Source organism: Entelurus aequoreus, linkage group LG05, assembly GCF_033978785.1.
Source record: "Entelurus aequoreus isolate RoL-2023_Sb linkage group LG05, RoL_Eaeq_v1.1, whole genome shotgun sequence".
NCBI lineage: Eukaryota > Metazoa > Chordata > Actinopteri > Syngnathiformes > Syngnathidae > Entelurus > Entelurus aequoreus.
The window spans coordinates 67215920-67360098 of record NC_084735.1 but is presented as its reverse complement, the minus strand read 5'-3'; the positions used below and the strand labels follow the sequence as shown (position 1 = coordinate 67360098).

At 38.5% G+C, this 144179-nt stretch overlaps 3 protein-coding genes across 9 annotated transcripts in view; 2 read left to right on the top strand and 1 right to left on the bottom strand.

Moving 5' to 3' along the window:
- sh3pxd2b (SH3 and PX domains 2B) overlaps positions 1-14216 on the top strand; it is a 70786-nt gene extending 56570 nt beyond the window's left edge. For 2 of the 5 annotated variants that reach the window (XM_062048715.1, XM_062048713.1), the window contains 8 exons: positions 1401-1532; positions 2402-2503; positions 2620-2721; positions 4713-4830; positions 7653-7846; positions 7922-7968; positions 9952-10077; positions 10152-14216. In XM_062048715.1, coding sequence (XP_061904699.1) covers positions 1401-1532; positions 2402-2503; positions 2620-2721; positions 4713-4830; positions 7653-7846; positions 7922-7968; positions 9952-10077; positions 10152-11630 — 2300 coding nt within the window. In that variant the 3' untranslated portion in view covers positions 11631-14216. Of the gene's footprint in view, positions 1-1400; positions 1533-2401; positions 2504-2619; positions 2778-4712; positions 4831-7652; positions 7847-7921; positions 7969-9951; positions 10078-10151 lie in introns of all 5 variants that reach the window. The other 3 variants (XM_062048717.1, XM_062048716.1, XM_062048714.1) reach the window with 2 other exon arrangements.
- A 12312-nt stretch (positions 14217-26528) lies between these two features.
- On the bottom strand, positions 26529-114493 carry stk10 (serine/threonine kinase 10). The gene is made up of 20 exons (XM_062048712.1): positions 113991-114493; positions 90795-90959; positions 72969-73017; positions 72393-72542; positions 62297-62369; positions 61369-61563; positions 58625-58706; positions 48892-49026; positions 45870-46160; positions 41721-42104; positions 37236-37360; positions 36609-36732; positions 32806-32985; positions 32630-32722; positions 32425-32554; positions 32216-32340; positions 29427-29615; positions 29180-29305; positions 28983-29096; positions 26529-27077 (listed from the first exon to the last, which is right to left on the bottom strand). Exons 1-20 carry the CDS (start codon positions 114147-114149, stop codon positions 26937-26939), a joined length of 3030 nt encoding a protein of 1009 aa, XP_061904696.1. The 5' UTR covers positions 114150-114493; the 3' UTR covers positions 26529-26936.
- Positions 114494-138006: 23513 nt separating this feature from the next.
- Positions 138007-144179, top strand: part of stk32a (serine/threonine kinase 32A) — a 130543-nt gene continuing 124370 nt past the window's right edge. Inside the window, exons 1-2 of one of the 3 annotated variants that reach the window (XM_062048708.1) lie at positions 138007-138192; positions 143835-144155. In XM_062048708.1, the coding sequence (XP_061904692.1) occupies positions 144104-144155 (52 nt within the window). In that variant the 5' untranslated portion in view covers positions 138007-138192; positions 143835-144103. Of the gene's footprint in view, positions 138193-138244; positions 138322-143834 lie in introns of those variants that run through there. The other 2 variants (XM_062048709.1, XM_062048710.1) reach the window with 2 other exon arrangements.

The window sequence follows — 144179 nt, the reverse complement described above, 5'->3', positions numbered from 1 at the left end:
TACTTTTTGATATCAATATAAAACCCAAAGCGGTTTGGCTAAGGAAGATGAAGTCTAATAAACAAGTTTTGTTCTTCTCTAACAACACCATGTGATTCAATACATCAGTATGGCCAACACAAATAAACAGGAGTGATACCTCACACATCGAATACACAATCTTCACAGCCTGTGTTCAGTTCGATGAGATGACAAAACATTATAGCTAGTAAATCTACGTTAAAAAGTCTGTGTATTTTGGGTTCCGCCATGTTTTTCCAAGCAAAACGACACTAGTGCGCATCCCCCAGCGCTGCTGTGACTCCCTTTCCAGGAAGTAAGCAGTGTTGCCTAAAATGCATCACTAAATGACGGTTTTTCGGTAATTAAAAGTTCAAACGGTATTACTAACTATTGGGAATTTTACTGTGGTTTATCATTATACCGTTTACCGTTACATCCCTAGTCCACATTCTTCTACTATTCAGGTGAGAAACATGATTTAATCTACAATTAACTTTTACTAACTCAGAGGCGATGCAGCAGCTCATCGGCTCAATATGTCAACAATGTAGCTGCACAAGCTAGTTAGCTCTCTGTGATCATGGCGCGGCTAAAAGTAGTTTGTCTGCGTTAGCGCTTATAATAACAATATCGCTAATAATATTCAGGTCACAAGATGTAAATAGAGTATTGTTGGCACTTTTGTGATGTTTTCTAGAGAGCTTTAAGGGCGCAATAGGGTACTCCCATTATCTGCATTGTTAGCCAGCTCGTACTTGCTGTATTTTACGATTTAGAATACATTCAGAAATAAAAAATTATGTGTTCTTTCTTGTCATACATAAAGATAGTGAATGAAAGGCAAAATTCCCTCCAAAAAGTGCAGTTCTCATTTAACGTTACAAGAAGCTTTGTTGCCTAGAATCAGTTTAGTTTGGATAAATTGGGGTTGAATCCAGACCAGAGGGTTGCCATAGCAATGAGTTTTGCTAGTGATTTCATATTTCTTATGGTGTCGGTGGTGGTTTATAGTACGCATAACAAAGTCTTTACCTTTAAAAAATTGCATTAACATTTTGTCCTATCATTGTTTCCACTTCACACTGTCTCTCTAATCACGTCTGCTACCTCGCCTGCATCGTATCAAAGGAAGACTCTCCATAGTCTAGTTGAGCCTCTTCTCATTGTTTGACCTCAGAATCATCATTGGCACCAAAATATCAATTAATTTTCTTGCATCAGTGGATGTTTCCATTACAGTTGGACAGTGATGCTGAAAAGGATGTCAAGGCCTCGACAAAAGTGCTCAAACACGATGAATGGAGGCTTTGCTACGTTATAGAGACGTTTCCTTGATAAAAAAAACAAGAAACACATCCGGCAGGAAATGTTAAGTGCCTTTGATGTCACACTAACAGGAGATGCCAACTCAGCAGACCCGCTCGTGCTGGACCAGTATGTGGCGGTAACGAACTACGAGAAGCAGGAGAGCTCTGAGATCAGCCTGTCTGTTGGTCAGGTGGTGGAGGTCATTGAGAAAAATGAGTCGGGTAAGTTTCTATTAAACATATTAGAATAAAAAGAGTATTCTCCATAAAAATGTGCATCGTGAAACTGTTGCCATCATAAACATTTACATTGTTTTACTTATTTATTATAATGAATGAATAACAAAATAATAAAAATAAACTGTAAAAAAAAATAGTGCTGTCAATTACTCATTTTCATCTGATTAATGACAAAATAATATTCCCTATGGAAATGTAATTCTACAGTGTTCCATGATTAAACTATCATAAATCATAACTTGCTATAATAAATATTTTAAAATAATGTACTTATTTGTAGCCATAAATAAATAACAAAATAATTATAATTAATAACAGAATAATGATTAAAAAAAAGATCAAATAAATCCCAGGGTTGTTGATGACTAATTAGATTAATCATGAATAATTATATTCTTTTTTTAATCTAAATTAATCTATATACTGTAATTTGTTACACCTCCTTTACATATTTATATGATTAAGCATTGCTACCTAATATGTTTTAGCCTGCTAAAGTGTCAATGTTCTAAAAGTAAAATTCTGACTTCATAGACCAAAGACATGTAAGTACTAGCTAACTCACTGTCACTCTTTTTTTTTTTTTTTAATGTTTTTGTTTTTACTTTTGACCCTTTTTAAAATGAACCGGAGCTTTCCAGTTGCTGGCAGCACTTAAGCCGCCCAGTATCATGATTCTGCCACCCCCTTGCTTGATTGTAGGAACGAGCCAATTATTGCTTGTGTTGCCGGCTGTTTAGATATTGGCTGTGTGTAGCAAAGTTCTATTTCGACATTGTTGTCCCTTGAGAAGACACAAGTGCTGGAAATGTGAGGGTTGTTCTTAGTGTGTTGCTGTTGTGTCTTCACAGGGTGGTGGTTTGTGAGTTCAGAGGACGCACAAGGTTGGGTTCCTGCCACCTGCTTGGAGGCCCAGGATGACCCTGATGACATCACTCTTCCAGGAGAAGAAGGTACAAGATGAAGTTATTTTTTTCTAAAAGATCCTACTTCCCTTTGAGGCACCAAAGGGAACATTTAAAAACAGGATAGCATCCAGGTACTGAATCCAAGCCTGGCTTTAATTTAGAAGTTTCCAGATGGATTGACGGGTGTTATGTTCACTTCCTGTCTTGCCTCACCTGCACCGTGTTGCCACGTCAGCGCCTCGGAGATTCTGGTCTTTACCGAGGCACGTGGGCCGGCGCAGAACTTTTGGGGATCTTTTCAGCATGGGCTTTGGGCAAGGTGGAGCGCACGCCTTTCTTCTCCCCTTCACCCTTTTATTTTAAAATGCACACGCATGCAACTTGCAACCACATCTGCTGCTGTATGTGCATGGCATGTCCTGTAGAAGATGTATGTGCATGGTGTACAGTAAATGAAAAGTACACGTGTTACATTTTCATTAACTGTGAAACAAAGGGATAGAAATAACAATAGCAATGTGGAAATAGTGAAATAAGGAAATTAGGTGCGCACAATGTGTATGTAATGCACATTACTGCAGGGTAAGATAAAAATTTTTATAGATTGCTCCTAGAGCCATACTTAAAGGTTTGTTATTTTCTATGATCATTAGTGGGTTGACTATTAGGGGTTGCGAATAAAACTATACAGTTGAACGTTTTTGACCCAAATTTAAAACCCATTTACCAAACTGATTCAATAAAGTGGCATCTGATTGGTCTAAAGCAGGGGTGTCCAAACCATTTCTACTGAGGGCCGCATACGGAAAAATTAAAGCCTGCGGGGGCCATTTTGATAGTTTTCATTTTCAAATCATAACAAAATATATGGATTGTGTTTTTTTTTTACCTTTAGGGCTCCCGGGGACCATAAAGTGTCTAAGTCATTCAAATGTTAAAAACAAGTCAGATTATTTTTTTATTTTTTTTATTTAACGCTTACAGTAAATCTCTACAGTATATCAACCTTAGGTTGATATAAAATTAAAAATAACAAAAAAGTTGTATGCCTTTTCTGTCAAGACTACTTTGTTTTTTATAATAAAACTGAAATATGCAGTATTTCCCCCACTGCCCAAAACATTCAGCTGATGTTTTTCAGCCTTAAAAACATCAATAATGCAAGACACCATTGATATTAATTCATTGTTATTTTTGAGTAATCACAGTGAAAAGATAAATAAAATCCCATTAAATATATTTAGGATACAAAAGATGCCCCACTAAAAGTGATACATTTGTATTAGTTTTTTTTTACTTTAAACACTTAAGTTACGAGATCAACTTCAGATATATCTGTCAATTTTAGGTTTGAACTATTATTTTGTTTGTTTTATGCCCTTTTGTCAAAGAAAACGTTGATGTTTTTGTATGGCAACCACACAATATATGCAATATTTTCCACATAAAACATTTTAAAGTGAAATATTTGAAATAATTGGAGCCTTGAATAGGTCAATAATTCATTATAACTTTGATTTTTGATTTTTTTTAAGCAATGGCAAAAAAAGAAAAAGAAAGATAGACAAAAGAAAAAAACAGCCTGCATGGCAGCTTTGTGTCAACATTGCAACTTTTTCTAGTTAATGTTCATTTTTTATTTTTGCAATAGCATTTCCAGAATGTGTGGCGGGCCGGTAAACAATTAGCTGCGGGCCGCAAATGGTCCCTGGGCCGCATTTTGGACACCCCTGGTCTAAAGTGATGTGAAGCTTTTAAACTCACCATACAAGATATTGTGTTTATTTATGTATGGTTACAAACAATTCCATTTGAAGAAAATGTATCCCAATGCCAAATATAAAAGCAAAAATGAATAAAAACAATGTCAAGAGAGTAAAAAGTGTACTTAGTGAAGTGTCCTTGTGACTGTATATGTTTGTTGCATGTGTGATCTTTTCATTCTTACAAGCTGCTGCCTCCATTTCTTGCATATTTTATCAATCCACATTGTCCGATATATAACATGAATATAATAAAAATGAGTTATCTTCGTCAACATGCCAGTTGATTTTGCATTTCCCAGATAAGTGCACATTTACCGGTACATCAAACAATACAAGAAATGTATGAATTCACACTCCTTAATTCATCATTATTTTGTGTGTTGTGTCCCTAGTTTCTTCCCTGCATCAGTTGTTTTGTCTTTAGAACAATCTTGTCCAGTGTAACATAAACATGGAAACGTACAACATTGTCTCTTTTCCTATTTCAGAGGAGAAATATTCAGTGATTTATCCCTATTCCGCTCGGGATGAGGATGAGATTAACCTGGAGAGAGGAATGATTGTGGAAGTTATGCAGAAGAACTTGGAGGGCTGGTGGAAAATCAGGTAATTCACTCAACTAAACGGACATGGGGCGACATTAGTAAAGAGGTCTGTGAACACGAGTACAGTCTACAATAACACCAGAAATAGATCCTAGATTTTTTGCCAATTGTTTTTGATAAAGAAAGAGTGACTAAAAGAATTGAAGAAATCTGTACCAAAAAAATCTCCCCAAAATACATTGTACAATAAGCAGCAACACTTGTAACACAATATTATTTAAAATGTTGTATTATGTCTGCTGTGGGAGGGGTAGAGCAGTGTGTTTTTGTGTTTGCTGTGTTTTATTGTATACTTTTAGGTTTTTTGTATTTGTGTAGGGATCCCCTTGAAAAGGAGATGCTGCATCTCAAGGGGCTATCCCAAATCAATTGAATTAGATTTAACTGTTTTATTAAGATGGAATAAAAGCTCAGCAGAAAAAACGACTGGACAGAGGAAGTCTACAGTCACTTTTATCAGAGACTTCCACATTATCAAAACATGTCAAGACACCTCTTCTCATACCAATCGCACACTTCCGGCGTCACAATAATAGCGCTACGCGTTACATCTGGTCTAACGACCATAACAAAAGGAAAAATCGTTTTAGATTAAGATCATGCTTTGTCAAAGATGTTTTGTAAAGTAATCTGTGATAATTCTACCTAAATAAATGTTTTCTGACGAATGGAAATAAAACGCATATTCTTTTATAACCTGTTCTAATTGATAAAATGTTTAACAAGCCAATGTTACATTTTATTAATACATAGAAAAGGTTCAAACATTGCTCTACAGAGATATTAATACCATTAACTTTACAACAAGTAATGTACAGAATATCAGAATAATGTATTTAGGTAGAAGTATCACAGATTACATTACCAAACATCTTTGACATTTAAAGCATGATTGCAACAATCCACATTTTATGTTATTAAAGCGTGAAATTAGTATCTAAAAACGGTGTAGCTCCTCCTCTGAATGCAAGTGCTCCCACTGCAGGAATACAAGTTCTGTACTCCAACAAAATACAAAATCTGGCAAAACTCCCAACACACCGCAGGCAATTTAAAAAAAAAAACATTTAAAAGCGTGTTTTTATCAGTTTGTGTTGAGTTGTTTAAAACAGCATGTTTAAAAAATATTTAATTGTCTAATTGCCCAGTCATGGTAATACAAACTTGAAAATTATCTGTCTAGGGCAGTGGTCCCCAACCACCGCGGACCGATTGGTACAAGAAATTTAATTTTTTTTTTTTTTTTTTTTTTTTTTTTTATGAAATCAACATAAAAAACACAATATATACATTATATATCAATATAGATCAATACAGTATGCAGGGATACAGTCCGTAAGCACACATGATTGTATTTATTTATGTAAAAAAAAAAAAAAAAAAATTTAAATACACCCCCCCCCCCCCACCCCACCCCCACACTTTTTTAGAAGCAAAAATGGCTCCTAGTAGGGGTTTCTCGATTCGAAGTCAGCAAAAAAAAAAGTAACAAATTATTTCGGCTTGCATCTAAAACCTTTGACATAAACTTTGATACAAGCAGTCCTGCAGCGTGATTACTTTTGCAAAACTGGACACCCAGTTAACATCTAAATGTCCTCCAATAAGCACACACATTCTCTATTCTTATATTTTAGTCCAAGTCATTAACAACATGTAAACAAGGCTTCTAGGAGCTAGCAGCTACACAACAGCTGAGCACACAAAAGCACACAAGCCAGAAGTGTCCTTAATTGAGCAATATTGCAGTTTAAACATGACATTTGTCAATAAAAACATGTATCAAATAATAGTTGAATATTAGATACAAAGTCTCAAACATATTAGAAAGTATCCAGTAACAAATGTGTCCGCATAATTCAACTCGCTGCGTCATCAGTGCAATACATTTTCATAACATGGTCACTACTGCATAGTTTGTCTTGTTATATTCTTATTTTTAATGTTATATTTTTATTCTTATTGTTGCTTTTTATTTTTATTCTTTCTGTTATATTTTCTATTTTATTTCCATTTATACCCCCATTATTTACTTTTTACTTTTTAAATTCAATCTCAATTCTGTACAGTGCTGCTAGAATTTTAATTTTCCTGAGGGAACTCTCCTGAAGGAATCAATAACGTACTATCTAGCTATCCATGAGCTTAATTTAATGAATAAGTGTGGCCACTAGATGTCGCCAAAACACTAACTACTACCCCACTTTGACATTAAGCCAGCATAAGGTTAGTGTTTTTCATTGCTACCATTGTCTTCTTAGTAATTTCACATGATCCATCCTTTTCTTCTCCTAGTCCAATAACAATTTGGAAATATTTGAAACGAATAATGTCTTACTAAACGTTTTGTGTAAAGAATAATAAGTGAGTTAAATGCCTGGTTGGTAATTCATACTGACAAGTGCCATTGGTAAAATGCATTTGCAATGCAAGCGGTGACTTAAATATTTCAACGGAAGATACTACGCAGAGTGTGGCTTAAAAATGTGGAAAAGCAGCCTTTGGTCCCACCCACATTGCCACATGTAATGTCCTTAGGTTAAATTGACTCATAAACCTTAACGACCTCAAATGCTCCTGTGTGCTTGTTCTGTGCAGCCTTCGCACTGTGTATATATGTGCCTTTAATGCTATGTTTCTACAGTACAGTAGGTCACACTACATAACTACTGAATAAACAAAGGTTTGACATTTTAATTTGTATTTAATACACAGGGATTCAGTTGTGAAATAATGTGTATAAATAATAATCTAAGAAGTACTGTAGTTTTTCTAAGTAGCAAAGCAATAACCATGTTCTCTGCAACGTCCTCCTGCCATCAGGTACCAAGGACGCGAGGGCTGGGCCCCAGCCTCCTACCTGAAGAAGTCGGACATTCAGAGCCAGAAGCAGGCGGCGGGTGGCGCAGCACACGCCAGTGCCAACGACCTGGACGGGGTCTCCAAGCAGAACCATGCGGTCAACTCCAACCGGGAGAACCAGAAGGAAAACAGACTGTCGTTCTTTTCCGATCGAAGTAATGTGTCAATGTGGACGATTACTTTTTTAGGTTTTATTGTTCAACACTGATTTGTTTCGTGTTCATTCACAGAAATGGGACTGAGACAAAGACCTCCACCACGAAGAGATCTCTCCATAGTAAGACATTTAAATTCATGTATATTCTCAAATAGTGATCTCTACCCTAATGCATGCAATTCAACAAATAAACTCCACACTTCAATTAGACACGCTAACATGGCCTTAGTGCAAATCTGTGGATGTAACTTTAATGGTATTATTACACCCTGTGAACAACTCTGCATCATCACAGACCTAACGGTATATTGGCCCTTTATTATTTCTGTCTAGTGTTGTCCCAATACCAATATTTTGGTACCGGTACCAAAATTATTTTGATACTTTTCGGTACTTTTCTAATTAGGAGCCCTTGTTTGCTTACTTACTACTAAAAGACAAGTTGTCTTGTATGTTCTCTATTTTATTTAAGGACAAACTTGCAATAAAAAACACATGTTTAATGTACCGTAAGATTTTTTGTTACAATCTTGAACCGGTACCAAAATTATTTTGATAGTTTTCTAAATAAAGGGGACCACAAAAAATGGCATTATTGGCTTTATTTTAACAAAAAAATCTTACGGTACATTAAACATGTTTCTTATTGCAATTTTGTCCTTAAATAAAATAGTGAACATACTAGACAACTTGTCTTTTATTAGTAAGGAAGCAAACAAAGGCTCCTAATTTAGCTGCTGATGTATGCAGTAACATATTGTGTCATTTTCCATTCTATTATTTTGTCAAAATTATTAAGGACAAATGGTAGAAAATAAATTATTAATCTACTTGTTCATTTACTGTTAATATCTGCTTACTTTCTCTCTTAACATGTTCTATCTACACTTCTGTTAAAATGTAATAATCACTTATTCTTCTGTTGTTTGATACTTTACATTAGCTTTGGATGATACCACGAATTTTGGTATCGATCCGATACCAAGTCATTACAGGATCATTCATTGGTCATATTCAAAGTCCTCATGTGTCCAGAGACATATTTCCTGAGTTTATAAACATAATATACATTTTTTTTAAACGATTTTGTGATGCCAAAAAATATCTACGTTGTCATAGTAGTATCGACTAGATATGCTACTGTACTCGGGGGTGGCGGACCGGTACTTTTCAGAGGCGGTATAGTACCAAAAATGATTCATTAGTATCGCGGTACTACAGTATACTAATACCGGTATACCGTACAACCCTACTTCTGTTTGTGGAAAGTTTGGGTGGTCTTTCACAAAACTCAATGCTATGACACAGCTGTATAGTGTGACCAATTTACTCGCTTTTGCGACAAAAATAGGTCGTGCGACTGGAAAAAAAAAAAAAAAAAAAAGTATCACTTGTGCGAGTCTGGATTTCAACCCCCTCATTCTCATTTTAATCCTAAAATAAAACCATAAAAAGTAGATCAAATAGAGTCGAGAATTCTATTTTCTCAAAATTAATGTTTTTGTTTATGTTTACAAACTCAGGGAATACTTTCCTGGACACAGGAGGACTTTGAGGGCAAACACCATATTATTCAAATGAGTAAAATATGTTAGTTTTTGTTTTTTTTCAGTTTTTGTGTACTATTAACTTTGTTTTGCTCACAAAGTGGAGGTAATAAAATAGCATAAGTAATAACGATATTGTGCTGATACTGTTAAATTGTTTAAAGCACTGTTTATTGTTACATTGAAAAGTTTACACACGTAATCGGTAATGATATCGGCCAATCTCACTCATGGAGGATCGGTATCAAAATTGGCAGAATAAAACCCTGATCGGAACATCCTAAACTCAGAACTCCTACTGTTGCTTGCTAAATTTCTAGGAGGTGACATCAGGAAGAAAAGTTCTGACTCGCTTGGAGGAGAAATCTCTAAAAATTAGAATATACTGTAAAACAACCTGTCTTTTTGAGGTTTTATTTCTAGGGACAAACAAAAAATGCCTTACTTCAAATAAACCTGTTTTCAGTCGAGTAAACAAACACCGCCAGCCACACGGACACTTATCACCACAATTCATATTGTTATTATGAATGTAACAATTTGGGTCTTTTCACAGCCTCGTGGTACAAATCTTCCCAAGCCCCCTGGTCCACCTCAAGTCGAGGAGGAGTTCTACACCATCGCAGACTTCCAAACCACCATACCTGATGGGATTAGCTTTCAGGCTGGAATCAAAGTCGAGGTAAAAGCAGCACACGCTTCTTGGTTAGAAATGGTTTGTAATACTGAGCGAAAATGGCCAATTTCATTGAGCAGGTGATTGAGAAGAACGGAAGCGGTTGGTGGTACATCCAAATTGATGAGCAAGAGGGTTGGGCCCCGGCTACTTTTATCGACAAGTACAAGAAGACAAGTAGCGCCCTCAGGCCCAATTTTCTGGCGCCTCTTCCCAATGAGATGGAGAAGCTGCAACTGGAGGACAGTAGTTCAAGTGTTCCAAGCACCGATGATAGTTGGTCCAAGCCTTTACCGGATGAACCGACAGCAGCCGCCGACGGTTTTGCCCGCCCCAAGTTAAGAGACTGGAAGTCCAGCGCTGCCAAGTCATCAGCCTTCTCTGGACCGCTACCTCCAGCCCCGGTGTGTCCGCCTGAAGAGAAACCAGCTTTGCCACCTCGAAGGGAGTCCATTCATAAGAGTTTTGAGTTGGAGGTGGCTGAGAAACCAAGACCTGATCATTCTAAGCCTTTGCCACCAAAACCCCCAGTGCCAGGAGTCATCATACCAATGGTTCCACCAAAGGCAGCACCTTTCAAACTGGAGAAAACCCCAGAACCAAAGAAGGAGGACAAGAGCAAAGCACTTCACCTTCGGAACGAAATGGGTCTTGAATGTGGTCACAAGGTCTCCGCCAAAGAGGTGAAGAAGTTCAACTTGAAACCAGTACCCAAGCAGCCACCAAAACCCAAGTCAGAAGTCCCGGAGGAGAAACCACAGGCAGCTGGTCCAGCTGTATTCATGAAGCCCAAACCGGTGATCCGACCTAAACCTTTTCCAGCGACAAAGCCAGACCCGCCAGCAGCACCGGCAGCAGAGAACAAAGTTGACATCACCAACCTGAGAAGTAAGCTGAGACCTTCAAAACCCGTAGATCCCAGTTCTGCTTCAGGGGAGGCCAACCATCAAAACGATACCCCGGCGGTCAGTACCCACCGTAGCAGTCCCCCTCTTAGCCTACCACCTGTTCATATGTCGTCTCCAAGTAACAGCAGGAACTGTGAGGAACCCAAATGTTCTCCTAAACACTTCAACGGCCACAGTCAGGAGAAACCAGCAGTGCCTTCCCACAAGGAAGTCCCTCAGAGACCACCGGCTTTGGTTCCAAGAAGACCACCTCCTCCAAAGAAGACCGAGCCGTCCAGCCCTACCGACTTCAAGCCCGCTTCAAAAGATCTGGGACCACCCCAACTCAACAGACCCCCACCCCCTAAACCTAAGGGTTTCTCTCAGGAGTCCAAAGTGAATAAAATCCCCATTCCTCCGAAACCCCAAGTGAAGAGCGACAAGCCAGGTCCGCCCAGAGACAAACTTCCACCCTTGCTGAAGGAGTCCAGTAAGGACGAGCTGTATCTGGCCGTGGCGGACTTCGAAGGCGAGGACCAGACGTCCAGCTTCAAGGTGGGGACGCTCTTTGAAGTGCTGGAGAAAAATAGCAACGGTTGGTGGTTCTGCAAGAACGTAGGAGAAGAAGTCGAGGGCTGGATCCCTTCCAATTACTTGAGCAAGAAACCATAGGTAGACAAAAAAAACTACTTTGTAGCGAGTAGGCTTTTTTTATTTTATTTATAGGTACACGTTCTTATACTTACACTAAACCAGCAGAAACACACATGTGATGTTTACTTCTATAATCCAAACATTTTATTGGGAGCTTCCTGTCAGTGTTAGCATTACAGAGGCTAGGTGTTAGCATAGCATTACAACTAATCTCCACTAAGGATGGGTACTGAATTCTGGACTTTTATAGGTACCGACATTCTGTGTACCGTTCACGTAAAATCGTTTGTGATGTTACACCTGTGTTACCAACTCAAACACTTGACAGGAAAACAGAGTGGACTGTAGGTTATTTTCCATGCCAACAAAGCAAGTCTGCCTGATAGAAAAACGCTTAAAAGTAGAGTGAGAGTAGCTCAATGCTAATTTATATTGGAAATACCATAAGCATGCTACTGATTGGCGTTGGTGATTTTACATGGCGATTTCAACAGCTCCAAATGTGTTAAAGAGAACTACAATAAGATGCACATTGCAAACAAACAGCTGGTGTGTAATAAGTACAATACTTACAGTACAAAAACTTTGTAGGACTCAACAAAAGACAAGACTCGCACATTTAACTTAATGGCAAAGTCTACTTCCCGATTATGGCAACACAAGTCTACTACATAATACTTGCAAATGAGACTCAGAAGTGTAAGGAACAAGATATAATAACTGGACGGCACAGTTATTATCAGCTCACTTTTAAATGTTGAATACATTTTTAAATTAACATTACCAAATGAGCACATGCTAAAGTACCGTAAATTGGTATTGTTGAGTAACGTCATCAATTCCCAGTTCAAATGTGAAAGGTACCCATCCCTAATCTCCCCCCCATGCCGTACTTGTAGTAGTTGATGGCCCAATATTAACCTTTATGCCACCCTCAGGCATTTTTGTTACATTTTTCTCATTTTTCGGGGAACTTTTTGCACCCTCTGGTGCCTTTGTGGCCGACAATGGACACCTAAAAAAAAGTGCTGGTACACATTATCCGACATTACTGTTTTTTTTCCATTGAAACAACTTTAGACTTGTTGGAAATAATGTTCAGGATTTCAACCCTTTTAATGCCACTTCATGTAATTTATGTAGGGTCAAATGGGCCCAAAATACTATACTATACTAATACTATTTTAATGATTTTGATATTGAACTACATTTAACTATTTATTGAATTATTGATTTTAATTAATGATTTAATTAATTATTACACGATTTAATTTTTCTTATGATTTATTTAATGACTCAATTTGTAATTCTGTCCAAAGAAACCACAAAAAAAGCATCCACTGCAGAGGATGCTGGTTTTTTTAAATGTAACCTGTTACATTTTCACAAACTACAATAAATAATAATGGGATTGTAATGAATTTTGGGGCTTTTGCAAAAAAAAAAGATAACTTAAAGAATTAAAGTATACTTTAAAGGGTTAAAATACTGATTGTTTTTAATGTGCTTGAGGTTGAGACTATTGGCAAAATATGATTTAATAGCAGTGTTTTTAGACCTGCACGTGTCCTGGGGGTAGCAAATATGAGGGTGGCAGGAAGGTTACAAGCTACTGTACCATACATAAAAATAAATATATATTTTACATTCCAGTAGTGGACAAATGATGAGTTTAACGGGCTTTAAATGCTAACAGCAATCACAACAAGAGTTCACGTTGCCAAGTAGAAGTGCTTTCTTACACCAGTCAGTTGTATTCGATAGTTTGTATGTGTTTGTTTATTGTTGCAAATACGTGTAACATTGTGTACTCCTCACTCATTTTAACACCCGGTCAGACATAGATTTGCACATGCTAAAAATAAAAAGAGAATATGGCCGCCATATACCGTATTTCCTAAATTAGTGGCCTCACAAAGTTGATCAATCATTCACTTAAAGGCTTTATTTATTTAAACCTTTAAATACACGCCAATGGAAATGACCTGGACATTAATCAAATATTACTAAATATACTAAATATATTGTATATTTAAAGAATAAATACCACAATCCGAATAAACGCCCAGCCACTATATAAAGAAGTACGGTAATTGGGACTGTCTGACCCAGTGACTGGTGCAATTACTTCCAGTATTGTCACACAGCAAAGTGTGTATAAAATATCGGTTTACATTAGGGCTTGACTGGTCTCAAGCACGAGCAGTGTATCAACATGTGTTGGGGGTTTTTTATTGTAAAGACTATCTTTGATGTTTTTTTGTTTAAACATTGTGCTAATGAAGGAACCAGGAAGAGAAGAGAAGTGTTCAGAAGAGGGTTTGGACCTTGTGCATTCATCTATGGTTATCGTCACCGATTAGCCAAGTGGAAAATTGACGCACTATCAGACAAGACTTTGAAATGTTAGTCGCTATGTTGAGTTTTGTCATTTTGACAACGAACTGGCAGGAAAATAAACAAAGAGAATAAATGCACGGAATGTTTTGTAAGTATGGATGACAATTGTGTGGCTTGTCGTGGCAGCATATAACAGTTTTTTTATTTTACCTTTTTTTTTGTTACATTGAATCTTTGTCAATAAACATTTCAGATTTTTTTGGATCGGGTGCAACTGTTTTTAATTTTAGATAAATAAAAAGAAACTATGTTTAATGCTTTGCAAACAATATGTTATGATGAAGGGGGGGAAATGGTGGAAATATTTGAATGGGTTGCTAACTGCAATGCTCACTTCCTTGTTTTGTTGATAATGCCTTTGTATTTCTATTTTTGTATTTCTATTTACAAATAATCGTAAAGTTAATGTACAAATATTTAGAAAAAAAATAGAGCATACATTACAATAGTATAATTTTTTTCATTACTTTTTTGAGAGGGATTTGTTTTGGGTAAAAAGTGTACACTTTTTTTTTTACAAACTTGAATTGGTCCAAAAATAATAATGCACATCAAAATCAGTGTTATTATGTCAATATTGCACCTGAAAGCTCATTTATTTTCCCCCATTGAAAAAAAAAAACAATCAGGTGTTCTGACAAAAAGGACCTCAAAACAGAAATAACCTGTGTCTTTAGTTTAGGTCACAAATGGTTAAAGTGGTAAATAAATAAATATATTATGTTATGTTTAATAAATTGTAATTGTTTTCCACACTTTGAGAAATATTTTTACACAAAGGTAAAAAATGCAGGGTTTTTTTTTTTTGATTGAATCATTGCTTCAAAAATAATAATGCATCAAAGCCCCACTGAAGAACTTTCTGTTTTGGTTGATTTTAGCGGCTTGGACCAAAGCGGTAGTGTTTTGCCAGAAGAAAACCACATTTCCCTCGATGACTATCATACTAACATGATGTCCTCTGTAATATTGGCACAAATATCACGTCTCTAATGGCTATGCTGATGTTAAATAGCGGACACTATCACTGGTCTTGGATTGCGCTACAAACATGACGCTACTACCAAGAAGTCCGAAGCAAAGAAAGACCGGCGGAAGATTTTTTCGAAGGAAGCAGTGGTTTTTTTGGCTATTTATTGCTCCCGCGCAAATTTCCGACGGCTAACATCATTTTAATTTGAGCATTGAAAGTCACTTACTAGTCCAGCAGGAACAGAGTCCAGGCAGTATATAGGTCTAAACTTTCTCGTCTTAAGCTTCAAGTTTTGTCTCCTCAGACAAAACTTTTCGTTTCTTTGGTTGTAATGGAGGGGGGCGTTTCCGGGAAGCTCGTATAAAGGCTTGCTTCATTTAGGGGAGGAGCCGGAAACGATGACGTGAGAAGCCAAGTTGTACCAAGTGACCACTTCCACTGACTGTGTCGGACGCGGTTCAGATTTGCCGGGAGATTCGACAACTCCATTGCAAATGTGAGCTTTTGAGATTTCTGGTCGGTTTGGAATATGGATAGAGAATAAAAATAGGTTTAAAAATGTTGCTAGAATCAAAGAGGGACGACAAACTGAATCCAAACGACAAACTTGATATCTATTTAATAAATATTAAATAACCGCCATGCCATCAGCTCTTAGGTAGTACAATGACGTGGGTTTGATTCTTGACAAAAGTAGAGTAAAGCATGATGTATTTATTCTTTTTAACCAGCGACCAGAAATTAATAGCTGGATAATGGAGAGGTTTTGACAATAAAAAATTTAAAAAAGAATCGCCTTCAACCAAAATAAAAATGAACGAAATCTCCTGTGTTCTGTCCATCATTGTCCAAGTTACTTTATATTGTCATCTTCCTCTCTATGCCATTTCCTCAAGGTGACAGAACAACATTATACAACCTGCCCTATCATGATTCTACCATGTTGGCAAAATACAAACACATAATATGTACACATAAAACATATGTTATTATACTTTGTTGATTTACCTAGCAAAACCATTACGTCAAACAGTTATTGTGATTCGTTGTTATTTCCAAGAGCCACGATAGACGCAACATTTCAATGCATCACACATTGTGGTTAAGATGCAATTATGCATTTGACCAGCAGGTGGAGTCTTGTGCCGAAGCATGCATTGAAGCTTCGAGAAATTCTCCAACCAATTGGCTCAAGTGATTCAATGCCTCATGAGGCTTCATCTGACCAGCAGTAGTTGTTTTGGAGTTTCGGCCATGAAAGCAGTAATTGCATGTAGACGTTCTTATTATTATCATTTTGATATCTGGCGGCAAGTGGACGTTCGCACTGACTTCCGTCTTTTTAAGGAATGGGGAAAGGGGGAAGTGACGTATGCCGCAAAGCAATTCTGCACAGCGTTGGTTGCTGTGACGCGAGAAATTCGGCCGCCATCTTGAAGTGGTGATAAGGAGCCGGCGAGCAGCCTAAACTGACAGTTGACAAGTAGAAAACAAAGATGCCAGGCTGGTGTTCAGCGTTTTCCTGCTCAAATGAGCGGACTGTTGAAAATAGGAATCAGGGGATTACTTTTCATAAGTAAGGTTTAACATTAACGTACTATTGGTTGTATTTTGTGAAAAGAATATTACCACAGAGTTGAGAAGGAGCAAAGATCTTCAATAGTACTGAAATTGTAGCCGCTAGCCAGTGTTGGGACTAACGCCGTTATTTTCGGTGGTAACTAGTAGTCTAACGCGTTATTTTTTATATTCAGTAACTCAGGAACCGTTATGCGTTACTGCGTTATTTTACGTTATTTTTTATATAGTATTGGCTAGAAACTGAGAAGATCTGAGTGTGTTTTAATGGAGAGTTACTGTGTCGTTCTTCTGAATCTGCCTGTGTCACAAGAGGCGCGCTGTGTGTGTGTGTGTGTGTGTGGGGGGGGGGGGGGTCTGTGTTTACTATCAAGACATCATGGCGGCGCCAAAGCCAAGTTTCTTAACATGGAGATATTCTCACTAATTTTCTTTTGTCGAGCACAAAGAAAAGACCGAAGTTGGTAGAGTGGCCGTGTCAGCAATCGGAGGGTTGCTGGTTACTGGGGTTCAATCCCCACCTTCTACCATCCTAGTCACGTCCGTTGTGTCCTTGGGCAAGACACTTCACCCTTGCTCCTGATGGCTGCTGGTTAGCGCCTTGCATGGCAGCTCCCGCCATCAGTGTCTGAATGTGTGTGTGAATGGGTGAATGTGGAAATACTGTCAAAGCGCTTTGAGTACCTTGAAGGTAGAAAAGTGCTATACAAGTATAACCCATTTATCATTTATTTATTCATCTACTGCCCAAAACAGCAATTCAAATCTGTTGAAACAGCTACAAAAGCAGCATGCTTCGACGAAGCTAATAATATAACTTGTTTCACTTATATATATATATATATATATATATATATATATATATATATATATATATATATATATATATATATATATATATATATATATATATATATATATATATATTATAACTTATATTTACTCTGAATATAAATAATTTTAAGACCCTTTGTCAGCTCTTATTATCCAATCCAATCCGTTCCATCAGTGACGCCCGCATTTCTATACTGAAATCCAGTCCGCATTTCCATGGTTACTTTAGCCAGGTTGACAACACTGGATGGTAAGATATCCAATTCAGATTTTATTTTGTCGAATCTTAATCTTTTTATGTACACTACCTTTCAAAAGTTTGGGGTCACATTGAAATGTCCTTATTTTTGAAGGAAAAGCACTGTACTTTTCAATGAAGATAACTTTAAACTAGTCTTAACTTTAAAGAAATACACTCTATACATTGCTAATGTGGTAAATGACTATTCTAGCTGCAAATGTCGGGTTTTTGGTGCAATATCTACATAGGTGTATAGAAGCCCATTTCCAGCAACTATCACTCCAGTGTTTTAATGGTACAATGTGTTTGCTCATTGGCTCAGAAGGCTAATTGATGATTAGAAAACCCTTGTGCAATCATGTTCACACATCTGAAAAAAGTTTAGCTCGTTACAGAAGCTACAAAACTGACCTTCCTTTGAGCAGATTGAGTTTCTGGAGCATCACATTTGTGGGGTCAATTAAATGCTCAAGATGGCCAGAAAAAGAGAACTTTCATCTGAAACTCGACAGTCTATTCTTGTTCTTAGAAATGAAGGCTATTCCACAAAATTGTTTGGGTGACCCCAAACTTTTGAACGGTAGTGTAGTCGTTCACATTACAACAAAAATGTGTCCAGACTCCATTGTGAATGCAAACTGACCCGCGTACAGACATGGCGTCATGACCTCGAATGTCCTGCAGTGTTTACGGAAGTAAATTCGGAAGTAGACGCGGATTTGTGGCAATTTGAAGGATTCCGTGCAATCAAAGTCAACCTTTTTCTGAACCGTTGAAGGGAATTAATTAAAACATATACCGTATTTTTCGGACTATAAGTCGCCCCGGAGTATAAGTCGCACCGGCCGAAAATGCATAATAAAGAAGGAAAAAAACATATATAAGTCGCACTGGAGTATAAGTCGCATTTTCGGGGGAAATTTATTTGATAAAACCCAACACAGAGAATAGACATTTGAAAGGTAATTTAAAATAAATAAAGAATAGTGAACAACAGGCTGAATAAGTGTATGCCATATGACGCATAAATAACCAACTGCCGGTGACCATGGATGAGGTGCTGGCTGTCCAGAGTTGGGACCCGGGGTGGACCGCTTGCCTGTGCATCGGTTGGGGACGTCTCTGCGCTACTGACCTGTCTCCGCTCGGGATGGTCTCCTGCTGGCCCCACTATGGACTGGACTCTCACTATTATGTGGATCCACTAGGGACTGTACTTAGAGGGGGGGGGTTACCCACATATGCGGTCCTCTCCAAGGTTTCTCATAGTCATTCACATCGACGTCCCTTGTGTGGGCTCTGTGCCGAGGATGTCGTTGTGGCTTGTGCAGCCCTTTGAGACTTTTGTGATTTAGGGCTATATAAACAAACATTGATTGATTGATTGAACTGAGAACGTGCCTGGTATGTTAACGTAACATAGTATGGTAAGAGTCATTCAAATAACTATAACATATAGAACATGCTATACGTTTACCAAACAATCTGTCACTCGTAATCGCTAAATCCGAGGAAATCTTATACGTCTAGTCTCTTATGTGAATGAGCTAAATAATATTATTTGATATTTTACAGCAATGTGTTAATAATTTCACACATAAGTCGCTCCTGAGTATAAGTCGCACCCCCGGCCAAACTATGAAAGAAACTGCGACTTATAGTCCGAAAAATACGGTAATGTTGTGCTTATGGTTTTGCTATATTCATCTTGGAGAATTAGAACCACAGAGTTTAAGTAAATAGTGGCATTTCAGTTTGAGCACATAATAAGATAAAGCCCCTGAGTTTGACATTCGTAGATTGATTGGATCACTTCTCGTAGGAAAGAGGCCCTAATTGGGATTTGGGAACGCAAAAGTGATAGCCCTATCCTTGAGAAGAGACTACACATCTAGCTCAACGCCAACATTTAAGTTATGACTTAAAGCAGTTGTTTTCCAGACACTTACACACGAACATATCCTTTTATGGTCAGGGGGTGCTGTCCTGACTTAGCACACACACACACAGAGACAGGAAAGAGGAATCTACAACTGATGGTTTGGCTTCTCCAAGTTAGGAGTACCCCATTTTCTTGACCTGACCTCCTCCAGGAACTGCAGTCCTGTATAATGACACTCGCTTGTAATAAAGCAACTTTTAGTTCAGTGAAGCGTCTCCGACGTCTCTTTTGATCCCGCCGCACTGCCGTGTCGTCCTTCTGTCCGGACGAGGATGACGAGACCAGAAATACACTTCACCGCGGAGAAGATTATGAAAGAAGATGTATTCCCGCAGTTTTGGGGACATTTGCCTCGATGTCTGCTCTGAAGATACGTATGTTGGCGATCAGTGATGGATCATTGATTGACGTGAGTTCCTAAAACATTATTTTTGCCTGTTTCTGCTCATTTGTCGACTATTGATTTTGCATGCATCTATTTCTGTGAATAATGATGAGCCTCATCATTATTCTCCATTATGCGACCGTAGAAGATAGGGAGAGTTGACACTGAAGTCGCATCAAAACACAATCTGATTGATTTGAAGTTTGGGGAAATGTTTATAAAACAAACATAGACCCAATAATTAAACTTCAAAAAAGGGTCATTAGAATAATACACAAAGCGTGCTACTATGAACATACCAATCCACTATTTATAAGTTCTAATGTGTTAAAATGTTCAGATATTGTGTTTTTAACAGCAATGGGGATTATGTTTCGAGTAAAGAACAACAGCCTTCCAGTTTGTATTCTTAGGTTATTTAAATTAAGAGAAAACTATAATTTACGGGGCATATTGATTTTTGAAATAGGTAAAGAACAAATATGAAATACAAATGTATGTCAGTTGTAGGAGTTAAATGGTGGAACAAGCTCAGTGATGAGTTGAAGACATGTAGTTCTTTGTTTAGGTTTAAGAAAACCTTGAAAGGTGAAATAATTGAAAATTATAAAATATAGTAACACTTACTTTCACCCTATTGATTTTTTTAACGTTGAGGTTCCAGGTAATCTTATTTTCAGTGAAGGTATAGGATAGTCAAATATAAGCTTTGGCTTCAGCCTATTCCTTTTTCGGTCATTCTTTTTCTTTTCTTTTTGTGTGTAAATGTGTATGATTGTTAAATATGTATAATCTGTACTGTTAAACTTTTACACAAAATGGTTGGTGGTTGATTATATGACCGAAATAAACTTATTTCATTCATTTCTAATATAAAACTCATAATCATAATGTCTATAATATTGCTGACAGAAAAATAATTTATGATAAGCAAATCACACTATAGCTTTACAGTATATGTGTGCTAATTAAACTTAATTGATGCAGTTCAATAGTCTTAGTGTTATTTTAGAGCAGGGGTCACCAACCTTTTTGAAACCAAGAGCTACTTCTTGGGTACTGATTAATGCAAAGGGCTACCAGTTTGATACACACTTAAATAAATTACCAGAAATAGCCAATTTTCTCAATTTACCTTTAACTCTATGTTATTATTAATAATTAATTATATGTATCTTTGTGGAAACACTGATCATCTTAATGATTTCTCACAATAAATACATATAGAAACAGATAAATATCAATATGCAACACTTTATTTTTATATTTTCTCTAAGTGCACATTTTTCAAATTGAACATTTTCAAATGATCACTTCTAAGACAGTCTTGTGCAATCACAATATCCCATTTTAACTAGCTAGCCACTAACATTTTTTAACAAATCATGAATTACTTTGCACCATTTTTGTACAAATAATAACTCATGTAAAATACAAAAGTCAACTCTCAAATTTTTAAATAAATCATGTCACACTTTGAACTGCATGGACACCAAATCTGTTATCTGTTTCTTTTGTCAGTTAGTGAAGACCAAGTCTTTAAAATATTTTCTTGGATTTTCAAATTCTATTTGAGTTTTGTCTCTCTTAGAATTAAAAATGTCGAACAAAGCGAGACCAGCTTGCTAGTAAATAAATAACATTTAAAAAATAGAGGCAGCTCACTGGTAAGTGCTGTTATTTGAGCTATTTTTAGAACAGGCCAGCGGGCTACTCATCTGGTTTTTACGGGCTACCTGGTGCCCGCGGGCACCGCGTTGGTGACCCCTGGTTTGGGGGCTCTGAAGACTGGATGCACTGACAGACTCATAGTCAAAAAGGTGGAGTTCTATGGGTGTTTTTTATCTTCACTTGTATCGTTTTCACCATAAATGGCAGGTTATTGTGATAGTCCATTTGACACCTGTGGTCTAAATTCTTTAAATGACCATTACAGTAATAAGCAAGTTCTTCAACCCTACTGACACCCCTGGTTCCCTCAAATATACTAGGGCTGCATGAATACGATTAATATCAAGATTTCAACAGTTAAATTAATTTACAATACAATAATATGCTGTAACATCACAATTGTAATTGTATAATTAATTACTCTCCATTTGACAGCATATCGCCACTGCCTGTACCGTACACGAGTGTGCAATGTATTCCACAGACCCCTTAAGGGAAAAATCAGTTTAAATTTACAGTAATTTGTTGTGATATTACAGAGGACTGTGACTAGTATTAGGATATCCTAGTTTGTACTGTCATTTGTTGTAATGTTAAAGAAAATGTTGATCACAGTATGTCGAAGTGAAAAAAATACTTTTAAATGCTGTGAAATTATGTACATTTTTACAGTGCATGTCAAGGATAATAAATAAAAAAACATTATTTTCAAGTGTAGACCAGAATAAATTAGAAAAAATACACATTACTGGTCACCTCTGATAATACTAATGTGCTTCAGCTAATCCTTACACTCTGCAGTGAAGAGAAAATTGTCATATTTATAGTAATTATAAAATCGTATTTGGGCCACTTTATATTGAATTTGTTGGCACTTTATTTGTAAAAAAAAAAAAAAAAAAAAAAAAAAAAAATGACAAAAACAACAGCTACATTTTTAGGTGTCAGCCCTTTGAGACACTTGTGATTGAAGGCTGTATAAATAAACTTTGTTTTGATTGATTTAGATGTTAAGCCGATCTTTAAAAAAAAATCAAAAACCCCATTTTTGTGTTTTTAAAAAGCCGTTTTCAATCCAATTCATGCAATAATTTGTGTTTTAGTGCAAGTTAACCTATCAAGCGTGCGTGTGTGTGAGTTTGTGTATGGGACTGCAAAGTTGGATTTAGGGCAGGAGTGTCCAAACTTTTTCCACTGAGGGCCGCACACTGAAATATCCAAGCAAGCCGGGGCCATTTTGATATTTTTTTATTTTAAAAAACAATACAATATATGTATACAAAATATATACATTTAGGCTTCCACTCAGGCTTGATCCTGGGGACCTCAAAGGGTTTAGGTTAAAAAATATATAAAAAATGTGTCAATATTTAGTATTATTATTATTATTCAAGGTCTAAATCTCCAGATCAACATTAGGTCTATCTGTCAATATAAAGTGTTTTTTCAATATTTAAGTTGTATGCTCTTTTTGTCAAAGAAAACCCAGTTTTTTTATGGAAAAAACACAAAATATGCAATATTTTCCCCCAATAACATTTTAAAGTGGAATATTTGAGATTATATAATAATTGGAGTTCATAGCATAACTCATAACAACATTAATTCATTATTATTTTTGAGCAACTTAAATACACTTAAAAAAAAAAAGAAGTCCCACTAAAATTATTGGGGATGCAAAAGGGTCCTGCTCAGTAAAGTATTAAAAAATAAATTATAACTTTTTTTTTAAAACGTTTAACACAATAGTCTCAAGATCAACTTCAGATCTATCCGTCAATTATAACTTTTGTTGTTGTTTATGTTTTTTGTTTGTTCGTTTTAGGCCCTTTTTTTTTTATACAAAACAGCTTAGTTTTTAAATATTTTCCCCAGAAAATATTCCAAAGTGGAATATTTAATGTGACGTAATAGGAGCTTTGAATAGGTCAATAATTCATAATGACATTGATTTTGATTCATTATTATTTTTTAAAGAAAGAAACAGCCTGCATGGCAGCTTTGTGTTATTAGAGTAAACATTGCAACATGTTCTTGTTACATTTCACCTGTTTGCTCTTTTATACCACTTTTTAGGTTTTTTATTTTTTTAATCGTATTTTTAGAATGTGCCGCGGGGCCGTTAAAAAATTACCTGCGGGCCGCACTTTGGACACCCCTGATTTAGGGTGACAGGGTATCCGCGGGGTCTTAAAAAGTCTAAAAAAAAACGTCTTAAATCTAATAATTTGTATTTAAGGCCTTAAAATGTCTAAAATTGTCCTAAAATCTCATAAAAAGGCCTTAAATACGAGTTTGAAAGGTCTTAAAAATCTATTAACACTACTTTTATTTAGAACATGCATAAACTCCAATCTTGCTTGTTAAATGTTTGCATTTTTGAGAATGCTAAAACGTTACTACAAAACGGAACTGCACCACCAGCTAGTGTGCTGTGCACGCAGCGTCGTGTTGTTACAGCTATGCATCGCAGCGGAAAAAACTTAACGAAAGCCCACAGCAGAGCCAAATGACTTGCATAAAATGCGCAAGTAAAAGCTCCGATTTAGTTGTTGTTGTTTACTTATGTCATATTGTCATCATAGTGCAGTCTACACGTTCTCTCTTGTGTGACTGCCATCAGCTGGTCACATTTATCATTACGCCATGTACCAAATAAAATTGCTTCGAGGTCGGTAAGCAAAACCAGAATTATTCCGTACATTAGGCGCACCGGTTTATAAGGCGCAGTCGAGTTTTGAGAAAATGAAAGGATTTTAATTGTGCCTTATAGTCCGTAAAATACGGTACAATTCATTCTGGACCTCATATTTTACTTTGTCGTTGTATTTTTTGTCCGTATGGATGTGAAATGGTCTTAAATTATTTTCAAGATGGTCTTAAAAAGTCTTAAATGTGACATGTTGAAACCTGCAGAGATGGGGGCCCAGAATTTGGTGCTACGCCCACGGACTCGGCGTCACTCCTTGTTTCATAATGCATCAATGCTTTAGTGTCATTTAAGCCGTCACCAGTGAAAAGTGTTCATTTTTTGTCTTTAAATAAAATCACACTCTGGTAATTATAAAATCTGCATTTATTATGAGATATTTACAACAGTGGTTCCTTCTGATACAGTTGCGTTCCCGCTCACAGGCCACCATACATTCCTCGTTACACTGTGGCAGGGAGACAAAGTAACCTTTACCGAAAATAAAATCCCTTTGATAAGAAACGAGTGAGTGGAATGAAGTTGTACCTAAATGTTGATATCGAAAGAAAAAGAGTTCATTTTTGTTACACTCCCTTGAAAGTCACAAGTTGTACATAAAAATAAAAAAAAAGACTTGTACATTTATTTGAAAAAAGGCCAACTCCTCTTTAAATGATCTTCCTCAGTGCAAAAGGAAGTCACATAGGTAAAGACAAAAATAAACGGAGTTTTGAACGAGACAAAACAAGTAATATTGCACTTTGTTAAGCACACAGTTAAATTACTGCAACTTTAAATGTGTCAAAGTGACAAACAACAATATTTCACTTTGGCTTTTGTCATTTCCCTCCAGTGTGGCTGATTTGTACAGTAACAAACACAAACAACACAATATGACTTGTCATCACGTCTCCCTTGAGGCACCCTACGTGTGTACATTCTGTTTATCGGACTTTTTGGATTCTCCATATATAAGTCAGTTTTAAGACTGTATAACACTTGCTTTTTTTAATCATTGCAAAAATTACAGGTGAACCAAATAGGAGTTTTGCATACAAGCTTACACTCTTTACCCAGATTTGGCCCCATTGACTCCAGTTAGAATCACATATTTTGACTATACATCTTGAATATCTGATGGGCCTCTCTCAACCTTCAATATGAAGGGAAACTGTTTTAGATGTAATTTAAACTGAAAATAATTGAATGCAAAAATGTATGAATCCAATTTTGAGTATGAGAGGGACCGTTATGGAACATAAGGGTTCAAGTGTGACATAATCCTGCCGGTTTAAAAAAATTAAAACAATTATCGGCTATTAATTATTTTATCTCGTCTAGGATGTTGTCCTCATTTTTTACTATGGAAAAAATCAAGAGTTATGACAAAAAAAAACCCACATCTAAAAAATATCTTAACATGTATATTTAATTGCATTACTTTTATGATAGAGACCATTTTGGGACTTACGGTTAAAACTGTATATTAACTCTCATTTGGTCTAAAAAAATAACCTGAAATATTACTGCAATCATGTTTCCTCCCCATTGAAAAATTATCAGGAGTTATGAAAAAAAGGCACTGAAACAAAAGAAAAATAATTAAAATATTTTTGAAAAACCTACAGGAACCAAAGGGTAAAAGTGTTTATTTGTTTGCATTAACTCTCATTTGCTCTTAAAAAAACAACAAAATCATATTCTCAATTTATTACAATATTTCGGAAAAAAATATATTTATATAATATATATACTTTTTGTAAAAAAAAAAAAAAAGATTAATTAACTTTAATATACTTTTATGATAGAGACTACTTGTGACACAATGGTAAAAAGTGTAATAATAATATAATACTATATATATATATATATATATATATATATATATATATATATATATATATATATATATATATATATATATATATATATATATGTATATATATATATATATATATATATATATATATATATATATATATATATTGTGCAGCACTTTGGAAACATTTTTGTTGTTTAAATGTGCTATACAAATAAAGTGGATTGGATATATATATATATATATATATATATATATATATATATATATATATATATATATATATATATATATATATATATATATATATATATATATATATATATATATATATATATATATATATATATATAAAATATCATATTATATTATTATTACACTTTTTACCATTGTCTCACAAGTCGTCTCTCTCTCTCTATATATATATATTTATTTTTATATATATAATTTTAATTAAAGTGTACAGTGATTAATTTTTGCAAAAATAAATAAAAAAGGAAAACTTTGGCAGCAACAGTGAGGCATACAAGAATGTAAACTGTTTTACATATTTTGGGGAACTTCATGAACAAGGGTGTCATTAGTCATTATAATTAAATGCAACATTCTTCTTGCAGAACAAAAACAAGTAAATACCTCTGTGGGCTCTTAAAAGGAAAGAGAACGCCTTTAAACCAATAAAATCCCCTCACTATTAACGCACTAAATGATGATTTTGTGTGGGGTGTCTTCCATGACTATGTGCTGATTGACACTAATAAGAAAGAACGTAAAGAAGAGGCTTGCTATTTATGTGGTGGAAGATTCCGGATAAGGCACAAACTTGGACACATTACTGACAGATCCCGAATTCTGAAATTCTGAAGATTTTTTCATGCTCCAAAATCGTTCCTGCTCCTTCCTCTTCTTGGTCAGATCCTCTTCAAGCGCCTGTGATTGAAAAGAAAACTCAAAACTTATCCAAAAAACTGGAGAATGATTTCACTTTTAAAGAAACACTTCCTCATATTTATTCATATGAATTTAAAATATCTGTTCTGGGGTCAAACTGTCATTCTAAATAATCCTTTATTATATGTAGAGGCAGTGTTTTAAGAACCATTCATTTAAGTGTCGAGATACCAGAAGTTAGCTTTTTTCTTCAAATACATTTAAAAAATAAATACTAATATTAAAATACTTTTTGTATCATTATTTATGTTTATTAAACAAATTTATATTTTTATCAATGTATATTTCTACTATATATTAGGACACTACAACACAATATACAGTATATGTTATATGTATATATATATTCATATATATATATATATATATATTCATATATATATATATATATATATATATATATATATATATATATATATATATATATATATATATATATATATATATATATACTGTGTGTGTATATATATATATATACACACACACACACACATGTATATTTATATATATATAGTATATATATATATTTATAATATTACTACCAATATTAATATGATGCGAATAACATATAAATATGTAATACTTATGAATATGTATACATGATTTAATTATTAGCTAAAGAATAATGAAAACAATATACATTTAAATAATTGTAATTTTTAAAACTGTGATGCTTTATAATAAATAAATAAATGATAAATGGGTTATACTTGTATAGCGCTTTTCTACCTTCAAGGTACTCAAAGCGCTTTGACAGTATTTCCACATTCATCCATTCACACACACATTCACACACTGATGGCGGGAGCTGCCATGCAAGGCGCTAACCAGCAGCCATCAGGAGCAAGGGTGAAGTGTCTTGCCCAAGAACACAACGGACATGACTAGGATGGTAGGTGGGGATTGAACCCCAGTAACCACCAACCTGCCGATTGCTGGCACGGCCACTCTACCAACTTCGCCACGCCATCCAATAACTGGGTTAGAGGTTAGAGTTACAGTAGTTGATGTATGGCGTACCCTATGTCATCAAAAAGAATACTATAAAACTTGTAATATTGTAATTAATTCATAACATTTGAAAAATTTATAATATGTTCATTTTAAAAAGGATTTTCCTAAAATGGTGTAGCATTGTATCATTGGTCATATATTATTTATTGCATGTATTTTATTTTTTAAATAAGTTATCCATTAGAAAAAATAGTCTATCGGCTTATGATAATGCAACAAAATATAACAATTCTGAGAAAAACGTTTTACTAAAATGTAAAATTTTATTTAAAATATGGTATATTAATAACTATTGTTTTTGTTGAAAATGAATGTTATTATATATTGTGTTTATATATTACAAACAAAAACTATACTTTTTTTAAAGACCTACATTTATAATAAATTATGTTTTTACAATTCAATATAAGTTTTGCTTAAAATATGTTTCTGATAAAAAAAAGATTTTGCTAAAATGTTAAATTGTATTTAAAACATGTCAGTATTTTCATTTGTTATTGTTTTTTGTTGAAAATAAATGTATGTATTACATATCGTGTGTATATATTACAAAGTAATAATATTTTTAAAGAAAAAAAAATTCTAATTCTGTTTTTACAACAAAACTTACCTAAGATACAAGGAAATGCAGTTAATTAGCTGTAATGTAAGTGATTTTTATAAGCTTAAAGGAACAACTCCACACTGTGTATGGAGACACATAATTAGCTGCTAGCCGCTTGCCAGCTGGGGTATTAGAAATACATTCATTGTCAGCCGGAGGGGTCTGTCATTAAAAGGCAATAAACTGCAATAGTGTAATTCGGTCGATAGCGATAGTCAATAGAAATCGGTGGCCAGTCAATCGGCACAAAGCACGAAGAACCCTACCATCTTCCTGGGTCTCAGCTGATCATGCCAGTCTTTCAGCTGCTGGTTGTGTTGCTCCTCCAGCTGTTTGAGCCTCTGCGACTCATTCTCAACCAGCAAGTGCTGCTTCTCATTCTGCGGCAACAACATTGGCCTTTTTACTTTTGCACATAAAACCTAGCGTCGTAGGAGCAAAATGTGCAAACGTGGTTTCCTACCTGAAGCTCCTGCAGCTCTCGGATGTTGTTCTCGCACTCGCCGATCTTTTCTCTCATCTGGTTATCGTGTTTCTTGAGTTGCATCTGCTTCTCGTACTTCTGACGCAGCTCCTCCTGCTGGGAAAACTTCAAAGGGGAGGGAGCAAGAGTTGGGCATACAGACATGTTTGCAAGGTTGAAGCTGTAGTGTTCATGCCAGGCCACTAGTTGGCCCTGGTGCGCCGGTTCCACAAAAACAATGTGGTACCTGTTTGATCTTCTCCTTGTCTTCAGAGCTGTTGCCTGTGGAGTTGATGCGCAGGCTCTTCTTGAACATAGCCAAGCGGGTTTTGGCCTCGTTGCGTTGGATCTTTGGCAGGCGGTTCTTCTCCTGTTGCTGACGATTTTTTAGAAGCTCGACCATGCGCTGGTTGTAGCACTGCATGTGCTCCTGCTCCTGGATTGGCACACAAATGTAGACATCAGGATTGGTGAAGTTCAATCCAAGGTTTCTCGTTGTTCCCATTGGGTTGAGTCTTTTCTTGCCCTGATGTGGGATCTGAGCCGAGGATGTCGTTGTGGCTTGTGCAGCCCTTTGAGACATTTGGGATTAAGGGTTGTATAAGTTAAAGTTAAAGTACCCATGATTGTCACACACACACTACGTGTGGCGAAATTATTCTCTGCATTTGACCCATCACACTTGATCACCCCCTGGGAGGTGAGGGGAGCAGTAGCGGTGGCCGCGCCCAGGAATCATTTTTGGTGATTTAACCCCCAATTCCAACCCTTGATGCTGAGTACAAAGCAGAGAGGTAATGAGTCCCATTTTTATAGTCTTTGGTATGACTCGGCCGGCGTTTGAACTCACGACCTACCGATCTCAGGGCGGACACTCTAACCACAAGTTAACTTTGATTGATTGATTGATTGATTGATTTTGTGCCTGCAGCACATCCATTGTGAGCGGGTTTATCGATCTACGTCAGCAATGTTGTCGTTAGCTAAGTATATTTAGCCTTTTTACAGCATTTTTCTAGTTTTGTTAGCTCAATATGAGTCCAAAGAAAACAATAGACAAGCGAAGTGTGGTTTGAGGCATTTAGGAAGTATCCACAGCGTTGTCGATACCACCTCCCCCCTATATTGCACTGCACGCAAAGAAAAATCAATAAAGTAAAGTAGATTTCCTTTTTCGTTATTAATCATCGAAGTACAGGGCTGGTCACAGTGTGTGTGTGTGTGTGTGTGTGTGTGTGTGTGTGTGTGTGTGTGGAGGCAGGGCGTCTGCGTACGAGGACAGTTCAATTGTTGTTTTGACTTTGTTATTAAAAAAGTAGTTGATCCATCACCCCCTTGTTATGTTTGTTTGATAAACAGTAATGTATAGTAATTTATATTGTGTTCAAAGTGTACACATTTTACTAAAATACAATGTTTGTGGAGGAAGGAACCCATTATTCATGTTTACATTGTTCAAAATGGTCTTCAATGTACAGGGTGATTCATAAGGAATACGGCAAAATTATCACTCGATATTTCAGAAACGAAAAAACAATAGAAAACCTAGCTTGAACAGATGTGTTGTACATAAATTAGAGTATTTATTTCATACTTAACAAGTCTTCAATATGGCCACCACCGGCAGCAGGGAAAACATCAAGACAATATGAGAATTCCTCCCAAACGCGCTCCAGGATTTGTTGAGGAGTCGCCATTTTGAGGGTAAATAAACACGTAGTCTTCCTACAATTGAACGGCGCCGAAAGGATTACATGACCACTACAGTGAAATTGTAACACAATAAAACCTGGATAACTCCTGTATCAAATGACCATTGATTCAGTCTATTACAATGCTTTCGAGCTGAATACATGTGTGATGATTTTGGCGTATTCTTTTTGAACCACACTATACAAAGTTTTGTGCCTAGATTAAGCACAAAAACTTACAAATTGGTCTGGGATTGGTTATTTAGGTCTGCCAATCAGAGTCACTCAAACTACGGCAGGTCGCAAGGAAAAAGGTTTATTATAAGAAAATAAATATAGAGTAGTGAATGGGGAAATATAAGCAAAAAACAAAGTTCAAATGTGGCGTGAAAATGGGTTAAAAATTGTGTGACTTTCACGCTCAAAGCGTGAGACTTGGCAGTAAGTTGTTAGTGTGGAAACATTTTTCATGTGACATTAAGAATGTACTTTTGAGAAAATGTTTTTCTTATGCAATCACAATAGAGCTGAACAGGTTCTAGCATTCTAGGTATTAGTATCATAAGCATTTCCATTTCCACGCACAAGGGTAAAATATAGCTGTTATCACCTGAAGGACAGGACAGTTGATAGTTATCTTATTGGGAGTTAGTATAGGATGTGCTGATCAGTGTCGGCCGATTTTCGTAAAAAAGTAAGTGATCGCCATTGCAGATTAACGCATTTTAATACTGATCACTGTTTTTGTGTCACCTGGCTGACAAGCAGCTAATTATGCATTTTCATTCACAAGGTGGAGACGCTCAAGCTAAGTTGATAATAATCACCTCAATTACGACAAATAAACTGATTTTCTTAGTATCTTAAGTTTAATTATCAAGTATCATTGGAGGACGAGGCAGAACATATTACACAGAGTAAGAACAAGGAACTAGTTTAAATATTGTGTTGATATTGTTAAACTGTCAATAACACTCACCAAAAAAAGTAAACATTTACGGTTAATACATGTGATTAGTGATGGTATTGATATCAGCCAATGTCATTTAAAACCCGGATTGGAACATCTCTAATTATTAGTATTTCAACTCTTCTCATGTGAAGCGATATTTGCCTCCGTGGCATTAAGTAAAATGCATCTGAACTCTTAGCCTGTTGGTATTTGCACTTCGGTACCTGTCCATTAAAGCAAGCAATCTTCTTATGTTAACACAATGGATTGCTACCAGGCTTGTTAGCCTGCTAGCTATTAGCTTCACTGTTGTTAGTCTTTCGTGTTCAGGTGTCCCACTACTTTTGTCCGTTTATCGTATGACGTATTGTGACGTACGTTAGTTGACTTTACCTTGTTGTGTTTCTTGAGGAGTTGGTGCCTCTGGAGGAAGTATTGTTCTTTGAGCTGCTGCTTCAACTGCTGATATTTCTCATGGATGTTACTCTCCTCCAAACCCCATATTGTAGATTCCCGATCTGAAGAAAAGAGACAAAAATGCTGACGGGTTACTACGATGCCACTGGCAGCACACGACACAACTTTAACTCCAGCTTCCCGACCTCTGATCAGGTTCTGCTTCTTGTAGAGACAATCCATCTCCGTCCGTGCAATCAGTTTCTTGTTGTCTTCAATGATTTTTTGGAGGGTCAAGTCCAACCTGTTCTTCTGGTCTGCCAGGAATTGTTCCTCCTTTGGCCACAAAGAAATACATGTTTTTTGAAAAAGAAAACGTAAAAAGCAGAAGAGGAACGAATGGTTGTATACCTCGAGAAGCTTGTTGTCTTGGTAGGTCTGCATGGATTTTTTCAAACATTCTTTGCGCTGACTTCTGGGCAGCTTGTCCACAGATTGTTTTAACTAAAGCAAGAAAAGAAGGAATGTTCATGTTCTCAAATAAATTTGTATGTTTTGTTTGAACTGTGTCTTAAAGGTGTACCAACCTCCTTCTTCTTTAGCTTGAGCTTCTCCTGGAATATTTGGTGCTCGCGCTGCTGCTCAGCTTTGATGCGTTTGGTCTCCTCTTTGAGCTGAACGTGGTGGTCTGCCTCAGTCTTCTCAATGGTTTGCTTCTGCTGCTTCTCCAGGTTCTCCAAGTCCACATCGTAGTGCTTCTTCTTGGCCTGGGAGCAGGTAAAGCCAGAAAAAAATACCTCTGAATTCAAATGAAACCATCGTCGTGCATAAAGTCAGCACACAGCATACCTCACGAGAGCTTAGTTCAAGCACACTTTTCATTTTTTGAAACACTTTTTCCAAAGCGCAGAAGGAGGAAAAGGAAGACAGGGAAGAACGCTTACACAGTAGGGAAGGGATTCATAAGGCCCCATTGCTGGGTGGATCTCGCGTGACAGGAAGGTGGGGGTTAAAGTACCAGTAGAGTGGAAAAACTAGTTGACATTATATGCTTAATTATGTTTTATTGTATCCATTAAACCAGGGGTAGGGAACCTGTGGCTCTTTTGATGACTGCATCTGGCTCTCAGATAAATCTTAGCTGACATTGGTAATCAAAGTGTTAAAAATAATGTTCAAAATATAAAACATTCTCATGCATTTCAATCCATTCCTTTGTTTTCTACCACACCTGTTGAATAAGTCGTATTAATGGTAAGAAGTATTTTATGTATTATTGGTTAGCTTCATAATAACAATGTTATTAAAAAGTATAAGAGACTTATTATACTCTAAAAATGTTGGTCTTACTTAAAAATGCACGCATTTAGTTGTGTTCAGTGTTAAAAAAATATTATATGGCTCTCACGGAAATACATTTTAAGATATTTGGCTTTCATGGCTCTCTAGGCCAAAAAGGTTCCAGACCCCTGCATTAAACCATATCCAATTGCATTTACAATCGGCAAAGTATGTGAAAATAGCGTCTTAAGATCACAAAATGCCACAAATTCAGTTGGCCATTTTGAATATTCCACTCCAAATATCTTCAGCAGTTTTCGTAGAATCTACGTCACTGGAGTTACGCTTCTGCACTCTGACCATATCACCAGATCAGTCATACTGAAAATACGCAAAAATGTGTACTGTTTATCATTCACAATCCTTATACATATACTTGGCTTTTTTATGCATTCAAAATCATAAATAAATAGCTAACAATTGAGTCAACAGATCGAGGGTCCTCTTCTCTTTTGCGGCCATAAAACCCTCTAAAAACATCCAGAAACCGCCAACAATACTATATTTACATGAAAATTAACCAAATCTGAGCGATATTGTTATTATTAGCGCCAATGCAGACAGACTATTTTATCGCCGCATTGAAAGCAGTGAGATAATGCAAGCTTACGCTGCTATTGTTGAAACACTACGCTGGCGGCTGCTTCTACTTCGTCTCAAACTAGCTAAAAGTACATTCTAGATTATAATTCATGCATCTCTCACCTTGTAGTAGACAAATGTGGCCATGGACCGACATTGACATCCCCCAAGATAGCGAAGATCATCCAAAAAGACGCTAATTGTAACTTGTTTTAACCCTTTGTGAGGATTGCGATTGAATCTTCATCTAAACAGGATTATGTGAGCATCATGTCAGTCGGCATCCCAGCGAGAGTGGAAATTTTACAGGAAGTGTTTGTTTTATTATGGTTAGTTTGTATGTTTAGCACCTAGCAATGCAACATGATGTTACAGTGTCACAATAAATATGCATTATTTTAGCACTTGGCTTCTAAAATGTGTTGCTCATCGTCATTGTGATCGAGCTCAAAAATATAATGTTCTGGATCATAATTTTTTCCAAAGTAATCGTTGTTGGCTTTCAGAACGTCTGCTTGATTAGCATTGTTGTTGATGGGGAAGGGATCTGTGGTTCCTAGCGCAACGTCACGGATCAAACGGGCTTCCTCATTAACTCTCAAAGTGGCTCGGGAATCTCTGTGGGATTGATACTATTTTAATTTATTCGCAAACTTTGGAAGTCTTTCCGTGCCATAAATCAGATGTATATGATAATAGCTTCAATATAAAGGCGAGTTGTTTTTTCACTCCACCGGTACTTTAATAATTTTGCAATGCAGTCTGCCGAAAATGATGGAAACCACCACACTACATAGCAACTGACGCTGGGGTCGAAGTTGGAATTGCCACAAAACACATTTTAAGATTTTCACTCTACTTCCATCTGGCAGTTTAAGTGGATAGTGCACCTACTCTGTCGAAAATGTCTTGTGTTCATCTTCATATTTTTGTTTGGCTGTGCATTTTTTCCCTGCACCTTTGAGGGCGAACTTGACCCAAATTGTTTACTCTAGCTGCACCATTTTGGAAAAAAAAAACCTAATTGCAATTTTTCTCACCAAAATTTCAATTTCAATTTTTTGTGATTTTTATATTTTATGCATAAAACTAAGGTGTGTAAAAATGAATTGGTACACACCAATAACCGATTTTAACTTTAGCGATTTAATATACATCCGTTTGGCGACCCTCCGGATTGATCTTTACGTAGTATAGATTGGTCGATGTTGGAAAGTCATGAATCGGTGGATTGTAGATTTGATACAAAATATGAATGCTCGAATCTTGCGAGATTTCTGTGATGACGTAATACGAGAGTACCGTTCTCGTTTGCGACCGACGATGACAGAGCAACATAGCAGACAGCACCGAAAGAGTTTACAAACAATGCACCCCCGAATGGTAAATCTAAAGGGTGGTTAACGGTTGGATTGAAAAAAAGAAAAAAAAGAATGGTAGATTGGATAAAAGTGTGGCCATTTGTAACGTTTAGAAAGCAGCGATAAAGTAGCGGCAGCACAACTAATCTGAGCACTCACCTGTTGTGACGGCATTGAGAAACTCAAGGCGGCGATGAGGGAGCTAAGGATGCTAATGCTAGCAGAAAATGCGAAAATAACCAGTGAAGAAAGACATGTTACTTTTAGACTGTCAATCGACATATTCTTGTCTCAAGATGCCACACATTAGAATATGCAATAATTTACAAAAACAAATATTTGGCTTTATACAGACTCAGAGCTTCTTTTTACAATACAATACGCTCCTAAACTGAAGAAATAACAGATAAAAACTATAGAGTGATTATAATGTAATCATATTATATAATAATAATGCAAGTAACAATTTAAAATGGTATAAACTTTTTTCCTCATTACTGTAAAAGTGTTTACCATTGTACTGTAATTGGAAGGTAAATAACTTTGTAATCCTAAATAAACAAACACAATATTCCCACAACAGGACGTAATTTTTTTCCTCCTAATTTGTGTTACTTTGCAGCACTTCTTACTGGCAAGTGGAGAGTAGGGAGGCTGTCTGTACTTCCAGTGTGTCAAAAGTTGGCGCCCTGTGCTCCCGCCCACCGAGACAAAGATTATGAATTACTGAGAAGGGGGCTCGCTGCGTTTGGTTAATTTTGCTGTTAAATAAACGCGCTCAGGTGCTGAGACCGAGGCTCAACAATTCTGATTGGTGAACATGTCTTGTCACTCAAATGCCGGTGACGGCGGGGAGGAGACCTCAGCCTCTTGCGGTTCTTTAAGGCACTAATTAAACCCTGGATGTCGATTCGTAAGAGCCGCAGGAAACCGGGCAAAGAGGCTTGTCCTATGCTATATAAATATGGTAGCTTTAAAATCTGTATACATCTGATGGTTTTTGACCCTACAGACATGCACCTAATTTCAGTGACAAATCCGTGCATCTTACTACTTCAGTCCATTTGGTGTGTCAGATGTGTTGCTTTTCCGTGTGTTTCACTCACATGCATTTCCTGGTCGAAGCGTTTCTGCATCTGTTCTTTCTGATTTTCCAGTTTGGTTTGGAGTTGAGTCAGAGCTCGATGCTCCTCCTTCTGGAGCAAACGCAGCTCACGCAGCTCCTGGCGTCTGAACACGCAAACACACAAATCGATTATTAATATTTGGTGTGGGGTTGATGGAGTGTCATATTCCTACCACTAGGTGACATGAGTAATGCACCTTCAGGATTTTAATTGACTTCAAACCCTCATGTATGGAAGTTTCAGTCACCAAATGAATCTAATTCCAGTGAGGTAAATAACATTATTTCAAGATACAAGTCTGAGTTAAAAACGATATTTGTAGAATCCCCCCATAATCCATTTAATGACTTTTATTGTTGTTAAATGTCCCGCATTAAATATATTAATTTCATGTCATTACACAATTTTATTAGCGTAACTTTTTGTCGGTAATGTTATGAGGAATAAAGTAACTATTAAAAAAGTTGGAATATTGCAAAAAAAAAAAACTTAGAAAGAATTAAGTCATTATTGCTATTGAAAAATTTTGAATATCGCAGGAACCATTTTTTTTTAATGAAAAAGTCGCAATATTATGAGAATAAAATGTCTACTGGATCCGCTTACCTCAGGAATCTCATCTCCTCATCCTTCTTTTCATCATCCTTGATGATCTTAGAAGTGGTCACGCTCACGTCGACGCCATCAACTTTGAACTTTCTGGTTCGCTTTAGAGTCTTTCGCGAAGTGTCCTGAAGGGGATGAGGAAAAATATAATAAAATGTAATAAATTCTCACCATCGTCGCATTTAATTATCATGTACAATAAGGGGGGGTCTGCTTTATTATTAATATTAAGTGGATAGTTTACAACTGGTGTGAAAGTGCACTGCATCATTGTGAATACACCTGCCTGGCTCATAGTCCATTCCCTGACACTGCAGCGCCTCTCTGCTGAATAATATGTTCTGGAAAAAACTTGCAAGTGCCACAAAGAGACAAGACTCCACCACAGAGTCAACAACAGTCCTGATCAGTCTATAAAGCTCCAGAAGCAGCTGGGTGACAATGAGGTGCACAGAGGCCTCCATTCACTGAGGTCAGCGCTGGACTGTGCCCACACAAAGGCCACATTGGGCCCCAATGAATGGAACATCATGCATATTTTTGCCTCAAGGAAGGACTTGTTGAGGGTCAAACGATGAAAGTGTGTCTTGCTATTTCTAAATGTATTGCCGTTAAACACTTGCCTTGTTAGTTTAATGTATTGCTGTATCCAGTGGGTAAAAGCCAGCATCAAGCTTTAGCCTTTGACCTATCAGTTTACTTATGACTCTTCAAACCGGCGTTTGAAGAATCATCGTTCCGGTTTCAGTACGGTTTCAAAATAAATATTGTAAGGTTTGATTTGTTTTGTATGTAATCTTTTATATGACGTTGTTATTCAAATAAAGATGACAAAAAAGAAAACTAAGGTAACAGTGACGCCGTGCACGAACAAGTAGACAGGAAGTGACTTTGTCTTCGCGGATGTGTGGACCAATCGTGTCGTGACAGATGCAAACTCCACAGCTCGTTAGCTTGTACGCGCTAGTTTTCTTAGACCCTTATTTTGTTAGCGTAGGCAGGATGGAGCAGCACTTTTATTGTGAAGACAGGAACTGGTCTATAGACTTTTGACAGCAGGTGTTTGGCGAGAGAGTGTTGAAAAGTGTTTCTTTTTTTTTGTTCATACTGAGATCACACCAGCAAGCGGTCATCTTTCAAGATCCTCGGGTGATGTATATGTCAATTTTGTGACGAAAGTGACGTCATAGCGAAGATTGGGACTGTCTGTGTAGATTGGTGTTTTAACGCCATACACGAGATGGCATTGTATCCAGGGATGCAACCATTAAAGATTTTGGTAACATTTTAGTATGGTGAACATATTCTAAGTAACAAAGACTTAATTTAGAGTTATTTGGACACTAGGGGAACATATAAGGGTTAGGGTTAGGTTTAATTCTGAGGTTATTGAGGGAAGACTCTTAGTTAATGGCTTACTGGTTGTATAAAAAGACCATGCAGAATAAGGCATTAATAAGTACTTAATAATGACTCATTAAGAGCCAATATGTTACTAATTTGCACGTTAATAAGCAACTAAATAATGGTGAATATGTTCCCCATACTAAAGTTACCCAAGATTTTGACTGTATCATTATATTCTGAGTAATGGTCATGGTTTCAGGATTATCACAATTATTAGGCAGTGATTAATTTCACCACAAAAAATATTTTGTATAAATACATTTATAAAATTAATATTCCTTAGACATTTTCATGTGGAATTTGTGTCGGAATAACAGTAATTGAACAATATAATAACAGTAAACAATAATAAATATGCATAAATAGAATTAATTATATATAATTATATTATGAATTATATTTTCAATATAAAACTAAGGTTAACTTAAGTGATCACCAAGGGAAAATTGTTCTTAAGTGGTGATTATATTATTGTCAACAACTGTCATCCATGCCTATTATTCATTTATAATATTCTATATTATGCTGTGTAATAACACAGTTCGATCCCACCATGGTATAGTGCTCTTATTCTATAAGCTTCTGGTGTTGTGTTGGTGTTTTACACTTGCTATGTTAACTTACAATGCCAATAGTTTATTCAACACAGACAGGAAGAAGCAATCGCTAACATTAAATGGTCCTTGAATGACAGAGGTACCTGTTGCTGTTTGTTTACACTCAACTGACTCATTGCTAAATGTGCTAATTGTAAGTGACACGTTTATATTTAACTCCGTACCAACTCAATTCTTCATTAAGTCACTTACCACTAATACAATTTAATTCATCGTAAAACCAGTTAATCCTTGCAACTCTCTTTTGCAACATACCACAGCTGATTCGGTTGCACATCATAACACCGTTTTACGCATCCACACACTGGTTTTGCGTCATGAACAGTTATGCAAATTAGCCGATTATGTCATTAGTTGGTGAAGGGAATGCAAGGGAAAGAGCACCAATGCTAATCCTCCCGAATTAGGGCTGTAACCGTGCTTACAACACAACATGGCAGCAGAAGTCAGTGTGTGTGTGATACATCCTTTCTTTCCAGGCATTTTACACACAGACACCATCCTTCCTCTGTTACAGAAGGTGTAATAGCTTGTATTCAGTCACGTGACTTTTGAACGAAAGTGAACGAAGTGGTGGTCAACCAAACCAATATGGCTAATTGCAGCAAACTATTGTAGTAGCTTGTATTCAGTCACGTGACTTTTGACCGGAAGTGAACAAAGTGGTGGTCAACCAAACCAATATGGCTACGAAGCAGCAAACTATCTGCAAAAAAGGAAAATTGGTATCAAGACTCTCCCGGATAAATCATGCATCGCTTTTGCTTGGGTAAGGTTGCATTTTATGATGTAACTTCGCGTCTTGCGAGGACCGTCTTTCAAAACAAACTAGATTCACGATTTATCATTTTTCCATTATGTTAACCACTCGTAAAGATAAACGGAGACACCATTGAAGACCTGGTCGGTTGACAGGTCAACATTGTGTATGTGCTGAAAGCTTTCTGTCACATTTGCTTTCTTTTATATAGACTCGCCGAGTTGGTTCACAAACACTTGTAGAAAAAATGTGTTTTAAGAACTTCGAAACAAGATAAAGTACAAATATCAAGATAATACTTAAATGGAAAATACTAAATATTAAAAGTATATCAAACAAACTGGAGTGCGTGCCCCTTTTCTCATCGCTATTTCGTAGAACCTTGACATATTTCCCCAGTCTTCATTACCTCTTGAGGAACTTTGAAGAAACGTTTATACTTTTCACAATTTGAACCGTTCCAACAGCCTAAAACAACAAGGCATTTTTTCTTCAAGAAAAGCAAAATGTTGGCCAGAACGCTTTGACAAGAGACGCTCGCTTGACCACCACTTCAATTCTCGCATATTTAATAAGCCGGACGTGACGTCAGGGGAATACAACCTATATGTTCAGCTGGGCTATTCAACTTGCTATTCAATCTGTCAGAAATGACACCATACCGGCATCCCAGGTTCAGTAGAAAACTTGGGAAAGACGAACATTTGTGCAGCAAATTCCTGAAAAACAACAGAGAGCTCCTGTTGTATAGAGGAACTAGGACCACTGTGAAACACACTGGCAGATCCCTGTATTGGGATTTTCAAACATAGAACACTGGTGTCCAAATTTGCGGTTTAAATAACTGAGGCGTTCCTCAAGGCACCCCTTTAAGTGCTCTCTTATTTTGGTCGTTACATTTTTTTTTATAATGTTATTTATGTAACTAAGGTGTTGTTGTAGTTTGTTTACATCAACCTCTTTAGCTATACCAGTAGTGTTCCTCAAGGTTCCATTTTAGGTCCTCTCTTTTTCATAATTTAGGCAATTCAACTGGTGGCCCGCGAGTTAAGGTAAAAAACTGAGAAATTCACATTTTTGCAGATGATCTTTAAAAACAGCAGAGCGCTTCTGTAACTTTGACAAAATAAATAGACCAAAATGAAATGTCTACTGTAGAGGACGTTGGTTCTCCAAAATTGACAAAATAATAATAGTTTAAAGGAGAAGTCTGGTCCTTAGCTTTCTGGAAAAATGGCCCCCACACTAATTTAGTTGAATATCCCTGATGTACATAAATAATTTAACGTCTCTGCTGTTCATACAAGCCGCAAAAAAGGCAGAAGAAAGTCGGCTTTTTTAAAGCTGTATGAAAGGGTGTCTGTTCAAACACTACTACACTAAAACACATTTTTCAGGCCCTAAAACAAACAGACGTCTCTCATGTAACCCTCCCACCCCACTTAAATATCCTACTGTATGTCTCCTGTATGAAATGTGTGGGGAAAACTCTTACAACATACAGGCTATCCTCTGTATTACACCCACACCCCAACATGCACAAAACAATGCACTTTCAGTTCCTCCCTGCATGCTGAAAGAAACTTTTTCCAAGGAGGGGTTTTACTACAGACACAAGGAGCTCCCGTCTTTGCCTCCTTTTGCATCTAACTGCTACAACGCTATAACTATGTAAAGGTGAGCATGCTGTGGACTACTTACCCTTGAAGACAGAGAGAAGCTCTCCTTGTTTAGCGACATGCTTTTCAAGGTCTCCGATCCCAAGCTGCCCGTAGATCGCCTTACGCTATTGATCTTTCCGTTGATGTAAGGCGGGGCCACCTCGGGAGTGGATGCTATCGATACTTGGTCAGCGCTCATCTTGTTTCGGATGCTGCTCGGCCAGGAACTGTGTGCTTGTGAAGGACCAGTGGAAACGAGTGCTGGGGTCGGTACTGGTTGGTGAGCTGACACGTCTGGACTCTGGTCAACAGAGAACTGGGTGTTGGGCACCTCTGGGTTTGAGGAACCGATAGCAATGTTAACACTGTCCTCAGACGCCTCAGATTGGAGGACAGATGGAAGCTGCTCGGTTTCCACAACAACCTGGAAAACGAAGATTATTGTTATGAATCTTTGAATTGCAAAGTCAAGGATTATTATGGAATTTGTTTGGATATTGACCAAAAAATGTGCCTACACAGTAAATACAGACACAAATCTAACAACTATCCTGAGGGAACTCTCCTGAAGGAATCAATAAAGTACTATCTGTCTATCTATCATCTCCAAAAATGTTGAGACTTGCCAATTTTTACAGCTGTAAAATAGCCAGTTTGACTCTGGAACAGATTAATTTACTCCACTTTTTCATATGCGGTAAATGCTCTTTCTAATTCAACACTCTCATATCATCCCCATGCCAAGTTGTGTGGTTCTTTGGATTCTTAGAAGTAAAATACATGTAAAAATAATTATACAGATGTAAATAAACAATGAAAATAGTAAGATGATAAAAATGAGGGACGTTCCGATCAAGGTTTTATGCTACCAATCATGCATGCCTGAGATCGTCTGACACCAATCATATCTATTCACTATACATTATAAAATGTATTTTTAATGAGTGCTGTTGACGATCTAAAAATATCAGCACCATTCTTAAACGGGTTCCTTTTTCTCTTTCAATGCATACAATTGTTTGAGCAAATCAGTTAATGTTACACATTAACTAAACAAAAGCAAAACTACTCATTTACTGTAAATCCTTTGGTTTCAAAGTCCACACAACATGTAAACACAACAAAAACATTTTATTGAGAAAGTAAAAATATCTATCTGATAACTCCAGTATCGCTCATATACTGATACTACCCTCGGTATTAACACCACCAATGAATGGATGGATCTACCCTCCTCTTACATGTCGTATATTGACTGTGATAATGCTGATACAGCAACAGTTGTTATATTATCTCCTCTCTCAAGACCAGGGGTGTCAAACGTGCGGCCCGCGAACAGGTCTAATCTGCCCGCGGCCCGCAAGATGAGTTTGCTAAGTAAAAAACTGAGCTGCAATTTTTTTAATGAAAGAAACTGCTGTTCTAAAACTGGATGTCGCAATAGCAATTCAAGTGTAACCCACGTCACACATGACACTATTTAAAATATGACATGTCAGCTGACTTTAAGCACCCTCTGGATTGGCTGCCGCTACTCCAATCAGCGCAGGTGCAAGCCATCAGCTGCTCCTGTTTTGGCTGGCAGCAGATGGCGACAGACTAAAACTGCAGCGACGCACAATAACTTATTTAATTGTAGATTATTCACTCAACTATTAAAGTAACGAAATGGTAAGATGCAAAGACTTAAGCCGGCCAACTTCCTTTATTTTCACTTTATCAAATTGCACATGCAAGTGAGGTCCCTAATCTTCAATGCCTTTTCTTAGGGCAGGGGTCGGCAACCTTTATCACTCAAAGAGCCATTTTGACGAGTTTCACAAATTAAAGAAAACAATGGGAGCCACAAACTCTTTTGAAATTTATAACAAAATAACACTGCATACGAATCTTTTTTGCTTTGTGCTATGTTTTAATCACGGGTCTCAGATACACGCCCCGACCCGCACCTTATTAAGACAATTTAATGATAGCCCGGCCCGCGAGTTTTACATGACTACCACTTGACAGTGTCATACTTGTCAACCCTCCCAATTTTTCCGGGAGACCCCCGAAGTTAGGGCGTGTTGGCACTGACTTTAGCGCCCTCTTCAGTCTGCTCAAACAGCATACCTGCTCGGCCACATACTGAATGCAACTACTGCTTGCACACAAAAGTGACAGCAAGGCATACTTGTTCACAGGGGCGCCGCTAGGGATTTTGGGCCCCATGAAAAGAATCTTTACAGGGCCCCCAACACAGCGGCAACATTATAATTTCATCATCATTAGGGGCCTCTCTGGGCCCCCCTCCATCATGGGCCCCTAGAATCCGTCTCCTTTACACCCCCTTTTCGGCGCCCCTGCTTGTTCAACAGCTTACACTGACGGTGACCGTATAAAACAACTTTTACACTGTTACGTTACAAATATGCGCCACACTGTGAACCCACACCAAAAAAGAATGACAAACACATTTCTGGACCGTAACACAACATAAACACAACAGAACGAATACCCAGAATTCCATGCAGCCCTAACTCTTCCGGTCTACATTATACACCCCCGCCCACCTTAACCGACGCACGGACGGGGGTGGGCAGGGGGTTAAAGTGTGGGGGGGTTTGGTGGTAGGGCTGCATGGGATTCTGGGTATTCGTTCTGTTGTGTTTATGTTGTGTTACGGTGCGGATGTTCTCCAGAAATGTGTTTGTCATTCTTTTTTGGTGTGGGTTCACAGTGTGGCGCATATTTGTAAAGTAACATTGTTAAAGTTGTTTAATACGGCCACCGTCAGTGTAAGCTGTGTGGCTGTTGAACAAGTATGCCTTGCTGTCTCCTACGTGTGCAAGTAAAAGCATCATACATCATGTGGATGGACTGGCATGCTGTTAGTACAGGTTAATAAATGCAGTGCCATCACGGCACGCCCATAATTTAGTTGTTAGGGCTAGAATTGGAGAATATTTGCCCCGGGAGATTTCTAAGTGAGGCACTGAGATCCGTAAGTCTCCTGGGAAAATCGGGAGGGTCGGCAAGTATGCAGCTGAGTCGCATCAGAGTGGTCAAAGAGCCGCATGCGGCTCCGGAGCCGCGGGTTGCCGACCCCTGTCTTAGGGGCACTCACCTTTTGTTTATTTTTTGTTTAAGCATTAGATACCCTTTTACCTGCACGCTGCCTTCCGCTGTTTCTGACATCTACAAAGCAATTAGCTACCTGCTGCCACCTACTGATATGGAAGAGTATTACAAGGTTACGCTGCCGAGCTCTCGACAACACTGACACTCAACAACAACACATCATTTGCAGACTATAATTACTGGTTTGCAAAAAATATTTTTTACCCCAAATAGGTGAAATTAGATAATCTCCCACGGCACACCAGACTGTATCTCACGACACACTAAGAAATACTAAGAAATAAGATACTAAGATACTAAGAAAAGCAGTTTATTTGCTGCCACGGAGGTGATTGTTATTAATTTAGGGGAGCGGTTCTCAGTGTGTATGGAGACACATAATTAGCTGCTAGCCGCGTCTCAGCCAGAGAGGATGGCATTTGTGAGCTGCAATAATAGGCGTTAATCGGCAATGGCCGATCTCGTACTTTTTTTTTACAAAATTCATCCAAAACCAATCGGTGCCTGATTGATTGGACTGCAGCGCATCGTACGTGCTGCTGAGAAGGTGATTGGCTGCAAGCTCCCATCCCTCCAGGACTTGTTCTCCTCCAGGACCAGGAGGCGTGTGGGTCGGATCACAGCTGACTCTTCTCACCCTGGACACAAACTATTCTCCCCTCTCCCCTCAGGCAGGAGACTACGCTCCATCCAGACCCACACCTCCCGCCACCTGAACAGTTTTTTCCCCTCGGCCATCAGGCAAATGAACAATAACTCCTAACAGTAGCTCCTTGAATTCCTTCTAAGTCTATCTGATAGTTACAGCTCTTTTTATTACCAAATATGTGTTATATGTGTTTTATGTTGCACGATTGCACCAAGAAAAATTCCTAGTTTGTGAACCCGTTCTCAAACAATGGCAATAAAACTATTCTGATTCTGATTCTGAAAAATAATACAATAATAATAATACAAATTTTAATAGAAATAAAAAAATTAAAATATGTCATATGGAGAACAATCCCTAATACCCTTGGGTAGAATTAAAACGTCAAGCACCCTGATACTTAAAGCTTATAAATCCTACCTTCTCCCTCTCAGACGTGGGTGAGCTCTTCCCGTCCTCGATGCCAGAGTCCGAGCTTGACGTCTTAATTGACACGACACTCTCATATTTCTCAGACTCCAGCTTATCTCCAGAGTCCAGTTGATCCTTAGCGGGGAGATTGTGCCTCGGTAAGGGAACTGGGGTGGCCATGATGGGAACCGGCTGCTCCTTTGTGGGTGAGGCTGGCCCATTTTCCAGTGGAGAATGTTGCACGATCAGGGATGTGGTGGGGCTCTCTTGTTCCGGGGACTGGTCTCCTTCCAGACTGGTCTGGCATGGTAAAGAGAGGTGGACTTTGGTTATGCATTGATGTGGCAAAATACTGTAAAATGATGCCAATAGCTAAGCAACTTTTGTTTGGTAGCAGCTCCTGCATCAGGTAACATTAGCTTCATGTTAAATGCATTGCAACTTACAGCAGGTACATTCAATTTATCCAAGATTTAAGGGAATAGACATTTTTGCAACCTTGCATCTAAAATTGCAGTCATTTCCATAAACTGCAGACGTTCCTAAATCGGGTAAACACAGCTCAGCATTGGGATGATATGGAATACCTCTCTAAACTAAACAAATAGGCGGCTTTCTGATCTCCATCTAAGATCCGTGGGTCTCGTACAGCCGAGGGAGAACAATGTCTGAACATAAATAATTCAGGCATCACTTGTTTTCCTATGAGGAGTAATACCAAAGTCAAGGTCTAAATTTAAAAGCGAGGCTGTATGCCAGTGTTCCGGTTACTGTTCTTTTGTTTATCCTGAGGGTGGTAAAGAACCGCCTCGTGCTCTATGTTACTTTGTAATCTCATGGCCTCTGTGGACACATGAATGGCCTCTGCCAGAAGCGACCTTCAGTCCCTTGGCAGGAAAGCACTGTTTACCAAGAAATGCTTTTTAAAGGGGTGGGGTGCAAACAAAGTTGGCGGCGTATAGCCTGATCTTAATTGTCTCTGTCAAAGACGTAATGGTTTGTGATGTTTTTGTTTAAGGGTTAATAAAATGACATGTATTGAGTTTGTGCAGATACATAATATATTGTGCGGATTCTATGAAAAATATGAATCTAATAGTTTTTGATCTATTCATCAATAACTATTTTATTAGGCGAATAGCAACCAGCTTGACTGCCACTTACAGGACCGGAGTGGAACAATATTCATCACAACGTGCAACTAAGTTATAGTTAGCTCCAAATTTGTGTCTTTTTTTTTTTTCATTTTTTTTCCAAAGAAAAGCAACAAACTCTCTAAAATATTGTATGGACATTGACTACAACTTCCATTCATCTATTTGTTTTACCGCTTGTCCCTTTTGGGGTCGCGGGGGGTGCTGGAGCCTATCTCAGCTGCATTCAGGCGGTAGGCGGGGTATTGACTACAACTTGATTATTGTAATTAAACAACTACATTAAGTTATATCATTTGTTGACTGTCAATGGTATTTGAATTATTTTATTTATTTATGATGAATTAAATATATATATATATATTTTTACAAAATTCATTTTATTTATAAACTCTTTTTAAAACAGCAGGAGTAAGTAAGAGTAAGTTTACACTAGAGTAAGCTAGCAGGGAGGAAACTTGTGTTTTTAGAACAGTAACAATGGTAAAAGGCATACGGTAATATGCAATAAATTCAGAGTTTCCCCTAAACTGCCAAGATACCTGTGGCTGTGGGGGCGTGTACACCATGACGTCATCGATTAATTTGCATAATTTTCTATGATGATATGATTTTCTTTAAAAAAGGCTCAAAAGATGTATAAATACATTTAAAACAAATATGTCTTTATTAATTAGTATTAACATATATTTCATCGCTTTGCCTTATTTTCAATTGTTGCTGCTTTTTGTACAAAGTACTTTGTTGAGATTTGTTCAAGTATTTATACTTATAATGACGTCGCACTTGAAATCACACACGCTCTAGTTGGAATTTCTCTTCTTAAAAGCCACCACTGTCCTCTTAATATTTGCACAATTTGTAGATGGCTATCCGCAGGTGTATCTGCAAAATACATATACAAATCACGTCCACATCTCAGACATGCTGACAACGCTCCAGCAGTCACAATGGTGTACGTTTTGTTTACATCCGGTTTTGGTAGCGCAGTTTTTGGTAAGTCTTTTTTCGGTGGTCAAGTTTTTGTCAACAGTGCAACCATAATAGGCTATATATATAAATTCATACTGTAACGACCAGCTAATGTTAATATTTTATGTTCGTGTGGTTTGGATTTGATGTGAGGTTTTCCCATGTTTACAAACACACCATCCGTGCCTGAAAGGTGATTAGCGGAGAATGAGAAAGTGTTGTTGTGTGTCCAGGGAAGCGCGGATTCACGAGACGAAAGTGTTATCACGGCAGGTAAAAACTGTTGGAATTGTGCCGTTTGTTATTATAAGATTGGTAACAAAAGTAAAAAATAGCATCGGACTGTGTGTGATTTCTTCTGGGGGCTACAATATATTATTTTACGTTAATTTGTTTTCAAGTAAAAAAAACCAACCTTATTTTCAAGGTTTGGCTGTAAATGTCTTGGCAGCGCACCGTGTTCAATTACATTAAGGGGAAACCCTGAAATTAATGATCAAATACTTTAAAAAATATATATTTTTTGTTGCATTATCGCAATGATTTATATATATATGTTTTTGTTTTTTTTAATAAATGCAAAATACGCAGCTCTCCTAAAAACGATTAGTCATTATTTCTAGTCTCAAGAGTTAGGATTCCAAACCTTTTTAAAAACACACACATTTTTGCAGAGGTCTAATCTGGAACGAGAATGATTTCAAATTTTGCGAATGAACATGCAACCAATCTGATAAAACTCTAATTAGACTGCACATTTATAACCAAAACAGCTTTGAAGTCAGCATACCTTTATAAATGAGCGGCAAGAAGAACATAAACTTATTGTAGTATTTTTAGATACCAAAAAATTATGCATAAGCCAATAAAGTGACAGCTTAGAAATATGAGGAAGGTTTTGGTACCACAGTGAGCTCCAAGGTGTCTTCCTCCTCTCCTTCCTCTCTATTGTCCTCGATTTCCTCAAAGACTTCAGCCTTCGCCTCGGCCACCAGCTCCCTCAGCGGGCGGTTCGACGTCACCGAGCTCACAAAAGGGTGCTAAGGAGACAGATAGAGAATACATCAAGAATCAGGTTTGTTTGTGGTGGAAATGTGAGAGAGAAGACCAGTATTGAGGACCACTTTCACTGCTGATGAAACCCAACTTGTCCCTGGTCAACTCCTAATTGTGGTTACACCACAGGCGCTCAGCCATTTAAAACAGCAAATATTTTATTATTACTAATTCTTCAGCCAAATGCGTAACAAACCTGATTAAAAAGTTGAGTGCAGCTCGGTTAAAAAAAGACTCATCTGTTATTCACAGGTTGTGCAATTTAATTGGAGCAACTGACAAAAGGAGCCTAACAAACGTGGCTGAGCATTCAAGTGTGCACATTGGCAGACGTGTTTACAGTTGTTGCTGCGTTACTTGCCGTACTTAGTTCCATTTGGCTTCGGCTTTTTAACTTGGCTGATTCAAAAACAACAGTCAGCTCCTGTCTAACGAGGCAGGAAGTTTAAATGCTGAACGGCATCCTATTACAGCATAGAGGGCAGACATTACATTAGCGGTGAACATCCATCCGTCTTACTTACTGTATGCTGTGAAAGGTCCCTGTGAAAGTGGGGGCTTATCTTGGCTGACACTGGGCTAAATGTGAAGGAACCCTGGACAGATGCCTATTTCTACTTTCAAGGGGCAAATAATACATTCAGTGCCTCCGGAAAGTATTCACAGCGCTTCACTTTTTCCACATTTTGTTATGTTACAGCCTTATTCCAAAATTGAATAAATTCATTTTTGTCCTCAAAATTCTGCACACAATACCCCATAATGACAATGTAAAAAGGTTTTGTTCAAAGCAATTTGCTAATTTAATAAAAATAAAAACATAAAATCACATGTATATTATTTACAACCTTTGCTCAGTACTTTGTTGATGCATCTTTGGCAGCAATTACAGCCTCAGGTATTTTTGAATACAATGCCACAAGCTTGGCACACCTATCTTTGGGCAGATTGGCCCATTCCTCTTTGCAGTACCTCTTAAGCTCCATCAGGTTGGATGGTCTCTGCACATAGCTGCATTCATCTTAGTCTAGTCAAGGAGGTGACTAAGAACCCGATGGTCACTCTGTCAAAGCTACAGCATTCCTTTGAGGAGAGAGGAGAACCTTCCAGAAGGACAACCATCTCTGTAGCAATACACCAATCAGGCGTGGTATAGTGCCCAGACGGAATCTACAGGTATTTCTTAGTAAAACACTTGCCAACATGCACCTGAAATACTCTAAGACCATGAGTGACAAAACTATCTGGTCTGATGAGACAAAGATTTAACTATTTGGGGTGAATGCCAGGCATCATGTTTGGAGCAAACCAGGCACCGCCTATCACCGGGTCAATACTAACCCTACAGTGAATCATGGTGGTGGCAGCATCATGCTGTGGGGATGTTTTTCAGCGGCAAGAATTGGGAGACTATTCAGGATAGAGGGAAAGATGAATGCAGAATGTACTGAGACATCCTGGATGAAAACCAACGCTTCTCAACCAATCTGATGTTGAGCTTGAGATGAATGGGCAAAGAGGAATGGGTGTCTACTAAGTATTGGGAAAAGGCTATGTGATTGTTTTATTTTGAATTGGTTTGCAAAATTTCCCAGAAAATTGTCATTACACATCGTCTGTAGAATTTTGAGGACAAAAAATATTTTTTCCCTTTTGGAATAAGGCTGTAACAAAACAAAATGTGATGCACTGTATATAACTTGGAAAATACACTGTGGGCCCTACACAAGACTAAAAATGCAATGTTTTCAAATATATTTGTTATATTTAAAGGCCTACTGAAACCCACTACTACCGACCACGCAGTCTGATAGTTTATATATCAATGATGAAATCTTAACATTGCAACACATGCCAATACGGCCGGGTTAACTTATAATGTGCAATTTTAAATTTCCCGCGAAACTTCCGGTTGAAAACGTCTATGTATGATGACGTATGCACGTGACGTCTATGGTTGAAACGGAAGTATTCGGACACCATTGTATCCTATACAAAAAGCTCTGTTTTCATCGCAAAATTCCACAGTATTCTGGACATCTGTGTTGATGAATCTTTTGCAATTTGTTTAATGAACAATGAAGACTGCAAAGAAGAAAGCTGTAGGTGGGATCAGTGTATTAGCAGCTGGCTGCAGCAACACAACTTGGATAGCAGAAGCGCTATCCGACGCTAGCCGCCGACCGCATCGATGATCGGGTGAAGTCTTTCGTCGCACCGTCGATCGCTGGAACGCAGGTGAGCACGGGTGTTGATGAGCAGATGAGGGCTGGCTGGCGTAGGTGGATAGCTAATGTTTTTAGCATAGCTCTGTGAGGTCCCGTAGCTAAGTTAGCTTCAATGGCGTCGTTAGCAACAGCATTGTTAAGCTTCGCCAGGCTGGAAAGCATTAACCGTGTAGTTACAGGTCCATGGTTTAATAGTATTGTTGATTTTCTGTCTATCCTTCCAGTCAGGGGTTTATTTCTTTTGTTTCTATCTGCAGTTAAGCCCGATGCTATAACGTTAGCTTCGTAGCTAAAGTGCTTCGCCGATGTATTGTCGTGGAGATAAAAGTCACTGTGAATGTCCATTTCGCTTTCTCGACTCTCATTTTCAAGAGCATATAGTATCCGAGGTGGTCTAAAATACAAATCCGTGATCCACAATAGAAAAAGGAGAAAGTGTGGAATCCAATGAACCCTTTTACCGAAGAAGTCAGAGCTAAAAAAGATACGTCCTGCACTGCACTCTAGTCCTTCACTCTCACGTTCCTCATCCACAAATCTTTCAACCTCGCTCAAATTAATGGGGTAATCGTCGCTTTCTCGGTCCGAATCGCTCTCGCTGCTGGTGTAAACAATGGGGAAATGTGAGGAGCCTTTCAACCTGCGACGTCACGCTACTTCCGGTACAGGCAAGGTTTTTTTTATCAGCGACCAAAAGTTGCGAACTTTATCGTCAATGTTCTCTACTAAATCCTTTCAGCAAAAATATGGCAATATCGCGAAATGATCAAGTATGACACATAGAATGGATCTGCTATCCCCGTTTAAATAATTAAAAATATTTTCAGTAGGCCTTTAAGTATTTATAGGGAAAGTTTATTGTGTATTGATCTATTTTGGTGAGCTACAAAATGGCTTCAGCATTATTACATCCTGTAATGTATTCATTATAAACCGTTGCAATGACTAGACAGAACTCTAAACAGGTCAGCACTACTGCTAACACAATGAAATAGGTGTCCTGGCTGGTCCACTCTAAGACAAGGGCTTTGGTTGCCATGGCAAGACCAGACAACCTCTTCACCTTTTTTAAGCCACTGTGCCATGCAAATTATTTTATCAATTTAATGTAGAATTATTTCATATTATTTCTTTGAGGTATATGACTAAGGGTGTGCATTTTAATGCATGATTAGAGGAAATTGTTTATGGACTACTAGAGTTGAAAAAGGATGCACTAAATGGAGTCCCTTTGCAGTGTTTCCCACACGAGGTGATGACATTGCGGCATTTTCAGCTAATTTAGCGTAGTTGGCCATGATGCATGTGCAAGTAATGTTTATAGACACTATGGGAAAGACAAAAAGTGAGCAAAAAACATGATAGGCAAAACATAAATGTTTAGAAATACTGTACGAACGAACATTCTTCTGTAGCTGTTTACTTTTGTGTCACAAGCAAGCCCGAGCCAAAAAGTGGTTTTGGATAAGAAGGGCGATGTGCACAGTGGTATGCTTTCAGATTAGTGTCTGATAAGGCTAAGACTAAGTCTGCTAAATTGGCAACATTTACCACTCCTGCTATGTCTTCTTATTCTCTGGCAGACCAGGGGCCGTACTTATCAAGCTTCTTAGAATTACTCCTAAGAAGTCTGCTAAGAGTTGACTTAAGAGTAAATAAATTCTTCGCTGAAAGCTGCACTTAAAAGTTAGTTATCAAGCGTCTTACTCACACTTTCAGCGAAGTGTAGGACTGAATCTTAAGTGTCACACTCAGAGCTGAATTACGACATTACTATGTGCCGTAAACGGAATTTTAGGTGACGTCATTTCTGTGTCCATAGAAATGACCAATCACGGAAGGGAATCCGTTGTCTAAGAATAAAGAAATATCTTGGAAATATTTAAGTGGACAATGGGAGTGTATATTTTGACAACAAACTGCAAAATAATACAAAACAAACTAGTCCCCGCCGGCACTCACGCTACCGCTCCCTCTCTTCTATCGCCCACACACTCACTGACGTCACTCACCTCACGGCCACACACATACGCTACTGTCATAAAATGTTCTTTCCAATTCATTAATTAGGCAACTAATTTGAAACTGGTGTGGGTGGCTCTATATATACTAGCCCACTGCAGACACATGCAGAAATCAACAAGGAATGGAAAAGTATTAAATCTGTGACAAAAATAATATCCGCTCTGTCTAAACGATACCGTTTGATCAGCTGCTCGTCATCAAAAAAAACAAAACATTGTTCCGTTCCCTGAACGTTCGCGCACGTCTCTCTCGCCTCAGTGCCATCCCCTGCTGGCAACTCCTAACCACTTAAGACACCTCTGAAGGTCTCTTAAATATCGTGGAGAGTAGGAGTGATTCTTAGACTTAAGAACGTTGATAAAAAGCTTTTATTCTTAAGTTTGAGAGTAGGACTACATTTCGCAAATTCTCAGGACTTAAGTGTAAAATGGCACTCTAAGAAGCTTGATAAGTACGGCCCCAGGTGTGTATGAGGTGGGTTAGGGAGCGTGCTTACAATGCAATCTACTGAAGGGAGTTGTAACGACAAGCTATATTCACAAACAGTACTTCTGCAGTGTGTTTCTAGGAGCTATTCGTGGCGATCCAAATTATTTGTGGGAATATGTGTAAATATTTGAGAAGCACTGCATTGTGTCATATTGTTTTCTATGTTGGAGGCAAAATTACTTCAAACAAACTGAATCCAATGTCGCTGAGGGGAAAAAAGGCAGAACAGTAGAGCTTAAGTCTACTTTTATGGTTTTACGTTGATCGTGTGTCATGCATGCACGGGTGGCTGGTAAAAGGTTAAACATGAACCATTTTGGGGAAGCGAAACACAAAGCTACCTGTGTTGCAATCACTGCGACAGAGTGCTAGAAACCCGAAACTGTGTTGCAAAGTGAGAACACTTTGATAATTTTTAGTGTGTAAATAATATCAAAGCAGCCTAATCTGATTAAATTTACATTTTTCTTAAAACGTCTGTGTAAACACTAAATATTAAAAATCTAACTAAATTTATCACAGCTTGTCATGGCAAACCCCTGGTGCCATGCAAATATGCCCTTGTGGCTGACTAGCAACAATAAATTAACCCTAGTGTGTGAATGTTGTCTATCTATCTGTAGCTATGTGTACATGGACACATTTAATCGGATTAAACGTCTAAACGGAATAAAAATGCTTCATGTAAACACGCCATTCGGAATATTCTGACCCGATCAGACACGTTCCGATCAAGACGAGTGATTTGTGCCGCAAATCATTCGGATTATTAATTAATTAATTAATTAAAGTACCAATGATTGTCACACATTATAGCACGTGAAAACAAAAATTCCAAAATCCGGGTTGGAATTATCCTTACTGCGCATGTCTTTGAGGTCAGATATACTTTGGTGGTGGAGGTGGGACTATTATTTAACAGTCTTGGAATGAAGTGATTGTTTTGCTGCTGTCTCCCTCCATTCAACATGTACAGACGCGGCATTATATCCTGTTGAGTTTGTTGCTTTAAAGCGAGACTAGCAAAAACAAAAGTATGGTCTGGAGTGTCATGTGTCGATTAACAATAAAAGAAGGGAACCAGTTGTCTTGACGAGCTGTTTTATTCACGACATTACAGCTACTCCAAGTGCTAACTGCTAGCCTCAAACATAAACACAGAATGTCATAACATAAAGACGCTCCGCAACCCGTACATAATCACAACATAAAAAGCACAGAACAGCTTCATTTCCAAAAAAGAGGTAAAACAAAAGTAGTGAACAGAAGAGTAAAATGATAAATACTGTGATAATGTGTGACAAGCAGAAATGCACAAAGCCGTGTTTGTTTGCAGTTGAAGTCACTGCTTATTCAGCACCTGCAGTGAGCGAACTCATTTAACAGATGGCGTCATAGCACAACTAATAATACACATTTCCGTTTATGTTAGGTTCCTGTCAAAGTAAAGTATTTCGATTTAAGGTGTGATGCATGAAAATGCACATCATAATCAGATAATTATTTTCAGGGTCCATGTACACAGTAACATTCTAATCCGAATGATGATCAGATTAAATATATGTTGTCCATGTACTTGTGTTGGCCCTGCGATCAGGTAACGACTTGTCCAGGATGTACCCTGCCTTCCGCCCGAGTGCAGATGGGATAGGCTCTATCTAGCCCCTCCGCGACCTCAAAAGGGACTAGCAGTAGAAAATGAATGTATGGCTGTGAGCTGTGTACTGTGTACTGAAAGTGGAGACATCGGCACATTCTGTTAAGACGCAATTGCTATGATCTTCCAATGGCATGTATTCAGCTCTTTACTTTGCAACGCTTCATAAAGTGTATCCAGAAAGTGTTCACAGCGCTTCACTTTTTCCACTCTTAGTTATGTTACAGACTTATTTCAAAATGGAATCAATTCATTTATGTTTTCAAAATTCTACAGATAATACTCCATAATGACTATGTGAAAAGTATTCTTTTTAATTTTGCAAATTCATAAAAAATTTAAATATGAAAAACACAAGTAAATAATCCATCCATTTTCTACCGCTTGTCCCTTTTCGGGGTCGCTGGTAGTATTCCCAGCATTTGCTCAGTTCTTTGTTGATGCACCTTCGGCAGCAATTGCAGCCTCAAGTCTCTTTGAATACGATGCCATAAGCTTGGCACACCTATCTTCGGGAAGTTCCGCCCATTCCTCTTTGCCCATTCTTTTTTTGCAGTACCTCTCAAGCTCTATCAGGTTGGATGGCAAGCGTTGGTTTTCATGCAGGATGTTTCTATGCATTGCTGCATTCATCTTTCCCTCTATTCTGAATAGGACTGCAACAACTAGTCGACAATAAAATTTGTCGCTGACATATATATTTGTCAACAATAGTTGTGATGTCATCATTCGTAAAAACATCGCCAGTGATAACATGTAATGTGTGAGGATATTTCCTCTTATTCTTGTTAAAAACATGAATACCTTGATTATTTTGCAAAGCGGACCTTGTCTTTATGGCAGTACATCTGTGATACGCGAGCATTTAAAGTTGAGACATGATGTCATACATTTGGAGGGAGGATGTGGACACAGCCTCTGTAAAATTGTTAGCTTCTACCTTGCTAGTTAGCTAACAAGAATGAGCCGAAGATGTGTGAAAAATAACTATCATTTTAGCCAAAGCCAGTCAGCTAAACTTTGTCTACATCAATTAAAGCAGCGTCAATTTGCAATGCCATAAAAAAGGCCCTTTAACGTCAAGGTATCATAAGAATAAACATACAATCTATTAAATAGCCAATCTATTAAATAGCCAACATTTTAATAATTAATTTATGATACAATTCTACACATTGAGTCTATTAGAGTGCTAAAACTGGCAAGAGTTAATCAATAGTCAATATAATAGTGTGCAGCTTTTTAAAAATCACAAAATTATTTTCTTTTTGAGGAAGATACCAGATGTTGTGTTTTGTTGTTTGTTTTCATTGCTGCTGTTTTAACTGTTAACAGTATTTTTTTGTTAGTTATCACATACCTAAATTAACTTAAGCTGCATTTAGAAGTCCATGGAAAAATTAGAGCCATTAAATATGTGTACGCTTTATTATCTGATTAGTCGACTAATCGTTAAGGTAATCATTGACTAATCGACTATCAAAATAATCATTAGTTGCAGCCCTAATCCTGACTAGTCTCCCAGTTCCTGCCGCTGAAAAACATCCCCACAGCATGATGCTGCACCACCATGATTCACTGTAGGGAGGGTATTGGCCTGGTGATGAGCGGTGCCTGGTTTCCTCCAAACATAACGCCTGGCCTACATGCCAAATAGTTCAATCTTTGTCTTATCAGACCAGAAAATGTTGTTCCTCATGATGTGAGAGTCTTTCAGGTGCATTTTAGCAAATTTTCGTGAAAAAAAGGTTTCCATCTGGCCACTATACAATACAGCTGATTGGTGGATTGCTGCAGAGACGGTTGTCTTTCAGGAAGGTTCTCCTCTCTCCATAAAGGAATGCTGTAGCTCTGACAGAGTGACCTTAGGGTTCTTGGTCACATCCCTGACTAGACTAAGATGAATGCAGCAATGTACAGAGACATCCGGGATGAAAACAAACGCTTCCTATCCAACCTGAGGGAACTTGAGAGGTGCTTTTTTTTTTGATTGAAACGTTTATTAGAAGATTGCACAGTACAGTACATATTCCGTACAATTGACCACTAAATAGTAACACCCGAATAAGCTGCAAAGAGGAATGGGCAAAACCGCCCAAAGATAGGTGTGCCAAGCTTGTGGCATCATATTCAAAAAGACTTGAGGCTATAAATGTTGCCAAAGGTGCATCAACAAAGTATTGCTCAAAATCTGTGAATACTTAAGTGCATGTGATTTTTTAAAGTTTTGATTAAAACAAATCACATTGTCATTAAGGGGTATTTACTGAAAAATTAATGTATTCCATTTCGGAATGAGGCTGTAACTTAACAAAATATGAAAAAAGTAAAGCGCTGTGAATACTTTCCGGATGCACTGTATACCACAATTACTGTACTTTGATTCAAACTTATGTGTAATGCAGATAATACAGAAACACTATGCGACCAAAATTCTGATTATGAGAAACTATTCGGAAAAATTCCTGCGAGGGTCACTACCATGTCGTGTTACTTTTTTTCTAGAATCCTGCACACAACTTATCTATGATTCCCGATTATATTACTTTCCAACAGGCTCCTCTGACCTAAAAAGATGCCACATGCACGCACATCTATCTGAAAGCAAAGCTATCGGACGACCATCACAAGCAGACTGTGATACACATCTAAAACATCCAGCAAGGCACCAAAAACCGAGCCGCGCCCGTCTCTTCCCCACCACCACCACCCAACGAGCCTGCCTGGATCGCCACTTTTCATCTCTCCCTTCTCTAACTGGCCGGCTGTAGGAGAGAGAGGCGAGGCGTGATCCCGACATGTTCGCGCGGCCTGGGCTGGGAATGTAAACAGCTGGCGTTCCCTCAGCTTTGGGATTTAAGGCCAGGAAACTGTGGCTTGGAATCTTAATAGATGCTGCTGTGGTGCTTGAAACCACACACACCATGTTCATTTTTTTGCCTAGAAACAGTGAGCTCTGGTAGTAGGTGGGTATCATGTTTTAATATGTCATAAAACCTTTGAGACTGGGCAGAGTATCTTTATATTCTTTTTTTGTTCATGAAGGCACTTTCCCTTTTTAGTAATGTGTGATTTTAGATCTATTTTTGAAAGTAAAATGTCATTTCGAAAGCTGCTATAGGTGCAAATCAGCTCAAATATTTTCTTGTATTTTTCCTTAATTTAAATTGATTATCCTCTCACCTCCAGGAGCTGCTTTGCAGTGGGGCGGGTCTCGGGGTTCTTATCCAACGCTCTCCTGAGGAAATCTTTGAACTCTGGTGACCTGCAAAAATTTATTATTAGTTCAGGATTAGTTTGAGAAAACCGGGGGAGACATGACGTGATATAGCAAAACGTTAAGAACAGAACAGTTCTGGACGTGTCGTGTTGATACATGTGGATCATCTCCTGTGCACAGCTGGCTTTTGTAAAAACGGAGGTCTCGACAGGAATGACGGCTATGCGGCGCATCCCGGGACTTCTTTTAGTACCTTTATGAATGCAGTGCTGCACATCTAGACTCATAAAAGTGAGTGAGTCGTAAAAGTGGGCCTATCAGCATTTTTTTCAGGTGCAATGTCACTGTTAAGTTGTTTCTATAGTCTGCATGGGAATGCAGAAACTATGCAATTGAATAGCAGTACCGAGTGCCTATGCAAAAGGTCTGCCTTTATATGTACAAATGTATTTAAAATATGTTTATATGAATAGCTTTGTTTCCATTATTGGAATTTAAAGAAATATGCCGCTGTAAGACTGTTGTATCAATAAGTACAATACACATTATTCTGTAATGTACTTTATTACCCTGTAAGTCACTAAAATATAGATTGTTTATTGTTATTTTGCTGGATACAAGGGATGTTCCAAACAGGGTTTAAGCTGTTGATTCTGAAACTGATTGTCCATGGGGGAGAATTTTCAATGTATTTATGGTGAGTGCTATTGACCGTTTGAGAATATTTAAACTAGTTGGTTATTCTTTTATTACAGACAATTGTTTAAAAAAATTCAATAGTACACAATAACGAAACAAAATCCAAAACTACATACTACTACTCACTGAAATCATTTACTGTAGCTTTTGCCCTAAAATCCTCATGTGTGCAGGGAATTATTCTCTTAGTTTGTAAACATTAACAAAAACAACCTAAAAAATGTTTGGAAAAATTTAAAATATCGACCTAATCGCTCCAGTATCGATCATATAGTGATACTACCCTTGGTATTGACACTACCAATTTATGAATCGATCTGCCCTCTTCCTACATGTCTTGTACAGACTGTGACAATGCTGATGCACCAACACTTTTTATATTAGCCTCTCCCTAACTCTTATTAATCTAATTGTTAATTTCCTGTTGAAATCTGTTTACTTTCCGCGGAAACGTTGTTCCATCTACACTTCTTTAACTTTACTAAGCACTTATTTCTTGGTGTTTTTGCAAGTTATCTTAGCGGCCAGCTTAGCCTTTATTAGCATGCCTGCTCCTCGTTTGCTCTTAGTGTGTAACATGTTTAACTTCAACTTCCAGTACTTGATAGAGAAACTAAGAAATGCCGTAATGGAGGTGATAATTACTACCCGGTATCTTAGGGGAGCAGCGCAACACTGTGTTAGGGGGGGACAACATTTAGCTGCTACTGTAGCTGTGTCAGCCAGGGTACTAAAACCTAATACAGTGTCAGCCAGAGGGGATCGGTATTAATAGGCATTAATCGGCAATGGCGATCACATACTTTTTCACAAAAAATTATCCGATACTGATCGGTGACCGATCAATCGGCCCATCCCTACTGGATACTAAATGTCTTTTTTCGTCCTGCATGGAATAAATATTTTCTTACAGCAGCACTTGGCATCTGTAAAGCTGAAGTGTACAATGGAGTTTAATCAAAGTACAACTAAATACAACAACAAAATACTTCAAAATACCAATACCATTTTTTTTTTTAAATATAGGTGTGAAACGATTCGTTTTAACAACAATTCGATTTGATTCGATTCGATATTCGTGATTGCCGACACGATTTGATCCAAAACGATTCAGTGAGCTAAATCGATTCAGTAACTTCCTAGCAAAAAAAAAAAAAAATCAACCAGTGTTACTGTGAAATAAATACTGGATGAAATACTAAATAGTGGACACTGAGTGGAAAGTATCGTATATTCCTGTTATGGCCAATGCATTCTTATTTGAATTAGGTTGGATTAACATTAAACATTTTCTGCTCACATTTTCAATATTCAAGCACATAAAAGTACAGTAACCAACATTTTAACAGTAGATTTACCTACCATTTCAAATGTTCTTGTAATCAGACAATATTTTCAGTATATTGGAGGGAATCTTTACCAGACATGTTTCGACTGTCATCACAGATCGATCTACCGTACTTAAATACTAGGAACATTAATCGATCTATCCATGTATTGATCAATCGTTACACCCCTATATTGCTATATTTAAAGAAATATTACAGCTCATGTCAATCACTAAAGAGCAGATTTTTTTTCCCTCTGGACAAAGTTTGTGTTTACAGAGGAAAAATACTGACAGAAAGACATTCTCATTCAATTTACGCCAGCTTTAAGGACACAGATACAGAGGTAGTGTGTATTGTAGTAATGACATTCACTATGAAACATGTTTATAGTAAAGTTATTTTGATTATTTACCATTTTCTATAATTGATCGGAGCATGCCGTCTATTAGAGTGGAGGTTGAATACATGGTTTACAATTAATAAAAATACAAATTAATATTGCTGATCCACCATGACCAGTCTAGGGTGTACCCCGCCTCTCGCATGTAGTGAGCTGGGTTAGGCTCCAGCAAACCTGTGACCCTAGTGAGGATAAGTGGTACACTGTAGAACATGGATGGAATGGACCGATCCAGATATTTACATAATTAAGGGAAAGATTTAAATGCACGACTCACCATTTGTTTGGTTGTTCAAGGCTGGGGGGATCCGCCTTGGCAATCTTTAGCAGCACCCTCATAGGGTTTAGGTCATGGTGCGGAGGTTCTATCTGGGCAAGCTCGATCAAAGTAATTCCCAGGGACCAGATATCGGCCTTGTAGTCATACGGCGCATCCTTCATGGTCTCGCACATGACCACCTCGGGGGCCATCCTGGCAGACAGAGAGAGGTCACTTGTAGTGCAACCCTCAGTGATTTTCTACAGACAATTTGTGGCTAAAAGTATTTGATGCAGTAATGTTTCATTATTTGTTTACAGTGAGCTTGCTCAGCTTGTGTTTGCTGACAACATGCTAATGGTTCTTAGAAAGACCCAGTAACATTAATCTGATTGTTCAAACAGCAAAGAAAGTGATGTTTGCACACCACTTTTTGTGTTGATTTTGGTAATCACAGAACCTAAAGCTAAGATTTGCGGTATTACAGCCTTTTCAGAACTCGTTATTATGTCGTGTTGTTGCTGAGGTGGGCGGGCCTTTCTGAATGGATGTTGACCTTTTCTAGACAATGATTGACTGGGCAACATTCACACAGGGGGGAGAACCTTGTGGCTAAAGGTTCACCGCTAAAACCTTCAAAGAAGACTTTGCCAGTTTGGTCAGAAATGGAGGAGGGAAGGGCTCTGTTGTGACAACACTGCAGGATTAAAGCTACTAGCTGAGTTATAACGTCACACTTCTTGTAGGATAATGGATGAGCTGTGGGTACTAGATCAAAAGCATTCCTGAAAAACCTTACATTTTGCTTTATTTATGACACTTCAACCGCACATGGAAGGTAGTCATTTCAATGTGGGAAGAACTAAAACTATGCGTCCCAAATAAACGTAACATACCGGGTTTATTACCCATTGCTGTGTTGTATGGGAGGATATATCGTACTCACCAGTATGGCGTGCCGATGAAAGAATCTCTTCTCTGGAGGGTTTTGGTGTTTTTGGCAGATACACCAAAATCAGCTAAGGAGAAAAAAATATATTGGAGTTACTGGAGTATTTCTTCACTAGTATTTCATTGTAAAATAGTGTATAGTGACTATAATAAGCTCAAATACATTTTGCAATTCATAATGCCAATTTTTTTTTTTTAACTGTAAATAACGACGATGACAAGCTAAATATTGCTTTTTTGGGACAAAAACTGCAAGTTTTCATTAACGAGACGAGACTGAAAGCAAATGTAAGTGGATGGTCTGTCAGACGTTCAAATGCACAACACTTCTGCCTATTGTGCATGTCATCTGTCTGTGCAACGCTGAAAAGTATCACTTTCAGTCCACTTCAGTATCATTCGTGTTTGGTTCCCCCTACCTAATGGTGCGCAATGGACTATGACAGGCTATTCGAGTTCAAAATACTTGGAACGGACTAACATTTTTGTAGCAGACTCTTAAAACAGTAGTGCCGTCATATAGACGATCTTTGACTGGCTTTATGATGTAGGTGCTTGAAAACAGCAGATTCTCAGGAATATACAAAATAGGAATAGCGAAGAGAGAAGTCAAGTCCCCAGGGTCTCTTAGATCAGTGGTCCCCAACCACCGGGCCGCGTCCCGGTACCGGTCCGTGGATCGATTGGTACCGGACCGCACAAGAAATAAAAAAAATAAAAATAAAAAATTCATTTATTTATTTTTATTTTTTAAAATTAAATCAACATAAAAAACACAAGATACACTTACAATTAGTGCACCAACCCAAAAAACCTGCCTCCCCCATTCACACTCATTCGCACAAAAGGGTTGTTTCTTTGTTATTAATATTTCTGGTTCCTACATTATATATCAATATAGATCAATACAGTCTGCAGGGATACAGTCCGTAAGCACGCATGATTGTATTTTTTTATGACAAAAAAAATAAATACAAAAATTAAAAAATAAAATAAAATAAAAAACCATACCGCCCCGCCCCCCGCCCCGTGGGACAAATTTTCAAGCGTTGACCAGTCCGCAGTTACAAAAAGGTTGGGGACCACTGCCTTAGATAAATGAACAGCACACTTGGCTTCTGTAATGTTTACATTCAGTGACAGTCTGGCAATCTCTTTGTTGGTTCTGTTAGCACGTTGTAATATGTTAAATAGGTTGAGTTGTATGTGCTTTGTTGAGTGTCGCACACACAAAACACAAACAAACTCAGTAGTACAGTTAAATGATACGTTTGGCCATTGCTTGATTAAGTAAAGGGTAGGTTTTAGTCATGTGGTAAAGCCAGCAAAACATATTTTCATTTTGATTGTTTGATAATGTAGTAGGCCATTCCATTTTCTTAGAACTGTAGTATTTTGTCAAAATAATGTACTGAACTTGTAGCTCTGCTATTCACAACATATGTGTGACACTTCTGTATGATGAAGTAGGGCAACAATTCATGTAAAAATATAAGTTGAAAGGAGGAGATAAAAGGTCAATGGCAAAGTCTAGGCTAGAGCTATCAATCTGGTAATAATTTTGGATGTTATGCAAAAGCATTAAAGTTAACTTACTGACCTTAATTACTTTGTTGAAGACTAACACTGCTTTTTTCAAAACTAAAAGGCAAGGAAAGTTTATTTATAGAACACAATTCGCACACAAGTCAATTCAAAGTGCTTTACAGAAAATTAAAAGATGGCAAAATTAATAGTAAAATACTCATAAAAATAATCATAATTCAAATTAAAAACTAAATAAAATCATCATAAAAAATACTATAATTCAAATTTAAATCAAACCTTTCGTTGTCGTATGCACAATTTAAAAAAAGTGTTTTCAGCCTTGATTTCAACATTGCTAATGTTGAGGCCTGTCTCACATTTTCAGGAAGACTTTACCAGATTTAAGCAGCAAAAAAGACGAAACGCAGCCTCACCATGTTTCATCCTGACTCTTGGCACCAGCAGGAGACCACTCCCCGAGGTTCTCAGAGATCGAGATGGTTCCTATGGTTCTAACATGTCAGAGGTGTACTTTGGCACAAGACTGTGAAGAGACTTGTACACAAGCAGAGGTGTTTTAAAGTCTACTCTCTGAGCAACTGGAAGCCGGTGCAGTGACCTTAGCAATGGACAGGTGGTAAAAAGCTGCTGTTGTTATTAACTTAATGTGGCTGTTAAAGTTCAAGTCTGAATCCATTATTACCCCTAGATTTCTAACCTGATTATTAGGTTTCAGGGATGGAGTCTCAAGGTGACTAATAAAGAGTTTCTCTTTGCTTCTGTGGGCCAAAGACAAAAACTAACGAACTAATGAAGAAAACTATCACATATAAAAATTACTAAAATGTGACTAAAACTAATAAGCATTTCCGACCAAAAGACTAAGGCTACCTAAGATGGTTGCCAGTAAAAACACTGCATTTAGATACAAATAATAAGTTCTAGGGTGACAGGGTTTCTTTTGTTTTAGATTGTTGTCATGCAAGAGTAAAAGTAAGTTAATAACTGGGTTGAATATTAGAGACTCAACTTTTTGTGTATACGTAACAGTGGTAATCATGCAAAGTCTAGTCCTATGCACGCTGTCTTAAAATGTGTATTCACAAATCCCCACTGATCGAATAATTTGGGCAGTGCCAGCCAATGAGCTAAAAGCCACGGGCTGTCAGCTCAAAGTTGAGCACCGTGTTTATTTTAAAGGGGCCCTAGTATGGAAAACCATTTTTTTCCCCTGATGGTACCTGCTTATGTGTATTTGGGATCTGCATAAGTCCCAAAATTTTGAAATCAAACCCTGAAGCCTTTGGCAGAAATACTTATGGAACAATCTTGCCTTCTTTCCTACTTCCTCCAAACGCTCCGTTTAGAGTAAACATATAAATGTATTTAAATGTATGTAACACCGGCTGTGCTAAAACATCATGTCCACGATGAAACCCAATGAAGGAAAATGCTGTTTTTTGTTTGTTTTAACCATTGCCGTTGTTAGGCCTATTTTAGGGGTGCTATAACCCCCCTAAAATATTCTTAAGCCCCCCTAAATAATTTGGTGTAATATTTTCTTTTCTTTTTTTTTTTACAAATACATGCCGACATATTCATTATAAAATGGCCCGAATATGAGTTATAGTTATCATTATTCACTCAGTTTCCCCTCACTTCATAGCGTAAGGTAGAGAGCCCCTTTAGTGCGTCGGTATCCATTCCACTTGTTCATATAGAAAATGCCCACATCACTCAAAATCCAGTCTACATTTTCTCTGCGACCTTGCTTGCGGTCCTGCAGGTGTGTAGCTTTGAAGCACACAGCGCTGCAGAACAAGAACGTGAACGGATGAAAAATGGACATAAGAAACTTTTTCAAGAAAGTAAGTATTCATCACTGTTTGTATTAACATGTATTAGCTCCACTTTACACCAGGTCTGTGTTTGACAAATAAAAACCTGTCTAGCACACTATAGACAACTTCTGTGCGCGTCGTACATTTGTTGTTTTGCAGGCAAAAGTTACATTCCCGCTCTAAAACAATGCTGCTACTTAGTTAGCTAGTTAGCCTAAAATGCATCATGAAGGTCCTGGTTATTTATAAAGTTAAATGTGCACTCTTTTTTACCATTTGCTATCTTTGGGGTTACTTCCTTCTGGAGCATCAGCTGTGTTTCTCACTTTACACATGGAGGAGAACAAGGGCTGAGCTCAATCACGTATGACTATCATCAGTAGACAATAATAATAATCACTCCACAACCCCTATTAACCTGTAGAGGGGAGAGGCCTCTACTAGAAAAGTGAGTAGGAGAATAATGAAAAAAAAATGTAATAGTTTGTATTTGTAATCTACTTTACATTTGATTCCAAATCTCAAAGCGCTACAGAATTACAACCATTAGCGTTGTTAGGCCTATTTTGGCATTGTAATAAATAAATAAATAAAAAATGGCTTATCGATAAGCTATTTGTTTTATTTGATATATATATACAGTATATATATATATATATGTGTCCTTACGTAACATCACCAGAATGATTGACAATTAGGAGGACCAATAGTCAACATGATCCACAACATCCTCTAGTATACCTTTGGGTCTTTCATATACATATATATATACATATATATATATATACATATATATATATATATATATATATATATACATATAAATATATACATATATATATATATATATGTATATATATATATACATATACATATACATATATATATACATATACATATATATATATATATATATATATATATATATACATACATATATACATATATACATATATATATATATATATATACATATATATATATATATATATACATACATATATACATATATATATATATATATATATACATACATATATACATATATACATATATACATATATACATACATATATACATATATACATATATACATATATATATATATATATATATATATATATATATATATATATATATATATATATACATACATATGAAAGACTTAATATGTATCTCCCTTAGAGATAGGGTGAGAAGCTCTGCCATCCGGGGGGAGCTCAAAGTAAAGCCGCTGCTCCTCCATATCGAGAGGAGCCAGATGAGGTGGTTCGGGCATCTGGTCAGGATGCCACCCAAACACCTCCCTAAGGAGGTGTTTAGGGCATGTCCGACCGGTAGGAAGCCACGGGGAAGACCCAGGACACGTTGGGAAGACTTAGTCTCCCGACTGGCCTGGGAACACCTTGGGATCCCCCGGGAAGAGCTGGATGAAGTGGCTGGGGAGAGGAAAGTCTGGGCTTCCCTGTTTAGGCTGCTGCCCCCGCGACCAGACCTTGGATAAGCGAAAGAAGATGGATGGATGGATATATAAGAAAAACCCAGACACCATCTTTGTAGTCAATTTTCTCCTGTGTGGACTTCCGTCTTCCTTTACAATGAGTGAAGCTGCACGAAACCTTGTGTCTGCAATTGTAAATAATTTAGTTTTTAAGTTTTGTGTTTCTTGTAGAATCTATATAAAGTAATATACATTAGCCTAAAAAGTGTTTCTTCTTGATAATTCAACCTAACGTGTTGGTTGCACTTTATTCAAATAAGATGTGAACACATTGGCCAATAATTGTTATTTACTTAATTGTTTGTATCCATATTTTTTTTATACCTAATTCCCTTACAAGAAATAACAGGAAAATAGGAAACTTCACCTGCATTGTCCATTATCCAGTATTCATTTCACAGTCACATTGTTTTGCTAAAAAGTTACTGAATCGTTTTGGATTGATCGTTCTAAAAAAAATAATATCGATCCTGAATCGTATCGGCAACCAAAAATTCTGAATTTAATGAAATCGTTAAAATGATTCGTTACACCTCTAATCGTTAGCGTGGCTCTCCTCCATCGTTGTGTGCCAAACAAACATTTCCAATTACTTTAAAGAGCCAACACCCAATGCTACCATCGAAAAATAGTGTGAAACTCAAGAATGTAATCATGGCACAAGAAAAGACCTTGGCACGTTGGTCATAAAAGAACCATGACAAAGTGTGGCGCTGTGACGTGGTAGCAGGTAAAGCCAGTTGAACGAGGGGGAAAATAACACCGAAGTGCAAACATTTTGCTGCTGCCTGCATTTCTAAAAATACATCTACAGTATTTCAAGTTGTTCCACTTGAAAACCTAACTATACCTTTATAGATCGGTAGGTTGGAGTTCAAATCCCAGCCGAGTCATACCAAAGACTATAAAAATGGGACCCGTTTCCTCCCTGCTTGGCACTCAGCATCAAGGGTTGGAGTTGGGAGTTAAATCACCAAAATGATTCCCGGGCGCGGCACCGCTGCTGCCCACTGCTCCCCAAGGGGATGGGTCAAATGCAGAGGACAAATTTCACCACATCTAGTGTGTGTGTGAAAATCATTGGTACTTTAATCTTACTTTAATCTTAATCTTTAATATTTCAAGCCTGGTTTTTGCATGTCAACGCTGCCGAAAATGACACATTACGCCAACCGCTTTCTGCTACTCTTTTGGAGCGTTATGGCTTACATGTGAAATTCGCTAGCTACTGGTCCACAACTTCTGCAGTGCAATGTGAAGAATGTGGCGCACTCTTCAAAAACAGACCCATAAAAAATGAGAGCATGTCAAACTTTCAGAGATGTTTTCCCACACATGATGATGCTTTGGTGTGCACTAAAAGTCAAAGAAACAGCAACATATGTGCAAATCTGCAATGTGATGCAACAATGCGATTCATGCTTTTAGTGAAAGACGTGCACATTCTCAAACAAAGCCAGTGAGTAAAGAACACAAAAAAACGCAACGTATTATTACACTTTGTGAAAATTATTTCTGGTTACATGCAGCCGTGCTCGTTTGTCACGTTTGATCAATTGTATCATCTGCCTACACAACCCACGATGGAAACATAAGAAAATGCAAAAAAAAACGCACCGCATTGAATGAATCATCAGTAAGAATCATGCAACAAAAACAACGGAGAAGGAAGAGTTTGCATTACATTCTCAGCTTCTGTGGTGATTCCAGTTCTGTCTGAGTTTAGCTGAAGAAAATTGTTTTGAATCCACACACTCATACTGTATGATTGATGCAGTCACCGTCAATGACATGCAGATCTGAGTGCCAGCTGCATGGTTGCAGTAGGACACATGGTAGCTGTGAATTACAGTAGGAAGGGGATTAATATGGCCCCATTCATCGCAGTTTACCTAAAACATGAAACGTGACGAATTGGGGGTGGAGGAATGCACTATTCACCTTAGCCGCCAGACCCAGTACAGTGTTGAATATGTTAAAATGTGTTTTGTGGCAATTCCAATTTTGACCACAGCGTCAGTTGCTATCAATTTCAGCAGACTGCATTACAAAATGCTTAACCCACCCACCCAGGAATAAGGCCGAATAAGTCCCTTCCCTGCTCTAGCTGGAGTAGTTGTAGCATGTACAAGTCGACACACAGGCTAATATTAGCAGAGCAGTGTTTCCCCACAGCACTGCAAAATGTTTGTGGCGTTGAGTTGGGGGAGTTAGTGACGAAGGGGGTTGGTGATGTCATCTTCTAATTTGCATGATTCGCTTTGCCATTTCTACGGAGACAAGTAGAAAATATGAAAAGCAAAAAAATATATGTTTAGAAATGAAAATGTAGTTTCAAAATCAAGTATTTTTGTCTTTTTTGGTTTGCTGCAAGCAAGACAAAGCCACCTGTGGGGGGTGGAGCACACAAGCACCGGCTGCTCATTGAGGAGAATAGGTGCTTTCATTTTAAAGTCTCCAAAAGTATCACATAGCACCTGAAACGTTTTTTTCAGAATCAGAATGTAGAAGGGTCTGCAATGTTTACCAAAGATTGCCAATATACTTGTGACAATGGGAGGGCGTGACTAGGGGCGTGGTGGGAGCGGGCCGGGGCTCTGTCAATACGACATCATCATATAATTTGCATAATTGGTGATGATGCAAATATTTACCCTAAAAAGGCTAAAACATGTTATACATTTAACGTACATTCCAGACTATAAGCCACTACTTTTTTCATACACTTTGAACCCTGCGGCTTATAAAACGGTGCGGTTAATTTGTAGATTTTTCTTTGTAATCGGCCATAATAAAAAGTAAAAGAAAAACAAGCAGGACAAGTCCACTCACTGCAGGTGCTGCGGTGTCTTTCCATTTACTGGTAATGTTTCTTCCAGCTCTCCATAGCGTTTCTACTTGTCTGGATTCTTCATTCATAACTCCAAACATTTGTAAGTTTTACAGTATAACTAAAACATGTCTTACTTACTAAACCGTGCCATATGTGATGTCTGTAGGAATGTTTTCATGCATATGTGCACGTGCTATGGCAATGTGATGATGCTAGCGTTGTTTACGAGTGTCTGTGTAAGTATTATTAACTTACAACAGCATGCTTTTTTGTATTTTTCAGTTTCACAAATTCCTCAGGAAACTAACCAAAACGTCAAGGTGGAGTTATTAAGTCTGTTTAGCTGATTGGAGAGCTAGGGTCCGCAGCTAGTGGGTCCTTGACGACGACTTCTGTTTTGTTTGATCAGTGGTTTTACTGCAGTGTTACAGACATTAAGGTACGTAAATAAACATTTATAGAATCTTTCTGTGTAAATAACTTATTTTGCATATACGTATATATCTGTGGCTATAGTTATTTTTTTCCCCTAAATTTAGTGGGTGCAGCCAATATATCGGTGCGCTCCATAATCCTGAAAATACAATACTGAAAAATAAATCTGTGTTATTAGTTTTTTGGGGGGTTTTCTTAAATTATATCGTTTTGCTCTATTTTTCAATTATTGCTGTCCACAGGCTGCACTTTGTACGCTGCTGGTTTATTGACATTTATTATTCTACCCTCCCTCAATTTTGGAATTCTTATCCATCCATCCAATTCATTTGCCAAATAAAAACAGTCTTTTGAATTAGAAATGAAAAAAATAACTCAAGGCATTTTGTTGATATTCTCCACAATGTTGTTACAGTAAAACTAAGCACACAAAGAAAAGTACATCTGAAGTGCACATACATGTAGGAATCATGTCAAATGTTTAAGTGTGTTATAAATTGCAAAAAAGCAATAGATTTAAACAGGATGAAGGTTGGCTCTAATGCTGCTAGCTTACTGACAGGCTAACAGAAATGAACAAAGCAAACTTATTCAAAAGTTTTTAAAATGAGGTTTTAAAAAACAAACAGCATCTATATTTCTACTAAGAGGCAATTATTCTCCAAACTCTGTAGAAACAAATACTGACCGCTAACTTTGTACTCCTCAATAAGCACACACGACACTGTGTGTGATCAACTACGGAAGTGTTACTGTTACTGTATCGCAAGAAATTGTAATCAAAATGTTGTTTGTTTTTTCTAATACTTGTGGCGGCCAATTTAATTGTGGCGGCCTGCCACAAGAAGATGAATACACTGGAAACCTATCTACAGTATGGAGCAAAATAATTTACACACCGTCCTGTTATCATGTGTTTATGAGTGAGGGCAACTGGTAGCGCCAAATCCGTTTGTGGTGTTTCAAATTTTGTCGTGGCGGGTCATCACAGATAAATCAATGTGTAAGAAACACCGCTTAGTCGTTTCTGTACTCAACCTGTGGACTCCAGAATATTTTAGTATACTCCAGTCTCCATTTATCTGCAGCAGCCGGGTTTTTCTTGATGCCCTTAGTCTCGTTTTGGATAAAATGTCTCTTACGTGCAAAGAGAAATGTTATAAATCACTGTGAGACTCTCTCTTAAACCTAATACTCAGGTTAGAAATCTAGGGATAACAAATAATATCAGCAGCTTTGTACCAACTAAAACATTGCCAAAATCCAAAGAATATTTTCTGAAGCAGACATAGAAAGACTAGTCCATGCCTTTGTCCCAAGCAGGCTATACTACTGAAATGACCTTCACTTTGGGCTCTCTAAATGGGTTGTTAAGCAGCTGCAGTACATCCAGAATGCTGCTGCTCGAGTCCTGACCAGAACCAGGGAATACAAGCATATTAGTCTAGTGCTTGTATAAAATTATTTTCATGATCTTGCACCAAAAACAAGATCTATGCATGGGTTTTGAGAACCTCAGGAAGGAGTCTCCTACTGGTGCCCAGAGTCAGGACCAAACATTTTTGTTTTAAGGTCCTAAAAACTGGAAGTCTTCTGGAAGAAGTGAGACAGGCCTCGTTGGCAAAGTTCAAAACCAGGCTGAATACACTCTTAATTAGTCATGCATATGACATGTGAAATTATTTCATCGACACTCTTTGATTTTAATTGAATTCATGATTAAAATTATTGGAATTATTTTTTAATTGTGCTCTATAAATAAAGTTGCATTGCCTTACCTCATAGTCTCTGCTTATACCAACAGAAAAATCCTCATGCCAAGTACAACCACTTCAAGCGAAGCAAGTACTCTTCAGTGGAAAATTGTTTTTTAAACAAATTTTGTCTAAAACTAAATTTCCAATTTCGAAAAGAAGTGCATCTCGCGTGCAATCTTTTTAAAAGCAAGACTCACCGAGTTTGATGTCCCCCTCTTGCATAAGGAGGATATTGCCGGCCTTCAGGTCTCTGTGGATGATCTTCATGTAGTGGAGGTATGTCAGAGCCTCCAGCATCTGCTGGCAGACCACCTTTATCTGTGGCTCCGTCAGCCCTCGATCCAACTCTGATGAAAAGAAGATACGGAAGTTCACTCGGGAGGAGGTGGAATGAAGTATTCCAAATGCAAGACTTTGCATATTCAGATAAGAGGGTAGGTGCTGATCTAGTGAGTGAATTCCACTGGCAAAAAGATTAAACAAGGTCATGCTGTGACTAGAAAAGCCTCTCAAGTTGTATTGATGCCGTAATCCTAAGTAAGATAATGTGTGTTTAGTTAGCTGCAGTTGGGGGGACACGCGGATACGAGGATGTGGCTTATATTGTAAAAACAGACGGTGGGCTTTCCCACAGCAAAGGACTCCTCTGTGTCTGCTCGCTATAGCCTTCAAGGCCAATTTGGTCCAGAAGCATTGTTTAAAATGTGGAGAGTACTTGAATAGTGTTAAAGACTCAAGTTAGACAGAGCTGTTAACCATGCAGAGGGACTTACCTAGCATTGTGGCATCAACAGCTCCTCCTGGACAAAACTCAATCATGATCTAAACAAAAAAAGAGAACAAAACATTTGAAACAAATGACATGTGTTGCTAAGACATATAGAAAGACTGGTAAATATAACCTCAGCCTCTTCCAAGTCCTTTTCGCATGTTGATTTATGCAAGTGTTAATTAACATGTGATGTTCCGCATTATATCCCCCAGGAGACGATGGCGTGCAGGTGTTGAAATTGTGTTTGTTTTGTTTGGTTGTTAGTCTAAGCATGGTGCAACTGTATGTGCGCAATACGTATTACTTATTGCTAATTTTTAGTTATTTAGTTTTTTTTACTTTTGGAGCTGTATGTAGAAATGGCGCCGCTGAAGTGACAGTTGGTTGCATCAACTCTGTGCTCATTTACTGTATTTTATGTCCTTTGATGTTTCCCTCTATTTTCCCATGTTTTGGTTTTTTTACCTTATTTTTTGTGGACTTTTTGCATCTGCTCTGCAACCACATCATTTCCCATTGTCGGATAAATAAAGCCTATCCTATCCTATAACTTAAGCATGCTCAAAACAAACAAACCACTGTACAGAAGACAGTGTTTCCCATAAACTGCCAAGATACCTGTGGCGGTGGGGGCGTGGCTATTGGCGTGGTCACCATGACATCGAGTAATTTGCATAATTTACTACAATAATATCATTTTCTCTAAAAAGGCTCAAAAAATGTCAACTTACTAATTAATAATAAGTTTTTTTTAAACGTCCATCCATCCATCCATCCATTTTACAATATAATTACAACACTTTATGTACATATTTATATACAGATTTGAACAATAAGTTATTCACTGAAATATATTTATTAATTGTGGTTCTTACAAATAATATATCTTATAAAAATATAAAAGCTAAAATGTCTCTTAAAGCTCTGCCCCTTTAATTAGTGCATACTAAATAATTTAACGTTAGCCTACTACTACAACCATATTATTTACAAGCAACATAAAGTGAAACAGAGCAGAGGTGTCCTGCCACAGTCAGTAACAAATAAACAGAAAACAGTAGTGGTGGTAGATAGACACAAAGCTTCATCAAACATCTGATCCACTGAACAAAGAGCTCCAAAAATCTTGATCCTACCCTTCTCTTTTGCAAAGTAAATCTGAACAGCCGATATGGGCATCTACATCAACTATATGATTTGCCTGAGAAGCTGGACTGGACAAAAAATAAAAAAATAAAAAACATTTTTTAAAGAAAAACTTTTTTTTTTGTGGCGGCCTTAATTCTTTCGTGGCGGGCCGCCACAAATAAATGAATGTGTGGGAAACACTGGAAGAATAACAATTTAATTATTTCTGCACTATTAAATTACAGCAGCACTTTCAGTACAGCTCCAGTGCATCCCGAAAGTATTGACAGTGCTTCACTTTTTCCACATTTCGTAATGTTATAGCGTTATTTCAAAATTTAATAATAATAATAAAACCCCATAATGACAATGTGAAAATTTTATTCTTTATTTAATTTGTAAGTTTATTAAAAAATAAATTTTTTGAATACAATGCCACAAGCTTGGCACACTTATCTCTGGGCAGTTTTCACCATTCCTCTTTGCCCTTTCCTCTTTGCAGCACCTCTCAAGCTCAATGAGGTTGGATGAGAAATGTTAGTTTTCATTCAAAATGTCTTTGTACATTGGTGCATTCATCTTTTCCTCTATACTGACTAGAATTCCGGTTCCTGCCGCTGAAAAACACTCCACAGCATGATGCTGCCACCATCATGCTTCACTGTAGGTATGGTATTGGTCTGGTGATGAGCGGTGCCTGGTTTCCTCCAAACATGTCGCCTGGCATTCACGCCAAAGAGTTAAATTGTTGTCTCATCAGACCAAAGAATTTTCTTTCTCATGGTGTGACAGTCATTCAGATGCATTTTTTCAAACTTTTTACAAATAAATGGCATTGCTGAGATGGTTGTTCTTATGGAAGGTTCTCCTCCAACCACAGAGGAATGCTGTAGCTCTGACAGAGTGACCGTCGGGTTCTTGGTCACCTCCCTGACTAAACTAAGATGAATGCAGCAATGTACAGATACATCCTGGAGGAAAACCAACACTTCCCATCCAACCCGATGGAGCTTGAGAGGTGTTGCAAAGAGGAATGGGCAAAAAATAGATGTGCCAAGCTTGTGGCATCGTAATAAAAAAAATTTGAGGCAGTAATTGCTGCCAAATGTGCATTAACAAAGAATTGAGCAAAGGCTGTGCATACTTATGTACATGTGATTTCTTACAAATGATGTGTTCTTTTTTTAAATGTTTAATACGTTTGCAAAATAAAAAAAACGTACACTGTTATTTTGGGGTATTGTGTGTAGAAATTTGAGGACACAAATGGATTTATTCCATTTAGGAATAAGGCTGTAACGTAACAACATGTGGAAAAAGTGCAGCACTGTGGATACTTTTCGGATGCACTGTATACTGTATGTCAGCACCAGTGGACACCAAAGTATACGAGTGTGGTAAAGCTTCTACAACACAGTCAGAATAGACAGTGGAGTCCTGCAGTCCTGTTTGAAGCTCGTACAGTAAGTTCATGGTCCAAATATATAATCGCAGTTCAACTGAGAAGCCAAAACACAGAGAAGGGAAAAAAAAAAACAGGACACTCCCTAAAATGGTGTCTTGTTAGCCAACTGTAACCTCTAACAAGCATCTTTCATTTCCTGTCCTCCCCTTTAAGTCTCTGACACACACATACATGGACAAAACATATTTTTTCATCATACCAATGCATTTTGCACTACATCAACTTTGTATAGGTACAGCTTTGAGTGAGTGTGTACTGTTGAAGAACTAGAGTTCCCCGAAACACCTTTGGGTGGTACAGCAAGTTTTGTACGTGTAACGGAAATACAAATGCACAGGAAACTGCCAAAACCACACCAAATTGAACGCGGCAGTCAAAATGTGTCATGCTAACAAATTAAAAAAAACTGAGAACACATTGTACTCTTAAGGAGACAAAGAAGAGACTGTGGCATATAATACTGCAATGGCCAGCGATAAACCGGAGTAACAACGTACTAAGCTAACATTATTTAGGCTACAAAAAGTTCTAATGGCCAAGTTATAGAAACAGTACATTGTGGTACCTGGTGTCCTCAATATGAAAAACGCCTATGGGGACTAGTAGCAACTGGCAAGTATAAGACAGTAACATCGGCAATCATCTATTCCATTAAAGTGCTACTAAAAACAACAATCTATTTCCCAGCTGAGGCGACAGTGATAGAAATACAAACTAACCAATGTTCTCACATATTTACGCCGTGAGCTCATTGGACGCTGAACTCGCTATGACAACACTGTCAAAGCATCAACACTATGCATGGGGTGTGGAGTTTCAGTGCGGACAAAAAGGTACGCAGATGAAAGAGGTTGATGAGATAAAGGCATGCATTCCTTGATACATATGTACTCACTTCAAATTAAAAGCAACAGGACCATGTGATCTGCCAATGCCAAATAATAAAACCTGAAAATCAATGTAATCAATGCACCAACTTTATTCACATAGCACCTTAAAAAGCAACAAAAGCTACTGAATAAAAAAGACAGATGGGCGACTAAAACAACACAAATCATGCACCAGTATACATATATATAGTGTGATAGATATATGTAACTATGTGTATGTGTGTATGTGTTGACATAATTGGTGCAGTTCAGCTAAATGTGTTGGTTTTCTGACATGGACTTGTTTCTTCAGCACTGTCCACACGTTTAAGTCAGGACTTTGAGAAGGCCATTCTAAAACCTTAATTCTAGCCTGATTTAGCCATTCCTTTACCACTTTTGTGTTTGGGGTCATTGTCCTGTTGGAACACTCAACTGCGCCCAAGACCCAACCTCCGGGCTGATGATTTTAGGTTGTCCTGAAGAATTTGGAAGTAATCCTCCTTTTTCATTGTCCCATTTACTCTCTGTAAAACACCAGTTCCATTGGCAGCAAAACAGGCCCAGAGCATAATACTACCACCACCATGATTGACAGTAGGAATGGTGTTCCTGGGATTAAAGGCCTCACTTTTTCTCCTCCAAACATATTGCTGGGTATTGTGGCCCAACAGCTAAATTTTTATTTCATCTGACATCACTTGGATAAAGAGAAGACCTTCTAGAGGAAAGTTATGTGTTCAGATGAAACAGAAATGTAGCTGTTTGGCCATAATACGTTTTGGAGGAATGCAGGTCATCATAGAACTGGCACCCAATGCTATTAAAAAAGTATTGATTTTGAAGAGAGAATTGTTTTGAATCGAGAATCGATTCTGAATCGAATCGTGTGTTGCCCAAATATTCACAGCCCTACTATATGTATATACATATATGCGTATGTATATACATATACATACATATATATATATATATATATATATATATATATATATATATATATATATATATATATAGACACAGATTTACACATATATACATATATAAACATAAATACACACATATGTATATACATTATACATATATACACAATATAAACATATATATGTAGATAATACATATATACATTACACCTATCTATCCATCCACCCATCCATCTAATATATCAACCTTTAAAACAGCTCTAGCACAGAACTCTGGGTAAGTTGTTGTGCAGCAGTGAGGAATGTGTCCTGACCGGTCGAGCTGCAAGCACGACATTTCTAAACTGGGCTGGAACTGTTGTCTTCCGTTACAGCATTAGCTCCTTCTTTTATTTTAAACTGATACGTGTCTAATGTCAATAACATAAAGTGTGTGTGATTTTAATATTTGAGAAGCAAAAGAAAGTATAATGATGGCAGCTGTAATGAGGTTATCAGAAAAAGTGACAAGGCATATGTTGAGCTAACGCAGCAGCGTCCCTATCACTGTAACAGTGCTGTGATTTTATGAAATGTACAACTTCCAAAGAAAAAAACAAACTGCAGTCACCCTAAATTAAATACCAACAAATGAATGGTGTGAACAATGCAGTACACACTCAAGTTTCTGACTAATGTTTTAGTCTAAGGTGTACTAGACCGTGCCAACAAAGGCAAAACATGCTGCTTTCTGTTGAGGAACTGCCGAGCAACCACAGCTCAAAGCCGCTGTTGCATGCAAATTAAACAACGTAGCAATTGTCAAAACAAAACAAAACAATGTTATTGTTTCAACACATAACTGATTAATTACTAACAATGTTGTCAAGGCATGAGCAATAACAGATACTCACTGACCACAATAGTAAGTACACCCAGCTCCTCTAATTAGATCCAGGGGTTGTATTAAAAGATGGGGTCTTTTAAAAAAAAATTCAAATCAGAATCGAAAGTGGAATCAGAACCGAAAAAATCTTATTAATTCCCGTACCTATCAATTAATTTATCAAAGTGCAGTTATCAATCACACCATTGTTTTAATTTTAAGTGGTAACACTATCTGTCAGGAGTTTTACATTACTGTTTATTGTTACCGTATTTTCCGCAATATAAGGCGCACCGGATTATAAGGCGCACCTTCAATGAATGGCCTATTTTAAAACTTTGTTCGTATATAAGGCGCACCGCATTATAAGGCACACCACGTTATAAGGCGCATAGAATAGACGCTACAGTAGAGGCTGGGGTTACGTTATGCATCCATTAGATGGAGCTGCGCTAAAGGGAATGTCAACAAAACAGTCAGATAGGTCAGTCAAACTTTATTAATAGATTACAAACCAGCGTTCTGACAACTCCGTTCACTCCCAAAATGAATAAACAGCTGTTTTATTATTTCCCCCGAGGTAAAGTCAGTGATGTGGTGTTTTGTTTATCTTTTAACAACAGCAAGGTATAACAGTAGTTATATCACATAGTGGAGGGGAACTTTTCCTCGATTCAATAAACACGTAAAAAACAGTCTGATACTGTTACGGTAAATCAAACGTTAGTGCAATCACAATATAGTAACACTCGAAATAGTGCAAAGCAATAACAATATATAAATAACTCAACGTTGCTCAAACGTTAAAGTCACACAACACAACACACAAAATAAACATGTAAAGCTCACGTTATTAAGTTATTCCTCATCCATGAATCCCTCGAATTCTTCTTCTTCAGTGTCCGAATTAAACAGTTGGGCGAATACAGCATCCAACATGCCCGCTGCTGCTCTATTCCCGTGTTCTACTGCGTGACTGATCGCCTTGAGTTTAAACTCTGCGTCGTAAGCGTGTCTCTTAATAGGAGCCATTTTGGGGTCTTTACATAAACAGACAAATGGACATGAAACGGCACGCCTCGCGTAGTCATATATCCCAGCATGCACCGCGCGCTTCTTCTTCTACGGTAAGCAGCCGCCGACTTCACTTTTCCCCCGTAGAAGAAGAAGCGCTTAGTAGAAGAAGGTCTCGTAGTTGCGAGACCTGTTGTGGCTCAATATCGGTCCATATATAAGGCGCACCGGATTATAAGGCGCACTGTCAGCTTTTGAGAAAATTGGACGTTTTTAGGTGCGCCTTATAGTGTGGAAAATACGGTACATCCCTAATTTGGGTTAATCATGATTAATCACAGGTTATTACTTGCATAATTTAAAATAACGGAGAAAAAAAAAGCCAAATATTAAATCATAAATGCAATTTTATTGTCAGAACTACATACAGGACCATTTTTAAATAGTTTTACTTGAATGCACTATTATTTATTTGCTCAAAACTAAGTAACAGTCCCATCAGTTGGAGTCTCCACACTCATATGTGCATGGACTTATGCATTGACTTGATAACTGAGGGTATAACCGTCAGACTTTCAGGTAACCATCTGTGGTTAAGGTAAAGGAGCATGTACGGTCTAAATAAATTGCATGATTAATCTGCGCATATTAATGATTAATGCAATATCATTTTTAAGAATAATCACATGAGTTAACTATTTATTTTTGACAGCCCTAATTTTTTCCCCCTTTTTTGATGTATTTATCTAAATAATTAATTTCAAAAAAATTGTAAAAAAAAATACAAAATGTATGTTTATAAAATGTAAAAAAACTAAAACTATTGTGTTATCATAAATGATTGAAGATTAAACAGTGTTTGTTTTGAATGTGGCGCGCATTGCACGGTCAGTGATCACGTCACACGCCAGTGTGAGGATAGTGAGAGCGATAAGCTCTGCGCCCTTCAAAACAAACTCCAACGGAACTTTAGATAAAACTGACATCATTAGTTGGTATTTCGGCGACAAACCGCACGGTAATGGCGGAGTTAGCGAAGATGCAGGTGTCATGCACACTGCCTGGCCATTTCACAGTCACATCCATAAAGCAATATTGTTAGTCACATACTGCATGTATCACATCCACAGGAGGAAGGGACAAAGTTTTTTGGTAAATAGAATCACAGCTGCGAAAGTTCTCTTGCCGTCTGAGAAGTGTTGTATCTGAAATAACTGCAATCGCGTGTTTCCTTCTCTTAAGGTATTCATGTGTGATTTTCACAAGCGTCTGTACATGTAGAAGGAGAAACACGGCATGTCTGGATGACTTGCCTTCATCTTTTTAGCTTCGGTTGTTATGAAGCTCGCTGTGGCGCGGTCTTTCTGGCATCCCTTTCTGTGTGGGCGCAGTCTTTCTGGCGTCACTTCCTGTGTGGGCGTGGTCTTTCTGGCGTCACTTCCTCTCCGAACTCACTTTGTAAACGATCAATGAGTCCATACAAAGCTAAGTGCCGGAGATTCAAGAAATACACGGCTGACTTACCCGTGTAAAAATGTGTCAGAGGAGAAGGACCTTAAACGCTGGTTTAGTGTGGCTGAAACGGGGCTTAGGCTAAATAATTATTTGTTTAAGGGGTTAAACGACTTAGTGTAAACATGGCCAGAGACACATAAGCACTTTTTCTCTTGAGGTTTTAATTGCTGCTGTACAGAGGCAGCAATAAAGCCCCTTTAAAGCCTTCTTTAAATGTTGCATCACATTTTATGATCCTTTAACAGGACTCGGATGAGGCAGACATATCATTTTGAAAGGCAGTATCACAATTATCCAGTTATTGAGATACGTTTGTGGATAAAAGTTGACTTTGTGCCATTGTATTCAAGTAACTTCTGAGTGTGTGCTTGTTCTTCTTAGTGTGCTGATGTCCGCAGTACCGTCACCACGCTAAAGGCCAATGCTTTCTCACGCTGTTCGCCCCACAACCAGAAAAGGGAACACAACCTTCTCGCTCTGCTTGCATCTCCTGTGTCTGTCTTACCGGACTGGTCGGACATGGAAAGTCTCATTTTATCCCTGCTCAATTCGCTTGTTGCACTTTCATGCATGGCATCATGCGAGAACTCGGCATTCCTTATACAAGCTAATTTCTGCCAGCATGAAAGGATTAACTGCCAGTTTTGCTTTTTCTTTGTAATTGTGGGAAACAATTTAAACGTGAAATCCTGCATACATGAAGTTAAGCCTGCTCTGAATGAAAGCAGCAAGACTCCATTGTCAATATACTGTAAGAGCTGGCACTTGTAATCAAAGTCCAGATACCAATTTAAAAATGTTCTAGTGGTTTACAATTAAGGGAGTGAACTTATTTTTTACACTTAACAATGTTATATAGTAGTGTTGTCCAGATACCAGTATTTTGGCACCGGTACTAAAATTATTTCGATACTTTGATACTTTTCTAAATAAAGGGGACCACAAAAAATTGCATTATTGGTAATATTTTAACAAAAAATCTTAGGGTACATTAAACATATGTTTCTTATTGTCCTTAAATAAAATAGTGAACATACAAGACAACTTGTCTTTTAGTAGTAAGTAAACAAACAAAGGCTCCTAATTTAGTCTGCTGACATGCAGTAACATATTGTGTCATTTTCCATTCTATTATTTTGTCAAAATTATTAAAGACAAGTGGTAGGAAATTAATTATTAATCTACTTGTTCATTTACTGTTAATATCTGGTTACTTTCTATTTTAACATGTTCTATCTACACTTCTGTTAAAATGTAATAATCACTTATTCTTCTGTTGTTTGATACTTTACATTAACTTTGGATGATACCACAAATTTGGGTATCAATCCGATACCAAGTCGTTACAGGATCATACATTGGTCATATTCAAAGTCCTCATGTGTCCAGGGACGTATTTTCTGAGTTTATAAACATATTATACATTTTAAAAAAACGAAAGAAGATGTTTTGATGCCAAAAAATATTGACGTAATCATAGTAGTATCGACTTGATACGCTCCTGTTCTTGGTATCATTACAGTGGATGTTAGGTGTAGATCCACCAATGGCGTTTGTTTACATTTTGACGCCGGTGAGCTACGGTGTGTAGTGAAGCATGTTTAGCTATTCCTCGTCCTGCAGGGATGATACTTGTAAGAAACATACTTTATTTGTCTCCATGGAGGCGAGGATTAGTGATTTAGAAGAAGTTAAAACACTGCCAACAGCGGCTGGACTTTAGGCGCTAACTAGCTAGCCATGTCTTAAAGCAGTGGTCCCCTACATTTTTGTAGCTGCGGACCGGTCAACGCTTGAAAATGTGTCCCACGGACTGGGGGGGGTTTTTTTTTTTTTTTGTCATAAAGAAATACAATCATGTGTGCTTACGGACTGTATCCCTGCAGACTGTATTGATCTATATTGATATATAATGTAGGAACCAGAAATATTAATAAGAGAAAGGATCAACACTTTTGTGCGAATGAGTGTGAATGAGTGTTAATGGAGGAGGAAGGTTTTTTGGGTTGGTGCACTAATTGTAAGTGTATCTTGTGTTTTTTATGTTGATTTAATAAAATAAAAAAATTTAAAAATATATTTTTTTTGTTTTTTTAATTTTTTGTGCGGCCCGGTACCAATTGGTCCACGGACCGGTACCGGGCCGCGGCCCGGTGGTTGGGGACCACTGTCTTAAAGCACCTCTTCCTGAGGGCGTTTCAGTGTTAAAACTTCACCTTTATCGTTAGTTTTTAAGCCAAAATGCATCCGTTTTCTCTTTTCTTTCTACACACAGTGTCTGTTTGTAAGTACTCCGTGATTGTGCGCTATCGAACATGCTCGTCTGCTCGTAAACCAGCAATGACACGATGTGATGACGACGGGGGTGCGGGGGTGTGGGGGACCGGTACTTTTCAGAGGTGGTATAGTACCGAATATGATTCATTAGTATCGCAGTACTATATTAATACCGGTATACCGTACAACCCTATTATATAGTAACAAAATGTGACACACGTGCAGCATATTAGGATTGCATTGAGCATTATTGTTGCATTATTGCACTATGTTGAGGGGGTCTCTACATTACAAGTAGCAGAAAGTTGAGGGAATGACTATGGGAAATCCCAAATGGCGTCTGGAAGTGAGATGTACTGAGGAAGCATGTGGCTTGAATAGGGCAGGCAAGGATGTTTGTTGCACAAACTAACCGTCACAATGAATCCAGCTCTGACTGGGGGGCAGTGGGGGTGGCTAAGGAATTCCAGCTATGGCCAACAAAAACCATGACAACATGACAATTCTGGGAGGCTGTGACACAGCTGTGCTCACTTTTGACATTAAAAACATTGTAAACACACAGCAGCAACTAAATGTGGTAATTTTTTGAACAACCACATTTAGTGTGCATTCTGTTATTATGTGTACTTACTGTGCATGTATATATTTCAATAGAATATAAAACAGAAAATAAAATATATTATTATTATCGTGTTTATTGTTATTATTTGATGGGATGCAGCATTACAAAGACAACTATCTTTAGCCTTCTGGCTGGCTTGTAAACCTCCAGAATAATTAAGGTCCTGGCACAGCAAAAAGTCACTATTTTCCTTGGCCAGAAGAAACTGGAGGTTGAAAAATTTATACTTAAGAAAAAAATAACTCAAGAGCAGCAAACGGAAAGAGATCCACAGCACATTCCTGTTGTAGCATCGGAAGGGGTGTGGGGGGCGGGGGGAGACCCGGTCACCTCAGATGCATTATGTTACCCATGGGATTCTGTTTTTTTTACCTTTTGTTATCGTTCACATTCAACAGACTATTCATATGTAGGAGAAATATGACTTAGACGACATGTATGCAGTTTTTTTCAACTTGTCTTGTGCTCTATTGGCCACAGTAGATTTGGACAAAAACATACTCTCAGAAATGTAAGCGATAAACTGCAATTGATAAAATCACAGAACAAAATGTGGAGGTTGTGAATTATATTTGTGAGAGCCCCTATGGGTGGCGCTCGAAACGCTTTGAAAGACAAGCTACATTTAGAGAGACTGATTTCCGTGATGTCCTCTGGCTGACACAAGTAACATTATCACGGACGAGGCTAAACATGTTACACACCGAGTAACAGGACAAACACGACGTCATGCTAATCGCTAAGGTAGCTGCGAAGCGAGCTTGAAACAATACAAGAAAGAAGTGCTTAGTAAACTTTAAAAAGACTAGAAAGTGAGCAGCTCTTAACAGGCTAGCAATTGCATTAATAAAAAATTTACTTAATATTAGTAAAATAATATAACAATGCTCCGTTGTTGTGTAGCCGCCAGGCATACACGAAAGGGGAGGGCAGATCGAGTCAATAACAGTATAGTAGTGTTGATACCAAGGGTAATATCAGTATATGATAAATATTACAGTGATTAGATCAATATTTGTACTATCTAAGGCTGAAACGACACGTCGACGTAGTCGAGGTCATCGGTTACGTAAATACGTCGACGCCGTTTTTGTGCGTCGACGCGTCGCATATTTACGTCACACTACCGTCATGGCGAAGCGCAAAGCAGACGATCAAAGCAGACGATCAAAGCAGACGATCAAAGCAGACGATCAAAGCAGACGATCAAAGCAGACGATCAAAGCAGACGATGCGAGCGAGGGGGAAACAGCACGCCAAAAGTGGTCAAAAGTGTGGGAGTATTTCAATAAACGGCCTAATAATGTTGTTGTATGCACACTGTGTCGAGCGGAAATGGCCTATCATAGCAGCACAACGGCTATGAACGAACATTTGAAAAGAAAACCATCAACCATCAACTAGTCAATCGTCCGCGTTAGTATACGTTGTCATCATTACACAAAAACATGAATGTGTCATTTGTATCTGCTAGGGGTGTAACGGTACGTGTTTTGTATTGAACCGTTTCGGTACGGGGCTTTCGGTTCGGTACGGGGGTGTACCGAACGAGTTTCTAAGCTAAAGCTAACTTTAGCTGCTAAAGTCTTAACAAGCTGCTTCGCTCCTTCTGCCTCTGTCTCAGCACGCAGCATTGTCCCACCCACACAACCATCTGATTGGTACACACAAAGCATTATCCCACCCACACAACCATCTGATTGGTACACACAAAGCCTTATCAGCGAATCAGCAGTGCGTATTCAGAGCGTTATCAGCCAATCAGCAGTGCGTATTCAGAGCGCATGTAGTCAGCGCTTCAGCGTCGAGCAGATAGGTGTTTAGCAGGTGAGCATCAGGCAGGGGACTCTCCCCAAATTATAATAAACACCTCCCAGTCAACTACTAGTAACATCACTATGAGCCCGTTGACCTTCTAGGAATATAAACTGTAGCTCAGCTCACTCGCAGTCCTGGCTTGAGGTGAAGGCTAATTAGCTCTCAGTTCCAGCCACATCGACCCCTTTTGAGCGCCTATTTTCAGCTGCTGGGAATATTGTAAACATGAAAAGAACCAGAGCATGTAGACATGCTAACCTTTCTTCATTACAACTGTTAAACACTCACTGGAATGAGTAGAATTGGTTATTGTGTACTGTGTTGGACTGGATGTTTATTTTGCACATTTTAAAAGCAATACTTAATGTTTACAGTGCTCCAGAATATTTAGATTGGCACTTTTTTGTATTGGATGTTTATCTCTATTTTTGCACATTTTAGCAAATAAGCAATACTTTCACTTTTGTTGAAATGTTTACACTGTTGTTAGAGAATATTTCATTTTGCACTTTTTTGTATTGGATGTTTATCTTTATTTTTGCACATTTTAAAGCAAAATAAGCAATAATTTTACTTTTGAAATGCTTATACTATTGCAGAATATTAAGATTTGCACTGTAAGTTGACTTTTATATTTGCACATTAAAAAGCAAATAAGCTACATTTAATTTCGTTAAATGTTAAAAGTTTTAAATGTTTACATTGTTACAGAAAATTTAGTCATGTTGTTGTCAATGTTGACTGAGTGGCCATACTTCTTTTTTTTTGTAAATAAAAGCCATGCCTTTTGAAAAAACGGGCCTACATTTATTTTTTCATCTTCATTTTAAATAAAAAAATAATCGGTAAAGGAAAAATAATCGATAGATTAATCGAAAAAATATATATATAGATTAACCGATTAATCGAAAAAATAATCTATAGATTAATCGATAGAAAAATAATCGTTAGCTGCAGCCTTAGTACTATGACAAAATCATTTCATGTGTGTTGTTTAAAAACTCAGGGACCCGTTATCGAGACCACTATAGTAAAGAAAAAGAGTTGGTTCTTTATTCGAAACCCTCGGAACGAATCCCGTCCTGACCAGAAATGCTCCGTGAGACATCACAAGAAATCAGTCACGTAGCTCGGTCATTAAGCGCAGATAGCGAAAGCAGGAAAAAAATGGATGGGAAAAAGTGCTCCAAGGTGTAATAAAGTTCAAAACAAAAGGTATAATCCAATGAATAACTTTACTGGGAGATTTGAGCAGACTACAAACACATGACGAACACTTTTACGACCAACCGGAAACATAGCAACGCACCTCCTTTACGGCAGCTGTCGCAACGTTCTTATAGCAACCGCAGCACATACATATATGACGTGATCTCCCTTTTTCAACTTTTGTTTTTCTTTCCTTGTAAACAAAACAAAATCACACTGTATATGTGTTGTCTGTCTAATTATAAATAATGCAGACGAGGCGTGTTGGCTGAGTTCTTGACGTTTACTTTCACGGGTGACGACATGCAACAACACTTTTCGGGGCTACCGCGCATGCTCGTCACTCCCGTTGCATGATGGGTAGTGTAGTTGTTATATTCCCTAGCTCAGGGGTCGGCAACCCGCGGCTCCGGAGCCGCATGCGGCTCCTTGACCACTCTGATGCGGCTCAGCTACATGCATGCCGAACCCCTCGATTTTCCCAGGAGACTCATGGATGTCAGTGTCTCTCATTGACTACTCCCAGGGAAAATTAATCCTATTAATACTCTAATTACTATATAAAGGGCGTGCCCTAATTGCCCTGCAGTAATTGTCCTCTATAGCATTTACTTACAGCGTGCCAGGCCAGCCACATGTTGTATGTTGTTACTACTTGCTCTCTCAGGAGACAGCAAAGCATACTTACTCATCAGCCACACAGCTTACACTGACGGTAGCCGTATCAAACAACTTCAACATTGTTACGTTACAAATATGCGCCACACTGTGAACCCACACCAAAAAAGAATGAAAAACACATTTCTGGAGAACATCCCACTGTAACACAACATAAACACAACACAACCATTACCCAGAATCCCATGCAGTCCTAACTCTTCCGGTCTACATTATACACCCCGCTACCACCAAATCCCCCCACACATCAACCCCCCCCCCTCTTCGTGGTTGGTTGAGCGGAAGAGTTAGGGCTGCATGGGATTCTGGGTATTGGTACCGTCAGTGTAAGATGTGTGGCTGCTGAGTTAGTAACCTTGCTGTCTCTTACGTGAGCAAGCTATAGCTGCATTCCACTTGTGGCCGAGCAGGTACACTGATTGGGCAGGCTGTATAGGGCGCCAAATGCAGTGTCATCACACTCTGATGTTCGGGAGTCTCCCGGGAAAAATGAGAGGGTTGGCAAGTGTGACGCAAGCGACATTCATCCAAAACTCGCGGGCTGCACTAACATCAAATTCCCACATTAAAGTGCGTGCCGGTGCGTGTGTCTGAGACCCCTGGTTAACATAGCACAAAGCATGTAAGCTTTGTATGCGGTGTTTTTCATTTTAAATTTTAAAAACATCTTTGTGGCTCCCATTACTTTCTTTAATGTGTGAAACTTGCCAAAATGGCTCTTTGAGTGGTAAAGGTTGCCGACCCCTGCCCTAGCTCATAACATCTTTCCCCCTATAAAGAAATAATGTTAATCAATCAATGCAATCAATCAATCAATAAAGTGTATTTCTTTTTTTAGCTTTAACTTTTCATTTTTTTAGCATTGTAACCACATTTGCAAACAACTTTTCTCTTCATAGAATTTTCTTTCAATAAAGAAATAAAGTGCAAAAATGTCAAAGCATCATAACAAACAGTTATGTCAAATAGCAGCAGAATTGCACTTTTTGGAGAGCTGTATTATTTCCAGTTTTGTGCCCAAGGGACTGATTTTATTTAACACTAGTATTATTTATATACCTATAGTGATCACAGAGACACGTTGTTTTTGTGTTACCTTATATATTTGTTTTTCTGAAAAATCCCACTTAATATACTTTGGGTAACAACAGTCAATATTTTTTATTTTTTATTTTTTTAGGGGGGCAACAGTCAATATTTATTTATTTTTTTAGATTAAATTGTTTTCTTATATAATAAAAGTGAGCTTTTGTTAAACCAAATATTGTGTGTTTTTTTTCCATATAAAACAACCTATCTGGACTCGATAAGAGAATCGATAAGGAATCGGTTCGATAAGAGGATTCGATAATAGACTCGAACTCGATAATTTCTTATCAAACATCATCCCTACTTCTTCCTACTCCTTTTCGAACATGTTGAAAAGACAAAATGGAAATTGTGATGTATCATGTTGTATGCTTGCATGTTCGAAATAAACTCAAACTCAACTCAACTCAACTACAGGTGAAGCTTACTTTATTCTTGTTATTTCTTGTAAGGGAATTATCTATGAATAAATTATGGATACAAACATGCAAACAACAATCAATGGCTAGTGCATTTATGTTATTTCAATGAAAGTACAGTAAGGGACGGCGTGGCGAAGTTGGTAGAGTGGCTGTGCCAGCAATCGGAGTGTTGCTGGTTACTGGGGTTCAATTCCCACCTTCTACCTTCCTAGTCACGTCCGTTGTGTCCTTGGGCAAGACACTTCACCCTTGCTCCTGATGGCTGCTGGTTAGCGCCTTGCATGGCAGCTTCCGCCATCAGTGTGTGAATGTGTGTGTGAATGGGTGAATGTGGAAATACTGTCAAAGCGCTTTGAGTACCTTGAAGGTAGAAAAAGCGCTATACAAGTATAACCCATTTATTTATCATTTAAGTTTAGATTTACCTGCAATATAAAGTTCCCTGACTCAGCTATACAGTCACTTCCGTTTTGTGAGTTGCGTCTTGTGTGGCTTAAAGTTGTGTTGCGGCTTAAAATCATTGTGTCGTGTTGTTTGTATTCGTTGTGGCTTTTACAATCGTACTGTAGCTGAAAGTTGTTGTGTTGTAATTCATGATATTGTCTTGTGGCATTTGCGTTTGTTGAGACTATCTCAGCCACCGTAGTTTTTCAGCATTTTTGTTTTGATGACGTCACACACAGGCGAAATAAACTTAATGTTTAACGTCCTTACTTTTAAAAGTGCTTAACTTCATATCAAGTCTGTCGTTCTTAAATCCAATGTTTTGCTTTTTCTTGTACCGATAAAATAGATCGATTTCCTTTTAAAACAAAGGAAGTACATTTTAACAGAAGTGTAGATAGAAACATGTTATAACAGAAAATAACCAGATATTAACAGTAAAAATCAACAACTAGATTATTATTAATTTTGAATAATAATAAATATGTATAATCATCAGACAAAAATGTGACATGACTAAGCCATAGTCATACACACACAAAAAAATTTGCATAGTTGCATAAAATAGTGTTGCGGCTAATTTGACTCAACACGGGAAACTTCACCCGGCCCGGACACGGAAAGTATTGACAGATTGATAGCTTTTTCAGATATTACCAGTAAATTAGCAAGTAGATTATTAATAGTTTTGAAAAAAATATTAAAGATTTATAATCGTCAGACGAACTGTCTATTAGGGCTGGGCGGTATACCAATATTAAAGTTAATACCAATATATTTTAGAAAGAGATATATATTTGAGACAATACCGCCATACAGGTATCTTTTGATGTGTTTTTGTATCGGTCGTTTAAGGCCGGTGCAACGCACCGCTGCTGAGGGGCCCGGCAAGCACTAGAGCTGAAGAGGGGTCCGGCGCACAAGAAGGGTCTAGCGCGCATCCGGCTAATATGACTACGGAGACCCCGGACTGTTGAACAACTTAAGCTGTACATCAAGCAAGAATTGGAAATAATTCCACCTGAAAAGCTTCAATATTGGGTCTCCTCAGTTCCCAGTGATGCATGGTTGGTTATGGTTTGAATTCATATCCAACAATTGGGAGAACAACTTTATATATTGTCAATATCGGCTGCTGAGTTTAATTTTTTTTAATGTTTTCTGCTAGTGGTGTGCCTTGAGATTTTTTTAAATAAAAAAATGTGCCTTGGCTCAGAAAAGGTTGAAAAACACTACCCTAAAGGAGTGTATTAAATTTGGTGGAGTGAACACCGTAAAGTTACCTTTGGTGTTTTGTAAAACTTATTGAGTTGTGTGAGAAAACTTCAAATCAGATAAGACGTATGGGCTCAAATCATGTGGTGTATTTGTCAAAAAAAACATAGGTGTGTATGTATTTAGTAAATGTTTACCTTTTTGTGTGCAATGTGTACAAAAGTCACATTATACATTAGTCAGCATCACCCATGGTGTCAGCGCCACCTACCCAGAGATGGTTGTTGAAGTAAAAGGCGTCCAGCAGCTTGACAATGTAGCGGTGGTCGCATTTAGCCAGGATTTCGATCTCCACCATGTAGTCCTCCAACTCCTCCTCACATTTGGTCTGGATCACTTTGGCTGCAGCCAGAACGCCAGTCTCCTTGTTGCAGGCCTGGTAAGGACACCATAGTGACTTTATGTTAAAGATGGGCCACATCGCATCAATGTAATTCATTTTCTTAACTTGGAGTGTGGAAGTAACCAGTGTAAAAATGCAGGGTGGGTATTTCAGGATGCATGCCAGTGTGCATGTGCCCCTACTCAAACTATTAAAGGCTGACAGCCTAAACAACCTATTGGCTTCTGATGTCTCCCTGTCTTCTTACAGGAGCTGTGAGAAAACATCTGGATCAACACAAGAAGGTCGCAGCTACACACTCCGTTACCCATCTCAGCACACTGTGTGTGTGTGTGTGTGTGTGTGTGTGTGTGTGTGTGTGTGTGTGTGTGTGTGTGTGTGTGTGTGTGTGTGTGTGTGTGTGTGTGTGTGTGTGTGTGTGTGTCTGCTAGCCGCTCCAACCCGAGCAACACATAGTGCGCGTTAACAGTACATCTCCTCCAGGCCATCAAACCGTCAGTCTGACAGTCGGCCACTCCGTTAACAAGACTCGAAAGAGTAAACACTGGGCCACCAGATACTTTCACTCCTCTGTGAGCATCTCAACCTTCTGCTGTAAACCCCCACTATCTCGTGACCGATTTTTTCAACTCCCTTATTTTTAAGGCCACAGTGGATGATGCACAAGTACTTTTTAAGGAAGTTTGTTCTACTTCAATAAAACTATTCAGTCAACAGAAACCAATGCAGGGCTGCACCTTTGTTTGCTGTGAATATTTTAATACCGCGACAATGCATTTGTAGTGTTCTGGCTAGGGTTGTTTTGTTTAGGGTTTTATGCTTTCGGTTCCGATCAATCATTAGTGAGATCGGTCGATAACAATTCCGATCATGTATTAACTATACATTTTTAAATTTGTTCATTGTGAGTGGCATTGACAGTTTTACAAAATCAACATATTTAAACCAGTTATTTTTTCTCTTTCATTACATACAATTGTTTGTGCAAAACAAAGTCAAAAGTACACAAAAACTAAAAAGTAAAATCTACTAATTCTCTGAAATCCTTTGGTTTTTAACCTTAAAGTCTTCCTAAGTCCAGGGAACTATTTTCTGTTACTAAATGACTTTGAATAAATAAAAATATCAACCTAATACCTCTAGTATCGATCATATGCTGGTAGTCTACTCCAATTTATAGATCAGTCCACCCTCCTAATACGTATCGTTGCAGTTATATCATCCTCTCCTCTTAATTGCTTACATTCTGCTGCCACGCGGTTCCATCTACACTTCATACACTTCACTAAGCACTTGTTTCTCGTGTTGTTTCGAGCTAGCTTAGCAGTTAGCTTAGCTATTAGCAAGCTACTTTGAAAATATAGTACTACAAGTTACTTTCGATTAAATGTAGCTAGGCTACAGGGGAAGCTATCCCCGGAGAATTGTAGCAAGCTACACTGCAAAAGTAGCTTGCTACATCAAAGCTACATTTAACAGCATGTATATCTATGGGCCCACATGTATAAAATCAATCAATGTTAAGGTAACTCAGAGTGTACAAATGAACCCAATAAGGGTCTATTACTATTAACTATCTGTCATTCAGCTGGGCACACCTTACAACTACCTCTAGGGGTCCCCACACCCCACTGTATGTATTTATTTAGTTTGCCTTTTCTTTGGGCCACCCCTATAAATTCATTTTCTCTGCCTACAGTGAGAAAAAACCTTGACAACAAAAAAACAACGACTTGTGTGTTGTTTGGGAACAGTTGGTAATTATGTGGAATAAAACTTTTCATGACCTCAAATCACCTTAATGTGTGTTCCTAAATTTGTGTTGGACATCTTAAATGAAGAGAGCAGTTATGATTTTGGTTTACAGAGTAAACAACTAAAAACTAAGGTTTTGGGCATTTTTTTCTTAGCGAGATGTAGCTTGTTACTGCCCATCACTGCCTGCTCCCGGCTTGCTCTCGGTGTGTAACATGTTTAGCCTCGTGCTCTAATGATAATTTTACTTGATGGTGAAACTATAAATCCTAAAAAAAAAAAATGTTTTGTCGTAATGGAGGTGGTTATTAATAAATTAGGCGAGTAGCTCACTGTGTATGCAGACTCATAATTAGCTGCTATTCGCTTGTCAGCCGGGGGTCTAAAACATATAAGGTGTCAGCCGGAGGGGATCAACAATAATAGGCATTAATCTGCAATGGCGATCACATACAGGGTTTCCCCTTAAGGTAATTGAAGTAGAAATCACACAAAGCCTGATGCTATTTTATTTTTTTTATTATCAATCTTATAATAACAAACGGCACAATACCAACAGGTTTTACCTCCCGTGCAAACACTTTTGTCTCTGTGCTTCCCCCGACACACAACAACACTTCCTCATTCTCCGCCAATCACCTTTTAGGCACGCACGGAAGTTTGCAAACATGAGAAAAACTGACATCAAATCCACACCACACGAATATTAAACATTAACACCAGCTGGTTACAGTATGAATTGATATATATAGCCTATTATTTGCGCACTATCGACAAGTGATGTACCGAAAACTCAACCACAAGAAAAAAGACCGTGCTGCCAAACCCGGAAGTAAACAAAACGCACACTATTGTTTGGAGTGTTGTCAGCAAGTCTGCAATGTTGACATAATTGTAAGATATCCCAAATTTGCCCGCAGACAGCCTTCTACAATGTTGCTAGTTGTTTTTAATTTTAAAAAACTCATTACAAGTCTCTAGACCAGGGGTGTCAAACTCATTTTAGATCGGGGGGGGGGGGGGCCCACATGGAGAAAAATCTACTCCTGAGTGGGCCGGACTAGTAAAATCACGGCGCGATAACTTAAAAATAAAGACAACTTCAGATTGTTTTCTTTGTTTAAAAATAGAACAAGCACATGCTGAAATTGTACAAATCATAACATTGTTGGGTTTTTTTTACACTTACATGTGGCGGTTAATAGTATTCCATCTTTATTTGTCGTTATTTATATTTTCTGAATAAATAATGTGATAATGTTCATCAATCAGCCCATTGGTGTTCATTTTCAATCAATCAAGATAAAAAAAATTAGATCAAAATCAAATTATAGTATGTTATTTATGTAGTTTGATCATTTTCCTCGACTAATGTACTAACCCATGTGGTTTTATTTTTTTACATATGTAGCATCATCTACAAAGATACAAAGAATTGCTATTGCGACATCCAGTGGACACATTTAGAACAGCTGTTTCTTTCATTCAAAAATTTCGGATACATTTTTATACTTAGCAACTCATCCCGCGGGCCGGTTAAACCTATTCGTGGACACCCCTGCTGTAGACACTCTCAACAAAGTATGTTGTACAATGAGCAGCAACAATTGAAAATATGGCAAAATGATAAAATATATATGTTGATGCTAATTAATAACATATTTGTTTTTAAATGTATACATTTTTTGAGCCTTTTTAAAGAAAATATAACACCATTATGCAAATTAGTCAATTACATCGTGGGGAGCACGCCCATAACCACACACTGACAACGCCCCCACCACCACAGGTATCTTGGCAGTCTGGGGTTGAACCCTGACATACTTTTTCACAAAAATCATCCGATACTGATCAATGGCAGATCGATCTGCTCATCCCTGCTGGATACTAATTGGTTTTTTTTCATCCCGCATCAAATAAATCTATTTTTACAGCAGCACTTGGCATCTGTAAAGCTGCAGTGTACAACAAAGTTGAATCAAAAAGAAATGCAACACATTTACACCAATACAATATATATAACAATACATACAGTAATATATCGCTATAATTAAAGCAATATTACAGCTCCTGTCAATCACTGAAGAGCATATATATTTTTCCGTACTGGACAGTTTGTCTGTATAAAAAAAAACACTGACAGAAAGAAACTCTCATTAAATTTAGCCTCCTACAATAATATTACTACTGATCAGTGGCTGATCGATGGACACATGTTCAGTTCTGTCTAGAAATCACATGAAGGTGTCACTATAATCACAAGTGTTCAAAGTGCCAGGCGAAACCCCTGCTCAATGTCAAAGCAATAACATTAATCTTTCAGAAAGATATCTAACAAAGCAACTGTTTGTAGCGTCATTATTCTGCTCAATCCGACATTGGCATACTCCCACTCCATTAATATCAATTGATTCATGTATTGCTAGTTTAGCATAGCTTAGCGCAGGGTTTTTCAACCTTTTTTGAGCCGAGGCACATTTTTTTTGCGTTGAAAAAATCCGGAGGCACACCACCAGCAGAAATCATTAAAAAACGAAACTCTGTTGACAGTAAAAAGTCGTTGTCGCAATTGTTGGATATGACTTTAAACCATAACCAACCATGCATCAATATGTCTTCCTTTGAGCGATATTTCCCGCATCCACTTTTTTTATCATTCTTCGTGGGGACATTGTCGATTGTCATGTCATGTTCGGATGTACATTGTGGACGCCATCTTTGCTCCACAGTAAGTCTTTGCTGTCGTCCAACATTCTGTTTAGTTTATTTCGTAGACAGTTCAGTTTTAGTTTCGATCTGCATAGCCTTCCCTAAGTAAGCTTCAATGCCTTTTCTTAGGGGCACTTACCTTTTGTTTATTTTTTGTTTAAGCATTAGATACCTTTTTACCTGCACACTGCCTCCCGCTGTTTCTGACATCTACAAAGCAATTAGCTACCTGCTGCCACCTACTGATATGGAAGAGTATTACACGGTTACTCTGCCGAGCTCTAGACAGCACCGACACTCAACAACAACACATCATTTGCAGACTATAATTACTGGTTTGCAAAAAATATGTTTTACCCCAAATAGGTGAAATTAGACTGTATCTCACGGCACACTAGTGTGCCGCGGCACAGTGGTTAAAAAACACTGTCTTAGCGTAGCTGCATTGCCCTTTTTTTGGGCAAGCTAATCGTTTCCAGGGCAGACAAGTGACTGTTTACATGCACATGTATAAACTGTACACAAGGAAATGACTCTGAAAGGTTACATAACATAAGCACACCTAAATGGAGGTTTAGTAAAGACAACTAAAAACTGAACTTTGCGAAAGTTACAACACGCTCTTATGCAACACACACAGGTTTTCTGTAACGAGAAGGTGGAAATTAAACAAAAAATATAATAAACTGCCTAACACCTTACACAGCAAAGAGTGTGCCTACACTTTTTCACTCATGACAGAAATCATCGTGCAATGTCCGAGTATCTCCGTCAAAACGTTTTCTTTGAAGCTGCTCTTGAGACAAAGAAAGCCCTAAAAAGTTTTGCTCTGTGTCACACTTCATACAAGCTTTTTGTTGGGGGCTGGTATCCATGGAGATGGAGTGGCTCTAGTCAGGCTTGCAGTTCATGTCGGTTTTGGTCTCGTCTCTGCTTTGCCGTGTTACTTCACACGGGATGTAATGATATCGGAAAATTTCATATCACGGTTATCATTTATCATCACGGTATTGTTGAATGTGCTCAAAAAGTTGATCAGACAGCAATTTGTTTATACAAATTTAGATTGCGGTATGTCGTGTTGCAGTAAAGATGTTAATGTCTCTTGTATTCATGATAGCTTTAAGCGAGCGAGCGCTAGCCGGTCTGGAAATTCAGGCATTGTGCGAGGCATTGTGGCTAAAGCAGTGGTTCTAAACCTGGGTTCGATTGAACCCCAAGAGTTCGGTGAGTTGGCCTCAGGGGTTCGGCGGAGGTCAAGACACACCCGACTCATCGTGTAAATAAACACTTCTCCCTATCGGCGTATTGTGGATACCCCCAAACAATGTTCCCTCTAATTGTCCATATGCGTGAGCAAACGCAAAAACTCGGAGCACATGTGAGCGACGTCAGACGTGCAAATGCACTGTGGCCACACTAGCAGCACACCTGTCCCAAACCTGACTAAATAACGAGTTAAATGTTTTATTATTATAATAATCAAATGACAGCAGTCATTTCCATGAGATTATTTTCTAATATACGTGTTTTGGCCCACTTACAATGACAATAACATATAATAATCTTGATACAATAATCTTGAGCTTTGTACTAGTATTGTATGTCTTTGGAAATAGTTTGTACCCCTTTCAGATATCGCATTTAGTTCCCACTAAAACATTCACATGTTGCACAATAAGATGTAAACATGGGATCATGTGTACATTCCTGTAACTTTCTGTTTGTAAAATATATATTTATTAGTATTTCTTTAATATATTAACATAATTTCATGATTACGGTTCGAGTTTGGTGAATGCGCATATTAAACTGATGGGGTTTGGTACCTCCAACAAGGTTAAGAACCACTGGGCTAAAGTGTGGCCAATGTTCGGGCTGTTTCAATAAAAAGACCCCTATTTATTGTGACATCCTTACTTTACACTAATATTCCTGGTATAAAAAAGAACACGCTATAGTTTTTTGTAGCGACACAAAGTTCTACCAAAAATGCTGAGCACAGACAGTCTCGGGACTTACAGTATAACGACTTCTTGATTCTTGTCTTTCCTGTTTGCAACCCTGCGACACATGCATGGCATTACCTCTCAGCCCATATGACCTCACTCATTCATTGTCAGCTACACTGTGCGTCTTTTGTCCGTCTAACATCATCAACCCTCTGCCTGCATGCCACATCTGTTTAGCCATCAGTCTGCAGAGAGTGTCTTGCTTAAGTCCGTCCATCACTGTAATCACATGCACTGTTGGCCAACAAATTGCACATTTGTCCAAGTATTGGGGTCTTTTTTAGGCTAATTTAAATGATGTAAGGAAGTAATTTATACTGTGATCAATCATGATTAATCCAAATTCAAAAGTGCTATTAATCTTATTTAAGAAATGTACAATTTGACAGCACTATGTTTTATTATAATCCGATCTCAATTATATTGTTTTAATAAGAGAACGGCAACGATATTTGGCATTATCACGGTATCTGCCTCTTTTTATCGGTATCTGTTTTTTGTTTTTTTTTACAACTACAACAGAACTATATCAGCAGATACAATACATGCACATATGATAGCATTATTTAGTATTTCAAAAAATAATTATTCAAGTAGATAGTTATAAACACTGCTCAAGCACCAGCCCGTTTGCCCTGCTTGTGTAAAGTTGCCTCTTTTTTTTTTCACCGCAGCGCTTATCCTGCGTTTTTGTCTTATTATAATTGTGACCAAAAATGTATTCATTTGATGACCTTGAAAACTTGATGTATCAGTATTGGTATGGCCAAAATTGCAACTGTAATAAATGTGACTACTTGGAATTGGATCGATACCCAAATTTGTAGTATCGCCAAAAACTAATGTAAAGTGTCTAAACAACGGAAGAATAAGTGCTTAATACATTTTAACAGGTGTAGATAGAAACATGTTACAATATCAGCTATTAAGTGTAAATTAACAAGGATAAAATAGTTGAGAAAATAAAACAACTGGAAATGATGCAATATGTTATTGCATGTCAGCAACTAAATTAGGAGCCTTCTGTAACCCATTTTGAAATGTTTCTGTTATCATTTATATACCAAATAATGTATCTGATATATGTGATATATATTTAGGGTGTCCCCTAAACTTCCCAAAAACCTGTGGGGGCGTGGTTATGGGTGTGGTCACAATGACATCAAATAATTTGCATAATTTGTTATGATATTTTTTATAAAAAGGCTCAAAAATGTATACATACATTTGAAACAAATCTGTTTTTATTCATTAGTATTGCAGCTGAGATAGACTCCAGCACACCCCCGCGGACAAGCGGTAGAAAATGGATGGATGGGATAGATATCTTTTATCGTTTTACCGTATTTTCAAATGTTGCTGCTTTTTGTACGAGGTACTTTGAGATTTTTTCAAGTGTTTACAGACTTTTAATGACTTTTTTAAAATTAAAAACAACAAGCAACAAATCTAGCATCTTCTTCTGGTGTTAATATATTATAGAATGTACTCGTGTTTAGAGACTCTTAACTTTTGCCCCTTGACTAAAGAAGAGCGCTGCAGCGAGCATGACGTCAGACTTGCTTCGCGCTGTTGCTCTAGTTGGACTTTCTCTTTTTAAAAGCCACCACTGTCCTCTTAATATTTGCACATTTTGTAGATGGCTGTCCGCAGGTATATTTGCAATATGTATAAAAATCACGTCCACATCGCAGACATGCTGACAACGCACCAGACAATGGCGTGCGTTGTGTTTACGTCCGGTTTCAGTAGCGCGGTTTTCGATGATCAAAATCTTTTTCCGGTTGTCAAGTTTTCGGTACATCACTTGTCAATAGTGCAAAAATAATAGGCTAATTTTAATGTTTTATGTTCGTGTGGTTTGGATTTGATGTTAGCTTTTGCCATGGTCACAAACACAATAACCGTGCCTGGAAGGTGATTGGCGGAGAATGAGGCAATGTTGTGTGTCCGGGGAAGCGCAAACTCACGAGACCAAAGTGTGTACACGGGAGGTAAAACCTTTTGGAATTGTGCCTTTGTTTGTTATCATAAGATTGGTAATAAAAATTAAACATAGCGTCGGACTTTGTGTGATTTATTCTGGGGTCTACAATATGTCATATTACTTTAATTCGTTTACAAGTAAAAAAAAAAAAAAAAACTCTTATTTTGGAGGTGTGGCAGTAATAAAAATGTTAATTAAATTACATTAAGGGGGAACCCTTAAATTGTTATCGCAAGAGGCTGCAATATATTTTGCGATATAGATTGTAGGACATATCCCCCATCCCTAGTATTTCTGTGAGTCATGATGTTCCCCTTTACAGTTCTTGGACACTGCTGTGCTTTCATTTCTGAAAATGGTCTACTTATCCCCCAAAGTTGTAAATTGGTATTGCACCACCTAAGGCTCCGCTCCTGGTACTCCAGGTTGCAGCCTTTTCGCAGGAAAATTTGGTGGGATTTTGTACAAAAAGTAAAGCGCTGTAGTTAGTATTAAGTGGATGCTATTGATCTGTCTGAATTCAGGTCAAAATTATCTAAATTGTGGCCTTTAAGGTAAAATGCATCCAGTTCCCTCTGCATCAATGCAGGATCTGAAGCTGTGACAGTCTTCTTACTTGAAAATAATCTAGTTACTATCATGCTTGACTTTCAACTAAATTCTGTTGAAAAAAATTGCGCACAAGTTTTTTTCCCCACATGCACAGCATCATACAGTACATCTCCTTTCTAGGCAATGGATGTATGTCAGACTTTTGCCCTGTGGTAAACGTGTGACCCATTCATACAGCCACCATGTGCAAGCTTCTCGTACTATTACAGCAAATGTGAGCAGCTCAGAACGCACGAGAATGTCACTGCAAGGACTGTGCTCGTAGCCCCAAAAATGGGACATATTTATAACTTTACCGCACACATTTCCTCTTACGTAACCTGCCGACTGACTCAAAGAAGGAATTAAAGCTTTGATAGAAGGGAACTGGGTGTGAAGCACGTTAAACAGTGAGGACCAAAAAGCAGGTTAGGTGAGGAATCATGTGCCTGAACACTAGGACTGAAGTCATTAACTTTAACATGTGACTGCAAAAATTATGACTAAAGATGCAAGTGACAATTTTAAAAAAAAGCAGACTCCCTCATGATGGAGCCACACCCAGCATGTAGTTTCTTATCAGTGGCTATGGGCCCAGCTGGCTCCTGAGATTAAACATAGCACTGTTGTTGACCTCACTAGAGGTGTATTGCCATGTTTGTACAATTCTAAATCAGGCAAAATAAGCAGCTCATATCATAAACCTGGTAGAAGTCACCTCCCTTTTGTAGATGGTCCTCGAGTTGGTTTCTCTTTCACCTGATCAGTGCATGTTTGCATGCAACAGGACGCATCCATAATGGTTCCATGTTGAGACGCAGCACACTTTTACATTACAGACCCTCTGGGGGCATTATTGTCACAATGGGAGTCTGATGGAGCGTAACCTTACACAGGCTGCACGCGTCTATGGAAACACTTCAACAGCAGGCCAATGGGCTCAGAGGAACGTGGCCCATTAATTAGTGAAGGGAAACATTTCAACTCCACTTGACACCACAAGCCCCTCCGTCCTATGAATACAAGTATGCAAAGGCGATGCAAGTAAAGAAAATATGTGAATCTGAATAGACAGATATACTTACATGGGCATGTACTCATGTGTGAATGAACAGATGGATGTTAAGGTGTGTGAATGGACTGACATATTATTATATTGCATGTATGTGAATGGACTGACAGACGTTAAAGAGTAGACAGAGGTGTACATTTTGCTTCTTAGGTGAATGGACAAACAGGTGTTTACATTTTGTATGTACATGAACGGAGTGGCAGGTGGCAGTTAAATCAAATAAGTGTGTGAATGGACAGACAAAGGTTTATGTAACATGAGTATGTGAATGGGCTGCCAGAGACTTATAAGTGTTAACATATTGCCTGTATGTGATTAGGGAAGACAGATGTTACCACTATACGAGTATGTGAAGGTGTTTACATAGTGTGTATATCTGAATGGAGCAATAATGTACATGTGTAACAAAAAAGTTGTTTTAAAGGGAGGACTAACAGCCTACCGCATGTATTTGATTGTTTATAACCTTTAAATATAACCCCTGTGTGTTTTTGATGACCAAGGACGCTTAAAGCATTTTACGAGCACTTTCTTTCTAGTGGTTTTCCTCTAATACATACGAGCATGCAGTGTGATTTACCCACAACACTCCCTTGGGCTGGAGCTGTTATTTTCCCCATAGTGTCATTACCCATTCTAGTTTAAGCTTGACAGAAGCACAATGTCATGTACTCTCATCTCTCTTGGCAGTGATAACTTTTGCAATACAAGGGTAAAAAATAACCAAGCATCCTCCTTTTACTAGCTTAGATGTAAACATACAGAAAATGACTGAACTTCACGACTCTTCCCTTCCATCTACTATATGCCGATGTTTCCTATGACTTCCAGTCTTGGTTATCGTCTACTGCCACTGTCCATCTGACAGCTGCAGGTTTGGCTGTCCTCTGTCAGCCCACTAAACCAAAACAAACAGCGGAGGCTTGTTCATGTGATCAATCAATCAATCAATGTTTATTTATATAGCCCTAAATCAAAAAACAAGTATGGTACTAACATACGTGGATGTACTCAAGAAGGATGCAGGAGCTCAGAGTACCAAGGAACTGGCCAAATGTATGGAGAATCGGGATGACTGGAAGCAACGATGGAAGGCTCGTCTGAGGACGACCTAGAGAGATGGTGGGGACACATGCAGTATATGCGACGCAGAGATGTGCCTTCTTATTCCAGTTCCCAGATCCCGACAAGTAAGAAATAAAGGTACAGTAGAGGTCTATTATGTCCTTCTCGGTCGAATCCACACAACTGCAGCTCAGCCTAAGGATCATTGGTATATCTTCTAGTATTGTGACAAACTATTAACAAAATGTTAAAACCTTAAAAGACCTGTACAGCCATTGTACATAGGAATGCATATCATATTCAAGTCAGACTTCCATTAAGGGATCACTTCTTCCATCGAGACCATGACCAGTCAAAGACGTCCACTGTGCGCTACTGGACACTGAAGGCTTGTATTGGACTTCACTGGTTGGTCAAACAGATACAGACTAAACCTGAGCCAAAAGTTTCTGCTGTTGGTAAATGATCAGATAAAAGACTGCTTTCACTGTCTTTGCAGCTAGATTTACTCTGGATTCTCTACCAGGGGGAATGGTGGATGTGTGACTGAAAGGGTGGTTGATTCAAAGAATGTGCTAAAAAACTGCTGTGCGTGCGATAGTTGTTTTTTCTAGAAACGGGAGCCAGACTCGTTGGTCCTGTTTGTTTTAGAAACATCAGGGGAAGGTTGACGGAAGGAACCGTCACTATGAGGAAAATTAGATACCAAAAGTACTGTAAGATTGATCAAGTAATATAGACCAAAGCTATTCAACTAAATTGTTTTGGAGGCCAGCTAAGGATTGGGGGTGGACTTTTCCCTTTACTATTAGTCTTGTTTAGAACCAGCGTAATTTAAAGTAAACATTTTATTTTGGTCTATTTATTTTGTCAGAGTTACAGGAGAGCTCTGCTGTTTTTAAGGATATTTTGCAAAAATGCTACAACAGAAGTCTAGTGTTTTTAAGAACCTGCTGCAAAAAAAGTGGGTCTCTCACAAGTTATTTTCAACTAAACTCACGGGCCACAAGTTGAACAGCTCAAATGACGAAAAAGAGAGGCCCTAAAATAGAACCTAGCATCTGAAGTAAACAAGCTACAGCAAAACCTTGATTACATACCTTGGTTACATAAATCACATTACGGAAAAAAAAATCGTAACTACCAAAAAGGAGAGGACCTAAAGGAGTCCCTAGAGGAACATCTTTAGATGTTTTTGCTGGCAAGGTTAACATGTAAATGCAAGGATTTGCCTACATGTTTACAGTGGCCCAAGTTCCTCTTTACATGAGGAAAACTGTACTCGAACTGAACTCGGGGGCCGGTATGGTGTCATTCCCGGGCCCGATTTGGGCCACTAGTTGAATATCACTGATATAGACTCATGGATATAGGACTTGCTTGCATTTAACTCAAGAACAGTGCACACACAAGGTTTCCGTTTTTTGAAAGCAAAAAACTGCTGTCTCTGGAATTAGGAGAGAAATATGTTACATTTAATGGGTTTAGAATAGTTCTTTATCCATTTACCTTTGTGCTTTACTCTTGCTAGGTCAAAAAAATCATCAATCTAAATTAGTCTAATGCTTTGACACATATTTCATTCATATTTTGTACATTAATCACTGAAAAATGAATGCAAAGTTAAAAAAAGCAACTCATAAGAAATAAATAGCGGTTTAGTATTTACCATCAAGTTATCTATTACCAGGGTTTACCAAACTTGTATTCAGGACCCAAAATCAGTCAAGGCTTTTTAGTGACCCATACAGAGAATCTAATATGGTTAGGGCCTTCCTTCCTCCATTAAAAATTTAAAATATTTTGTGACCCCAGGATTTGGGGAACAAAAATACATGATTATTTTTACCTTCAAAACATACTAGAAATTTGTTTAGCAGGTTTAAAAAAAGCAAATGCATTTATTTTTCGCAAACTGCTGTGCCTCCTTTGATGTCGTATCATGCCTCCATACCCACACAAACTCTTGCTTTTGCTACAGTCATTTATTTGTGTAAGCTGCACACCGTGTGTATTGCCTTTACTATTATTTTCTTGACACATATAGCACATGGGGACACTGTTATTAAACCCTGTTAGACAAACTTGACTTGGAATCTCTCACACAGCTAGATGTGCTGTACAGAATAAATCACTGTAACTTAGTTGAAATGAGACTTGCCTGTTTCACTGAAACGCATTTAACTGAATGACCACAAGATTGGGTACAGACCTTATTTTTAAACATACAGCAGCACGATGAGTGAGGAGTTTAGCTTCGTACCGCCATATAAAGTAGTGCAAATCATCATTTTCGATAGATGGCAACTAATCAGCCTCGTAGATATGCTAACAATGATTGTGTGAGCTTGAAAGTGGTCAGTATGAAAATGTATGACATTTGGGACTAAATTTGGCCCGCAGCATTGCTCTGGTGGTAGAATGGTTGGCACCCAACCCGATAGTTGCAGATTCAGTCCTCAGTCTCCCTGTGCCCATGTCGAAGTATCCTTGAGCAGGATACTGAACCCTGAGTTGCTCCTGATGTTGCGCCATCAGCTGGTGAATGTGGTAATATAGGTCTTAAAAGTGCATTACAAGTAAAATCCAGTTACCACTTTGGGCACCCAGGTCTTAAAGGGACTGACAAGCACAACTGTCTTTTCAAGGAAACAGACAAGTCTAATTGCAACATTGTCATTTAATATTTGTGTAATGAATACACAACGTTGAAGATATACCGTGCATCCGGAAATTATTCATACGCTTCACTTTTTCCACATTTTGTTATGTTCCAATCTTAATTCAAAATGGAATAGTTATATGTAAAAAGAACGTCTCTGCAGCAATTACCTAATCATGCCTGAACAGTGGCCAGGCAGAAGCCATTTCTAGTAAAAAACATTGCCAACGTGCACCTGAAAGACTCTCAGACCATGAGTAACAAAATTATCTGGTCTGATAAGACAAGGATTGAACTCTTTAGAGCAGGGGTCCACCACACTTTGGACTTGAGGGCCATATTAGGTTAAAGGGGGGCCGGAATATAAACATATAATTTACACATACATATATATACAAAAATAAATATGTATACACATGTATATATACAGGCAGCACGGTGGCAGAGGGGTTAGTGCGTCTGCCTCACAATACGAAGGTCCTGAGTAGTCGTGAGTTCAATCCCAGCCTCGGGATCTTTCTGTGTGGAGTTTGCATGTTCTCCCCGTGACTGTGTGGGTTCCCTCCGGGTACTCCGGCTTCCTCCCACCTCCAAAGACATGCACCTGGGGATAGGTTGATTGGCAACACTAAATTGGCCCTAGTGTGTGAATGTTGTCCGTCTATCTGTGTTGGCCCTGCGATGAGGTGGCGACTTGTCCAGGGTGTACCCCGCCTTCCGCCCGATTGTAGCTGAGATAGGCTCCAGCACTCCCCACGACCCCGAAGGGAAGAAGCGGTAGAAAATGGATGGATGGATGTATATATACATACATACAAATGGTAAATGAGTTATACTTGTATAGCGCTTTTCTACCTTCAAGGTACTCAAAGCGCTTTGACACTATTTCGAGTTGGTAAACTTTGTTATTTTTTGCAAATACTAGCTCATTTTTAATTTGATGCCTGCAACATGCTTCAAAAAACCTGGCACAAGTGGCAAAAAAGACTGTAAAAGTTGAGGAATGCACATCAAACACTTATTTGAAAATCGCACAGGTGAACAGGCTAATTGGGAACAGGTGGATGCCATGATTGGGTATAAAAGCAGCTTCCATGAAATGCTCAGTCATTCACAAACAAGGATGGGGCGAGGGTCACCACTTTGTCAACAAATGCCTGAGCAAATTATCAAACAGTTTAAGAACAACATTTCTCAACAAGCTATTGCAAGGAATTTGGGGATTTCACCATCCACGGTCCGTAATATCATCAAAAGGTTCAGAGAATCTGGATAAATCACTGCACGTAAGTGGCAAGGCCGAAAACCACCATTGGAGGGCCGTGACCTTCGATCTCTCAGGCGGTACTGCATCATAAAGCAACATCAGTGTGTAAAGGATATCACCACATTGGCTCAGGAACACTTCAGAAAACCACTGTCAGTAACTACAGTTTGTCACAACATCTGTAAGTGCAAGTTAAAACTCTACTATGCAAAGCGAAAGCCATTTATCAACAACACCCCGAAACGCCGCCGGCTTTGCTAGGCCTGAGCTCATCTAAGATGGACTGATGCAAATGGGAAAAGTGTTCTGTATCCGACGAGTCCACATTTCAAATTGTTTTTGGGACATTTCAAATTGTCAAGAGGAAAAGAACCATCCGGATTGTTATAGGCGCGAAGTTCAAAAGCCAGCATCTGTGATGGTATGGGGGTGTATTAGTGCACAAAGCATGGGTAACTTACACATCTTTGATAGCACCATTAATGCTGAAAGGTACATACAGGTTTTGGAGCAACATATGTTTTCATCCAAGCAACGTCTTTTTCATGGACGCCCGTGCTTATTTCAGCAAGACAATGCCAAGCCACATTTTGCACATGTTACAACAGCGTGGCTTCGTAGTAAAAGGGACCCTTTCTCTCCTTAAAAGCTGCCAGTGTAATCTTAAATTTTGAAGATCGCTGTCCGTGGGGGGCGTCCACATCAGAAACATGCTGCCTCTGCTCCAGACAACTCCGTGCGTCTAATAATAGAAAAGCGCGATATAAAATCTAATGCATTATTATTATTATTATGTCATCACAACATTCGCTGTTGGATGCGTTGTTCTGTAATCAAAGTACGTTTTTTTTAATTTAGGCCGAATTTCCCGCGCACCACTAGTCAATAGTGCGCAAATAATCAACTTTGTAAATATTTGTATGTATGTATGGATATATATATATATATATATATATATATATATATATATATATATATATATATATATATATATATATATATATATATATATATATATATATACATATATATACATATACACATATATATACATACATATATATATATACATACATATATATATATATATACATACATATATATATATATATATATATATATATATATATATATATATATATATATATATATATATATATATATATATATATATATATATATATATTAGGGCTGCAACTAACGATTAATGTGATAATCGATTAATCTGTCGATTATTACTTCGATTAATCGATTAATAATCGGATAAAAGAGACAAACTACATTTCTATCCTTTCCAGTAGTTTAAAAAAAAAAAAGAACAGCATACTGGCACCATACCTATTTTGATTATTGTTTCTCAGCTGTTTGTATATGTTGCAGTTTATAAATAAAGGTTTATAAAAAAAATTATTTAAAAAAAATAATAAATTAAAAAAATAAATAATAATTGCCTCTGCGCATGCGCATAGCATAGATCCAACGAATCGATGACTAAATTAATTGCCAACTACTTTTATAATCGATTTTAATCGATTAGTTGTTGCAGCCCTAATATATTCATCCATCCATCCATTTTCTACCGCTTATTCCCTTCGGGGTCACGGGGGGTGCTGGAGCCTATCTCAGCTACAATCGGGCGGAAGGCGGGGTACACCCTGGACAAGTCGCCACTTCATCGCAGGGCCAACACAGATAGACAGACAACATTCACACTCACATTCACACACTAGGGCCAATTTAGTGTTGCCAATCAACCTATCCCCAGGTGCATGTCTTTGGAAGTGGGAGGAAGCCGGAGTACCCGGAGGGAACCCACGCAGTCACAGGGAGAACATGCAAACTCCACACAGAAAGATCCCGAGCCCGGGATTGAACTCACGACTACTCAGGACCTTCATATTGTGAGGCAGACGCACTAACCCCTAATATATATATATATATATATATATATATATATATATATATATATATATATATATATATATATATATATATATATATATATATATATATATATATATATATATATATTAATATATTCAAATTCAAATCGCCATTCTCACGTTGTACAGTTCAAAATCGATTCTCATTTTTTTTAAAAAAAATGTTTTTTTATTTCTTATTATTTTTTATTTCTTTTTTTTTTTTAAATTAATCAATCCAACAAAACAATACACAACAACACCATAACAATGCAATTCAATTCCAAAACCAAACCCGAACAGCAATAAACAGAGCAATTGAAAGGAGACACAAACACTACACAGAACAATCCAAAAGTAGTGAAACAAAAATGAATATTATCAACAACAGTATCAATATTAGTAACTATTTCAACATAGCAGTGATTAAAAATCCCTCATTGACATTATCATTAGACATTTATAAAAATAAAAATAAAAAAATACAATAAAAATGAACAATAGTGTCACAGTGGCTTACACTTGCATCGCATCTCATAAGCTTGAGAACACACTGTGTCCAATATTTTCACAAAGATAAAATAAGTCATATGTTTGGTTCATTTAATAGTTAAAACAAATGTACATTATTGCAATCAGTTGATAAAACATTGTCCTTTACAATTATAAAAGCTTTTTACAAAAATCTACTACTCTGCTTGCATGTCAGCAGACTGGGGTAGATCCTGCTGAAATCCTATATATTGAATGAATAGAGAATCGTTTTGAATCGAAAAAATCAATTTATAATCGAATCGTGACCCCAAAAATCAATATTGAATCGAATCGTGGGACACTCAAAGATTCGCAGTTGTTTTTTTTAATCACTGCTATTTTGAAATTATTACCAATATTGATGCTGTTGTCGATAATGTTCATTTTTGTTTCACTACATTTGTATTGTTCCGTGTCATGTTTGTGTGTCCTCAATTGCTCTCAATTGCTCTGTTTGTTGTTATTCCTAACATTGGTGGGACGGGATGGGTTTTGGAATTGGATTGCATTGTTGTGGTATTGTTGTGTATTGTTTTGTTGATTGATTAATTAAAAAAATAAAATAAAAAATAAAAAATTTGCAGCCCTAATATATATATATATATATACACACACATATACATTATATATACAGGTAAAAGCCAGTAAATTTGAATATTTTGAAAAACTTGATTTATTTCAGTAATTGCATTCAAAAGGTGTAACTTGTACATTATATTTATTCATTGCACACAGACTGATGCATTCAAATGTTTATTTCATTTAATTTTGATGATTTGAAGTGGCAACAAATGAAAATCCAAAATTCCGTGTGTCACAAAATTAGAATATTACTTAAGGCTAATACAAAAAAGGGATTTTTAGAAATATTGGCCAACTGAAAAGTATGAAAATGAAAAATATGAGCATGTACAATACTCAATACTTGGTTGGAGCTCCTTTTGCCTCAATTACTGCGTTAATGCAGCGTGGCATGGAGTCGATGAGTTTCTGGCACTGCTCAGGTGTTATGAGAGCCCAGGTTGCTCTGATAGTGGCCTTCAACTCTTCTGCGTTTTTGGGTCTGGCATTCTGCATCTTCCTTTTCACAATACCCCACAGATTGTCTATGGGGCTAAGGTCAGGGGAGTTGGCGGGCCAATTTAGAACAGAAATACCATGGTCCGTAAACCAGGCACGGGTAGATTTTGCGCTGTGTGCAGGCGCCAAGTCCTGTTGGAACTTGAAATCTCCATCTCCATAGAGCAGGTCAGCAGCAGGAAGCATGAAGTGCTCTAAAACTTGCTGGTAGACGGCTGCGTTGACCCTGGATCTCAGGAAACAGAGTGGACCGACACCAGCAGATGACATGGCACCCCAAACCATCACTGATGGTGGAAATTTTACACTAGACTTCAGGCAACGTGGATCCTGTGCCTCTCCTGTCTTCCTCCAGACTCTGGGACCTCGATTTCCAAAGGAAATGCAAAATTTGCTTTCGTCAGAAAACATGACTTTGGACCACTCAGCAGCAGTCCAGCTCTTTTTTCCAGGGTCAACGCAGCCGTCTACCAGCAAGTTTTAGAGCACTTCATGCTTCCTGCTGCTGACCTGCTCTATGGAGATGGAGATTTCAAGTTCCAACAGGAGTTGGCGCCTGCACACAGCGCAAAATCTACCCGTGCCTGGTAATGTCCGATCATTACCTTATAAAATTCGAAGTTCTGACTCATTGTCAACAAACTAATAATAATAATAATAACTACTATAGCAGCCGCAACATTAATGCTGCCACAACGACGACTCTTACTGACCTACTGCCTTCGGTAATGGCACCATTCCCAAATTATGTGGGCTCTATTGATAACCTCACTAACAACTTTAACGACGCCCTGCACGACACCATTGATAGTGTAGCACCGCTAAAGCTAAAAAGGGCCCCTAAAAGGCGTACCCCATGGTTTACAGAAGAAACTAAAGCCCAGAAATTATCATGTAGAAAGCTGGAACGCAAATGGCGTGCGACTAAACTTGAGGTTTTCCATTAAGCATGGAGTGATAGTTTAATAACTTATAAACGCATGCTTACCTCAGCTAAAGCTAAATATTACTCAAATCTCATCCACCTCAACAAAAATGATCCTAAATTTTTGTTTAGTACAGTAGCATTGCTAACCCAACAAGGGAATCCTCCCAGTAGCTCCACCCACTCAGCAGATGACTTTATGAATTTCTTTAATAAGAAAATTGAAGTCATTAGAAAAGAGATTAAAGACAATGCATCTCAGCTACAACTGGGTTCTATTAACACAGATACGACTGTATATACGACGGACACTGCCCTCCAAAATAGTTTCTCCCTCTTTGATGAAATAACATTGGAGGAATTGTTAAAATGTGTAAATGGGACAAAACAAACAAGTTAAAGTTAAGTTAAAGTACCAATGATTGTCACACACACACACTAGGTGTGGTGAAATTTGTCCTCTGCATTTGACCCATCCCCTTGATCACCCCCTGGGAGGTGAGGGGAGCAGTGGGCAGCAGCGTAGCCGCGCCCGGGAATCATTTTTGGTGATTTAACCCCCAATTCCAACCCTTGATGCTGAGTGCCAAGCAGGGAGGTAATGGGTCCCATTTTTATAGTCTTTGGTATGACCCGTTTACTTGACCCAATTCCTGGGAAACTTATCAAGGAGCTTTGTGTTGTATTAGGTCCATCAGTGTTAAATATTATAAACTTATCACTTTCCTCTGGTACTGTTCCCCTAGCATTCAAAAAAGCGGTTATTCATCCTCTACTCAAAAGACCTAACCTCGATCCTGACCTCATGGTGAACTACCGGCCGGTGTCCCACCTTCCGTTTATCTCGAAAATCCTCGAAAAAATTGTCGCACAGCAGCTAAATGAACACTTAGCGTCTAACAATCTTTGTGAACCTTTTCAATCCGGTTTCAGGGCAAATCACTCTACGGAGACAGCCCTCGCAAAAATGACTAATGATCTATTGCTAACGATGGATTCTGATGCGTTATCTATGTTGCTGCTTCTTGATGTTAGCGCCGCTTTCGATACTGTTGATCATAATATTTTATTAGAGCGTATCAAAACGCGTATTGGGATGTCAGACTTAGCCTTGTCTTGGTTTAACTCTTATCTTACTGACAGGATGCAGTGTGTCTCCCATAACAATGTGACCTCGGACTATGTTAAGGTAACGTGCGGAGTTCCCCAGGGTTCGGTTCTTGGCCCTGCACTCTTTAGTATTTACATGCTGCCGCTAGGTGACATCATACGCAAATACGGTGTTAGCTTTCACTGTTATGCGGATGACACCCAACTCTACATGCCCCTAAAGCTGACCAACACGCCGGATTGTAGTCAGCTGGAGGCGTGTCTTAATGAAATTAAACAATGGATGCCTGCTAACTTTTTGCAACTCAACGCTAAGAAAACGGAAATGCTGATTATCGGTCCTGCTCAACACCATCTATTTAATAATACCACCTTAACATTTGACAACCAAACAATTAAACAAGGCGACTCGGTAAAGAATCTAGGTATTATCTTCGACCCAACTCTCTCATTTGAGTCACACATTAAGAGTGTTACTAAAACGGCCTTCTTTCATCTCCGTAATATCGCTAACATTCGTTCCATTTTGTCCACAAGCGATGCTGAGATCATTATCCATGCGTTCGTTACATATCGTCTCGATTACTGTAACGTTTTATTTTCGGGCCTCCCTATGTCTAGCATTAAAAGATTACAGATGGTACAAAATGCGGCTGCTAGACTTTTGACAAAAACAAGAAAGTTTGATCATATTACGCCTATACTGGCTCACTTGCACTGGCTTCCTGTGCACCTAAGATGCGACTTTAAGGTTTTACTACTTACGTATAAAATACTACACGGTCAAGCTCCTGCCTATCTTGCCGATTGTATTGTACCATATGTCCCGGCAAGAAATCTGCGTTCAAAGAACTCCGGCTTATTAGTGATTCCCAGAGCCCAAAAAAAGTCTGCGGGCTATAGAGCGTTTTCTATTCGGGCTCCAATATTATGGAATGCCCTCCCGGTAAAAGTTAGAGATGCTACCTCAGTAGAAGCATTTAAGTCTCATCTTAAAACTAATTTGTATACTCTGGCCTTTAAATAGACTCCCTTTTTAGATCAGTTGATCTGCCGTTTCTTTTCTTTTCTTTTCTACTCTGCTACGGGGTGGACCGCTAGCCTGTTCATCGGATGGGGACATCTCTACGCTGCTGACCCGTATCCGCTCGGGATGGTTCCTGCTGGCCCCACCATGGACTGGACTTTCGCTGATGTGTTGGACTTTCACAATATTATGTCAGACCCACTCGACATCCATTGCTTTCGGTCTCCCCTAGAGGGGGGGGGGGGGGGGGGGGGTTACCCACATATGCGGTCCTCTCCAAGGTTTCTCATAGTGATTCACATTGACGTCCCACTGGGGTGAGTTTTCCTTGCCAGTATGTGGGCTCTGTACAGAGGATGTCGTTGTGGCTTGTACAGCCCTTTGAGACACTTGTGATTTAGGGCTATATAAATAAACATTGATTGACATTGATATATATATATATATATATATATATATATATATATATATATATATATATATATATATATATACACACACACTGTCGTATACACCGTGTCGGTGGAGAATGAGAAAGCGAGCGTGTCTGGGATTAAAACATGGAGACAGATGTGTGTGCACGGACGAAATACTTTGGCCCGTTGTTAGCAAAAAAAATTGGCAATTAAAGTTTAAAAAGGAACGTCAGACTTTGTGTGTCACTTTTGTGCTGAAAAGAGGAATATGCAAAGAAGAATGGGCGAAACTGCCTAAAGATGGGTGTGTCTAGCTTGAGGTATTGTATTTAAAAGACTTGAGGCTGTAATTGCTGCCAAAGTTGCATCAACACAGTATTGAGCAAAGGCTGTGAATACTTCTGTGAATGTGATTTTTTTGTTTGTTTTTTTACTAAATTTGCAAAATTTAAAAAATGCTTTTCGCATTCTCATTTCAGGGTATTGTCTGTAGAATTTTAAAGACAAAAATGATTATTTCATCTTGGAATAAAGCTGTAACATAATAAACTGGAAAAAGCGAAGCGCTGTGAAACCTTTCCGGATGCACTGTATGTATCCTATATATGCTCATTTGTATCCAAAAGCATTTTGAGCCCAATTCATGAAATGTAATTTATTTTACTGATCATAAATCAAAATATTTGTTTTCAAACTCTTGAGAGTCCTTTCACAATAGTTATAGTATAATAAAAGTCTATGGTGTGTATAAGTAATAAGGGTTCTGAAAGGAACCATATTTCTAACTGAAAAAGTTAGGGTAACCCTGATTTGCACTAAGCATACACACTTTCTATCAATGTCTCCACTTTACAGCACTTAAGAACGATATAGCAGCTGGTGTCAAAAAAAAAAGCATTTAAAACAAACTTGTTAGGGCTCACAACTTACCTTGTATACTTTCCCAAAGGCACCATCGCCCAGCTCCCCTATAATATCCCACTGATCGTTTGGGTTGACGTCACGGTGGACATGCTCGTAATGTTTGGCTTTCTTTTTGATGTCAAGTGCGGGTAAACGCAGAATCTTACTGAATCTCGCCAGCGCCATTCTTTCAGTAAATACCCCCCAAAATGTCACTCCCAAGAATCAAATTATAGTCCCCACTCTACGCCAAACATTAACAGCTCATTAAAATAACACTTGTCACCGTCGCACGTTTTTTTGTTTGTTTGTTTTTGTTTGTTTTTAAAAAAAAAAAAAAGGTTATTCCACTGCGTCCATGTCGACAAGGAGCTCTGTAGGTAGCCAGGTTAATAACACCCCGGACATCTCTGTTCATCCACCGGCCACCTGCAGCGTGGAGTAGCAGTACTTGGAGTGCCAACTTGTTGCCTCTCACCCAGCCAAGCCTCCACGGAAGCTCCGCCCCACGTCCTCCGCACCGGAGACTCCGCCCACTGCCGTCGTCAATGTACCTCTTTGAGTGACAAAGTCGATGCGGTGAACGTGTGGAAGTGTCATAAGGCACTCGACTTCCGGATTTGACGTGTGGCGCGTCATATTGTCAACTCCTGTGTCTTTTTTATTGGATTTGCCATGTCTACCAAAACTAACAATGTGAGTATATTTGCCGAACGTTGTTCAAAAACAGCGATGGGACGGCGTAAAGGCGAACTGAAGTTGTCACCGCTCGCTTATACTTGTTTTCCCTGTCGAGGTAGAGCTCTGATGACCCCTCGTGGCAGATGGCGCTCATTAAACCTGCTTGTTGTAACTTCTTGTGTGAAAACACCACGAAAAGTCTATTTTTTGAGTTAGAGTAGTGGTTCTTAACCATGTTGGAGGTACCAAACCCCACCAGTTTCATATGCGCATTCACCGGACCCTTCTTTAGTGAAAAATACAATGTTTTTTTTTCTTTCAAATTCAAGATAAAGTTATATTTTTGGTAACACTTTAGTATGGGGAACATATTCTAGGTAACAAATACTTAATTTAGAGTTATTTGGACACTAGGGGCACATATTCTTAGTCCGTGGTTCTCAAATGGGGGTACGCGTACCCCTGGGGGTACTTGAAGGTATGCCAAGGGGTACGTGAGATTTTTTTTAAATATTCTAAAAATCGCAACAATTCAAAAATCCTTTATAAATATATTTATTGAATAATACTTCAACAAAATATGAATGTAAGTTCATAAACTGAACATCAATTCAAGTAGGCTATTCCATTTGTTACCATAAGCCAGAGTTTCCCCCATGCCATGATGGTTTGACCCTCACTAAAATGTCTGTCAAAAAGAACTGTGAAAAGAAATGCAACAATGCAATATTCAATGTTGACAGCTAGAATTTTTTTGGACATGTCCCATAAATATTGATGTCAAAGATTTATTTTTTTGTGAAGAAATGTTTAGAATTAAGTTCATGAATCCAGATGGATTTCTATTACAATCCCCAAAGAGGGCACTTTAAAGGCCTACTGAAACCCACTACTACCGACCACGCAGTCTGATAGTTTATATATCAATGATGAAATCTTAACATTGCAACACATGCCAATACGGCCGGGTTAACTTATAAAGTGCAATTTTAAATTTCCCGCCACACTTCCGCTTGAAAACGTCTCGGTATGATGACGTATGCGCGTGACGTAGCCAGTTTAACAGAGGTATGGCTTCTCCATTGAAGCCAATACGAAATAGCTCTGTTTTCATCTCATTATTCCACATTATTCTGGACATCTGTGTTGGTGAATCTGTTGCAATTTGTTCATTGCATTATGGAGAAAGAAGCTGAGCAAGCAAAGAAGAAAGTTGTCGGTGCGAAGCGGATATTTTGCGAGGGAAGTCAGCAACACAACACAGCCGGTGTTTGTTTACATTCCCGAAAGATGCAGTCAAGATCGAAGAACTCGGACAACAGAGACTCTAACCAGGAGGACTTTGATTTGGATACACAGACGCGATACCGTGAGTACGTAGCTGCGCTTCCAAACATTTGATCGCTTGCTATAACTAGCTCGAGCTAGTAGCTAGGAGCTAGCATAACAAACACCTAGGTGTTTGTTATGCGGGATTAATTTGTGGCATATTAAATATAAGCCTGGTTGTGTTGTGGCTAATATAGTATATATATGTCTTGTGTTTATTTACTGTTTTAGTCATTCCCAGCTGAATATCAGGTCCCACCCGCGCGCTTCCAAACATTTGATCGCTTGCCCGTACGTGCGTGTCACGTACGTAACTTTGGTTAAATATATAAGCTTTATGAACCTTGGGTTAGGTGAACGGTCCTTTGGGCTGAGTGAGTGTGTGTTGTGCAGGTGTTTGAATTGTATTGGCGGGTTATATATACGGGATCCCGTCCATATAACCCGCTCAAGCTATAACTAGCTCGACCTAGTAGCTAGGAGCTAGCATAACAAACACCTAGGTGTTTTTATGCGGGATTAATATGTGGCATATTAAATATAAGCCTGGTTGTGTTGTGGCTAATAGAGTATATATATGTCTTGTGTTTATTTACTGTTGTAGTTATTCCCAGCTGAATATCAGGTCACCCCCGGCTCTCACTGCATCTTCCCTATCTGAATCGCTTCCACTCCCCACTAGTCCTTCACTTGCATTTTCCTCATCCACAAATCGATCATCCTCGCTCAAATTAATGGGGAAATCGTCGCTTTCTCGGTCCGAATCTCTCTCACTTCTGGCGGCCATCATTGTAAACAATAGGGAACTTTGCGGATATGTTCAATTGACTACGTCACGCTACTTCCGGTAGGGGCAAGCCTTTTTTTTAATCAGATACCAAAAGTTGCGATCTTTATCGTCGTTGTTTTATACTAAATCCTTTCAGCAAAAATATGGCAATATCGCAAAATGATCAAGTATGACACATAGAATAGATCTGCTATCCCCGTTTAAATAAAACAATTTCATTTCAGTAGGCCTTTAAGTTGATGATTACTTCTATGTGTAGAAATCTTTATTTACAATTGAATCACTTGTTTATTTTTCAACAAGTTTTTAGTTATTTTTATATCTTTTTTTCCAAATAGTCCAAGAAAGACCACTACAAATGAGCAATATTTTGCACTGTTATACAATTTAATAAATCAGAAACTGATGACATAGTGCTGTATTTTACTTCTTTATCTCTTTTTTTCAACCAAAAATGCTTTGCTCTGATTAGGGGGTACTTATATTAAAAAAATGTTCACAGGGGGTACATCACTGAAAAAAGGTTGAGAACCACTGTTCTAAGTAATAAAGACTTAATTTAGAGTTATTTGGTTAGGGTTAGAGTCAGGGTTAGAGGGTTAGGGTTATAATAAGGCCATGCCGAATAAGGCATTAATAAGTACTTAATAATAACTAGTTAAGAGCCTATATGTTACTATTTTGCATGTTAAAAAGCAACTAATTAATGGTGAATATGTTCCCCATACTAAAGTGTTACCATGTTTTTTTACTGGTGCATGAAATGAACTGTGCATGAACATCACCTTGTTCAAACAACAAAACCAACACAGTGCATAAACTCACAAGAAATTACACACCTGCAAATCAGTCTGACTTCTGCTGTTGCCGTATCCGTAATACGCCGATAGGGAGAAGTTTGTATTCACACATTGAGTCGGGTGTGTTTTGACCTCCGCCGAACCCCTGAGGCTGACTCACTGAACCCCTAGGGTTCGATCGAACCCAGGTTAAGAACCACTGAGTTAGAGAGACTATTTATTGCTGTCAAAGGAATACGTGGCTTGGGGACTTCATGAGGTTGGTTAAAACAGCATAATATGTCATAGCAATCCCAGGATCCAATGCAAATGTAAAAATCAACACGTGGGAATAGCTATTAGGATTTTTTTGAACAAGTAGATTGAAATTTTGTGCACCTTTAGGGCAGTGTTTTTCAACCACTTGTGTGCCGTGGGAGATTATCTAAATTCAATTATTTGGGGTAAAACCAGTACCGTATTTTCTGCACTATAAGGCGCACCTAAAACCTCCAATTTTGTCAAAAGCTGACAGTGCGCCTTATAATCCGGTGCGCCTTATATATGGACCAATATTGAGCCACAACAAACCTAAACTTCATTTTCATAAAGTTTAGGTCTCGCAACTACGGTAAGCATCCGCCAACTTCATTTTCGTAGAAGAAGAAGTTCTTCTACGGTAAGCAGCCGCCCCCGTAGAAGAAGAAGCGCGCGGTGCATGCTGTGATATATGACTGCGCGAGGCGTGCCGTTTTGATTTCCATTTGATCAGTCACGCAGTAGAACACGGGAATAGAGCAGCAGTGACACTGACTCCATTAATGACGACTTCGACGAGACAGAGCCGGGCATGTTGGATGCCGTATCCGCCCAACTGTTTAATTCGGACACTGAAGAAGAAGAATTCGAGGGATTCGTGGATGAGGAATAACGTCATAAAGTGAGCTTTACATGTTTATTTTGTGTGTTGTGTTGTGTGACATTAACGTTTGAGCAACGTTGAGTTATTGATATATTGTTATTGCTCTGCACTAACGTTTGATTTACCGTAACAATATCACTGTTTTTTACCTGTTTATTGAATCAGGGATAAGTTTCCCTCCACTATGTGATATAAATGTTGCACTACATGTTATACCTTGCTGTTGTTAAAAGATAAACAAAACACCACGTTACTGACTTTACCTCGGGGAAAATAATAAAACATCTGTTTATTCATTTTGGGAGTGAACCGAGTTGTCAGAACGCTGGTTTGTAATCTATTAATAAAGTTTGACTGACCTATCTGACTGTTTTGTTGAGATTCCCTTTAGCGCAGCTCCATCTAATGGATGCATAGGTGCGCCTTATAGTGCGGAAAATACGGTAATTATAGTCTGCAAATTATGTGTTGTTGTTGAGTGTCGGTGCTGTCCGTGTAAATGGTAAATGGGTTATACTTGTATAGCGCTTTTCTACCTTCAAGGTACTCAAAGCACTTTGACACTATTTCCACATTCACACACACATTCACACACTGATGGCGGGAGCCGCCATGCAAGGCCCTAACCACGACCCATCAGGAGCAAGGGTGAAGTGTTTTGCTCAAGGACACAACGGGCGTGACTAGGTTGGTAATAGGTGGGGATTGAACCAGGAACCCTCAGGTTGCTGGCACGGCCACTCTCCCAACCACGCCACGCCGTCCCTGTTTAATACTCTTCCATATCAGTAGGTGGCAGCAGGTAGCTAATTGCTTTGTAGATGTCAGAAACAGCGGGAGGCAGTGTGCAGGTAAAAAGGTATCGTAATGCTTAAACAAAAAAATAAACAAAAGGTAAGTGCCCCTAAGGAAAGGCATTGAAGCTTAGGGAAGGCTATGCAGAACGAAACTAAAACTGAACTGGCTACAAAGTAAACAAAAACAATGCTGGACGATAGCAAAGACTTACTGTTGAGTAAAGATGGCGTCCACAATGTACATCCGAACATGTCATGACAATCGACAATGTCCTCACGAAGAAGGATAAAAAAAAGTAGATGTGGGAAATAGCGCTCAAAAGAAGACATGAAACTGCTACAGGAAAATACCAAAAAAAGAGAAAAAGCCACCAAAATAGGAGCGCAAGACAAAAACTAAAACACTACACACAGGAAAACAGCAAAAAAAACCTCAAAATAAGTCACGGCGTGATGTGACAGCTTGTGACAGTACATCTACTTTGAGACAAGAGCTATATTGATGCATGGTTGGTTATGGTTTAAAGTCATATCCAACAATTGCGACGACAACTTTTTACTGTCAACTGAGTTCAGTTGTTTAATGATTTCTGCTGGTGGTGTGCCTCCGGATTTTTTCAACGCAAAAAATGTGCCCTGGCTCAAAAAAGGTTGAAAAACACTGCTTAAGGGGACTGACAACCAAAACATTTATTTTCACTCAGTATTAACTTATTTGTAAGCAGTGTTGGGCAAGCTACCAACCATAATGTGGGGTTCAAGGAGCACACAAATAGCTTATTTTTAAGGTCAAAACTCTTAAAAATTCCTGATTTAGTAGAATATTTGACAGGGCTTATTGTGTTGAAAGCAAGAAGTTATCAATTGCCTGCAAATATTAAAAGTCTATCCATAGAGAGGGATAACCTCAGAGGAACGGCAAAATATAAACACACTTTAGCACTTAGCACAAGGAAAAGTGTTTTTGTCTCAGTCTGTAGGGTGAAAATATGGAACAGCCTGAGTGATGAGCTCAAACACTGTTCAAACATTGAGCATTTTAAGAAATTGTACAAATCCAATATTTTGGTTCGGTATAGTGAGGTCTAGGCTTATTTTGATTCTGAGTAAGTATGACTTATATGACTTACTTATGATGATATACTGAGAATTGTAAGCACATTGTGATAAAATGTGGTTCAGAGGAAACTGGATATTAGTTACAGTAACTATGTAGAAAAGGGGGGATTTTAAAAGGGTATACTTCTTCCCATTACCCTTTTGAGATATGTTTAATTTAATTTTTATTTTATTAATTCAATTGTATTTTTTGTGAAATAATAATATTGCCATTGAGCACAAGATCACTGGAGATATGTATGTGAATGTTATGTACTACATGTATGAGGTGGAGTTGACTATGACATCCTCAATAATCATGTTACATCTTATCGCTACTTGGAAAATCTAGTAAGTCAAGATTCAAGATACGTTTATTTGTCTCCCTCCTTTAAGAGAAATTTGGTTTGGACCGATGGGTCTGCTACATTTACATTTACATGTAGACACCACATTATAAAGTCCTATATCACAAAAGACGGCCCGCGGGCCGAAACCGGCATCCATTATCTGGACCACGGGACGGGAAGTTAAAAACAAATACTAATAGTATATTTCAAAATGTTCTTATTACGGTAGTTTTTTTTAACTGTCCTGTCCAGCCGCTGAGGCAAATCATTATCTTGATGTGGATGCCCATATCTGCTGTACATTTACTTTACAAAAAATAACTTCTCTTGTTCCCTTATTTGCATTTGACTTTATTAAATGTTTGGATATATTTAATGTCCGGGCCCGTTGTTAGCATAAAATTAATACAAGCGAATAAAGAGCGCCAGACTGTGTGTTTTATAAAAAGTGTGTGTGTGTGTATATGTGTAAAAGTATATATATATATATATATATATACATATAACTATGTGTGTGTGTGTGTGTGTGTGTGTGTGTGTGTGTGTGTGTGTGTGTGTGTGTGTGTGTGTGCGTGTGCGTGTGTGTGTGTATATGTTTAAAAGTTTATATATATATATATATATATATATATATATATATATATATATATATATATATATATATATATATATATATATATATATATATATATATATATATATATGTGTGTGTGTAAAGGTATATATATATATATGTGTACATATATATATATATGTATGTGTATATTTCATCACACATTTATTCAGTTCTGAAGCATTGTAATAGACTGAATCAATGGTCAGCAGCAATCAACACGGTGGATCGCGACATCCTGGGTCACGTTTGGGAGGCATTCTCATATCGTCTTGATGTTGTCCGTGTTGCCGACGGTGGCCATATTGAGCACTTGTAAAGCATGAAATAAAAATTATGTACAACCCCGAAGGGAATAAGCGGTAGAAAATGGATGGATGGATGGATGGATACAACACGTGTTCAAGCTAGATTGTCTATTGTTTTACATTTTTGAAATATCGAGTGATAATTTTGACATACTCTTTATGAATCACCCTGTATTTGTATTAATTTATTTATATATATATATATATATATATATATATATATATATATATATATATATATATATATATATATACATACATACATACATTTTCTACTGCTTGTCCCTCTAGGGCAGGGGTGGGCAATTAATTTTTACCGGGGGCCGCATGAGCAACCCGAGCACTGCTGGAGGGCCGCATCGACAATATTTCAATTACATTTTGCTCAATATTATTTTTGATATACTGTAAGATAAATAATAATAATAATAATATTAGCCTAGCAGTGCTGGCTTCCAACAGCTGCTGAATATATGTACAGATTATGGTTTAAAATATGATGTGAAATATAATGCCAAAAAGAGTGTCATCATGATATGTAGAACAAGAGAGGACAAGGACCTCTCTTTTCCTTCATTCTATCTGTCAGGACAGGTGCTGAGTGTGTGTGATAAAACTAAGTATCTGGGGCACATCATTACTGATCTATTGGGTGATGATGATGACCTATACAGACAGCGGCGTATGCTGTATGCCCAATCCAACATGCTGAGAAAGAAATGTTATTATTGTACATATGATGTAAAGATAAACTTATGCAGAGCCTATTGCACTCCTCTGTATACTGCCCCCTGTGGGTAAAGTATAAGCAGAAAAGCATAAAGAAACTGCAGGTTGTTTATAATGATTGTATGAGGCTTCTCCTGGGATTTCCAAGAAGCTCCAGTGCAAGCCAGATGTTTGTTAGTGTTGGGGTGCCCACTTTTTCAGCGTTGCTACGCAACCTTATGTATAAGTTTATTTGTAGGGTATCTGAGTCTGAAAATGACATAATCTCTGTGATAACGAACCCTGGCCGCAGTTCTGTTAAGTACTCATCTGGACTGTGGAACCATTGGCACACATGTTTGTATGTCAGAAACTGACATTTGGGCTTTATGTTTTATTGTTTTTATGTTTTATTGTTTTGTTTTTAATGTATTATATTCTGTTTTTATATGTTTAATTGATCTTAAGGTCTGCAATAAAGATTGATGATGATGATGAATAATAATAGTAATAATAATAATTTCATTTAGCCTAACTTAACTTTATACAAAAGCAGATTGCTTTTGATGGTTTTATTTTTAACACTGTCTTACACTACACTTCCTGATGTATAACACAATGCAAAAATGTCAATTTCTGCACAGGGTTAATTTAAAGTTTATCCTGCATCCTCTTTAAAAGTCAAACATTTTTCCCCGTCAGATTTGGACAACATTCTGTTGTCACACCTACCAGCTTGTCCCATTTCAGTCCTAACACACATTTACCTATGTGAACAAGTCATTACCTGTGGTTGTCCCTTTAATTGACTGCATGACTGCCAGTTACTCCGTGATTTGAAAGTCAGCAGTTATCCCACATAAGAAGATGAGTAGCTGGGCGTGTTACGTACATCGCAGCTCTCATCCACAGCCCGCGAAAAACAGTCAAAGTCGGCCGTTGTGTTCTTCAGCTGAAGCTCCAAGTTTCGGGGCATATCAGCGCAACAGAGTCCAATAAGCACTCCTTAATAAACTCTCCGTCAGAAAACTCCTTACTTTTTCTGGCGATTTTGTGAGAAATGACGAAACTTGTCCTGACAGCTGCTTCTCTGGTGGTGTGAAATTTGGCAAAAAGTCCTTGTTGGGTTTGCAGTTTTACCATCAACGCATCAGCCTCCCTTGCGCGCTCTTCATCAGACAGATTCCGGTATTTTTCCTCGTGCTTCGTCATGTAGTGGCGATTCAAGTTATATTCTTTAAACACAGCAACCTGTGTAGCACACATTAAGCACACGGCTTTACCTTTAATTTCTGTAAAGAAATACTTGGCAGTCCATGTCTTGTTAAAAACACGCCATTCGTCATCAACTTTTCTTTTTTTAGTGTGAGCTAACATCTCGGGGATAACCGTGCATCACTTGTCGCTGTGCACCTTCACTCACAGGTTACACCCGGACATACGCCCATAAATAACAATTTTCAAAATAAAAGCAACACAGTTGTATTGCGCGCACAACATAGATGTTTTTTTTTTATTTATTTTGTAATTTGTAATTGCTGCTGTTCACATTCACTCACAATCACACACGCGCATACGTCCACACGGAAGTAATACAAATAGCGTTTTTCAAAACAAAAGCAGCACCGTTGTATTGCACACTCGACATAGATACTTTTTTAAATGTATTTTCTAATTTATGATTGGCCTCACGCGGGCCGGACAGGGACGCACAAAGGGCCGGATGTGGCCCGCGGGCCGCAGAATGCCCATGTCTGCTCTAGGGTTTGCGGGGCTGTTGAAGCCTATCCCGGCTGCACTAGGGTGGAAGGCGGGGTATCATTTGACACTCTTAACTCTATCTTATATTTACATAGCGCTTGTCTCTAGAGACTTAAAACGATTTACATAGTGAAACCCATTATTCTACATCTTTAAACCTGTGTGAGTGACACTGGGAGCAGGTGGGTAAAGTTAAAATACCACTGGTACACACTAGGTGTGGTGAGAAAAAAAAAAGGGAAAACAATTCAGTGTAAGCCTGGGCCCCTGGAGAGGGTCCAGACTGAGGCCAAGGAAGAAGAAGAAACTCATAGCCATAGCACACATAAACATGTGTGTAAGAGGGAAACATTAAAGAACACTAAGGACATTAAAGACATTAAAAGAGCAGAGCTGATGCAACCAGCTGCCACTCCAGCAGTGCCACTTCTACACACAGCCAAAAAGTAAAACAACAAAGCCAAAACATAATCAACCAATAATATATAGTCAAGGTCTAAAGTTTACATACACTTGTAAATAACAATGTCATGACTTTTTTGAGTTTCCAATAATTTCTACAAGTCTTTATTTTTTGTGATAGAGTGATTGGAATACATACTTGTCACAAAAAACATTCATGATGTTTGGTTCTTTTATGAATTTATTATGGGTCTACTGAAAATGTGACCAAATCTGCTGGGTCAAAAGTATACATACAGCAATGTTAATATTTGGTTACATGTCCCTTGGGAAGTTTTACTGCAATACGGCGCTCCTCTTGACAAAATTGGTGCAGTTAAGCTAAATTTGTTGGTTTTCTAACATGGACTTGTTTCTTCAGCATTGTCCACACGTTTAAATCAGGACTTTGAGAAGGCCATTCTAAAACCTTAATTCTAGCCTGATTTAGCCATTCCTTTACCACTTTTGACCTGTGTTTGGGGTCATTGTCCTGTTGGAACACCCAACTGCGCCCAAGACCCAACCTCCGGGCTGATGATTTTAGGTTGTCCTGAAGAATTTGGAGGTAATCCTTCTTTTTCATTGTCCCATTTACTCTCTGTAAATCACCAGTTCCATTGGCAGCAAAACAGGTCCAGAGTATAATACTACCACCACCATGCTTGACAGTAGGTATGGTGTTCCTGGGATTAAAGGCCTCACCTTTTCTCCTCCAAACATATTGCTGGGTATTGTGGCCAAACAGCTCAATTTGTGTTTCATCTGACCACAGAACTTTCCTCCAGAAGGTCTTATCTTTGTCCATGTGATGTCAGATGAAACAAAAATTGAGCTGTTTGGCTACACTTTTACTGCACAAAACTTAAATGTTGTCAAATGTTCCCCGCCTTCCGCCCGAATGCAGCTGAGATAGGCTCCAGCACCCCCCGCGACCCCAAAAAGGGACAAGCGGTAGAAAATGGATGGATGGGTTCCATACAGCAGGAAGAGAGAAAATGCAAAACGATGAGATGTAAAACTGTAAAAAAAAACATTTGTTGATAAAAGCTTTTCACCCAAATATCCATAATAAATCTCGGTTACTCTCTGCGGTTGACTGGACACCCTCGACCACGCCATGAAATACAGTACAACACAACAGAGAAATGCCATCATAATGCCCTCCCAAGAGTTGCAATGCAACTGCAGTGTTATTGGATCCCAGACCGCACAGACTGGTCTGGCTCGACAGGTCATGCAAGTGTATTTTGAGGAAATCCACCTTCACTAGGTAAGGAGCATCAAACGTCCACAGAGCCATGATTTGTCGTAATCTGCTACTAAAACCTTGTTTTACGAGTCTCTAAACAATATCCGCACTTTGAGAGTTTCTTGTTACAAGTATTGTCCACTTCCTGAATTTTTTTTTTTTTTGGAAAAACTGGAATGTTAAGGAACCAATGATAGATTCCCTGCATGTTTTCACAGGTGCCATGTGTTGAGTGTGTTTTAAATTCCGTTGCACAAATATTAGTTGTTTGATCCTTGAGAAAGCTTTCAACAACATACATTTTTGTGGTTGCCACACAGCGGGGGCGGGTGTGTTGTCGTCGGCTTTGGTGTCAACTGGTTCACACCTCAATAAAGGCAGCTACGAGGCAAAATGATTGAGTCAACAGATGGATGCTATAGGTCTGATCTACTAAATTCCACGCGCTTCCAAACTAAAATTGCTATTTGCGGGCGTGCTGCGTGTGATCGACTTTATGTTTACAATTGATAACAAATGCAGACCGCCTTTATTTAAATTACGTTTTTGCGCTTTCACCATGGAGGCACATTTTGTTATCATGCTCCTACCTGTGGCATTTCATTATGTTTTGAAACATGCAGAGAAATATACCGATATACATTTTTTTCTGGGCATTTTAGAAGCAGTTCAGCAGTGCATCTACAATTGAACCCACTTTTTTCATTGAAGATGTTGGCACTAACAGCAAGCTTGTTCAAGATGCAAGAAAATGCATATTGCAAAAACTTTTTTTTTCATACATATAAAGAAACAAACGTCATTAAAAAAATACCAGTAGACACCAGAGCACATCAATGTAATTAATTTTAATCAGCCTTTTAAGTCATCCAGCAGGTACAAAATGATATTAAAGTTAAAGTACCAAAGATTGTCACACACACTAGGTGTGGCGAAATTATTCTCTGCATTTGACCCATCACCCTTGATCAGCCCCTGGGAGGTGAGGGGAGCAGTGAGAACCAGCGGTGGCCGCGCCCGGGAATTATTTTTGGTGATTTAACCCCCAAGTCCAACCTTTGATGCTGAGTGCCAAGGTCCCATTTTTATAGTCTTTGGTATGACTCGGCCGGGGTTTGAACTCACAACCTATCGATCTCAGGGCGGACACTCTAACCACAAGGCCACTGAGTAGGTGAGTATTGCTGAATAGACGACATTCTCATATTTTAACTTTTGATAGTGCTTATATGTTGACAAGCCTACATAGGTAGGAGCTGCCCTGCTTTCTGAATATTCTACTAGAAATGGCAACAGTGTGTGATGATTTGTTGCACGGATCATGTTTTGTTTTAGTTTAAGACTCCCTTAGTTCTGTTTCAATTTATTGTTGTTTACATTTTTATTATACTTGCTGTTTATTCCTTATTCATTTATATTTGGATTTTTTTTTAAATATAAAGTTGCATTTTGGTGGTACAATATGAATATGAATAATCATGTCATTAATCATGATTTCAATGTCACTCAAAATAATTGTGATTATCATTTTTTACCATCATCGTCCAGCCCTACCCTTAGATTAAATGGAGGTATGTGTATTGTCCAGTGCTAGTTCACTTAGAAAACATTGTTCTTGGACCCAAAAATAAAATATGAATTATATTAAAAGGACAACATATTCTGATTTATTGGTGCAAAACTTTTACAGTATACTCTGTTGGAAAACTGCCCAACACTCCAGTTGAAAACCGGTGATCCAGTGTGTTTATAAATATTACAGCTGACTGTTTATTATAGTGTGCAGTAGTTTGGAGGTATAATTGTCAACAGGATTTGTGTTTAACTGTTAGTATGCTTAATAGGATATGGATTACTAAAGTAACATTTACAGGAAAATGTAAAATAACTCAAAACCAATCGCTGCTCATGTGGGTTCATGCTGTAGCCCTTCCCTATAACTAGATGGAGCTATTTCCAAACATAAGACCTTCCAAGCATGCTGTTGTATTGCAGAAAAGCCCTCCTAACTCAATGAAAACTATGACTGAATGTCCCCTTTTGCTTGACTACACAGGAGCAACATGCTTAATTGCTTGTTCAGGTGCGGTACACCCCATGACCTTGGCCACGTCTTCTCAAAAAGACCATCGGACATATTGGATGCAGCTAAATGACCGCAGTGAGGCCGGCCTGTTTGTTTTTTTTCATTCTTTAGGGATGCTCGTCACTCCACTCACTTTGTGTGGGAGGGCGGATAGTCCACGCGTAGATAAGCGTCTCATTGAATGGCTTTGGAAGGACTCAGAGGATAAAATAAGTGTGCACAGTAAGCATATTTGTCAACCCACGCTCCGGACACTCACTCCCTTCTGTAGTCGGCCTTGGACGGCAGACACAGGTGCCACTATTTATAATTCACGGTGGTTAGTGCGCCACATAAATGATGCGTATGATGAAATACTGGAGTCAAGAGATCTGCTCAGTGGGCAGAAAATGCCAATGCAGCAGTAAGGGACCCAATGTTGGATCCTACTAAGAACAGAATAACGACATGCTTGGATTCTACTAAGAACAGAATAACGACATGCTTGCTTCTAGCAATATTTCATTAACAAACTAAGAAAGAACATGCTGTACAGAGCTGGGGTCTCCTGGCTTTTTCGCTTGCGGATTTTCTGTATAAAAAGCACAGACACAGAAAAATTTGATCCATCAATTTTTCTTTTCCTGAAGAATATTCGGAGAAGGTAACAGGTAAAAGTACACAACTGTGGCAATATCCCGCACTGGGTTCTGTATAAAAAGGCACAGCCAATGAAAATACCAGGTAACCATAAGGTGCTTGTTAGAGAGCAGGTATATATTTGTACAAATATTTTTTTAATATGTACAGTAGAGAAGATATTCATACGGCCCCATTCCTGGGTGGATCTCGTGCGAGAGGAAGGTGGGGGGGATTAGTCACTTAGCAATGCAGTCTGCTGAAAATGATGGAAAGCGCCACTCTACATAGCAACTGACACTGGGGTCAAATTTCTAATATATACAGTAGAGAAGATATTCACATGGCCCCATTCCTGGGTGGATCTCGTGTCAGAGGAAGGTGGGGGGATTAGTCACTTATTAGTCGCTGAAAATGATGGAAAGTGCCACTCTACATAGCAACTGGCCCTGGGGTCAAATTCGTAATTGCCACAATATTTTAAGAAATTCAACATTATTTCACATTCTAGTGTGTACCCCCCCCCCCCCCACCCCCCCCCCCCCCCCCCGCCCCCACCCCCCACCCCACACACACACACACACACACACAAATGGTCATGTTTCATATGTCAACTAAACCGCGAGGAATGGGGCCATATGAATCCCCTTTCTACTGGATATCATTTTATATTTGTCACACAATGGAGCTACGAACACAGCCAAGCAATTTTCTGTCTTTGCTGGTAGTACCAGGGTTGTGACAGAGCCTGAAAATCTCTGGGGAAAAAGCAGACTCTGGATATTTATACAGCAAAAGTCAAACAGCTTCTCCCCTAGCAATTCATAACTTTTCTTCCTGTCACTCACACCAGTGACATGCAGAGAAGCAGCCGCAGCACAAAAGAGACCCCCTGGATAGACTTAGACTTAGACTTAGACAAACTTTAATGATCCACAAGGGAAATTGTTCAACACAGTAGCTCAGTTACAATGATGGAAAGGACAATGCAGGTATAAATAGACTAATATAGCTATAAAAAAATCTAACATATATACGAATATATACATAATATGTGTACAGACTAATTTATATACAGATATATTATATTATGTCTATAACATATATACAATATAAACCAATGACCATGTACAATATTACAGTATATACAGTCTATATGACAGCAGCAGCATAAAAAGCGTCTTGGCGATTTAGCAAACAGAGGAAGAGTTATGATGCTAATTTTTTAAGACGATATCGATCATTAAAGCAAAAATCTTTAAATTTGAAGTGTGGAGCAACAAACCGTTTCTTCTATGGAAATGTACCAGTTTTATTTTCATCGATATTCATTGATACAGTTGTTGGCTGCATCTCTGCAGAGACTCAACGGCTGTGTGCTTAAACAACTTTAGTCACGTGAAATGATGATGATGAGGTTTACAGCACAACACGTCACACAGTCGTGACTGCAGTTTTATGTGAAGCTTAGCGAGCTCGAGACATTTTAAGTGTACCGGACACCGTCTAAAGTGGCAGACCACAAGCAGCACTTGCAGTTCTCTTAGCGTGCGCAAATTCCATATTTGGCATCAATGTAACAATGCAAGACCAGGCTCTTTATAAAACTACGGAGGACAGCGCCATATTATCCTTGATTTTTGACTTGGATTTATACTGTAGGAGTAGGGATGGGTACAGAATTCGATACTTTAATAGGCACTGACCAAATTCTGTGTCTGTACTACTGGGTATCAATTCACATAAAATCAAACAGTGCCATGTTTCGATAACTTTGTTGCATGTGATGTCAGGTCCGGTTGCTCAAATTCTTGGCGAGGAAATAATCACCCAAGCAGCACTCGGAGAGGACTCAGCTGAACCGCCTCTACGTAACGTTGCATGATACCCATGCCAACAAAACAAGCACACCTGATAGAAAACGCTCGAACGTACATTCAGGCTTCACTTTACAAAATGCGCTAGATCTATGCTTATTGGCTATGTCGTATATACGCTACGGATTGGCATTTGCCATTTTAAATGCCGATTTCAGCACCTCCAAATTTGGTCATTAAAATTACAACTAATATGCAAGGTTGATCTAGTGTGTAATAAGTACAATACTTACAGCACTTAGTCAAGTTTTCAGTGTATAGTCCAGAGGTGTCAAAATCATTTTAGCTCAGGGGCCGCATGGAGGAAAATCTATTCCCAAGTGGGCTGGAATGGTCAAATCATGGCATGATAACTTAAAAATAAAGACAACTTCAGGTTGTTTTCTTTGTTTTACTTTGGCTAAAAACAGAACAAGCACATTCTGAAAACGTACAAATCACAAATAATCCTCTGGACAAAACTCCAACAACACTTCAAGTTTGGGGAAAATTCTGAGGAAATTGGTGCAGCTTCTAAAAGACAATGAGCTTAGACTTGGTCTCAGTGTATCTACAAAGCCAGGAATAAACTTTAAGTCAGTCTTTCTGGGATTGAACAAAAAACACAACTTGCAAACTCTTCTAGGTATCGAATACCTCCTTTGTCATGCCCACGTATCAATCCAGTGCTAACTCAACAAACCGTAAGAAACGGAGGTAAAAACTGTTCAAAAGGGTTAAGTTCACTTGTCTCGTGTTTGATTGAGACATTTTGGGGCAACGAGGGTGCCAAATTACGATGGGTTCGAAGCAGAAGACATAAAACGTCAGGTTTTAAGTTTCATGTGGGTCGAGTAGGAGGAGCCACAGTCACTCTTTACTGCGTACCTCTTGCTTGGCCCTGGTATAAACGGTTTGCTTGCCTAACAGAATTGCTATTGTGACATCCAGTGGACACATTTAGAACAGCAGTTTCTTTCGTTAAAAAATAAAAAGTAGCTCATTTTAATACTTGCCAAACTTGTCACGCGGGCCGGACAAAAACCTGTTCGGGCCGTACCTTTGACACCCCTCAGTAACAGTCTGAAACACAAACTGTGGTTGACTTTGTATGCAACTTTATTTCTGTGGTGTGTTAATTTACAACTGTACTCAATAACAACAAAAACACTGAGTCAGTTATATTTTGGCTGAAATGTTTTGGCTAGAAATGGTGCGTATGAAAACTGTTAAAGTTCCTTTTTGTCATCCAAGATAGAATTTAGATGAAGTTGGGGTCATGTTTGGAGTCAAATGAAAATGTGTCTGTACATCAGGGGTGTCAAACGTACGGTTTTATCAGTGGTTGATTTATATAGGCTAGTAAGGTAAAGTTTTGTACCTGACAAGTTTCGGCTACCTTGCTTCTGCAGCCTTCATCAGAGGTGTCACGGGATGTTAGCGTGACGTCGTCTGTGACGTGTTATATTGATTTTTCCACCCCACCTGAAGTGGTGGGATGGTGGTGTCCCCTGGTGTGCGCTGCGGGTAGGGCGGGGCGCCCCCTGTCGTCTGGATGTCTACCAAACGGCCGGGGGCGACACCTCTGATGAAGGCTGCAGAAGCAAGGTAGCCGAAACTTGTAAGGTACAAAACTTTACCTTACTAGCCTATACAAATCAACCATTTATAAATACACGTCAGTTGGCTAAATGAACTTCTTCAACATAGGTTTTATCCGGCCCGCGGGATGAGTTTGCCAAGTATAAAAATGAACCTGAAATTTTTGAATGAAAGAAACAGCTGTTCTAAATGTGTCCACTGGATGTCGCAATAGCAATCCTTTGTATCTTTGTAGATGATACTACATATCTCAGTCGAGGAAAATGATCAAACTACATACATAACATCCTGTAATTTGATTTTGATATACTTTTTTTTTATCTTGATAGATTGAAAATTAACACCAATGAGTTGATTGATGAACATTCATCACATAATTTATTCAGAAAATATAAATAGAATACTATTAAATGCAACATGTAAGTGTAAAAAACAAAACAACTGTCAGGCTTGTCCCTGACAGTTTGGTCAAGTTTTAGTTTTTTCTCTGTGTTTGTTTTATTTCCTGTCAGCACTCTTATTTTGGTTTAGTTTCATGTTTGTCTCTCTGAGTGCTGTCCCCTCAGCTGTGGCTGATTGGCACCGGGCCACACCTGGTGCCAATCAGCCAGCTACTATTTAAACCTGCTTTTTCCTCCACTCGGGGCTGGATTATTGTCATGAATACTTGTAGCTCCTACCTGTTACTTGTCTCTGTTCCTGTATGCCGTGGACTGCTTTCTGTTCCTAGTTCCTGTTTGCTGGATCCTGTTTCCTGTTTTCCAGTTTGGTGTTCCTGGTTTGTGTCATTTCCAAGATGGCGGCGCTTCACGGCGGCAGCTTCTTGCGAACGCTCCTGGAAGTGTAGACCGATTTGGCCAAAATACCCGTCAATTCAGTCAATTTCATGGCTGGCTCACAGCGTGTTCACTCCGTGATCACTTACGACCGTCTTACGATTCTGGATGTGGAGAGATCGGGCCACACACAAGGATGCGTGTACGGTGGACCTACTCGCTAGCTTGGGAATTCTTCGCGAGCTACATCCAGCAGTGGCCTTTGAAGCAGCGGCGTCCACTACCAGCGGAGACCGTCAACGAAAGAGACGTAAGCGGTGCGCTCTGAAGCAGAAGCGCGGGTGTCGGGCGGGGCTAACAACAAAGCTAAAGGCGTTGTTGTTAGCGGGGCTAACGAAAAAGCTAAATGCTAATCCACAAAGAAGCGCTAATAAGGAGTCTGCTAAGCTAGAACTAGCCAGCGCCAGGCTGGATAATCCCTGCACACATAGCAATTCTCTTAGAATAATATACAACTCACATAATGTTTTTTCTGCGTCAGAGGTGGACATGCATTTTACTGAGGTGGCAAACAATCTAAAAATTCCTGTCATATCAATTCCTAGATATGGTCGAAATTATTTAAAGTGCACTACGCATAATAAACGTAACATTATTAATATTGCTACTACAGATACTTTCAACAAAAACTCCTCAAAACAGCCCACTACCTATAATATGGGCTTTTTAAACATAAGGTCATTGTCTTCCAAAACGTTATTAGTTGATGAAGTCAGTAGAGACAACAATCTTGATGTCATTGGTCTAGCCGAGACCTGGCTCAAACCAGACGAATGTTTTGCGCTGGGTGAGGCGTCTCCTCCTGGCTATACGGGAATGCATATTGCCCGTCCCATTAAAAGGGGTGGGGGTGTTGCACTAATATACAACAAAAACTTTAGCCTTACCTGGGACCTAAATAATAAATATAACTCGTTTGAGGTGCTTACTGTGAGGTTTGTCACACCGCTGCCTCTGCACCTGGCTGTCATCTACCGCCCCCCAGGGCCCTATTCGGACTTTATCAATGAATTTTCAGAGTTCGTTGCTGATCTAGTGACGCACGCCGACAATATAATCATAATGGGAGACTTTAACATCCCTATGAATACCCCATCGGACCCTCCATGCGTGGCGCTCCAGACTATAAATGATAGCTGTGGTCTTACACAAATAATAAATGAACCCACGCATCGCAACGGTAATACGATAGATCTAGTGCTTGTCAGAGGTGTCACCACCTCCAAAGTTACGATACTCCCGTACACTAAAGTAATGTCCGATCATTACCTTATAAAATTCGAAGTTCTGACTCATTGTCAACAAACTAATAATAATAATAATAACTACTATAGCAGCCGCAACATTAATGCTGCCACAACGACGACTCTTACTGACCTACTGCCTTCGGTAATGGCACCATTCCCAAATTATGTGGGCTCTATTGATAACCTCACTAACAACTTTAACGACGCCCTGCGCGACACCATTGATAGTGTAGCACCGCTAAAGCTAAAAAGGGCCCCTAAAAGGCGTACCCCATGGTTTACAGAAGAAACTAAAGCCCAGAAATTATCATGTAGAAAGCTGGAACGCAAATGGCGTGCGACTAAACTTGAGGTTTTCCATCAAGCATGGAGTGATAGTTTAATAAGTTATAAACGCATGCTTACCTCAGCTAAAGCTAAATATTACTCAAATCTCATCCACCTCAACAAAAATGATCCTAAATTTTTGTTTAGTACAGTAGCATCGCTAACCCAACAAGGGACTCCTCCCAGTAGCTCCACCCACTCAGCAGATGACTTTATGAATTTCTTTAATAAGAAAATTGAAGTCATTAGAAAAGAGATTAAAGACAATGCATCTCAGCTACAACTGGGTTCTATTAACACAGATACGACTGTATATACGACGGACACTGCCCTCCAAAATAGTTTCTCCCTCTTTGATGAAATAACAAAATGTGTAAATGGGACAAAACAAACAACATGTTTACTTGACCCAATTCCTGGGAAATTTATCAAGGAGCTTTTTGTTTTATTAGGTCCATCAGTGTTAAATATTATAAACGTATCACTTTCCTCTGGTACTGTTCCCCTAGCATTCAAAAAAGCGGTTATTCATCCTCTACTCAAAAGACCTAACCTCGATCCTGACCTCATGGTGAACTACAGGCCGGTGTCCCACCTTCCGTTTATCTCGAAAATCCTCGAAAAAATTGTCGCACAGCAGCTAAATGAACATTTAGCGTCTAACAATCCCTGTGAACCTTTTCAATCCAGTTTCAGGGCAAATCACTCTACGGAGACAGCCCTCGCAAAAATGACTAATGATCTATTGCTAACGATGGATTCTGATGCGTCATCTATGTTGCTGCTTCTTGATCTTAGCGCCGCTTTCGATGCTGTTGATCATAATATTTTATTAGAGCGTATCAAAACGTGTATTGGGATGTCAGACTTAGCCTTGTCTTGGTTTAACTCTTATCTTACTGACAGGATGCAGTGTGTCTCCCATAACAATGTGACCTCGGACTATGTTAAGGTAACGTGCGGAGTTCCCCAGGGTTCGGTTCTTGGCCCTGCACTCTTTAGTATTTACATGCTGCCGCTAGGTGACATCATACGCAAATACGGTGTTAGCTTTCACTGTTATGCGGATGACACCCAACTCTACATGCCCCTAAAGCTGACCAACACGCCGGATTGTAGTCAGCTGGAGGCGTGTCTTAATGAAATTAAACAATGGATGTCCGCTAACTTTTTGCAACTCAACGCTACGAAAACGAAAATGCTGATTATCGGTCCTGCTCAACACCGACATCTATTTAATAATACCACCATAACATTTGACAACCAAACAATTAAACAAGGTGACTCGGTAAAGAATCTAGGTATTATCTTCGACCCAACTCTCTCGTTTGAGTCACACATTAAGAGTGTTACTAAAACGGCCTTCTTTCATCTCCGTAATATCGCTAAAATTCGTTCCATTTTGTCCACAAGCGATGCTGAGATCATTATCCATGCGTTCGTTACATCTCGTCTCGATTACTGTAACGTTTTATTTTCGGGCCTCCCTATGTCTAGCATTAAAAGATTACAGTTGGTACAAAATGCGGCTGCTAGAGTTTTGACAAAAACAAGAAAGTTTGATCATATTACGCCTATACTGGCTCACTTGCACTGGCTTCCTGTGCACCTAAGATGCGACTTTAAGGTTTTACTACTTACGTATAAAATACTACACGGTCAAGCTCCTGCCTATCTTGCCGATTGTATTGTACCATATGTCCTGGCAAGAAATCTGCGTTCAAAGAACTCCGGCTTATTAGTGATTCCCAGAGCCCAAAAAAAGTCTGCGGGCTATAGAGCGTTTTCTATTCGGGCTCCAATACTATGGAATGCCTTCCCGGTAACAGTTAGAGATGCTACCTCAGTAGAAGCATTTAAGTCTCATCTTAAAACTCATTTGTATACTCTAGCCTTTAAATAGACTCCCTTTTTAGACCAGTTGATCTGCCGTTTCTTTTCTTTTCTTTTCTACTCTGCTCCAGGGTGGACCGCTAGCCTGTTCATCGGATGGGGACATCTCTACGCTGCTGACCCGTCTCCGCTCGGGATGGTTCCTGCTGGCCCCATCATGGACTGGACTTTCGCTGATGTGTTGGACTTTCACAATATTATGTCAGACCCACTCGACATCCATTGCTTTCGGTCTCCCCTAGAGAGGGGGGGGGGGGGGGGGTTACCCACATATGCGGTCCTCTCCAAGGTTTCTCATAGTCATACACATTGACGTCCCACTGGGGTGAGTTTTCCTTGCCCGTATGTGGGCTCTGTACCGAGGATGTCGTTGTGGCTTGTACAGCCCTTTGAGACACTTGTGATTTAGGGCTATATAAATAAACATTGATTGATTGATTGATTCTTTATTTTTACTTTTGGACATTAAATAATGTTTTTCCGCACAATGCCTGCCACCTTCTCTGCATCTTGGGGTTCGTCACCAACACACCCTGACATAATAATCCAGCCCCGAGTGGAGGAAAAAGCAGGTTTAAAAAGTAGCTGGCTGATTGGCACCAGGTGTGGCCCGGTGCCAATAAGCCACAGCTGAAGGGAAAGCACTCAGAGAGACAAACAGGAAACTGAACCAAAATAAGAGTGCTGACAGGAAATAAAACAAACAGAGAAAAGACTAAAACTTGAACAAACTGTCAGGGACAAGCCTGACAACAACAACATTATGATTTGTACATTTTCAGAATGTGCTACTTTTTTTTATAAACAGAGAAAACAATCTGAAGTCGTGTTTATTTTTAAGTTACCAGTTTTACCAGTCCAGCCCACTTGGGAGTAGATTTCTCTCCATGTGGCCCCCCGATCTAAAAGGAGTTTGACTCCCCTGCTGTACATGGACAAGTCCCCAAATTTTATAAGTGAAATGAACAGAATGGACATTGGACTTGTAAAACACACCAACAGACAACAACAGTGACGAGCTGGTCTATCCATTGTGGTTAGAGTTTCCGCCCTGAGATCGGTAGGTCGTGAGTTCAAACCCCGGCCGAGTCATACCAAAGACTATAAAAAATGGGACCCAATACCTCCCTGCTTGACACTCAGCATCAAGCCTTGGAATTCAATCATCAATCAATGTTTATTTATATATTGGGGGTTAAATCACCAAAACGATTCCCGAGCGCGGCCACCGCTGCTGCTCACTGCTCCCCTCACCTACCAGGGGGTGGAACAAGGGGATGGGTCAAATGCAGAGGGTAATTTCACCACACCTAGTGTGTGTGTGTGACTATCAGTGGTACTTTAACTTTATAAGGTCCACTTGACAACTGCTATAATGGGACCCATTACCTCCCTGCTTGGCACTCCGCATCAAGGGTTGGAATTGGGGGTTAAATCACCAAAAATGATTCCCGGGCGCGGCACCGCTGCTGCCCACTGCTCCCCTCACCTCCCAGGGGGTGATCAAGGGGATGGGTCAAATGCAGAGGACACATTTCACCACACCTAGTGTGTGTGACAATCATTGGTACTTTAACTTTAACTATAAAAGTACGTATTGCACTTTGATCGCCAGCCCATGCAGCTCACAGCTCCACGATGAGCATGCGTGCGTGTGCGCGCACACACACACACACACACACACACACACACACACTCACACACACTCACTGTGGAGGTCAGTCGCTCTTTCCCCATCCTGAACAGCAGACGTCCCCCCATTAAACATCATTTTGACACGTACCGCTCCTCTTTCTTTTTTTTTTTTTTGGTCATTGCTCGTCTCCATTGTTTGGGGGAGGTGGGGGACAAGTAATGCCTCAAGAGCCGCACTGTTGCTCTCCTTTGCGAGCCGAGCCGGAGATGCTCCCATAAGCTCCATGTGCGCAGAGAAAGGTACGTGCGTGGTCACACTTTCCATTCTGTGCATGCTTCGCCTTTCATCATCATCAACATCCCAGTGGCTGTCCTACAGGGAGCTCCGCGATGCAGTTTTTGGGGATGTTCACATATGACACGCAGCCTGTGAGTGACACGGCATGACAAAAGGGGGCTTTTATCTATCACCCATGCCTGTAGTTTATGCGTGTATTTTATTTCTTTAAAACTGCGGTTATAAGACCCATTCGTGAGTCATAAATCACGCGTCGGTACAAAAATGCTCCTGATACTCAGCATGGTGCTGTTATATTCGTCTATATCGGGGGTCGGCAACCCGCGGCTCTAGAGCCGCATGCGGCTCTTTAGCGCCGCCCTAGTGGCTCTCTGGAGATTTTTCAAAAATGTATGAAAAATGGAAAAAGATGAGGGGGAAAAATCTATTTTTTTGTTTAGTATGGTTTCTGTAGGAGGACAAACATGACACAAACCTCCCTAATTGTTATAAATCACACTGTTTATATTAAATATGCTTCACTGATTCGAGTATTTGGCGAGCGCCGTTTTGCCCTACTAACTTTGGCGGTCCTTGAACTCACCGTATAGTTTGTTTACATGTATAACTTTCTCCGACTTTCTAGGACGTGTTTTATGCCACTTTTTTTCTGTCTCATTTTGTCCACCACACTTTTAACGTTGTGCATGAACGCACAAAGGTGAGTTTTGTTGATGTTATTGACTTGTGTGGAGTGCTAATCAGACATATTTGGTCACTGCATGACTGCAAGCTAATCGATGCTAACATGCTATTTAGGCTAGCGATATGTACATATTGCATCATTATGCCTCATTTGTAGCTATATTTGAGCTCATTTAGTTTCCTTTAAGTCCTCTTAATTAAATGTATATCCCATGACACATGTAATATGGATTTAAATTTTTTGCGGCTCCAGACAGATTTGTTTTTGTATTTTTGGTCCAATATGGCTCTTTCAACATTTTGGGTTGCCGACCCCTGGTCTATATGCCTCATTTAAGTAATGTTTTGGCGCTATTGTGTGTATTGATAGCATCTCCAAATAAACACATGTATGTTCCATATTTACACCAAAATGACAAGACGTTGACGTTCTTGCTCAAAGGATAAACTCTATAATTATGAGCTCCTCATAGAAAAATAATTGCTTGTAATGAAAGCTGCTCCTGCAGTGTATTGCCCTGATGAAAGAAAGTATGTGTCATAAAGACGCCTGACGGGTGAGTTGATAGTAGAATGACAGCGTAATGGAATGTGGCTCAATTATAATAAAGTTGCATAGTTCGGAGTACTGTAATTATCTTCACAACAGGAATGTTTCCCAAATGTCAATTCATATGTAAGTCTAAAAATACGTTAGTCACTTTTTTTCCCCCTTTTTTTTATCGAGACAAAGAATTTTTATGTATTTAATATTTGTTTGCTTACCATGGTTTATTATTCATGTATTATTTATTTGTTCACTGTTCTGTTACAGAGTACAAGGAAATTGGATAAAGTTGCTATGGTATGAAAAGGGCTAGGATTAAATAAGATCTGCTTCTTCCTACTCCTTTTCGAACGTGCTGTGATGAAACAACTGGAATTGTGTGATGCATTACATTGTATCGTATACGTGTTCCAAATAAACAAACTGAACTGAACTGAACTATTGATAGTCAAATTATTAAAAATAAAATACAATATTTTTTTTGTTAAAAACACACAAATAATTAGGTTCTATCCCTGCAGGCATGAGACATTAAAACAATGTTGATTATCCATTTCCTTTTAAAACTGACTTTGAAACATCGTCGCAAAATAGTTGTATTTGTAAATTGAGACAACGTTGGTGTCTAATGTTGGGTCGACGTTGTTGGTTGAGAAATTACTAAAATTCCATAGTCAAATCAACGTCATAACCAGATGTTGAATAAATGTCAAAAAGCATTGGGTTCTATCCCAGCAGGCACGAGATATTGAAACAATGTTGATTATACATGTCCTTTAAAACTGACTTTGAAACAACGTCGCAAAATAATTGTATTTGGAATTTCAGACAACGTTGATGTCTAACGTTGGATCAACGTTTTTGGTTGGGAAATTACTAAAATTCCAGAGTCAAATCAACGTCAGAATTAGACGTTGAATAAATGTCAAAAAGCATTGGGTTCTATCCCAGCAGGCATGAGACATAGAAACAATGTTGATTATCCATTTCCTTTTAAAACTGACTTTGAAACAAGTCGCAAAATAGTTGTATTTGCAAATTGAGACAACGTTGGTGTCTATCGTTGGATCGACGTTGTTGGTTGGGAAATCACTAAAATTCCATAGTCAAATCAACGTCAGAACCAGATGTTGAATAAATGTCAAAAAGTATTGGGTTCTATCCCAGCAGGCACGAGATATTGAAACAATGTTGATTATACATGTCCTTAAAACTGACTTTGAAACAACGTCGCAAAATAATTGTATTTGGAATTTCAGACAACGCTGATGTCTAACGACGGATCAACGTTTTTGGTTGGGAAATTACTAAAATTCCAGAGTCAAATCAACGTCAGAACCAGACGTTGAAGAAATGTCAAAAAGCATTGGGTTCTATCCCAGCAGGCATGAGACATAGAAACAATGTTGATTATCCATTTCCTTTTAAAACTGACTTTGAAACAAGTCGCAAAATAGTTGTATTTGCAAATTGAGACAACGTTGGTGTCTAACGTTGGATCGACGTTGTTGGTTGGGAAATCACTAAAATTCCATAGTCAAATCAACGTCAGAACCAGATGTTGAATAAATGTCAAAAAGCATTGGGTTCTATCCCAGCAGGCACGAGATATTAAAACAATGTTGATTATACATGTCCTTAAAACTGACTTTGAAACAACGTCGCAAAATAATTGTATTTGGAATTTCAGACAACGCTGATGTCTAACGACGGATCAACGTTTTTGGTTGGGAAATTACTAAAATTCCAGAGTCAAATCAACGTCAGAACCAGACGTTGAAGAAATGTCAAAAAGCATTGGGTTCTATCCCAGCAGGCATGAGACATAGAAACAATGTTGATTATCCATTTCCTTTTAAAACTGACTTTGAAACAAGTCGCAAAATAGTTGTATTTGCAAATTGAGACAACGTTGGTGTCTAACGTTGGATCGACGTTGTTGGTTGGGAAATCACTAAAATTCCATAGTCAAATCAACGTCAGAACCAGATGTTGAATAAATGTCAAAAAGCATTGGGTTCTATCCCAGCAGGCACGAGATATTAAAACAATGTTGATTATACATGTCCTTTAAAACTGATTTTGAAACAACGTCGCAAAATAATTGTATTTGGAATTTCAGACAACGTTGATGTCTAACGTTGGATCAACGTTTTTGGTTGGGAAATTACTAAAATTCCAGAGTCAAATCAACGTCAGAATTAGACGTTGAATAAATGTCAAAAAGCATTGGGTTCTATCCCAGCAGGCATGAGACATAGAAACAATGTTGATTATCCATTTCCTTTTAAAACTGACTTTGAAACAAGTCGCAAAATAGTTGTATTTGCAAATTGAGACAACGTTGGTGTCTAACGTTGGATCGACGTTGTTGGTTGGGAAATCACTAAAATTCCATAGTCAAATCAACGTCAGAACCAGATGTTGAATAAATGTCAAAAAGCATTGGGTTCCATCCCAGCAGGCACGAGATATTGAAACAACGTTGATTATACATGTCCTTAAAACTGACTTTGAAACAACGTCGCAAAATAATTGTATTTGGAATTTCAGACAACGCTGATGTCTAACGACGGATCAACGTTTTTGGTTGGGAAATTACTAAAATTCCAGAGTCAAATCAACGTCAGAATTAGACGTTGAATAAATGTCAAAAAGCATTGGGTTCTATCCCAGCAGGCATGAGACATAGAAACAATGTTGATTATCCATTTCCTTTTAAAACTGACTTTGAAACAACGTCGCAAAATAGTTGTATTTGTAAATTGAGACAACGTTGGTGTCTAACGTTGGATCGACGTTGTTGGTTGGGAAATCACTAAAATTCCTTAGTCAAATCAACGTCAGAACCAGATGTTGAATAAATGTCAAAAAGCATTGGGTTCCATCCCAGCAGGCACGAGATATTGAAACAACGTTGATTATACATGTCCTTAAAACTGACTTTGAAACAACGTCGCAAAATAATTGTATTTGGAATTTCAGACAACGCTGATGTCTAACGACGGATCAACGTTTTTGGTTGGGAAATTACTAAAATTCCAGAGTCAAATCAACGTCAGAACCAGACGTTGAAGAAATGTCAAAAAGCATTGGGTTCTATCCCAGCAGACATGAGACATTCAAACAATGTTGATTGTAGATGTCCTTTAAAACTGACTTTGAAACAAAAGTCGCAAAATAGTTGTATTTGTAAATCCAGACAACGTTGGTTTCTAACGTTGGATCCACGTTGTTGGTTGGGAAATGACTAAAATTCCTTAGTCAAATCAACGTCAGAACCAGACGTTGAATAAATGTCAAAGAGCATTTTGTTTCAACGCTGTATTCGTGTTGTAGAATAATGGTTGAGATATAACCAAAACTCAGAAACTCAAAAAGCATGTTGTTTCAACAAGTAATAACAAGTTCTCAACGTTGCTTTAATGTCTTATGTTTGCTGGGATATTCTTGTTCATGTTTTGGAACATATTTGCCTTGAAAATGTAAATTATATTCTAACTTTCGTGACTGAAAAACAATTCTAGTCTTGACATGTCATCATATAACTTTTAACGGCTGTACATGTTTTTTTTTAACCTTTGATTATAGTGATTATATGCATGTAGTGCATAGTTAAAGAAGTCGCTGCTATTTGGTAAAACCCGTCTGGCAAACACATTTCTTAGTATAGCACAATGATTTTATTGCCATTTACCTTCTTTACAGATCGTGAAAGTGTTTGAATTAAAAAAACATTGCCAAAGAAAATGCTAAATAAATCAACATTTTGCATGCAAGTGAACAAGAAAAAAATAGTTGATAGTGGACCTTTTTTGTGATATTTGCGGTGCCATTTGTCACTAAGTAGACTTCATCGGGCACAATTAGAAAAGCTCCGTAGTACAATGATCTCAACTGTCTTTCAATGACAAACTTGGTGTCTAGTCTTTACCTACACCTTCATTTTATGATTTACCTTTTACTCTTTATTACTACTTTACTATTTGTTTAGAAAAAAATTGGCCCTTTATAGATAATTCCCCTGAATACAATATGTGGCATCTTTGAGGTGTGTTTGGGCTGGCATGGCATGCCACCCATCATGTTGTGCTTCAGAGTGTTAGAATTCACGTTTCCTCTCAATGAACCGCAGCTACCCAATGCGGGCAGCACTCATGCAAGCTTAGACGCATGTTTTTAAGTGGACTACTACTGCTATACACGCTGTTACATAGGGACGCATCACAGTAAACAGCTCCTCTGTATTAAATGTAAAATAGACCTGAAAGGAGATTCCTATTCTACCCTTATTTCTGACATCTCCATACTGTCTTTAATCCTCGTGCGTGCTTTTGTCTGCCTCCCTCGCTCTTGGCCCCGCCTACTCCACCTTCCACTGATGGTGTCATGTTTTTCTGCCTCCCCTCACAGGTTAGATGCAGTTACCGGAGGGTCGCCACCACATCACCCACTCTCCTCCCACCTTATCACTACATCAGTGAAGACCCGACAGAAATTTCATCCACTTCAGGGCGGAGTGAATTCGAGGAATCTATTGAAAAGTGTGCATGTTGTAAACATGCGGGACTGTAGTTTTGGCAAGTGTGTTTGAGGACGAGGAGCAGTGCTGACCAGGGTATGAGTGCATCCCAGAGGGCGATCTTTTGGATGCTGGGTTGAGCTGAACAGGAGGATCCGCCATGGGGCTTGGACAGTCCAGCAAGTCCCCCAACACGGGTACCACAGACGAGGGTGAGTCGACTTTAAAGAACAACT

What these genes read in the sequence shown, in the direction of transcription:
- stk10 (XM_062048712.1), bottom strand. Translation starts at nt 114,149, where the DNA reads ATGGCGCTGGCGAGATTCAGTAAGATTCTGCGTTTACCCGCACTTGAC. An exon ending in GCTTCTCTCTGTCTTCAAGG is followed by an intron (nt 37,361 to 41,720) that starts GTAAGTAGTCCA and finishes CATCCCCTTCAG; the next exon opens with GACACTTCGCGAAAGACTCT. An exon ending in TCCTCAAGAAACACAACAAG is followed by an intron (nt 29,616 to 32,215) that starts GTAAAGTCAACT and finishes GTGCCAATCCAG; the next exon opens with GAGCAGGAGCACATGCAGTG.